We start from the raw sequence: 110,034 nt of genomic DNA, 5'->3' as shown, positions 1-110,034 counted from the left end.
TTCTCTCAATTAGATCATCGGTTGACTGTCGCTTCCTTCCCTGACCGCCTGCAACATGAAAATCTGTACGTCCTGGACCATTGTTGCACTTTGCCGTAACTGATTGAAGTTTCACCGTACACATTACTTATTCGTCGATGAATTTCAGCCGCATTACACCCCTCAGCCTAAAGAAATCGAATTACCGCACGCACTTAATACTTGGTGGGGGATGCTATTCTTGTAGACATGTTTACGTGCCAGCTGTGTGTTCAGAACTAATCGAAGTGAAGTGGCGTGATTGAAGGCCATACTAAAGACGCTGCGCAACACATACGCGCAAAGGTTCGTCTGATTTTTGCACGGGTATTTATTTTGTGACTGATCGGACCTTGAAAAAATAACCCTTGTAACTTCTACATTACTTTAAACTAACCTCTTTTACTAATAGCCTAGATATATCTACTTGAAAATATTTACATCATAAATTAATTAATATTCTAAAAATATCAATTTACAATTTTATTTTTTTTTGTTAATACTATTATTATATAAAAACTTATGAAAATAATTGTGATTATATATTAATTAATTATAGCATGATGAACTGCCAACAACAATTAAAGATAAAAATTATTATGAAAACTACTAAAATGCAAAAATGATGAAAAATATTACTTGCAGAGGCAGTCAAATCAGCGTGACAAAACATTTTTTCATTAAGTTTATTTACAGAGGAGTTTCGACAATATAATTTTTACATTAATTAACGATTGTTAAATTATAATTAACAAAATTAATAAAAATTATTGTTTAATAGCAATTGAAACATTATATATAATAGTATCACATTTAAATCTGCTAAATTTTTGGCTTGAACCCATCAAATCATGTTATTATTTTACATACTACATTTTCGACATCCACAAGCAGCTGTAAACAAGCCATTTGCTAAGGCATTGGCCTGTAGTTGCTAAAAGTAAATTAACAAATATATCTGTCACTTTTTGAAGAAAAAATCTAAAATCAGCTGTCATAAAACTCAAATAGCATTTACATAAATACAGTAAAACAGTACTTTTATAAAAATGTAAAAAAATTATGCGATTCCAGCATTCATAAATTATCACAAAAAAATAACTTTCCTTATTTAATAATTAAATAAATCTGTTGCAAAAGATAAAGAAAGCAAATATTCAAATTTGTTATCCAACAAAACCGCTCTTAAGCGGGTTCTCAGTACCTTTACAGTACAGCTAAACAAAAAAAGTGAAGGACTCTCAAAAAATCTTAACAGCAACAAATTATTAGAACAAACATCAGTTGTACCATTGTGAACCGACTTATAATTAATTACATTCTGTTTACCCACATGAAATCTGAATGTCCCTCGGAAAACATTTGAAGCGGGTCTTTCTGTGAGCACATATCAATGAGACAGTGCTACTTTGGTCATGTAAATACTAAGTACCAATATATCCAGAATAGGATAAGGCGGTGTATATTTCATCTGGTGAGCAGAGTGCAATTATAGGAGTTAGTTCACAAGGTACAACACTGTTTTTGTTGATCGATTGCACCGTGTCATAATGTTAGAATAAATAGTATCAGATCAGATTCTTAGTCTAAGAGCACATATTTTTTAATTACAAATATTGAAGGTAAAATAAATGTAAACCGCATCTGAAAGTAATAATACAAACTACATCCTTTACAACTAACCGACTGTTCCATCACACCTGGAACGTCCAGGCAGAGTATCCTGGAAACAGAAGGGTGTGAAGTAAGGATGAAATGGTAATGGCAGAGATATTTAATAAATAGGTTCTCATAGACTGAGTGCGAGAAGCTGAATATAACTGTAATGTAAGGTGTTTGTATTTTTTAATGGCTGATATTTTTAATAATGTTAATGTAATTATGTAGACTGGATTATTTGTAACGCTCAAGCTCTCATGGCAATTGTTCTTTAACATAGGACTGTGATGGAAATCCAGTAAAAAGGGTAGCTGTATCAAGCCCTAATTCTTTGAATTAAATACAAATGCTTGATGTTCTGAACCAAGGATGTAAATTATCAGTAAAACAGATAAAGTCAAATATAATTACTTTTTTATTGTTTTAAAAGGTGCTGCAAAAATAATTTTGTTTATTAAACATTAATGCGATCCAATGTAGATTCCCTGCATTAAACAATATTAACAAATGCAAATATAAATTTAATAACTTATTCAATAAATATCTTATGTCATTACATGCTTTATTCGCTAAAAAACTAAGAGCAGCATTCTTTATTAAAAAAAGTACATCCAAAAATATTTTCTTAATGAAGATGTATTTTTATTTAAGTGAAACACATTACAAAGTCAATTAAACTGGTAACACATAAACATTTAAAAAAAAAATATTTATATGTAATAAAATTTAATACATATTATAAATATAATGTAGTTTTTTTTAAATCTTCGTCAAACTAAATATTTTTCTCTTAAAGCTGTGTAATATAATTGAATTTAAAATAAAAAATCAATAAAATTGATTAATATAAGGCTGGGTTTTTTTAAACCGCATTTATATTTTCAAAACATGACATATTCTTACTACGTCAAATATTCGGACAAGAAGGTAGTTTTTTCTTAAATCTGTAACTTAAAACCTGATAAAAAAATGCAGATTAACTTACTATTATAAACTGTCTTTGGCATAATGTAGCACTGCTAAATAAAAAAAAAAAACAGCATGAACTGAACATATGGAAATAAAATATCATATACCTTGTTAGATACCACAACTAAGGGCTTAATGAACTCATCAGACTGCTGAAGACTGGCATTGCAATTAATTTATACTAATATACAGCGATATAATATTAATATACTGTAATCAGTATTGAGACTTTACTGCTCACTGAGACTGTTCCTTCAGTCCTTATATTGCCAAAATTTTAAATCTATTATTATGTGACCGTAAAACACTAATGTTTATTAATTCAACTCTACAAATAAAAATTCTAAAAAATTACTGCCTGATATTATTGAAATAATTTTTTTAATCGTTTAATCTACTTTCAAAAGTAGAAAATTTTTATCTCTATCGGTTTGGATTTTATAGCAATTTAAGTCGACATCTCAACAAAAAAACTGCAAAAAATTCGTTTTTCATGCCCCTAATTTTCAGAAAAATGAGGCTGAATCCAGGTAGCCCAAAAATAATTGCATTTTCTGATGATACCTTAATTTTTATTGTGGGATTTTTCACTTAGATGCAGTAGTTTAAATACTAGCGCAGTTTTTCATAGTGACCACTGTAATATAATTGCAATTTCTCGCAAAAATTTCTGTATCATGATTAATATCAAATTCTGGTCAGGCATTGTAATATTCTTATGCTGCAAAATTGCATTTCCATATTCTACACAAGCTTCAAGGTTATGTGGCAACATAACAAATAAATAACTATTGTTTGGAATTTATCTTTCAGTCATTGAATTTGAATCTTACAAAATTTCTATTTTTATAATCTGGTATGTATTGTCAGATATAAGATAAGAATTCAAAATTTTAGGTAACATTATCTTTAAAGGTATATTTATGACTAACAAAAATTTTACCATAGACAATATTAACACCAATGTTTCTAAGATTAGAAAAAACTAAATGAGGAAAATTACCACAGCAGTTTAACAAATTATTTGATTGTAAAAGATTACAATTTGTAGAATAATCTGTAGTTGAGTAGCGACATTTTTAACATTTAAATTTGGATGATAAAATTTGGTGTAAGAAACATTTTCTAGGTTCTCCCATACAAAATCTGGCTTATTAAAGTCATGATAATAATAATTTGACTGTGGCTGTACTGTTAATGTGTGTGGTAAGTAAATTAGAGGTACAGATTATTCTTATTTTACAAACTATACAAAAAATCATAAATATTTATTTTTAACATTCATTTTTTGGTTTTCATTGCAGCAGGTAGATTTAGTACAACTGAAAGAGGAACTGGTTAATATGATTAATGGTGATATTCCAAAAGATCCTTTATCAGTTGAAGAGAACATCTCAGTTAAATCAAAAAATGTAAAAGTTGAAAATGAAGTGGTAAGAGTATTAGATTTTGCATACAGTGGAACACCAGTTATCTAGATTGACCTTTGCTAGGCCAGATCTGGATAACTGGAAAAGATAATTTAAAAAGTTTAATATATATATATATATATATATATATATATATATATATATATATATATATATATATAATATCATTCTAATGTTTAAATGGGTAAAAAAAAGTATTTATGTAGAAGTAAAAAAAAGTCACTAAAATAAAAAAGAAATTTGGAACATGTACAGTGTAAGAAAAAAGTAATGTGACACATTAGTATGGTGTAAAAAAAAATTATGTGTAGAAATTTACTTTTATAATTAGTTTAACAAATCCCTTAATACAGGGTGAGCAACATAAAATCAAACTCATAATGTAACTGCTGCAGAATTGGTAGGTTATTATGGAATGAAATTTTATAAATGATATAGATAAATTAAATAATAAAAACATAAAACGTAATTTAAATGTTGCATTTATATACCTTATTGTTACAAAAGATGTTTAAAATGGCCATCCTGGACATCGATGCACTTTTGTGCTCAACTGTTCATATTGAGTGTTGTCTGATGCAAAATGTTGTCATTTGTGTTGATTTTTTGTTAAATGTTCACCTTCAGAATGTTTGATGTGTGACAAGTTACTCCATCTTTTTGAAAGTATTCTTTTTCATTATCAGTTACTTGTGCATAGAATTTTTTGAAAATTGCAAGGTAACTTGTGTATTGACGGTCTGGTCAAAAAATATTGTTCCCACTATACAATAACCGGAAACAGTATGTAAGACCAATCTTCTCATCGTGAAGGGAACGCTCGAATACATTGTGAGGATTCCTTGCCATTTAGTACTTGGTGATCTGTGAATTAATATTGTTTCTAATACTATCGCCAACAATGTTTTCGAGAAGCCGGTTGCAATAATCAAGTCATTTCAGTTTGTCTGTCTCCTTCAGTTGTGTCACAGTTATAATGCGGTATGTTTTCAATTTTAATTCATGAAGAATTTTACGACAAGAAGGATCACACAATTGGATTCACTAACTGTGACTAACGACTTATTGTTCATTTTCCTCAGCTCTGAAATAGTGGCCTTAAGTGAAGCGACCTGACCAGATAACATCTGAACAAGTTTTTTCAGCTTATTGCAGGATCCACACTGCTGAATACCTAAATTCATGGGAGCTTGTTTTGACGCAGCAGTGGCAAAAGATACATCTGAATTAACAAGGTTCTGTGAATTTAAGTTTTTTTCTGTATTCTCTGCATGCAGCCAGAAAAGATAGCTTGTGCTCAGTAGAAAGTCTGAAAATCGCCTTTTCCTCTTTAAAAATTGGGCAGTCTCGAGAGCGGGCTGCGTGTGAACCACTATAGATCACATATTTTTCATCCGCATGGCAGTCTGTGTCATTTTGGCCTTCTTGAGTACATCGAGCACGGACCTCCATCTTCGAGCAAGATTTTAATGCTCTCGGTATTACCGGGAGCTTAAATGTTAATATAAGAGATGGCATTAGTTCTTCCGACCCGCTCTGCCACTTCTTGGTACAATTCACAATTCGAAGTTCATCAGCTATTTCTAATGACGAGTACCAGACGCGTTCACTTTTTCTTTATTACCAGGGGTGTGGCACAAGTTGCTAGATGGTGTAGTGGGACGGTAACACACAATGCATTTAGTTATTCAATCATTCATTTACGTTAATTCTATTCAATGTACTTCAATACTTAAAATATTATGTGAATTATTAATATTCAATGTGTTATTACTAAACTGAAATCAAACTACAACAAACAAGACTACCAGATATATCTAATCAAAAATGTATTCTACAAATGAATAAATACTACATAAACTCAATATGGATTCGTCTACTTATTCAATCTTCACCCCTAATCACACACAAGCGGGTTAAATAACTAATATCAATATTTGATGTCATAAGTTACAAAATTTATTTTTGATTGATTTGTAGTTTTAATCTCGCTTGCTTAATCAAATTGCTTTTATGTACATGTTATTTCTTTTTTCAGTTTCTGTTTCTTCCATATCTCCTTTATTATTTTCCAGTATTTTACATTTTTCTTCTGTCCAGGTAAGAAATATTTCTTCTATGGTTTTTTTTTTCTCCTGGAAACCTGAAATATTTTGCAATTCTTTCTTGTAGTAAATGTTCTTTGATGTCTTCTTGTATTATTTTCATTTCTTCTATGTCTTTTTCAGTTGTTATTAGTTTCTAGATTTTTAAAGTGTATAAATAGCCTATTGGAGTTAATTCTTTGTAGATGACCATAAAAGGCGATTCTTTTTTCTGATTAAATCTGATATTTTCTCCATGTTTATGTATAGTTCATTCCTTATTGTGTCTTCTTTTCTGTCTTTGATGGGCTGAAAGACTTTTTCTGAGTATTCATTTTTTGTTAATTAGAAGTTTGTTGTCAAATGTCAGATGTTAAGTTGGATATAGAGCTTCCAATGAAATGATTGTGCAGTAGTGTCTTAGTCTTTTTTTTTTCATCTCTTCCCCTCGGGACCAGACCTAGACTGGCGAAGCACGACTCAGTCCCAAGGGTGCCTTTGCCTCTAACCTCCCGAGTGACCATGCTGGACCCGGCTATGTCTTTCCAAGCACGGGGTACCATGTGGTAGGCCGGGACTGGGTCTTTCCTAATGCCTTGCCTCTAAGCAGAGGGACCTCCACCTGGGACTCTGGTCTTCCTTTATGCCTTGCCTCTAAGAGGAGGGCCCCCTAGATGACCTTTTACCCGGCACTCTGTTTTTTTTTAATTTTAACCCCCTAACAAAAGTAAATATACCAGAGTAATAGAAAAATCTAATTTTTTTTTAAGAAGTTTATAACCTAGGCTGGCCTCTGTGGTGAGAGTTCTAGTGTCTCGCTCTTTAATCCCGATGTCCTGGGTTCAAATTCAGGTGAGGTATGGTATTTTTCACAGTGTAAAAATTGCTATTTCATCACATCCTCTGATGCAGTATTGGTGTATTACATCAATGAGAATGGTGGTACAAAAATAATAAAAATCTAATGTTAAATTATAAAAATTTTGTTTCTCCCTAATCAATTTCTCCTTAATCAAAGTGTAACTCTCATTAAAAATTTTTGTCAAATGTTATTTTTTCTCTTGGTGTAAATTAATATGCCTCTTTAAATTACAAAGATGAATGAAACCCTTTTGGCAGAAGTTACAAACATAATTTTTCTCTTTATGAATACTTAAATGCAATTTTAAAGCAGAACTTCGATTAAAAGACTTCTGACAAAAGTTGCAAACATAATTTTTCTCTTTTGTATGAATATTAAGATGCGCCTTTAAACTAGAAGGTTGATAAAAAAACCTTTTGCCAGAAGTTACAAACATAATTTTTCTCTTTTGTATGAATGTTAAGGTGTATCTTTAAATAAGAAGGTTGATAAAAAACCTTTTAACAGACGTTTCAAACATAATTTTTCTTTTTCGTATGAATATTATTATGTCTCTTTAAATTGTTTTTACGATTAAATGACTTTTCATAAAAGTTACAAACATAATTTTTCCTCTTTTGTATGAGTATTAAGATATGTCTAAAATCTCTGGGATTAAATAACTTTTGACAAAAGTTACAAGTATATCTTTATTTTTATATGAATATTTAAATGTAATTTTAAAGTAGAACTTTGATTAAAACTTTTCTGACAAAATTTACAAATATAATTTTTTTCTTCATTATGAGAGTTTTTAAATCATTATCATGAATGAGACACTTTTGAAAAAAGTTCTTTATTTTTTCTTTTTACCGTGAAAGTTAATGTGTTTCTTTAAATAAAATTTACATCTGAATCTTTCAACGCAACATTCACAAACCAATTTCTTTCCTTTCTGAGTAGGTAACTTGTTTTTACTACTTATACTTTAGACTAAATTTTCTTCTGTTGTTACATCACCATACGCACACTTACATTCACTGAATTTTTTTTTATAATTCCATCACGCATAGAATTATTTATGGATCTCTTGCAATGCTTGGTACTTCCCTAGTAACCTGTAAAATTAAAAATAATTAATAATTACAATCGCAAATCAAAGGGTCAAACCAAAACTCAATGTCTGATTATGACGGAACAATAATGGCATCATCATGGAGCTCGCTGTTACAAGGCACATGTACCTCGACATGTTTGAAAACTTTGCTATTCCTCAGATTCCTGGAGGATACAAGCTCCCCAGGGCACTGTGGCGCACAGTTTGGGAATCACTGTATTAGAGAATAATAATATATTTATAATAAATAAAATAAAACTACCACTTACTGCTTCTTTTTTTAAATTCTTAAAATTAGCACTTTTGTCACAGGCACTTCTTCATCGATGTATTAAAAAAGACATGTTGAAAAAAGAAGGCTGTGTTCCTCCTTAGCCAGATCATTAAAAATTATGAAACTCAGATTTTTAATAATCAGACTAAGGATTAACATCTTTCCTTTATTAAATTTTATTTCTTTTTAAAAGGTTTATAATACATCTGATGAAATGGCATGCCTGCAAGTGCTAATATGTAAACATAGATATATATATATATTTGCATACATTATCGGTCGTGTATGTTATTAATCTAATCTACTGTTGTCAATTGCAGACTATTCACGCATCAATGCCGTAAGTTTCCTTACTAAAGTCACTGAAAGAACATTTTGCGTCAGGTGACTCTCGGTATGATTACTTTAGCATTGATACATCGCCTCAACAAATAAAAAAAGATTGAAGCGATTAAAGTCTACATTAATTGTTTATAAGAAACAAATGAAATAATGTTAATGTAAATCATCAAAAGATAATTCACAATTAAGAGGGTGCTAATGAAAATTATTTTGAGCATATATTTATGTATATTCTGTTCAGAATGCAGTTCAATTGTGCTTCTTTTTTGTAATTAGTATTATTTAAAAATTCATCAACAGAGGAATGTTGTTTCTGTAAAAGAAAATTATTTAATTGTATTATAAATAAATCGGCGGGAAGATTTTTTAAAACGATTCAGCAATTCCGAATCAAAATAAGGCCCTTACTTGTAAAATGAAGTACTGTGTTGAGTTATATGAAAACAGAACTGTTGTCCGGTTCAATTTAGATGGATATTGTTATTTTTTTTTAAATGTGACAATTTATATTAGCAAAGAATTGCATATTCATAAATATAAACACAAGACTAGAACAAGATATTTAATTTTCTAAATATAGGTCTACACGAGAATGATATGACAGCCCTACAAAGAATGAACCCTAACAGGCTATTTGCACACTTTAAAAATATAAAAACTAATAAAAACTGGAGTAGATAAATCGAAAGATACAGAAGAAATGAAAATAATTCAAGAAGACTACAAAGAACATTTACTAAAAGAAAGAATTGCAAAATATCTGTTTCCACGAAAAACAAAAATCATGGAAGAAATATTTCGCTGGTAATAACAGGACTAGGCTGAATTAAAGCAGACTTTTTTTTAACGATAAGAAATGAATTTTGCAGTATATTATGAATGATGCCAACCCTTATCAGGATTCAAACCTAGAGCCTTCTGGATGTGAAAGTCAAAGATCGCTATCACAGATGGCAGTAACTTTAATGAACTGTAGCAATACCGATGAAATCTTAGCTACTAAATTGTAAAAAAGTTTTTACATTAAAATAGAAACTAATACAGTAGAAATTAATAAACAATTTGTAAAGTACAGTAGTAAGTTAATAAACGTAAACTTTAGAATTATGATATAAATAAGAAATTTCCTGTTGTTTGCTACAATAAAAATTAAAACTTTGCTTCATTAACATGCCAGCAAAATTAACACACCTCATTCTATTAGCGCTTCTGTTTAAACGATTAATTCGTGCTTTAACAGTTTTCCATTCTTTACAATTAAAAATATGTTTTTGTGCTTTTTCATACTTTATCAAGTTTAAGTGACGAAAATACAATTCTCTAATGCAGAACTAGCCAACTACTATCCAATACTTTGTTCATAACCAAATTACGAACGTATACTTCTGCAACTTAATTTTTTTAATCATAACATATGTATAGTTTAGTACTGCCAACCATAATAAATAATCACTCAATTTTGATAAAAATTGGAGTGTGAATTTTGCTTCTATAAGTAGGGGCTTAATAAAATACATTTTTTTTTAATACAGATTTAACAGTTAATTCTACTTTCAAACTATACAACAAAACTGTTTTCTTAAAACTACACGCTTCAACTTACGAGAAATATTATGCTTCCACTGTCATTTTAGTTTTTTTTACAAAATTAGAAAATCTTTCCACCAATTTATTTAAGATGCCTGAAGGATTTTCTTTTGTGTAAATAAATATTATTCTATAGATTCATTTTTAAATAATACTAATTAAAAGATAATTAAAAAGAAATTGATTTATCTGCATCTTGTTCAACATGTACGTAAATTAATTTCCAATTGCGACTTCTGAATTGTGAATCAATTTGTGGTAATTTTTTGTTTAAAATATTTACCTTAACATTTTTCATATATTTAAATAATTAACACGGACTTAAATCAAATCTTTCTTATTATAATCTGGTTATATTAATATAACCAGATATAATATATTATATTATATTAATTATCTTACACTGATTTCTTATAATCTGGTTTTATATTAATTTATTGATCTGTATAATGTACTATTCTGTTCTGATGAGAATAAAGATTAATTTATTTTACTTAGTGGAAATGAAATAAAATATTTTTATATGGTTAGGATAAACTAAATGACAATAATTATTTTCAAACTTGGATAACCGTTGCATTATCCTAACATTGTTACTTGTATGAGCAGAATTCCCATTAAATAATAATGATAATATTTATCATAGCCCATAAAGTGAAATTTCTGGTTGTTATATTAGATGGCAAATCCTCTTAGGATCAAATTGATTTTTTCCTATTCTTTTGCTTTAAAACACCTCAATAAAACTTGTGACCAAGACAAACTACTATATTATGTTTATGAATATACTTATCTGAAATATGTCATCTGTTTTTGAAGGAGGCTTCTTCAAAAAGTCAAAACAAGTTTCTAGTATATGGAAATGGGTTGTTAGATAGTCATTTAAAAATCATAAGTATAAACTTTAAACCATTGTTAGTTAGTTCATAAGAATATTGTTGACAGAAAACAACAAAAATCGAAATCGAGTGGTCCCCGTTAACACAAAAGTACAAATTTTATTATTTGTTATTATCTTCCTTTTTTATAAAAATATTAAATATTAAAAAAAAAATAAGCAAATTGTAACAGTGGAGGATTACAGAAAAAATTGATTAAAAATGTAATGCGATGTATTACAAAATTAATCTCTTATAAAATATTTTCAAAATAACCCAGAAAATCATGTACGTTATATAGTAAGAGATAAAGATCTTATATTAATCTATGAATGGTTGAACAGAAAAACTGAGAATAATTAAATGAACAATTTCAAGTATTATCTACAAGTGATTTCTCGATATGCAAGTGAAAGGCTTGCTTGGCTAATTTTATTGTAAAACAATTGTCAACAATAAGAACTGTTCTGATCAAGGCCAGGAGAACAATTAACGACTTATTTCATTAGTTCTACCCGCTAAAATCATGGACTTAATATTCAACTGTTATTATATACAATGTAATATGTATGTGTGTAGTCTTAGACGACTTAATGTCAGTTTATATGATAATTATTATGTTTTGGTTAACATGAATAAATTATTTATATAATTTATAATTAAAAAGTCAACAGAATAAAATACATAGTACATGTTAATAATAGCTAAACTAGACTTATGACTTGTAGTAATAATAATAATAATAATATACATCTAATATTTATAACAAAATTGCTCACGTTTTCAAAAGGAAATAAAGTTAAGCTTTCAAAACCACAGACAAAAGTATACAAGATCATACAACATAAAAAAGTACAAATAGAAAAAAATAGCAATCAGATAGTAAAAAAATAAAAATTTAGTGACTGTTTAAACATTATATCAGGCAAAAAGGATGTATATTCTCATCAACAAATTCTGAGAACAAAAACAAGACTACATCAGTTTAAAAGGAACATGATTGCGACAGTAACTGTGAATGTGTAATTTTTTTTAGTGACATTCTATTGCCCAGTGTGACAATAGCAGTTGAGTATAAATTGATCAGACCATCAGACTAGTCATAAACATATATCTTATTAAACATACGGTAAATAACATGAACGGTATTTATCATCGGTGAAAAGTTTCCAGACTGTTGCCATGGATGTAACCTACGAACAATTGATCTAAAAACCAAGCATACTAACCGCATGCAGCAGATCAGCTGCTTTTGATTAATTGTTTATGTAGGTAGGTTTTTTAAACATAAAAACATTTTATTTTTTTTTTTACTATTTGACCTGCTTTTTTCTTTCTGGTATTCTCTGCTTTGGCGATGAAAGGCCAACAACATGCGATTAAACTAAAGCCGGTGTTATTTAAATTTTGAATGTTAATATTTCATTTATAATCTTTTCTACAGCTTCATAAGTTTTTTATCATAAATATTTTAAAAGCGGATAGGATTTATTAATTTTTTAAATAAAATATTTCATTCTCACATTTTATAAGCGGAATATGTAAAAAAGAAAATAACAAAACAGTTTTCCTATAGTTAAATATAGAAAGATTTAATTTATAAAATGCTCCTACCTCAAAACAATCTATTTTGGGGTGCAAGACCACTACTTGTGTACTGAACACTACTTTTGAAACTAGCTGTGAAAAGAAATAAATAAATGACAGTGATGTTAATTAGGCTATAGTCAAAAGTTTTTATATCAAATTTTTGTCTTTTTATACCTTTTAAATTGATCACCCATCCAAATCCTTTCGACTAAAAATGTTTTAGTTGTCCTCCAGGTGCTTAAGGATATAGTAGTCTCATAACTCAAAATAAATAATTTTAAAGTAAAAATATTTGTTAAATTTTCTTCTATGTTTCACTGTTGAGAAGTTATATAAGAGGTACTATGCACAGTTTTTGAAGTTAGCTGTTAAAGACATTAAATGGCCGTTATTATGGTTAAGACTGTTGTAACTTTAAGTTTTGTATGTCAAAAAATTTTCTGTTTAGTGTCCTTTTGAAGTCTCATACCAAAAAAATAATCATTTTGAGGTCAAAAAATTAGCTAATTTCTTTTTCAATACTAAATTATTGAAAACTTATTATAGTTTTGAGCAATATTACTAGACAACATGTTTTTGTTTGGTTTTGATTAACAGAATTGTACAGGAGAGATTTACTTTCATCTAGACAAGACAAACTTCAGTAAACACTAAATAGATATAGTGTACTGCTCAATTGAAATCCAGCAAAAAAACATTTTCAAGTAACATTAGTCAAATCTAAATAAAACATAAAAGGTATTATACCTTTAGGATTTAGGTAAGACAGAAATCTACCTCCATATAATTTGATATTCTACAACACTTTGGTCATCTCAAGTGCAACATCATGTAAACTGAAGAGTAATAAATAAGGATGCAATGAAAACGGTCAATTATATTCAATTATCGGCATAATATACATTTAATCTATTTCACCTAAAGACCATAAAAGTAGAATTCCACATAAAATTTTTGAAGCGCTACATAAATATTTTAATTTTGAAATTACTTACATCAATAAAAATTTTCTATATATTACTTTTTTCTATTATTTCTGGAAGTAAATAATAACAGGAAACATTTAATTGTTAATTAAAATAAAATGTCTTTATAAAAGACCTGAAATCATTATAGAGACAGGCCCTTTCACAATAAATCTAAGCAAATTTTGAAACATTTTATTTTATAATCATTCATGACAACTAAGAGATGCTGGCAACCCACCAGGTTGGTCTAGTGGTGAAAGCGTCTTCCCAAATCAGCTGATTTGGAAGTCGAGAGTTCCAGCGTTCAAGTCCAAAGGTGCTCTTCTGGCAATCCTATTAACATTTCTAGTCTGAGCCAGCCTCTTAGCAGTCAAACCTACATTTTTACTTCACACTTTTTTTTATCTCACATTAACCTTCATTATCTCAACCAATGACCATTAAAATATACTTCGATAAGTTAAAAAATATTATTTAAAAACTGAATACAAATAAAAATTAGATTTGACTTACTTCTCTAGAATGCATAAGAATCACTTTCTTCAACAGGATCATCAGAATTTCTAAGACTTCGTAAACCAAAATCTGCGATTTACAGAACAAAACGGGAATCAACTACACAATTAGATGACTTTAGGGAACCATGTGATCTTATTTCACTGCTATATAAAAATGACATCCCCTATAAAATAACAAAAAATAAATAAATTATGTCAATATAAGTCGACAAAAATACAAAATTGTTTGGGGATGCTAAAAGACATTCAGTGGAGCATTATCAATTCATTATACCTTGAACAATGGGCAGGGTAATACCTGAAAACAGAATTTGAATTAAGGATAAACTACCTCAGTAATAATAATGTCAATTAAATGAACTAACATCTTTACTTTATTGAAGTTGAGTATGAGTATGCTTGGGTATTTTTCCTACAGAAGAAAAAGATGGTTATATAATATTTTAATATAGTGGCTAATGACCATAACAGTACAAATTGTGTAAAAAAAACAATAACAGTACAGAAAAAAACAATAACTAATCAGATGTTTGTTTATTATTAATCATTTTTATTGTTTATATTTTACACACTTAATGCTTACTTAGAAAAGAGTTTGCATGCAATTGAAATCATTTATAATGAATACATAAATTTAATAACTTCACTTCAAGCGTTTTTTAATACAAATTAGAGTAACATCTGCAGTTGCATAAATAAATTTCAAATTTTTTAGAATTTTTCGCGTAACTGTTAACATTGATCTGCTTAGTCCTCTCCTAGTTTTTAATATTTATTATTTCTTAATTACTGTAATTTGAATAGAATTAGTTAATTTTGGTTCATAAATTATAAAAGATTTAATAATAAAAATTGTTTTCTGGTTTATTTGTAACATATACTAACAAACGACAAATATCTTTCATATATATCTTTTAATGCATCATAAACTGCTGGAATACTGTACCATACAGAACATCTTTTTTAAAGAACAAACTCTCCCAATAGTTTTATAGTGTTGTGGATCACTGAAACTGTCAGTTCATGAAAAGGAAATTTTCCTTTATGATTGAAATTCAATTCCTTTGGTACACTGAAATTTAAGACTACAGTAGATTGTAAAATTTGAGTCTGCAATATTGTTAGGAAAACACTACTCATATGAAATTTCAATATTCTATGCTACAAAATTACAATTAAAAAAAAAAAACTTGAGCACAAACAATTTTATACATTTCTCTGATTAATCAGAAATCATAGTGCCAAAAACTCCTCCCACAAGTGAAATATAATATCTATGAGCAACCTTTCTTCTAAATTATGCACTAATGTTACACACATTACCAGAAACATCTGTTTTTTTTTTATTTTGTAAACAAATCATATTGTTGAAAATATAAACATGCAGAACATGTTTTCATTCTTTAGATGTAATGTTATAGTCATTGTTGACTGTAATTCTTCTTGTTTTAAAATAACATGTTTTTATTGTAAATGACATGTTAAAAATGAATCATTAACATGCATCAGAATGATTTCACATTGCTATAATTTTTCTGATACTAAAATTTGGTTGACCAAAAAATTCTGTAACTAACCTCAATTTTCTGAAAATTATTTTCCATAATGTTTTTTTTCATTTATTGTAAAGTTTATTTTGGCCTATTTCTGTGGTTATTACTTTCCCATCTAGATAGCACTTTAGCAGAGCTAGCTATAACTCTTTTTAAGGAAAGTATTGTAATTGTTCCAATTTGGGCATATGCAGTTTTCACCAGATCTTGACATTTTGACACCTAAGGAACCCAAAAAAATCAGAAAACTGGATGGAAATTTTCTGGTTGTTAATGTTAATATCTATGTCTGTAAGTTCAGTGTTTCCAGAACTACTGGACTGATTTTGTCTAAACTTGGTCAGATTACTTCTATATATGGGGCATTGATGGCTTACATTTTCAACTTAAAAGGTCAAGGGAGTTAGGCTGTAGAGCAAGATCACCTGGTTGACTCAGTACCTCGTGAGTACACCTGGTGTGTAGCCTTCTGTGAAACTTGTTCGATGTAAGTTCTGTTATTATATAGTTTAGTTAACAACAACAGTCAAAATTTGTTCTATGTAAATTGTGGGATTATATTAGTTTAGTTAATAACAACTGTCACTGCTAGTACCACCACACCCGTGCAAATAAAATACAATATGCGTGTGCGCTTAATAAACAAAAAATATTATATTTAAATAAAATTATAAATATTTTTAATTATCATTTAAAATATGTTATGTGTAAGCCGTGCATCAGTAACAATCTAGAACTGTGTCAGCTGTTATCATAAACTGTTTCTTTTGACATAAAACAGTAACTAAAGTTTCTTCAAGATCAGGAAATTGCAATATTTACTCCGAAAAGAATATCAATTCTTGTTTGCAGCAGTAAGCTTCTTTCATTTTTCTTCAATACAGTCATTCATAAATGAATTGTAAATAATTTTTATCGCCAACAATTATGGACAAATATATTTGCATACTTATACTTAATGCTTTAACTTCTATGAGCAGTGGAATAATTTTTGTTATTATACAAAAACAACAAGAATCTGTATATGTTTAGTTTTCAATATTGTGTATACTTTAAAAACTTATTTTCTTTTAATTAAAATAAAGATTAAGACTAACAGATAACCTGTAAAAATACATAATATTTTACTTAAATATTATGTACATAATATACACAAAATTTAATACATAATATTTAATTATCATAGATTTTAAATTTTAAACAATTTCATTTTCTATAACAGCAAATTTTTTTTAATAATGAGCATTTTTTAAATTTATACTTTTTAAACGTTTTATACATAATTTGTTAATTTATTATTAAGTAAAAGATTTCATAAATTATTTAAAATATATTTTATATCTTTTCTAATTTCCTAATATGCATATATATATATATATCTTAATGAAAAATAAAAAGAAAGTTTATATTGGTAAATTTTCATTTCTTTAATCTTAAGTATACAGAGAAATAATTTATACTCTCAAGTTACAGAGTAAGTAACTTACAGATTAAAGAATGCATGCATCTTATTTTCCTGTTAATATTTTTATAAAATAACATACCACACAAATTACATAAATGAATGATTAATAAGAATAAAATTTGTTTATTAATCTGTTTCAATGGGTAAATGAACTCACGGTACAAATTAAGGACTAAACGTTTGATTTCTAAATTTTGTAATGTTTCATGGAAAACCAGAATAAATTATTTTACTTTTAAAATACCTAAGGTAATTAAAATAAACAAGACTACAATAATAAATCATTCATTAATTTTTTTAAAAATGTTGTAAAATTTACCACCAATCAAATGGACATCAAGGTGAGTATGTATACAAATTATGTTGCAAATAGAATATGACAGTTAATGGACTGAGATCAGGACAGTACGCTGATGTATAATTATTGATGTTCATCGATGTCAGAAATTATTAATCACTATCCTGTGGAATGTCAGTAGAATGTCAGTAGTCTCTTTGTTTGTAGGAGAGCAGTCCATTAATTATAAGTCTAATAATGAATTATATTATGAACTTTCATGTTTTGTTCGTAGGAGACCACTTTATGTTAATGAAAGTATAATAAAAAAATGTTAAAATCAATCTGATTTTTCTAATATCATAGCATAATACAAATTGCAAAAGTAACAAATTATAGAAATTTAAATAAAAATTTTATTAGTATTAAGATTTTGTAAAATAGTGTTGTTTTATTAAAAATTAAAATATCAAATTCCTTGAAAATAATAAGAATTAAATTTTTTCTGTTCTATTAAGGATGAAACATTAATACTATTTATTATTAATAATAATAAATGTAAATGACCAGCTAAATTAAATTACAATTAAAATTACTTTAATGTAAAACAAAAATGCGAGAAATCAAAATTTATAAAAATTAATAACTGTTAATAGATGGGGTACTTTCTTTTCAATATTTTTCAGAATAACTATAAAATTAGAATTTAATTGAATTGAATTTAATAAAACTTTTTTTTGTAATTAGAATTTGAAATGGAGGAATAAATTTGGAAGTTGCCTAGGTGTTGGTTAAGATAATCGCTGATTTTTACTGAAGAAACAAGTTCATGAGGGACCAAATTAATAACAAAGAAAAATTCTGGCTATAAGAAAAATGAAGAAGAATTGAAAACTAATATTACACAGTTCATTGTTATTTCAATGCTACCATAACTACTAAAAAATGTATTTTATTTCTGTATTATCAATCCTAAAAATGTAAACTAATTTTTACCGTTTCCTCTTTTTGCTTTATTGTTTCCTTCATGTACGGTCATAGCCAAGGTAGAATACGGCATGTTTATCGTTATGAAAAGCAGCCTCTTAATAAGTGGATCATCTCTTCTACCTCTTTCCATTACTCTATTATTTTTCTCCTTGGATTAGTGTTATGAGAATTGATTGTTCTGGTTTTCATCTGCGATGTCATTTTGGCCCCTTTTAATAACTGGTAGGGCAACTATTTCTTTACTAAGCTCACTGGGATGGTGACCCCTCCAATATCAAATGACTGAAAAGTTCATAGTTCCACTTGGATACGGTTCAGTATTGAAAATAGGTGAAGGGTGTTTGCTTAGGGAAGCCTAAGTTTGTTGTCAGTGGTCAATTTGTATTTAGAGGAAAAGAAATTTGTTGTTGTGCATGTTTGAACTCCAAAACTGCTGATCAGTAATGTTACTGCTCCTGTCCTGGGTAAAGATATTCCAATCTTTTAAGGAATTGTGTGCAGAATAGATATTCCTACCAAGGGGAGGGGGAACTTGATTCATTTTCTGGATGGGTTTGTATGCAGACTTTGAAGTCCCACTGAGGATAATTATCTTTTTGTGAGTGTTGTTCCTTTTCCATGTCCATGAATCCTTCAATTTCAGAACTTTTATTCCGATACTCGTTGAAGAGGATGTAGAGACCTGTAAGTTACTTGAGTGCCCCAGCATCCTATTTGCCGTGGGGGCGGGGGGTCTGTTTAAGAACATGCGTTCCCTAATCCTGTGGCTATTATTATTATTGGCTGTGTATATTATATATATATATATATATTCTAATGGGGCAGAACAAAGTAGTATTAAAAGTTTGCATGTTTCTGTATTTACATATTTGATGAATGCAAGTTTGTTTATCCCAACACTAAAATAGAATTTTTGACTTTGTAAAGTGAGGTCCCAATGTAAATGCATTAAGTAAAAATATTAAGCATTAAAATGCCTTAATATTGCTTATCAACAAAATATTTCAGAGGCCATTTGTTAAAGGAAGAATCTGAAGGAAGACCATATATCAGATAGAAGAAAGAGATGAGATAAGGAGAGTGGGTGAAGCAATGTTGGGTGACATTTCTGTCATCCTCAGTACCACAAGGTAGGTAAATAGGACAAATAAAGAAACTCAAAATATTATTATAATATGCTATTCACTGTAGGTGACTGAACTGTGTTCAATTATGTTGATCGGCTAATAATGAATGGCCGTTTATTTGTTATCTCAGTTAAGGCACTGAAATAAAAACTTACAATACATCATAAAATACAATTGATATTATTTCATTAAAAAAAATGTAGTATTATATTTGATATTACTGAATTATTACATATTGGGTCAGTATGTACGTTTCAAAACATGTCAGTTAGAACGGTCAAAACAGGTCAGCCGGTTAGATCTTTTCATTGCCTAGGGGTTAGAGGCAGGCAATGAAAGGATCTAACCAGCAGGCTGACCTGTTGGACTAGACTTATGAGCAGCGGACAGGGAGGCCCGTTTGAAAAGACAACCCGGCAGGCTGTGCTTTGCTTTGTTGTGGATCTGGCCCAGGGGGAAGGGTGGAAAAAACCAAAAAAAAAAAACATATCAGTTACAGTATTGAATCAGATGAGAAATTTTCCAACTACTGAAAATACTCTTATGAATAGGAAAATTATTTGTACATTGCTTTTTTGCAATATTTAAATGCACATTTTTCTTGAATTTCTTACTAAATTAAATGTTTTTTAAAACATATTAATTATATTATGCAGCAGTGATATTTAGCCATTTATTAGTTAAGATAATATATAGAATATTTCTCATTATAAAATGCAAACTGATTTACAGAAAGTTAAATACTCACGTATAAATCATTAATAAGACGCATAGCGATAGAATCATTGTAATAAGGATAAAATCAAAACCTAAACCGACAACGATTGTTAATGTCTATATGCCTACAAGCGCCCATGATGATGATGAGGTACAGTGTGTATACGAAGAGATTGATGAAGCAATTAAACACGTAAAAGGAGATGAAAATTTAATAATAGTTGGAGATTGGAATGCAAGTATTGGAAAAGGCAAGGAAGGAAATATAGTGGGTGAATACGGGCTGGGCAAAAGGAATGAAAGAGGGGACCGACTTATAGAGTTTTGCACGAAGTATAATTTAGTAATTGCCAACACCCAATTTAAAAATCATAATAGAAGAATATACACTTGGAAAAAGCCAGGCGATACTGCAAGGTATCAAACAGATTATATCATGGTTAAGCAAAGATTTAGAAATCAACTCGTTGACTACAAAACTTACCCTGGAGCAGACATTGATAGCGACCATAATTTGGTGATAATGAAATGTAGATTGGGGTTTAAAAACCTGAAGAAAAGGTGTCAGATGAATCGGTGGAATTTAGAGAAGCTTGAGGATGAGGAGGTAAAGAAGATTTTTGAGGAAGACATCGCAAGAGGTCTGAGTAAAAAAGATAAGGTAGAAAATGTAGAAGAAGAATGGGAGAATGTTAAAAAAGAAATTATTGCGATAATGTTAAAAAGAAGAGGTATTGCGGCAAATAGATGAAGAAAGAAGCATTTGGAAAAATATAGTTAAAAGAAGAGACAGACGTATAGGCCACATACTAAGGCATCCTGGAATAGTCGCTTTAATATTGGAAGGACAGGTAGAAGGGAAAAATTGTGTAGGCAGGCCACGTTTGTAATATGTAAAACAAATTGTTAGGGATGTAGGATGTAGAGGGTATACTGAAATGAAACGACTAGCACTAGATAGGCAATCTTGGAGAGCTGCATCAAACCAGTCAAATGACTGAAGACAAAAAAAAATCATTAATATGACAAATACGAATTATATTAAATTTTTAATTAAGTAAGACAACAGATAAGCAGAAAATAAGGAATATAATGAAGTTGTATAAATACACACGATAATAAAAGTAATTTTTTTTTGGATAATAGCTGCCTCCTAAACAATAGAATAATAATCATATAAAGGTAATAAAGGTAAATGATTTAGCTTGCTGCAGAAGGGTATTTACCAATAGGTAGAAGGAAAAAATTGTGCAGGCAGGCAACGATTGGAATATGCAAAACAAATTGTTAGGAATGTAGGATGTAGGGGGTATACTGAAATGAAACGACTAGCACTAGATAGGGAATCTTGGAGAGCTGCATCAAACCAAATGACTGAAGACAAAAAAAAACAAGCAAGTCCCTAAAAAAAATTATAAATTCTGGTAAAAATATTATAAATTAATGATTAGGAACTTATAAAGGTTGTAAGTAAATATTACTACACTATTATCATAACATATTAAATATTTTACTTACAAATTTGTGACAATTGCTTCAGACATTCCAAATAATAAATTATGTAAGTTATAATGATATCCTTTAAAATGTTTTGCGTCATACACATTGAATGTGCTCTTAATTTACCACCAACAACAGCTGGAACATAAGGTGGACTTTCCAGTGTATGATTTGGACAACCGGTAAGACTTCCATCAACCAAATTAGATGGTTCATTCATGTCCTTAACAGTAAACATAGGATTGGTTGGTCGATTAGACATATTGTATTGAGAACGCATTTAAAAAAATTGAAATGACTTGTTTTAAAAATAAATATAATTATGCTTCCAAAATATCTCATCAGACCAATTATACATCTTCTTCATCGATCAAGTTCTAGGTAGTCCAAGCAATTCCAGATAAAGGAACCATACCTTCAAAACCGCCTTCCGTACAGATTTTGAAACTACATTGTCTAATTTTTTGTCACATTTTTAATGCTCATTAATAAACTATAAGTACAGAATTTTCCAACAAAATAGTAAAACTTAATATCAAATAATAATATCAAGAGGATGGGGGCATGAACCTCCTTGAAAAGAATAAAAAATTATGTTCATTATTAATTATTATTAATAATTACCATGACTGGAAACCATCTATTTAATATACTGTTTAACATGCTTGTGAGTTGGTAAACCAGCAATTTTTTTCAGTAACTTATTAAATAACTTAATATTTCTTACATATATATATGTATGTATATTGAGTGGTCCATTTAAATTGTGACACATCTATATCTCAAAACTACACATTTTAAGAAAAAATGTTTCTTAATGGAAAAATGTTTTCCATTTCAAGGAGGAAATACGTTTACAACTTATGTTGCTCTTGATAAGGTCAAATAAAGGTCATTTCAATTTTAACTTAATTTTTTTAAATATGAACCTATATTTTTTATTGCAGAATTGAATTCTTTGCAAAAACAAATTAAAATTTTGTTTCAGACTTTTTTCTAAATTTGATAGTTTTTTAGTTTATTCATCTTTAAAGATGCTGTAGGCCTATAAATTGGTGTTTTTAATTTCATTAGATCTAGTCCAGCTGATGAGTTACATCCAGCTGATTTTAAATTTTAAATAAAGAAAATTAAATTTTGAATAAATAACCAATTAAAGGATTAACCTATATAAAATCCATTTATGTTTTAATGAATTTTTTTAATCAAATAGTATAATTTTTTTTTACGCTCTTTATTTAAAATAACTACAAAAACTTACTCTACATAAATTACAGCAACATATGTCTGAAGTGTCCTCCTACTTCTGTGATCTTTCCATATGTTTTAAGAACGACCCATTAACATTTAATACAGTTTCTACCTTGATGTTTCTACAGACCTTTATTATATGCTCTTTCATGTTTTCAGGGGTAGTTGATACTTCTATGTAAACGTTTTCTTTAAGGAAACCCTCTAAAAAAAAGTCTACTGGAGTAATGTCAGGGGAACGATGCAGGCCAATGAACTGGACCAGTTCGACCGATTAAATAATCATTATATTCACGGTTCAAAGCTACTTTGATGATAATTGAATAATACGCCAGACAGCAATCATGGTGAAACCACATCATTCTTCTCTTCTCCAAGGGTAGTTCATCAAGCAGTAAGGACAACTAATTTTCTAGGAAATCTGCATATTTCTCTCCGTTCAAATTTCCATTGAAAAAATGGGGTCCGATTAATTTATAGCCTATGATTCCATAACAAACATAGACAGTCTACAGACATTGATATTCTACTTCCTTTAGCCACCGTAGATTTTTGACTATCTAATATTGCATATTATGTCTGTTTACTGCTCCATGATTAGTAAAACCTGATTCGTCGGAAAAAAGAACATTAAGAAAAAATGTTTAATCTACCTGTACTTTTTCAGGCACCCATCAACAAAATGCTACTCTTAATTCAAAGTCACTGCCATGCAATTCCTGATGAACTGAAATGCGGTAGGGACAGAATTTTAGGCGTTTTAATAGTCATTGCTATTTCATTATTTTCTGCTGTCACAGTATTTTGACAGTTCCTATTTATGGCCCCCGTTCTTCCAGTAGCACTAAACTGTTTTACAATTCTGTACACAGAAGCATGACTTGGAATATTTCTACCGGGGAATCGTAGAGCATATAAAGCTACTGTCTGATCAACATTTCAGTGGCATTTTCCATACAGCAAAATTAGCTCAGTTTTTACTCTAATTGTAAATCGTAACATAATTTCTAATAAATAATAACTAATTAATTTAATATTTGGTGAGTTACAAAGTAATAAAAAAATGAATTGAAGACACTGATCACTTAGACAAATATCATATGTAACTTGAACTACAAATTTAGGCTAATTTAAAAATAAAAAGTTCAATGGTGTTTACATGCTCAACTTCTTCTTCTTCATTATTGATTGTTTTTTATTTAAAATTTAAAATCAGCTGGGCTAGACCTAATGAAACTAAAAACACCAATTTATAGACCTACAACATTTTTGAAGATAACTAAAAACTATCAATTTTAGAAAAAAAAGTTTGAAATGAAATGTTAAATGTTTTTGCAAAGAATTCAATTCTCAATAAAAAATATAGGTTACTATTAAAAAAACTAAGTTGACCCTGAAATGACCTTTATTTGACCTTATCAAGACAACTTGGAAGAACTTTAATAGGAAACATTTTTTCCTAAGATAGTGTAGTTTTTGAGATATATATAGATGTATCTCAATTTAAATGGACCACCCAATATATATCTCAGTTATTGACACTATATAAAGGGAATTTGTTTTGCTTTCTTTTATGGAAAATTTTTCACAGGTTACTGTGGTTTGTTTCCTAATGAATGAAAGCATTTCTATTTTTTATTTTTTTTTTTAATAAAAAAACATGGGATTCTATCTGTATAAATAGTTCTGAAATTATTTTTATTAACAAAATATTGAAACTGAAAAAAAAAGTTATTATTAATATTCAACATGTAAACAAAATAAACAATGACAATAATAGAAACTAAACTTCATAGAATACTCAAGATATATAGATAAAAACAGACACTTGTTTATAGTTTCTATAAATTCCTGCAGAACCTGTAAAAATATAGCCCAGCAGCCATTTAGAATTTCTCTATGAATGCCTAGGCTATGAAAAGGCTTGCTGAATAAGGCTATTTCTGCATGCTCATCACAGCTGGCATGGGAAATATGAGGGATTTGTAAAAACTTTATATTCGCATAAAAATTTAAAAAAAATTTGTTTACGGACTATAATAATGGACATAACAAAAGTCCAATATACTAGTACTAGTAGTCAAATAGTAATAGCATTTATAGTATACTAATATTACAGATATAATACTCTCTTATATAAAAACCTATAATAAATCACCAGTATGAAAGGAATAATTAGGTAATCTGTCAAGCAAAATCACTGACCCTAAAAAAAAAATGTTTTTCAGGAACCATTTCTTCAGTTTCATTTTAGACCACTTGTTTCTATTAAAACAATACAGTTTGTTTAACACTGAGGATACCATTTTGCTGTTATTTTAACATTCTATAATTCATTAACTAAAACTAACTTTATACTAGATTGTCTTATTTAAAAAAAAAGATAAAATGTTTAAACAGTACATCACAAGGTTTATCATTAAAGTTTAAGTTATCTAGTTTTAATTTCAGCCAAAATGTTTCTTATTATATTACTAAAAAAAGTCTAACACATTAAAATTATTTACAAAATTCAGGTTTTTTTTTAATTTTCTTTTTTTAATTTCTAGTAATAAATATTACTTCTAAATACTTTGTTATTTTAAAAACAAATATTTGCCTAATAACATAATGAAAATAAACTTACAATCCACATTCCATCATACTTAAAACTGTTCACGTTGCTGCCTAGAAATCTGTTCCATCCAGTATTTAACAGTTTCTGGATTTGTATAGTCTGGAAATACTGTAGACTTATCATTCCATACCTAATAAATAACAATTATTCTAACTAATCATGTAGCACTTAAATCACGCTATTAAAATATGTTATTCACTAAAAAAATGTCAAAATTCAATAAATGGTGGAGGGTAATTAGAAAAAGTAAAGTATCGGAGGAACAGTAATCACAGCTACAGCAGGGTAGCAATGGCAATTATATAAGACAAAGATTCTCATTGAGAACCTGGACCCAAATTATTAAAAAGCAAAATGGTTATTATTTTATTAAATTACTAGGCAAACATGCATGCAAATTTTATTAAGCTATAATGATAACACTAATAGGAATAGAAACAGTAACCAAATAATATTATTATTAAAATAAAGTTGGCAGCGCTGCATTGTTTGGAACAGGACATTACTTTAATTAGCTCTGTAGTTTTTTGAGTTATTTTTGTGGTTTTTTAGTAAATTTTTACATGACTTCTGTGCCAAGATAATCTTGAGAAATTGGTGATTCAGTTATGCGTTTTTATTTTTGTGGATTTTATAAACTGATATTAGACTTCATTTAATTCATTCTCATTGTATCTGGTTTATACTAGTGTTGAATAACATGCCGTCTTGGTTCTATACCTGTTAGGTTTAAATTATTCTAAATAATTTATTATTCGCTGGTTCATTCAAATAAATAAATCTTTATTTTATAATATAAATTATTTTTGAACTTGTAATTCATATATACAACATTATAGTATTAATTATTTATACATTCATAATAAATACATGTTGTGTCTTTGGAGGATGAAACTAGACTGACTAAAAATAGGGTATTAGACATTCAATTAATAAGCGTAAGAAAAAAAGTGAAAATTTTTATTTTAAAATTTAAAAGTCCTCCATTAATAAAATTTAAAGTTTTTCCTTTTAATACAATTTAAAGTTCCTTCTTTTAATAAAAAAGGAGCAAATGAAACCTGAGTCTTAACAACTAGGTCAGTTGTTAATTGATTTTATAGGAATAGTATAGCCACAGTATTGTTCTAGGAAGTTGCTATCTCAAATTCTTCTGTTATCTGAATTCTCTAACTTGGTTTTGAAAAGTATTCAAAATTATTGAATTGTTAAAATTGATAATTCTAATTAAACGTAATATAGCATGCTATTACTGAATAGCATGCTATTGTAAAAAAAATTGTAAGATAGCAATTTCTTCTTCTTTTTGCACAGATTATTTTTTTATTTTTTTTAATACCTTTTTAATTTATATTATTATATATATATATATATATACGTATACTTCATTCCAATTACATATTTATAAACCTTGTATACTGCCTGTCTACTCAGGGGCGTCCTATTCATTTCCAAGCCTTAACAGTCCTCTAGGCAATTTCCTGTTGCTCCTGTGCATCTTACCCTAATAGATAGAATAACTAAAGTTGGGCAAATAACTCTGTACACTTAAAATTAATCAAGTATAAAGGTCATTTTCTCTTAAACTTTTTTAAAAGACCTAACCAGAGGGGTATCCAAGTTACAAAGAACCTAGAGACTGTATTATTTATTTTAGTATGTGTGTTGAAATGGTTATTACGTTATATATATATATACTTTATATGTTATACATGTGTGTGCTATGAAGAATACTGAACATTATTTCAAGGGTAAAAGTCAAAGGGAACCATCCTCCCTGGAATCTCCTAGAGCTACAGGTATTTCTAATAATTAGGAAAAACAGATTGCTATAGATACTGAAGAAATTCTTGAAGTGAACTCACAATATACAGCTGAAATAGTAGGAATACTAGGAGGCTCAATTGATAATTTAACGTCAGTGATTAGAAGTGATTTACTAAACAAAAGATTAGCATGTTTAGCCATGAAGAAAGACTCATCGAAGAAAACAAAGTTTTGAAAGCTGAAGTTAGCTCTTTACAAGAGAAAAATCTGTTAATTAAGGATAAGCTGATCAATTTAGAAGACAGGACTCTGTGAAATAACCTGGTTTTCAAAGGTTTAAAATACAATAGGAATGATGATGTCAGAAAGGTTGTACTTGATTTTTGCAATCAGATTCTTAAAACAAAATCTGAAATTTTTAATAATCTGGCACATTGTCTTGGTAAGAACAATAAACCAATTATTGCACACATACCCCGAGATGATGACATTCTGGCAATTCTATCTAATACATACAAATTAAAAAACACACGATATGTCATTCATAAGGATTTTTCTGTCGAAACATGGAAAAAGAGGGCTATTCTATTGGCACTTAGAAAGGAGTTGCAAAAAATTGAAGATGGGACTGGAAAATTATCTGAATTTTTCAAAAAAGATGTATCAGGAATGGTGAAAAAGAGTGTTGGGAAGGGAAAACAGATAATAGTAAGGGTTTGTTTGTCAGGCTTGGGAGGAGAGGGCTTCTAATGATGTGTGCAGTGGTGATAGGAGTGGTTCCATTAAGTTGTTACCATATAATATTGCAAATTTAGAAAGAAACCAAAGTCATTTAGATCTTTTTAATTTCATTAGTAGTTATGATGTGTTCTTTCTAACAGAGAGGCATGTTGAATCTGATGTGGTAGATTCCTGGGAGAATTATTTTTCAGGTTACCATATAATACCGCAAATTTAGAAAGAAAGCAAAGTCATTTAGATCTTTTTAATTTCATTAGTAGTTATGATGTGTTCTTTCTAACAGAGAGGCATGTTGAATCTGATGTGGTAGATTCCTCGGAGAATTATTTTTCAGGTTACTCCATTTGATGGCTACCAGCTACCAGAAATTCACCATGGGAAGACCTAAAGGTGGAATGGTAGTAGGCTATAAATGGAATGGGCATTATTCTATTTCAGCATCCACAGAAGGAAATTTTGTTGTTCCCTGTTTATTTATCAGGAAATAGTGAAGTATAATGGGAAAAAGGTTTTTGTGAACTGCAAAATTGGATGGGGGATCATGTGGAAAACAGATGTTGTCTTCTGATAGGGGATTTCAATGTGAGAATTGCTAGTGATCAAAGCACGCCGGAAGAGTTAGATATAGGTGCCAGGTTAGAGCACACAAGGCACTCTAAAGATGTAGTTGCATTTAGAAAGGGTCTAAGATTAATAAAAATGTGCATCTTTTAATTTAATAGTGTTGAATGGAAGGATGGGTGGTAATAAAAATGGAGAATATAATTTTATTGGTGGTAGGAGATATCATTCCTTAGTTATAGATTTTGACTGTCTCATTTGATGGATTAGATATAATTAAGGATTTCGTAGTCATTCCAAATGCATTCTCTGCATCATATACCACTACAAATTGAAATTTATGGTGAAATTAATACAGATAAAAATTCTGCCCTTGCTCTCAAAATTACGTTGGTCTAGAAGTGATGATTTAGTTTACACAAATAGGTTGTGAGAATTATGAATAACATTACCTGAAAATGCAAACGAGGTGGTTGATGTTTGAATGATTGTATTTATACGGTGGCATCTAATAATTTAAACTCCGATGGCAGAAAAGTACAAGTAGTACTGCTCAAACAAAATTGGTCTGAAGCTAAGTGTAGGAAGGCCAGGGACAGGGTGTTTAGATTACTTAAATTGTACCACATTAACAATTCAGAGGTAGTTAAGAGGGACTATATGGATGCTAATAAAGAGTACAAAAGGTTGTGCAGGAAGAAGTGTAGCGACCATATATCTGAAATATCTGATAAATTTGGTAACGTGAGGGACAGTTTTGGGAATTATTTGTCTTTTAAGATTAAGCCATATATGAGTGCAGGCAATATCAGTCTGGATGTTTGGAATGCTCATTTCTCAGCCTTGCTTACTGCCAATGATACAAGTTTCGATACAATTTATGCATGCCCAAATGCAGAAGACGAACAGTTGGACCAACCAATCTTAAAAGAAGAATTGGCTATAATAATTAAGAAAGTCAAAAACAATAAGGCAAGACCCCAGGTGTTGATAGAATCCCATTCGAGTTTTACAAACAGGCTCCAGATGAATTTTTATCCCTAGTGCTGAATTTATTCAATTTTATCTTTAATTCGTGTAGCATTCCAAACTCCTTTAAGAACTCAGTAATCTTCCCCTTTGACAAAAAAGGATCATTGCAGGAAGTACTGTCGGTAGAAACTGTCCGGAAGAACTCAGTCGGTAACTATAGAGGTATATCCTTTCTGAGCTCTTTGTTGAAACTATTTACAGGTATCTTATTGCACAGATTAGAAGAGTGGATATCCAGGAATGGGGTTTTAAATTAATACCAGGTTTTTGCAGAGGATACTCTGCAACAGATAATGTTTTTAATCTTTATAGTATAATTAACCTTAAGGTTTGTAAAGAAGGAAAGAAAATATTTTTATTTTTTATAGATTTAAGGCTGCCTTTGATAACATAGACCGACAAGAATGTTTCTATAAACTCTCCTCCTAGGATTATCTGGTAAGTTTTTAAATTTGGTGCAGGTATTTTATGAAGACACTAAATCTTTTGTCTGGTGTAAAAACAGAGTAACCGATTTGTTTTATACTTCTTGTGGTGTCAGACAGGGTTGCTTGCTCTCGCCACTATCATTTCCTCTATTTGTAAATGATTTGCAAGAGGAAGTGGGTGAAGGAATATGAATCCGTAACCTGAATATCAGAGCGTTACTCTATGCCAACAACCTAGTTTTGTTAGCATCTGAGCCGAAAACACTTCAGACCATGATCAACAAATTTCATTACTGCAGCAGGTGGAAATTAAATATTAATTTAGATAAGTAACAAATTGTAGTTTTTAGATGGGGAGAAATACTAAGGGGCTTACCCTTACACAAGATGTACATTTGGAGGCAATCCCATTGATGTAGTAAATAGCTATAAATATTTGGGGGTGATATTTATTTCTCAGCTGCCAATGATCCAGCCGTGGTGAAGTCTGCAATGGAACAGTTTGTGGAAAAGTTTTTTTTTAAAGATAATATACCATTATTTTTATCTAGTACTACCTTGTGTCTAGTGCATAGGGTGGAATTTCACAGTCCATTCTCTCAATTGGATCATGATCTCGGAATGTATAATGTCTCTGAATGTATAATTACATTAACAACAGAAACTAGGCGTTTTATGAATATTATTTTTAAAGCAAGAAATGGCATCCTTTCCTCTCAATTCTAATCCCAGTAGGGAATTGAATGACAGGATATGCTCATTATGTAATACCAGTGAGGAGGAAAATATTGTTCATTTTGTAGGTAAATGTCCTATTTTATCAGAAATTATGGCATTGGAAAGGCACACTAACAGAGGAAGGTGTAGTAGTTGGGCTGTTAAATGGAAGTGACTGGAGAATTCTAGCGAAATATTTGAATGAAGCATTAGCCTATAAGAAAAGTTTAGTAACGGAATTTAACTTTTAACTAATTTTTGTACAATATTATACATTTTTTTTCATTTTATTACTACTGCATGCCCATTGTATTAATTAATATTGCATAAATGGTCAAAGATGAGGGGGGAAAAGGAGGAATGTTTTATTTTGTATGTAAAAAATACAAAGTATAAGTAATTTTATAATAAGTAATAATGGGTAATTTATTAATTTCTAACTTTTTGCCAACTGAGCAGACAACCTTATGGTCATGTCCACGTTTGGAAGAAAGTGTTTTCAGTTTATTTATTGTTATATTATTAGTAATGAGTATATTATGTTGTGTTTCTTTTTTAAATCGAATGTAATTTTTTTTTTTTGTCTTTTCAGGTTGAATGCATTTTTTTGTTAGAAATAAACACAGTATTATTATTACGAGGGCAAGCCAAAAAGAAAAGTGGAATTCAAAAAATCAATATATTTATTTGTACTTACATAAATGATACATGCATTATTTTTCAACATATCCTCTCCTACTTCTATGCACTTAGTCCATCTTTTAAATTCCTTCCTGGAAGAAAGTTTTCGGTCTGGTGTGCAGAAAATGTTTCACAGCTTCTATGGGCTCTTCATCAGACTCATGATTCCAGACTCATGACACAGTAGCTCACAGTAATTGTCACTGTTTACTGATTGACCTTTAGGTGTGAAGTAAACCAAAAGTGAACCTACCATATCCAGAATATCATAATCACCTTTCCTGCAGACATGTGAGTTTTGAACTTTTTTGCTGTGGGAGATGAAGAATGTTTACACACTAAATTTTGTCGCTTACTCTTGGGTTCAAAGTGATGAACTCACGTCTCATCAACGATTATTATTCACTTAAGAAATGAGTCTCTTTCAATTTCATAACGTTTCAAAAGCATCTGGGAAATTTTCAAATGATTCTATTTATGGATGCCGGTCAATTAATGTGAAACCCAGCAAGCACAGACTCTTTAAAAGTTTAAAGGACCGTGGATTATTGAAAATACTGAGCCATGGCTTATATTCAACTCATTTGCAATGTCAACTGTAATTCATCAATTACCGAGAATCATTTCTTTAACCACTTCAATACTGTCATTAGTCTTTGAAGTAGAAGGAGTAGAAGGCCTACCTACCATGTGCTGTTCATCACAGAGAGAAATCCTACCACTTTTAAAGCGAGTAATCCATTCATAGATCTTGCTTCCACTTAAACAACTCTCTCCATATTGCTGCTGTATTTGATAAAAATCTCTGCTGGTTCATCCCTTCTGAACTGAGGAAACGTATCGCTGCTTGCATTTCTTCCTTGGTGCAATCAGACAAAGGAGCACTCATTTTAAAAAGACTTTTTAAACACAATTACAAATAGCTAACGGCGAAACAAAACTTTCAATGAACAGCTGATACAGGTTATGAGTTATAGCAGAACAATATTTGCTGGCATACATGGCAGGACTGGTAGGGAGATCAAGATTCCCCTTTATTTTTTGACTTTCATTGTAAACTAAGCTAAATAAATACATTACAAATGAATTCATGAATATTTATTATGAACAATGATAAAATATTTATTTTTTTCAAGTAAAAATGTACATAGTATATATGTATAAAGTAAAAATGGTTTTAATAACCAATATAAAAAAAAGGTCATACATTGCTGCCTATTAAATTAGATTACAATAAATAAAGCAATAATATGCAATTGCACTCTGTTCTCAACCGCATCAATGTTGGAAATGATCATAGAATGGTCACAGCTAAAGTGGGAATAAATTTTAGAAAAGAAGATGAAAAATTGATAAAAACCTCCAGAAAAAGAAAATAAACACTGAAAAGCTATTAGAAAATAAGAGCTGTTTTGAGCTTAATCTATCAAATTGTTTCTCTCTGTTGCAATATTTGGAAGATATAGACATATAAAAACACAATGAAGGAATTGTCAACAATATATTTGATTCAGCTAAGTCAACAGTACCATCAGACAAACATCGTTGTCAAAAATCTCAATTGAAACTATTAGTCCAATGAATAAAACGATGATTCAGGAAATGTTTGTTATTAATAAACTGAAATATGTTGAACTCTGTAAGACCGTAAGGAAGTGCAACCAGGAAGAAATGCATCAGTTTAACATGAAACTAGTGCAAAAGATGCTGGAAGAAGGTAAGAGAGCAAAATGTAAACTGGTAAATAAACAAATTTTTGGCTTAAAATGAGAAGATGATTTCTTATGCAGAACACATTAGAAATAACTGAAAAATTTTATTCTAATTCATAAAAGGACCAAAATCAGCCAAAATTAAGAGTTTCCTGTGGAAGAAGCACCACATGTTTTAGTAGAAGAAATACAGGATGCAAAATCAATGAAAAACAGGAAAGCTTCAGGAACAGATAACATTAATGCTGAGATCCTGAAAGCTGTGGTAAAACATTGCACTCAGCACTTGAAAAAATTGGTTGCAGTTGAGGCACTTAAGATGCTTCAAAAACCAAAAGATCCTGACTGCTGAAACGATTCTTCTACACAAGGACTCAGGAAGACCTGAAAAATTATCACCCAATAAGCCTCCTCTTAGTTATCTAAAAGGTTTTCACCAAGACAATAGCCAAAACAATGCTAAAAACTCTGAATGAATTACAACCAAAGGAGCACGCAGGCTTCAGAAGTGGTTTTAGCACAATGGATCACATCCAGGTTTTCATAAAGTCATAGAAATACACAGTATACTATCCCCCTACGTATATATGGCTTTTATTAACTATGACAAGGCATTGGTGTAAACACAGTTTACATAAAATTGCAACAATTGATATATGAAGAAGCAAAAGCTATCATCTGTACAAACAAGTAGAAATAAATGTACAAAAAGATGTACAACAAGGCACCACTATATCACCCATGCTCTTCTCAGTCTACCTTGATATTCAACAAGTTTGCCAAGGAAATAAAGATTTTTGTCTTTGGAGAAGATCTAGAACAGATAGATCACCACTACATATATCTTGGCCAATGAAAAAATTGAATGACAAGTTAAGCTTGGGTGGCAGGCATTTCAGAGACTTAGCATCATTTTCAAGAATAAACTCCCCTTTTCCTTAAAATGAAAGTTTTTGATCGATGCATCCTTCCAGTTCTTTGGTAGTGAAACTTGGACATTAACTGTTCAATCATTTCAGAAGAAACTGTGGGTAGCACAAAGAAATATGGAATGATGTGTGCTTGGAGTGACCAGATGGGATACAAAGACCTGTAAATGAATCCAAGAACATACAAAAGCACATATCATGAAAGTTAAATAATTAAAATTCGGGTAGACAAGCCATGAAACAAGAACTAATGGCAGATGGACTAAAGCAGCACTTCAATATGGATACCGCTAGATGTTAAACACTCATGAAAAAGACCAAAGGCTCATTGGATTGATGATAATTTAATTGGACCAAATTAACATAAGATCAAAGAAGACCATATTAGTTGGAAACATGCTGAAGTGATTTTTATCTTGCGGTGGCTGATAACAATGATATATTTCATAATGATGACATACATACATATATCTAAATTAATGAGCGACTAAACAGAATTTGAAAATTACGACTTGCTTAAAAGTCGGTATCCTTGATAACATAAAACATATACACGAATATCTGAATGCGGTCTTCACTATTTAATAAAAATAATAAAAACAGTTGTTAAGTATCTGACACTAAGCTTTATTTATAACAGTGCACAATATTTTTGCAGCAAATAAACATATAAAATTAAAATGTAGATATAAAATTATATTTCCACATAACACATTCTGATAAAGCAGAGATGGATGTGAAAGTATTAAACGCAATGAAATAAATAATGTAATTAATGGAAAAATGAATTTTTATAAATGTTCATATTTCATATATTATTACAGTTCAAGATTTAACACAGATTAATTATCTATTCTTCAAGTTATAACAGGCATAAGACTCACTAATAGCCAATTTGAGAGATCAATTTTGGGCATGTGAAAAATAATAAACATATCAAAGATTTAAAACATAAACCTTCTACATAATTAAATAATGATATCTTAAATGGAAATTTCATCCTTATTTTAAATTATTTTATTATAAAGAATTTGAAAATTATTTTCTGTGTTAAAATTAAAACCGAAGAATTACAAAAAAAAAACTAGGTTAAATAAAAATATAAACATATATAAATGTAAACATAAAAAACAATCACAACAGAACATCTACTAAGAATTATATATAATTTACCCTTCCAATAAGTGGTTTATTTCCAGTAAAATCCTTCATTAAAATGTCTTGAGCTATGACATCATCATATGGTGAGTAAGTACCATTTGGTTCCCTACCACTCACACCAGGGTCCATAATAACAAAATAATGCATACCTTTCTGTAACAAATAAATAAAAAAAAAACTCTTCATTATAAATAGTAATATTTGTTATAAATTCACAACAATAATTTTATAATAAATATAGTTAAAAAAATAAATAAATAAAAAATAAAAGTAAGCAAGAATATTTTTTAACAATCAAAACTAAATTTTAATAAACCGCTGAAGTTACAAAACAACGAAAGTATACCTCTTCATGATACCTTCAAGAGGTTACAAACTGATAAAAATTTATAAAAATGCACACAATAGTACAGATTTCCATTATAAATTGGCGCTATGATAATATGGTAGTGGTAAAATAACTGTAATACTTTTTTATAAACTAACCATTACCATGATATCATCAGCGAACAGGTTCATTTAGAATTAATAAGTGTTAATCACTTATATAGTCCAGTACAAAAGATGCTTATCTACATTCTAGAACAGAGTTATATGAATATGAATATATTCTCTCAGAAATTTAATTTCTGAATATAAAATTAAATTTATTACAAATAATGTACCAGTTGAATCACAGTTTTGTCAGCTGAGAACAATTGTGACTATTAAAATCATTTGTACACTAAACCAAGTGATATCTTTAGGGCCTTTTTCTTTTCATTTAATCGTCAATATTTTTTCTGTAGTTTTAGTGTTTGTGTTACCCCATTAGAAAAATCTGGTGACTTTTTTTTTTCAACTATGAATCGATGACTAAAAGTAAAGTTAAAAATAAAAAAATTATACAAAACATACTAAAATTTAATGAAGAAAAAACAAGAGTTCAATAAAAAATTAAATGAAATTGTAATTTCCTTATTATTTTTCAGTAAGTTTTGCTTTAGTACTATAAATCTATCAGGTATCCATCATTGTTAATAACAAATATAAAAAAGGAAGCTGAAGGTATATTTTTTTGAAAAAGGTCAGTCAAGTTTATACGTGGCATATAAAAATCACAAGAGAAAGAAACCTGTAACACTCCTTGAGAATTTTAATTCATCAGCAGTATCAACTTAATAAGTTTAAACATGATCTAGAGTGACAAGGGGAGAAACATGTTTAAGGATTATATAAAATGATTTAGAAGTTAAGCGGGTGACGACAAAAAATAATAGAAAATGAATGAGAGAAAAGATACTGCCATGAAAAGAATATCTTATCTGAAAGCAATCAAGAAATTTTTAAAAGAAAAGAGAACTATACTTGAACGGTTGAAAGTTACACTTTAACTTTACATTCAACCAAAAAAATGTAGGACAGAAGCAGCATGTTAGTCCATCCACCGGTTACCAAAGGTGAAAAAATGGTTTGTTTACAATTCCTTATTAACAAGGACCACTACCTCAAGAAAGGTAACGTAACTATCATGAAAATATGAATCTACAGAACTTCAAAAACCGATTAAATAAAAAATTATAAAAAACTTACAACCAAATAGCGTATTGGTGCTTGACAATTTGCCATACCTACATCAAAAGTTGAAAAAATTCCTTCCATAGCAAACCATAAAATAGAAATGGAGTGGCTAAGAAATACCTCCTTTGAAAATTCAATGGTTTGCTTAAAACTCTGTGTCAAACAAAGTAAATCTTTACTTTAATTGTCACAAGCAACGAATCCAGATGTAACTTATTCTCTTGGCAGCATTTTCCAAGAAATGCTTTACATAAATATAAGGCAGTTCTTAAACTGGATTTTTATTATCAAGACTTTAACCTGACTGATCTCATTTGATGAATAATAGAAAAACCGGGTAATCAAAATGTAATGTGTAAAAGCTAGAAGAAATATTAGTTAAATTGGGGACAACAACGCTTCAATAGATGCTGATACGTGGTTGAAATGCTGCAAGCTGCTGAAATTGAAAATGACTTCAAGAGTTTTAAAGAATGTATCATGGAATTCAAGCTGACATATTAATTAACCATCTGAATACAAAAAATAGTGAAACAGTGAGTAAATACTGAATATGAGGTACCATCCACATTATCAGTAAAAAAAAGGGACTAAAGGGCAGAATACATAAAAATTTGTTTAATTTTGCAATTAGATCTATTATTGGTGAAACATAAATTTTTAATTTTTACTAGTAGTTTAAATTTTAATATAATATTTACTAAATAAATTATTAAATCTTAATTAATTTTAAATTAAGTTATTTTTAAGAAATTAATTTTTTTCATTAATTAAATTAACTAACACATTCATTATGTAACAGGCTCGGGTTATTAACAATTAACAACACATTAATTGAATTTGATCATTTATAAACACAATTTATAGATTTTTGTTCTGGAGTTTTATTTTGCATTATGAAACTGTAGGTTTTATGGTATACAACGGTAATAGATAAAGAATTTATTAGTAGGATGGTTAGTACACTGCCCCGTGCAAGGTAGACAGCAACTGCCAAGTTATAGCACAAGACCAATATACGACAATCAAAATTTGCATATATAAATCCATTCTATTTAAAAAATATTCAATGGACTAAAATATCTCTTGAATGGTATATATCTACTGAAGAATATCAGTATCTCAATATATATTAATATGTCAATATCTCTTGAAAGGTATATCAATAACTTTTTAACGTAAATTAAAAAAGGCATATCATAAGGTATTATTATAACAATGCATTTCAGGTGTGTTATAGGAGAAGAAATATGTACCTCTTGTAACAAAGTGTGATACATGAGAACAGGCATATACCTCTTGTAATAAAGCTACATAAAGTTTTATATTGCCAACAAAACAGATGAAGAATGGCTAATATTGCTGGAGCTTTCTCATTTAGCGGATGTCTCCCCCCCCCCCCATGGGTAGAGATAGCTATGACTAATTTTCACTACAGTAAAACTTTCATATAACCTACAATACCATATTCTTATATCTCACTTGTAATCCTTCTTTTATCATTTTTCCTACTTGTATCTTCTATACTTGGTATAAATACCTGTCAATGTGACTATTTGAATAAGATCCATATCTAGCATGTTTTAATTGTGTAAATAAAACTAGTTTTATACAATTGTATTCTAATAGTCGGTTTACTGATAAATTTCTTTCAACTTTTACATTTTTACTTCCTTTTACTCTTAGAGGTGTAATAATCAATTTACTTTCTCAGAAATTACAGTAGAGTAACTACTATAACAAAGGAAAAGTAACCGTGTCAAACATTTGTATTTTTTTATTTTTTTGAACTAATATGTTCTATTTTTTTTTTCATATGAATATATTTATATTTGGGTCAAATGTGTGAGCTGTAATCTTCTGTATGAATTACTTGGATTGTGGCTGGTCAAAAAATTCAAATTTAGCATAGTGATTTCTACATTTTAGTAATTCTATTAAAGCTTGGAGTCAGGATCTTAAAGAAGTGGGGCGGTAAGGGATCATATTTCAGGTCTTTTGTTATGAAGTTTAGCAACCAATTCTTTTTTACATTAAATAATTTTATAACACATTACAAGTTTCCTCATAACAAGTATAACAATATTAATTAACTAATAAAGAATTAAAATGACTGAAGTCTAAAATAATAGCATATAAAAAGTAATAACATCAACAATAAAATATATAATAAATAGAGTATATTTAATTCAGATAAATATGCTACAGTCTTTATGAGTAGTCAAAAAAACTGATGTGAACACCACATAACTTCCTTGTATGCCTATTAAATTACATAAACACTTTTTTCTGCACTTCATTTAAACTTATTTCATTTGAAAGTGAGATACGATCCTCCAATTCTTTAATAAAGTGGACAGTTATACGATTGCTGAAATATTAGTTTTTATTAACATCAAATATTTATACAATTATTAGTTCAACAATCTTACATGAAATATTAGTATAGAGTAAAAGCCCCTTTATTATTTGTATTACTAGATCAGTATTATTCATATCTTCATGAATTGCTGATTAACAAAAGTTTCAGATTTATGGTGTATCATACAAATAAAAGTTAATAATAATTAAACAATTCCATTTAGTGAACTCCTGTATACTGGTTACAGATGTTAATTTTGACCTTACGGTGAAAAATATTCAGATTTTTTTAAAAATTATTTGGTGAATAATCAAAAATTAAAAAGAAACAATGATACAGGAAAAAGAAAAATAACATGAAGAAATATATCTGAAAAAATGATAAGATGAATATGAAGAGGAAGAAATTGTTAAGAACAAGAGAAGAATAAAAAAATTGAGAGATGATAAACATAAAGAGAAAGAGAATGTTAAAATCAAAAAAAAGAATAAGAAGGAAATAAACAGAAAAAAATAAAAATAAAATAAACCGAAAGAAAATGTTGCAAACAATGAAAGAATAAAAACATTAAGACAAGATGATAAACATAAAGAGGAAGAAAATGTTAAAACCAAAGAAGGAATAAAAAGATTAAGAGAGGATGATGAATATAAAGAAAGAGAAAATTTGAAAACTTGAGAACATGTACACAAATTAAGATCAAAAGAATTGCAACAAACCAAAGAGGGATTAATGATTGGCAACAAAAAACAAATAAACAAAATGATAGTTAAATCTGACTTAGGGAGATTATTGTCCAACAATATCAGAGCAGTAATGAACTAAAAACTAAGAATGTTTAGCAATTTATTAAAGATCAAGCATGTATGCCTCAGTGTATATGTTTTTCTTGTAAGGATTTATTTTTCAGTCACTGTAGTTAACTTTAATGTAAATAAAATTTAACAGAAATTCCAGAATATATAAATAAAATTAAACTAAAAAACCAAAAATAATACAATTCTAAATTATAATTTTCAATTAATATTAAATAATCAGATGTTTCACCAACTCTATTACATATAGATATATGTAATAATGCCTATTAAATTACATATATGCATTTTTTAAAGTACATAAAATTTTATTTCACTAATAACTTTGGATTTTTTTAATATTATTATTTAATAATTATTTATTGTAAAGGTTTTACAATCATGAGTTAATAATTATTACTAAATCAATATATTTAAAAAAAAGAAAAATTAATTAAAAAAAGTTAAAAAAATAAAAAAAGGAGATGAAGTCTGATTTGAAATGATGTGCCTTCCCCTTGTAAGATCCAAATATTTCATTAATTAAAATGTTACTTGGCAATAACTCTGGAAACAACAAAAATAAGTACCACTTATGATACATTGTTGAAAGCTCTCAATAAGGGCTTATTACTGCAGTTACGAAAAAGTCTAAACTCCACATTTTTTTGGATTTTGAACATTTTTGGTCATTTTGATTGCAATCAAAAAGGGAGGTGCACAACTAGATGTTACAACATACCTAAATCCAAAATTTCAACATTCTACGACTAATCGTTTTTTGGGTTATGCAAAATATGTACATACATATGTACGGACATCACGACGAAACTAGTCAAAATGGATTCAGGGATGGTCAAAATAGATATTTCCATTGAAATCTGAAAACCTAGATTTTTCGCGATCACAATATTTTCTTTACTTTGTACAAGGAAGTAAAAAGAATTTTAATGGCATTATAAACTTCAATTACTGATTAATGAAGCTCATTTAACCATAAATTATTTATAATCCTACTATATTTAAACCACTTTTTGTATTCAATCTTTCTAAACTAAGAATTATAATACACTCATAGAATGACATAAATATATCTTTCAACAATGAAACCCTAAAATATATTTATACTAAACTAATATTTAACATAATATTTATTGAATGCTACTGAAGGATGGTAACATGGTATTCTTAAGGATGGTTAACGTTATTTGTAAAAGGTACTGGTGGTTCAGAACAGATCACCTATAAAAGTTAAAATGTTATGATTATGGCACTTAACATATTTACATTATTATTTCAGCAGTACTGTGCATTTTAAGGGGTTTTTTAACAGAATTTCTTCAAAGCCAATAACAGTTGCTTCACAAATAAAGATATCTGAATCACTGACAATTTTCAGAAGTTAAAACAGTTTTTGAATTCCCTGTGTGGAAAACTGTCATAATTAAAATAGAACATATACAATGAAAATGAAATGAAAGACAATAGATTTATACCTTGTGTAAATCATCAACAAATTTATCCAGACCTTTAAAGTTTACTTTATCATAAGTAAAATCATTCCTTCTAACCACATAGTCTATATCATTCCACTGCACATCCTGTAAAAGAGAAAGAATTAAAAAGAAGATGAAAAACTGTATAATAAAAAAAAAAAAAAAAAATGATTTAGCAATGAGAAATTTATTATAATATCAGAATAGAGGTCAGAAAAATTATGATTTAAAAGTAAAATTTTCATAATTCAAATTTTCAAAAATTATGTAACTTTTTGCATATTTTTTAATAGGCAAAAGCAAACCTTAAGTAACCATAAAATACAATCACAATTTCAAAATGAATTTTGAAATAAAAACAGACAAACATTAACAACTCCAAATTTTTATATTTTTACTACAAAAATGGATGATTTTTATTACAAAATATATATGCCCCCCTCCAAATACACATGTGCGTGTAGCTAGAGGGATGGGGGGGGAGAGAGAGGTAGGTAATTCCAAATTGCATGGTAATCTCTCGGGAGATGATTCTTTAGCCAAAAATAAGAAAAAAAGTTCACATAACCACAGATCAGAAAATTTCTTAGCAAGTTTTTGGCTTGCGAAATAGCCCTGCTTTCTGCTCCCTTTGAGAAATTAAACTGTATTAAAACTCTTAGACTACAAATTGATGTGTACATTTCACGCTTCCTTATAGTTTTGATCTAGGAAATTGAATAAAAGTGGTCCCAGACGTCTGCCTCTTTTAGGTTTTAAGAAAAAAAAGTGTAAAACACAAAAACGTTTTGTCAGAAAACACATTTTAAGCTTTGGAATACAACAACTTTATTAATTTATCAATAAACAAATAAAATTTTCTAGTTAACTTTGTAGAGAATTTAATTCTGAGAAAATTGATATAAATAACAACTATTAAAATTAAACACAAATTTGAGAAGTTCAACTTTGATTAGAAACAAAACATACAAACAGAATTGGAAAAGTAATATGATTTTAAACAGAACAATTTACATATAAATGTTAAAAATTTTATAAAAATAAATTTGAAAGACATTTAAAACATTAAACAATTTTATTTTTTCACAGGTTGGCAATAACAGCTAATCAACAATTAACTGTACTATCTACAATTTGAGTGGTGTTTGTGCTGTTATTGTTTAATCAATCATTAACAATAGGTGATACCACAAATTTCTCATTTGTAGAGTTGACAGACATGTTGTTTAATTTATGGTAAATAAAAATTGGCTGCTGTGTGTGAATACCAGGAAATTTATCCAGATTGAAGAGTACCAGATTGTAAAATTGAGGGTTTGGAGAGGCGAGTTTGAGAAACAGTTACGTTTAAACCATGACCATTAGATGCTGACTGAATGTTTTGTGAGAAATCCCAACGCTGAAGAATCAATATTAAATGCGGTAAAATTATCTCCCACATCAAGTACCAGAAGGAAGTCACATCACTTTTGTGTTTTGAAATCAAATGTGTGGCGAACGTTACAGGAGCAATTATGAAAATTCCATACAACATGTGTACAAGAGATTACAACCTGATTTTGATAAATAGTTAATTAGAAACTGTAAACATCATCCTGTTTTCCTAAGTAATATTATACTATTACTGATGAATTCTGTTTAATGAGAAATGGCACTGTCAATTATCAAAATACTCACACTTGGGCAGAAGAAAATCTCCATGAGACTGCTACAAATCATTTCCAACGCACTCTTTTGTTTAATGTGCGATGTGGTCTTCTTGGTGAAAATATCATAGTCTCTTTTCTTACTGCTAAGGCTTAATGGAGAGGAGTACTTTCATTTATTGCAAAAAAAAATCTGATTGAACTCTTGGAAAGATATGTTAGACTTGCAGATAAAGAGTGCAGATGTGGTTTTTCAATTATGGCGCGCAACTGCTTACTACTGTCGTTATGTGAAGAATCATTTAAATAACACATTTAGCAAACAATGGATTGGTCAAAACGAACCAGTAAAATGGTCACTTTGATCTCCCAGTCTCACGCCAGCCCATGTTTTCCTTCCGGGTTGAAGTTGTTAGTCTATCCGCTCATGTTGTCACAAAAAAAAGAATTGAGAAATCGTATAAAAGAAGCTGGAGCTATTGTTAAGAATAATAATGATGCTATGATGTGTCTGGCTAGCATGGATTCACTGATGCAGCTGCATCTCTCAAGAGCAGATTTACTCCTGTTATCAGCTAATCATTTCTCCCTCCTTTCCCCAATTTCCTTATTTCTGAATCCCACATTCCTCAACAGATTTAACAGAAAATAAGATTGCCTCATTAGTTTCAATAGAAAAACTAGTAGATATAAGACATAACCAACATTTAAGCAGGTCTTCTTGAGTGAATTCGATGAGTTGACAGCTCTAACTGTACGATCTTGTTTTAAATTGCATAAAAGAACTAAATAATTCTTGAGGCATCAGGCAAAATTAAACTTTATACTCTTGCTATAATTTAATATAAATTAAAAATTAAAAAAAGACTTTTAAAAACATGTTTTTCTTAAAAAAATATAAAAAATAACAAAAACAAAGAATTTGCAAAAAATTTTCTATTTATGTTTGACTAAAAAGAAAAGCATGTGGCATGCTCTCATATACAACCAATTTATATAACCGATTATAAGTGTCTCACACTTTTCTTCTTAATCATACATAAATAAAAAATTTTTTTAAACTAATCTTCATAAAACAAGATTACTTTTTAGTATGAATGTTCTGTTTTTGTTATTTACATAACAAGCTTGTTTTTAAAAATCCTTTTTTTTATTTTCTGCTTTAGTCATAATGGTTACTATTGGTTCTGTGATTCTAAACCAATGCTTAGTTGTTGAGTTGGGCATTGTAACATCACAATATAGTGGATTGTTTTTAATCATCCAACCTAACACATAGAACACCCGTGTCTACGAGATATTGAAAACTCCCACGTTATATTTAAGTTTTCATGAAATTCCGTAACAACCACAATCACAATCTCTGCATCTACTGTTGACCCAGGTAGCATACATGATGATAATTTCTTGCTGATTTCAAAGATGTTCTGGGCGAAAAGAATTCCTTATCTTTGAATCCATACTGCCAGTATAAACAATTAAATTTGATGACCATGATGAATGGAATTGTGTGACAGTAATTGTTCTGATTGTGAGGAAATTTGAATCACATTTGGTATTGGTCCTAGTCGAAAACAGTTCCTATTAGCCTCAGGTGGTGCTGTTGTTTTTCAATGTGATATGAATATCTCGGTGATGAAAATTAACAATTCAATTTTTTTTTATATTCATTTGACAGATATGGTTTTGTTTCTGCAAATGTTGAAACCTGGTTAGGTTAGCATCATTTTGAACAGATCTTATAGTTGCTACCTCATATGCTGTAAGATCAGCACTCCATTCATGACGTCGCTGAACCTCTGCCTATGATCTAAACTAATTTCATGTTCTTGTGGAGTCTCTAATCTACATTCTAAACAGTGCTGGTGTTGACTTTCCAAGCAAGCTTCATAGTCATGAGATGTCTCTGTTGCAAGATATTGCAATTTGCACTGGCATCAAAGTGCCAATCGAACTTCATACTGTTCTGATGTTTCTTTATCTTCATTAGCTTTTTTTCTTGGTATTTTTTATGCGTTTTCTCTAACTGTCTCTTTCATGGAGTCACTGTCTCTTTCATCATTGTTATAGAATTTTGTTTGTTTCCTTTCCAACATGCTTGCCGAGATTCGATGTCTTTTGACACTTCTTTTAGAATTATCTCCAAGGAATTATATTATTCCATTTTTTATTGCCTCCACTGAACTGACTTGGTTAAAATTATATTTGAACAAATTAAATTCCCTTAACTTATAAAATCTCTTTGTAAAGTGTTAATTTTACCAATACATATATATATATATTTTTTTTATATTACTGTATATGTATTTAAACTGACAAAATAAAGTAAAAACATTTATGTGCAGTTTTATTCTATATTATAATCTAGATAATTAGTTTTTCATTATTATAAATGATACCAGTTATTTATAATTAAATCAGATAATTAGTGTAATTAAATTTTAGTATGAAAATTGAACTAGTTATGTTAAAATCTGCTTCAACAGCTACCTGTTCTGTTCATACTGAATCGACAGTCAAATACAATCAGATCGATAGTTATATCTTAATTAACTCAGCTCAAGATATAAATATATGAAATTAATAACGGAATATTATATTGTCACCTGACTTACATTGCTATCGATGAAATTTCACGATAGCAATGTGAAACAACATTGTATGATGTTGGGAAATGAGTTAAATTAAGATAGCAAGATTTGAGAATACGGTTAAACGAAGTAAGTTAAAGTAAAGCGTGTAAAAATATGAAATTAATTGCACATTTTTACCCGGGTTTATTAAAATATTAATTACCACTGGAACAAGTATTATTAACCTAATTAGTGGCTACATATCACTGGTATAATCAATTTTTTTGAACACCGATCAAGGGCGATATTTAAGAACAATGTACACACAAACTAGGTACATTATATTTTTAAGAATTCTATAATTACACGTCCGATATTACTGTAATCTTAAAAATAAATAAATGTATATGTAGTTATTTTAGAAGTAGACTATTACAATATTTATTGAAGAACTCTATTAAAATTGCAGTTTAAACACATTTAATTACATCTTTATAATATAAAACATACATCTAAAAATTTATGACAACATTAAATAAAATAACATTTAACATGTGGATAAAAGTAACAAGCATAAAGTATATTTATTACAAGTATTTCATATGATAAAAATAACTATTGGAAAGATTTTTAAAATAACCATAAATATTATTTTAAGACTGCTGTAAAAATAACTTAATATTTTGAATAAGCAATGTTTATTCAAAATTAATTGAGTAGTACTGAAAATAAAACAACATAACTAAAAATTATAATAATATAATAATAATTATTATTTATAATAAGCAAAATAAATATTATATTTTGTAAGGACAAGTCAGTTAAACTTTACTACCTTACAACCTGATAGTTCTGTAAAACTGCAACATTTCACCAAGCACCAAATTGATAAAATTAGTGATAATATATAAATGGTCTAACCCATTTTTAATAAACAAGTTCATGTACATTAGTTAAGTTTAAATAACTGATAAAGATAAGCACAAGGTACTCAATATTTGGGCATTTTATCTGAACTTTTATGATGCAAATGGCCAATCATGTTTCCAAATTTTTATTAAATTTTGCTATAAGGTTCCTTGCAATTATGCAGTGACATATACATACTAGTATATATATATTTGGGCGCATAATACTCACTAGAAGGTATTTAAACATTTTTCTAAAAATATAATACAAATTTAATATAAGAGTATATGGGTTTACAGGAAAAGTACCTTCTTGACAATCATCAGTCATCAGTCATATCATTCTTGACCGTCAACAGTTAGTTTGTTTCAGCGTCTACGTTCTTATTCTATAGATAGTATTACTATTAAATTACTTTAAATATTAAATTAAAAAGCTAAACTATTAGATTAAAAAGAAGAAATAACGAAAAAAGAAAACCACTGTCAGTTTTTATTTAGAAATCAATCTTAAAAGCTTAAAGTTATAAAATAGTAGAATAAAATAAACCAGTAAACATTATACAATACAGTTAACGGTTAATGAGATGTAATTGGCAGTGGCATGAAGTCTCTCATCAGTTGGCTCTGGACTCAATACAAATTTGGAATTTTTTATCATCAAAATATATCGCTGCATTTCTTGGTTGTGATATATATTGAAAAATAAACCATATTTTTTAACAAACTTCATCGAGATAGTGAAGAAGTTAAAGTTTGCCTTTTCAAATGAAAGAGTTAAAGTTCAAACAGTAGTTTTTACCATATTTTTACAAAAGGATACAACTAAGCCCTAATTACCATTTATTACTGAAATCATTAATTATCAATTGTTTTGGGATAGCAGACTTCAGTTAATCACATCAGGAACAATCCAATGAGATTAATTCATGTGATATACTGGAAGCCTCTTGATATTTAATTGAGTCAAATTGGGGCCTCTTTAAAATAATGAATGTTATAGGTCAAGATGTTTTGTTAATTAAAATCCAATGAAATAGTGACCAGGAAACAGTACTGAGAAACAAAAAGCATAAAAAATAACCAGTTATTTTCTAAGGATAGAAATAATAACAAAGAGTTATATAAAGAGAGAACTGAAATAAAAGTAGGAAGTGAAGAGTATGAGTGTGAGGTGATATAGAAGGGGAAATAAGAGACTTCAAACACTTCATATCCAAGTCAGACATTCTTTACATATCACAAAAATTCATTATCATCAGTTGGCAGGGCATTAGTCTGTTGTAATTGTAAAAGTAGATGAATAAATAATTTTAAGTTAATTATCCCTTACAAATACTCTCACCAGAAGTATAATTTCTTGAGAAACTTTAAAAAAATTTAGGAATTGTGAGATATAAAACAGAATTGTCAAATCATTTTGTGCTTATAAACATAAATCATGTTATGTATTTTACAAAATAAGAATTCTAATTTATCCGTGAATCTATATTTAACAATGTGCAAACTTTTCTTAAAAAATTAATAATTAAATACTCCATCGCTGTCAAAACAGACAAGAGAATTTTTTGTGTAATTCAACACAGCACTTCATTCTGTCAGAAGAGCTTTATTGTTGGTTTTTCCTGGCATTTTTAATAAATTACTAACCAAAGGTTAAAGGATTTTATTCAATAAAAATCAATTTCTTTAAAATAGAATTCAATAATTTTCTTTTTTATAAATTATACTACTCATTCAGTTAGTGTTTAAATAATAATAATAAATAAAATATAGGATTTTTTTAATCTTCATTTAACATGTATAAATTGTGCCCAATTATTTTCATAAATGCTTTTATAAAGGGTCTTCATGAAAAAATGATGGGGTGTATGTAATTCAGATGATGGCAGTAGAAACATTTTGAGCAGTTGTGTCGATAGCCTCCAACCCAAACGTTTGTATAACAGCAGTTCTCACCACCACACCGGTTTTTGTATTGTTTCTGAGGGGTAGTTAGTTCATTACTATGCTCACTATTCAAGAAAAAGCAAAGTGTGTTTTGTGGCAGGCTGAATTAAAGTCCGTAGTTTTAGTTCAACTTGCATTTCTATAAGTAAATATGGAAAAGAGCCACCTCAAGAAATAATATATGATGTAGTTTCAAAAATTTCAAAGAAACTGAATCTGTTCTCAAGGAAAAATCAACCAGCAGATCAGGAGTACCAGACAAAACTGTCAAATTAATTAGACGATCTGCAATCAGAAGTCCTAACAATCAATCTCTCATTCAAAGCCTTGTTAGATATTTCAAAAACAATTCACAAAATTTTATACCAAAGATTAAAATTACACGCATATAAAATCCAGCTACTGCAGGAATTGACACCTGTGATGGGAAAAACGTTTCAGTTTTGCTGTTGAAATTTTCCATAAAGTTAATGAAAAAAAATCATTTTTAGACAATATAATTTTTACGGATGAAGTTACATTCCATATTAATGGGTGCATCCACAGACACAATTCAAGAATATGGCGATCTGAAAACCCACATGTAATTTTTGAGAAACAACATGACACGTCTAAAGTTAACGTTTAGTTTGGTTTGATGAAAAATCGTGTAATCGGGCCTTTGTTCTTTGCTGAAAAGACTACTAATTATTTTTTTTATCACAATACGTTAAACAATTACTGCTTTCCTTGACCGGATGAACTCGAAAACATACAACCAATTCATTTCCAACAAGATGGCACACCCCTGCACTTTTGCATTCGTCAGCCAGGACTTTGAACAGAAAATTTGGACATCGATGGGATAGGATGGAAAGGATATACCCTGGCCTTCAAGGAATCCAGACCTGACACCTTGCGATTTTTTCTTTTGGGGGGTATATAAAAAACATTATTTACCGGCAAAAAATACGCAACCTATATCACTTAAAGGAAAGGATTAATGGAGCAACTGTAATCATTACAGAAGATATGTTAATTAGGTTATGGACAGAAAATGAGTATTGAACATTTGCCAAGCGACGAATGGTGCACATATTGAAATTTAATAGTTACGTAAAATAAACTGTTTGGGATGACGAATTCGATAAATAATCAGACATCAAGTAAGTATTTTTGTTTTCATTTAATTCACGTTCAAAACTTCACCGTTCTTTTATGAAGACCTGTATTTTGAAATCATTTTATTAAGTTTTTTCTAGTATTTCACAAACTTTATTTTTCTTTTATTTTATATTATTGTTAAGTAATAATGTGCACTTTAATCGTTTCAATTGTTTTTTTTTTTAATATCGATTCTGATCAAGAATTTGGCACAATTTCCCTTGAATCATTTAGGGCAAATGCTGCGGCGGTTCATTTTTTTATGAGTAACCATTGTTATCCATTCCTGATATAATCTATATAATTAAGTATTGAACTGAATAGAATATTTATAAAATAATAATAACATTAAAACAGCAATTAACGACACCAATTTTACTAAATGGCTTCAGGTCAATGATTTTTATGTAAGTTAAAATTAATTTTGATGAAAGTTAAGGTTAAAGAAAATCGATTTTGATTATATAATATTTAAAATCAAATTGCATAAAAAAAAAATTAATTTAACACTAGCGGTATACATTAATTAGAATTGTTAAAAAAATATATTTAAATACCAATTTTTGCACATTTAAAAACAAAACGTCGATAAGTGGAGAATATATCAAGACCTAATCGGTTAAGAATAGTTAAAAGTTATGTAACAGATGTCAGACTATTTTTACTCATGCGATTCAAAATCTGAAACGAAAAAATATTGAATTCTACATCTTTGCAGTACTCAATATTAAATGCATTTAAATAACATTTTATACAGTAACTCTACAACATTTATAAAAAAAAAAACTTGACAATTAAAGAAGTATAGTATACCAATTAAATTCATAATACATAAAGATGTAAATAAGTTTTACCTAAAGTGTATTGAGTAAATAAAATTGTCGATACTAATTAATCAAAGTTTCAGTAGAAAATAGAGTGGTGTTCTCAGGTGGTGTGGATATACTGATGGAAGAACTGTCATCGGGTGTTCCTACTGATATAACAAATCTTGTGGGGCAGGCTACCTATTTATAGATTAATGAGATGAAATAAGCTTTCTTATTTTATATAATATTACCTTGCTTATTTCTTCAGATAACCTCAATTCTTTTTTTAAACGATCATTAACTGTTAATTTTTCAAAAACGAGTTTATTAATTGTTGAACTAAAATAATTTGTTACAAAACAGAGAAACTGAAGAAAATTTACCCGGTAACATTATTTTAATGATAATAATTTATATATATGACACTAGTAACTACAGTATTACGCTCAATTACAGCTATCTATATGCTCCATTTTTTGTTTAATTAGAAATTAATTTTGTAGAATATGAAAAATGCCAAGCTAAGCTAGATTCAAACCCAGAACCTTCTGGATAAAGGAAAAGATGCAATCGATAATTCACAGTGATCAACATAACTAGAAAATGATTGTAACTTTTCACAATATTCGTCATTATGGTAAAACTTATCGCCTACTAATAACTTAAATCTAATTTTAAAAAATATAAAAATACTTTTATTTTCCCAGCTACAGCAATATATATGCTGCTATAGCTATAATGGGAAAAAACATGGGTTGGTAAAAAAAAAATCTTAAAAAAAGGTTGTCTTTTTTTTAAGTTTTGTGCATTAAGGACATATTTTTAAAAAATGATTAATAAAACAAGTTGATTTAAATAAATTATAAATTGCTAAAAAATATTTATTCCAATCCTACAAAGTTAAAAAAATCTATTATTGTCTGTTTGTGTGTATGTTCGTATGTATATTGGCCAGTATTCGGTCTTATATTTCTGGACCCTGTTGACCAATTTTCTTCAAACTTGTGAGAAAGCCAACCTTTGGGGTGAAAAAATGTATTATATCTTTGTAAAAATTGGAAAAAGGAATGGGGTGTTTTAGCCAAAATAAAATTTCACACCTTGCTTCAAAGAATAGTAGAGGAGTTTTTTGGATTTGTATCTTCTACATCAATAGGCTTTCAAGCTGGTATAAAAACAATTTGTTCATTCCACTCCAATGATTTGCGGTAGCAAAATTATTCTTTTAATTTTTTTTAGCATTTATTTTAAATTCAAATCCATCTCACAAGTTACTCACTGCATTTCCTTCTTTTTCTAGCCAAAAACTTTCAGCTCCTATCAAGAAAATTACAACTTTGTTTATTTAGAATTATGGGTACATCTTTATATTTTTAAAAAAATTTTAAAACTGTCTTTTTTTAAATTTATTATCTCATTTAGGGATTCTTAAAAATTAATTTTATCTGGATGCTTCCCCTTGAATATGGAACGAACAGAAATAAAAAAAAAATGAATCCAATAATTTGACCGGCATAACCAGAAAAGTTATGCCGGTCATTTCTGGTTCTTTATCAATAAAAAAAAAATTTGATTTGATTTCCTTGAATGATCAATGTCAAGTAATAGCAAATTCTATTTCGTTGCCCCTTGAAAGGTAATCAATTAATTTACAGAAAATTTAATCTTTATGTGTTTCAATTATACAGACTCATACCAAAATTGATTGTATAACTTTTTGCATATATCAAAAGACAAAGGAAAATTGTGATACCTTAAGCAATCTGTAACTAAGATCAGGTTACACCATGTTGTTTAAAATAAATAAAAACATGCTTTTTTGTTAGTTAATTCACTTACGCATGGAAATGTGGATCAGAGATGTTTTAGTCTTGAAAAATGACACGCATGATTGGGATTTGAATCCAGGATTTTTCAAATGAAAGGTTGAGGTGCTACCATTTCACATGTCTGTATGCCTAAATCAACTTTTTGAAATGCGATACACGTTTAGAATGCAGTACACAAATATGGAGTAATATGATATATTACAAAAACTGGAATAACAAAGCAGCGAGTTTAAAATATCAAATATAAATATATTCTTTTAACCTACTATGATGGTAAGCTGTAAACCTTCATGATTATAGAATGCAACACATCAGCTCCCTCAAGTTTTGGAATTAGAAGTTGGAATAGAAAAAAATTCAGGTTTTTGGCAAAACAATACTGCCCTGATAGGCAGTTCCTCTGCAGGTTAACCATTCCCTCCTTCTCCCTTCCAATTGGCTTATTCCTTATTTCTTCTTCCTTGGATGGATGCAAAGGGACAGAGTGAAGCAAAAGATTGGGTCAGCCTCCTCTCTAGTTCTCCGCTTACGTTACATTCATTCATTTGTATCATAGTAAAAAAAGATCGCACAATCGTCTTCCAAGAACTGGCTCCTGTGCTTTCTTACATTTCCACAACCAGTTTTACCGCCTGTCTTTATTTGAGCCTCTTCATCATTGCCTTTGCCTTCCTTTCAGATAATCACATTCCAGTCACTCTGCCTCCCGTCCACAACAACATGAAACCAATGTGCCCTTTACTTCTTTTCATAAAGTCACCTTCATTCAAGTGAACATTAATAACTTCCCTTTTTCCATTTCAGTCAGTATCAACTCATCTTAGTTCATCTTCACCACAACTGCTCTCTGTTTTGTGTGCTGCACTTTCAGTGTACTGCACTTTCTTTCCTGCTTTAAGTACATAAAGTATTCTTAACAATCATCAGTCAGTTCGGTTCTCAAAGATGGATTTTGATAGCGACAACAGTTGTAAAGATCCTGATTTAAAGCCTACTTTCTAGCGATATGCGTATAAAGTTACACAACCCTTGAAAGAATGTTCGGTAGAATGCTTATAAAAGAAACAGAAGAAAAAATGCAGTTTGGAGAAAAAAATTAAATTAAATTGTCAAAATATTTTATTTTAATGGACTCTTCTTCTGACACAAAAAGCGCTAAATTTATGTTATGCGCCAAGAAAAAAAAAAACTATTTAAGCGAGACATTTATCTAAAGTCAGTCTCAAAATACATTTAAAAGCAAATCGTGCTGAAGAATCTCAACAAATATACCGACCGATATCAGAAACCAAGGTGCAAACGGGATTTCTGCACAAATTTTTAACTTCAAAAGTAATTATATTTAACATATGTATCGTATTTATATGTCATTATTCGGGAGAACAATAATATAATGAAACGAATCATAATTTTAAAGAATGTTAAATGATAAGACGCGGTGACCGAATGGTCGCACTGGACTCAAAGGTCCGTGGTTCGATCCTCGTGTCGACAAATTTTTCCGGTTTCATCATCGGCTTACTTATGGGTTCGTTCAAGTGGAATGCCGGAGCCAAAGAATCAACAGCAATCGCTATAATTCGATTATCAACGTCATCATGGTAGCATACGTAGGTGCCGACATACAAACTGTAAAAAACCCTACTCATGGCTACACCACTAATATTGTCATTATTCTTTTAGAAAATAGTAACCAACTAGTGAACAATAAAGCTACACCACCATGGCCCATTTAAATGAGGATGATATGTATGAAATGTAAACAATGTGTAGTCTTGTACACTCAGGCGTACCATTCCTGAGACATATGGTTAATGAATCCCCGACAACCAAAGTCCATAGGTATCCATGGTTTAGATTTTAAATCTCTATAAACACAACTAAATTTTACTAGGATTTGAACTTTAGAACCTTTTGACTTCAAAAATGAGCTGTTAAACAACTGATTTGCCACATATTAACACTAGACCCCAGCTTGGTGGGCTATATATATATATATATATATAGAGAGAGAGAAAGGGAGTGCAATAATTTAAAAATCAGTTTATATTCATTATTATTTCAATACTAAGCCAAGCTTTTAAATTAGTACAGGAAACAGAAATAGAAACACATTTATGTTTGTATCTTCTCACATAGATTTTTCTGAGCATTTTGCACATACAACCTGGGCAGAACATTAGAAATAAGTGTTCAAATTTACATAAGTAGTCTGCTTATTTCAACAAGTAGTACACGTGAATTTTAATCTAATGCAGTATAGAGAAATAACCTCATCGTCTTAAGAGAGAGCAATTCATAAATTTAAGCTTTTTTTCTTCAGAGTAGTTTAGGCTGTCATGTCACCAAGGAAAAATCAGAAAGTTCTGCAAATTTAAGGGTTCAAAGGCATACAAATAAAAGAAGATCGAGAGTCCAGAGTGACAAAATAAGCTGCATTCTTTGCAACCTTATAGTTCCACAATACCTGAAACATCTCAGGAATTAAATCTTGGAAAGATATGAAATAAGGTAAAACAAAACAGTTCTTATGGATCACTGAATGCTGTCTGCCGTTCACTTGCCTAAACTTAAGAATGCTTCTGTCAAACCCACCGGGTTGGTCTAGTGGTTAAAGCGTCTTCCCAAATCGGCTGATTTGGAAGTCGAGAGTTACAGCGTTCAAGTCCTAGTAAAGCCAGTTATTTTTACACGGATTTGAATACTAGATCGTGGATACCAGTGTTCTTTGGTGGTTGGGTTTCAATTAACCACACATCTCAGGAATGGTCGAACTGAGAATGTACAAGACTACACTTCATTTACACTCATACATATCATCCTCAGTCATCCTCTGAAGAATTATCTAAACGGTAGTTACCGGAGGCTAAACAGGAAAAAGAAAGAAAAGAATGCTTCTGTCATTCACTACATAATACTATCATATCTTAATAGCTAATCAATCCAGAAGTATTTAAACTGCAGTGACTGCACTAAATATTACACTGTATGACTGGACTCACATTCATCAACAGATACAATAAATACATACATCACCGTACACAACAGAATCAATTTTTACAAATCACATCGAATAAAAGAAAAAGCAGGATATTTACACCCCAATAAGTAAATTTTACACATAGCACACTTGAATACAAAATTTACAAATACACTAAATCTAACAAAAATAATATAATAAGCAAACAAATACAACATAAAATATAAATTTAGTTACATGCTTAAGGGGTTTTCTTATTTGATTAAAATGGACACCACTACAAAAGTGCTATAAAAAATTCCAAGATGTTTTAACACCTTCAATTACCTACAAAAGGTCACTTTAAGAATAGTTCCTTTATTTTTAAAAAAGTCATGTAAATTTTTAACCATTTTAAAATATAAAAATTACTCAAATAATTTTTGTATAGTATTCTAATCTTGTAGTTTAAAAAAAGCATTTAAAAATAATAATAGTTTAAAAATTGTATTTAATAAAAGACAAAAATAAATGTGATTTTATATTCTATTAGGATTAAACCACCTACAATAGCAAATGACATGAAATTTAACATATATACATTAATTTATCTAACATTATAACCACTGTATCGAAATAATTATTATTAATAAAAATTTTACTATCAGAGTTTGTAAAGAACACTTACCTATTTGTCTGTAGCACTATCAGAGCTTACAGCTCTGTTATTAGCAGACTTTTTACTTTTTACAAATTACAAATAATATGAAATTAAAATAAATATTGTCAATTATTAATTAAAATATTAATATACAATAAAATTTTTTTAATAAAATAGATTATTAAAATGTTCATTAAAATCAGATTAAAAATGTTAGTACATATATTCATATTTATTTATTTTTCTAAAGTAAATTCTTTTAAGAATCATATTCCTCTGTTCTAATATACAAAATTATATTTATTTGATCAAGTATATACACACTGTAGCCAAAAATAAAACATCCTAATCTACCATTGCACAATATCTGTAATGATCAATGGCAGATTAGGATGATAGAAAATACTGTAATCTGTATCATGCCATGGTAAATAATCAATTTTCGCAGGATCCCACATCTTCAGTTGGTATTGAATTCTATAATTAAATTAAAACATATTTAGAACTTGTCAAAATTGTTTTCTTTTAAAGATTTTGAAAATTATTAGGGATGTATACGCAAATTCTGCTACATGCATGAATTATGCTGTAAATATGCAGAACAATAATATTTTACATAATAAATGTGTTATAAAGTAATTATAGAATTCAATACAAACTGATGATGAAGGATCGCACAAAAATCAGTTATTACATATTAGACTAGATATCAATAATTACACACTCAACTAGGCTATCTGATACAAAATCTTCAATATAAGTTAAAATTTGAAACGTAATAATAAAAATTACACCCAGGCATAACAACACGTCAAAAACTCCCACCATCCATGGAAAACCCAAAAAGAACATTTCACTGTGGAGAAGTTTCACAAAACCAACTATTAAATTTACCAAGGATTAAATTTAGGCTCGCTTCACTAATTAACAATTAGTCGAAATAGTAATAAAAAACTTGATTATTTAAACAATAACCCAAAAGTTTGTTGCTTATAATTATAGACATAAATTAAGCAAACGTAACCCACTGCGGTATCACCTTAAGTGCAGAAGTGCCGTTTTCTTATCATGTAAATCAGAATCGCTATCAGGTAAATCATTTAAAAGTTCAGTTACATCAGAATCATTCATATGTCACGAACAGGCCATGTTATACTAAAAATATAACTTAAAATATCTAATTATCATATCAATAACATAGTAAAAAACACTTGTAATTCACATAATAATAATACGAAGGTCGATTCCCGCATAAAAAAATTACTTACGTTAGGTTACAGTAAACAACTTTTATGTACGGTCACATCCACAGACATACGCAGTTGGAAACAAAAATATGATGGAAAATACACGAAAATAATAGTGAAATAATGAAAACAATAAAAGAAAAAAATAAATAACATAAAGAAATAGTAAAACTAACACGAACGCAATTTACAGAATGAACAAAACATCCAAAATAAATGGGTGGTATAAACGGTTCAGAACGATAAGAAAAGAGACGACATATACAATAGAGAACAGATATATTACTAGCGCTTCAATTATCTAAAAAGGTGATATATCACATGAAATTAAAATTAAATGAGCAGTATGATAAAACATAATAACATTTACAAATTATTAATCGTTATTATTACAATAACACTTTTTAATTACTAAAAATGTTCTTCTAAAAAGACTTTTGAAATTAATTACCACCAGTTTCTTCACTGAAGTTTCTAGTAGCATAAACCCGTTAAATATATAGTAAACAAATAATATATTTGATTTATTAAATTTTGTATATTTATTTATCTCATATTCTTTAAGCATATTGAAATCTTAGATCTTATGTACAATGTGTAAAATTAATTTGTTTTTGAACTTATAACTAGCATATTTGTCCAAATTAAATTAAATGATATGCAAAAGTTGACTTATTTTGTAAAATGTGTCAGAATGTGCTTCCCTTTGCAAGTGATGTATACAGTCCATACGGTGTAGTAATCAGTCCAATCACTGCATTTAATTAGCATATTATTGAGTAGCTGAATATATCAGTGAATAATTAGTTACTTTTCTGAATGATCTTGTATGATTTTGTTTGTGTTTTGAAATCAACACCAGTGACCTTCTTCCTGAAAATGTTGGCTCTTTAATACAACCAGCATATATTGACTATATTATTATTCAATTGCATATTTTTTGGGAAAAATCTTTTTTTATTTCACAATGTAATCTCCTTTCAAAACTATAAACCTAATACAAAGATGTTCAAGATTCTTTTTTCCATCCTTACAGTTTGATTTATCAAAGTCTTTAAAACAGACAACTTTCAATAATAACTTTATTATTTCATATAAATCTCTTTCCAGTAAAACATTTCCTCACATTTAGAAATCCACATGCTAAATCTGGTGAGTAAGGGGATAAAGAAAAATTGCATAGAATAACTTTTTCTGTTGCAAACATAGAATTTAGTTAAGCACTTTTCCTGGTGAAAAATAACCTTGTTTCTTCAAATTTGGTACCATTTTTCTGGTTTTAGCCTTCTTTGGAGGGACTTCCCTGATTGCAAACCACAGTTTTTACTGTTCTTTAGTTTTAGGCTGGTAGTATATACCCAAATTTCAATTAATGATGCAGTAAAAAAAAATTTTTGTCATGATGTTGAAATAGTCCCAAATGGTTGGAAATGTTTACTCATTCATGCTTTGTTAAACAGTTTTCAAAATGTAAATATTTTTATTAAATATGAACCAACCATTCATTTGAGATTCAAACTGTCTTAATAACCTCACAAACTTTCAATCTTCTAAACTCCATCATATGAATGAATCTTTTAATATTATCTACAGTTGTAACCTCAATGATCATTTATGCTCATATAACCACTCTGAAAATAACTAAACCATTCTAGTAATCTATTTTAATTAATGAAAGTGACTCATCATAATATTTATACAGCTCAGTTTTAGAATCCTGACCGGTTTTGATTTTTAGAAAGTTATGTTTGGCATTACATGAAATTCTCTTTCATACATTTTTCAGAAATCATTGTACTTGATCAACTCAAATAATTGCCATCAACAGAATTCTGTGAATGTATTTTTTACTTGGTGTATGCTTTTAGCAGTAATGCAGTAGTTTAAGAATGAAGTTAACAATGTATTACACACATCATCTCTTAATTTTGGATGTACTAACAACCACCCCCAATGAAAAATGTGTTGTATTAATTTCAAAATTAAAGTTATTATTACATCAGATCACGACTGCTTATAAGAGAGTGATTTAAAGAAAAAATCATACTTGAGAAAAACATTAACCGATAGATTTTTTTTCTAACAAGAAAATATTTTCTTACTAGAAAATATTAAAAACAAGCAGTAGCTAAATTACAATATTTTCATGGGAATATAAAAAATCAGAATAGTAGTGAAACTTTATCAGAGACATCTGAATAAGGAGGATTTTTATATCTAGGCCCTAGATATTGCATGACTGTCTTAGTGCTGGCAGTATAAAACATTTAAAAGAATACGGAAACCAATAAAACATGATAAAAAATAAAGTGAATAAATGAAAAAAAGTTTTTATTTTTTATAATCTCAAGATAGTAAAATTGCATGCAGTATTGTAAAATTTTTCAGTTAAACTATATTAATAATCTCACCTTATTTTCGTTGAGATTAAGGGCTGCCATCTGTAATTTTCATGCATACGATTTAGACCAGTCAATTGGTAGAATATTTCCGAAATTTCCAGTAATTATCCACCACATTCTGTAACAAAATTTAAAAAATTACTTAATAAAAATATGCACATAATTACTCATTCTTTGCCTTCACACAATGAAAAGAAAACAAAATATTTATATCCTAGTTTATAATTTAGATATTTTACTAAGCCAAGCTTTTAAATTAGTACAGGAAACAGAAATAGAAACACATTTATGTTTGTATCTTCTCACATAAATTTTTCTGAGCATTTTGCACATTCAACCTGGGCAGAACATTAGAAATAAGTGTTCAAATTTACATAAGTAGTCTGCTTATTTCAACAAGTAGTACACGTGAATTTTAATCTAATGCAGTACAGAGAAATAACAAGCTTTTTTTTCTTCAGAGTAGTTTAAGCTGTCATGTCACCAAGGTAAAATCAGAAAGTTCTGCAAATTTAAGGGTTCAAAGTCATACAAATAAAAGAAGATCGAGAGTCCAGAGTGACAAAATAAGCTGCATTCTTTGCAACCTTATAGTTCCACAATACCTGAAACATCTCAGGAATTAAATCTTGGAAAGATATGAAATAAGGTAAAACAAAACAGTTCTTATGGATCACTGAATGCTGTCTGCCGTTCACTTGCCTAAACTTAAGAATGCTTCTGTCAAACCCACCGGGTTGGTCTAGTGGTTAAAGCGTCTTCCCAAATCGGCTGATTTGGAAGTCGAGAGTTACAGCGTTCAAGTCCTAGTAAAGCCAGTTATTTTTACACGGATTTGAATACTAGATCGTGGATACCGGTGTTCTTTGGTGGTTGGGTTTCAATTAACCACACATCTCAGGAATGGTCGAACTGAGAATGTACAAGACTACACTTCATTTACACTCATACATATCATCCTCAGTCATCCTCTGAAGAATTATCTAAACGGTAGTTACCGGAGGCTAAAAAAAGAAAGAAAAGAATGCTTCTGTCATTCACTACATAATACTATCATATCTTAATAGCTAATGATCATAGCAACAAATCCCAGTTTAAATGTGTATATAGACTTATGTGTATATGTATATATACATACACACACTTTGTATACAAAAAAATATATATACCAAAAGAAGAATAAACAAAAAAAAAAAACTGTTTTTGGGATGGTAATAGATTGACTTGAAATTTTTGAAGAATGATCACTAAATGTAGCTGAAAGGAATACAAATTTGTTAGTTTTACAATCATTTTCACTTCCCAAATTTTTTAGTGCTTCTATTATAAGTATGGTTTCTTATCAGCACTTTTCTATACTTACAGTAAATGTTAGAAAGCAATTATACAAACTGTATATAGTAAAAAAAAAAATTGCTCTAGCTTATAAAAGGTGGATGCCATGATGTATTAAAGCCCCATCTGCCACATTAGTAAAACTAATAATTAGCTGACAATATTTAATATAGAAGAACGCACTTCACATAAGATTGTTAAATAAATTATCTTAATAAAGCTGCAGTTTATTCGAAAATTGAACTGTGTGAATAAATAAATATTTTATTCAGATTAGAGAATAATCATATTACATACAGATTATGTCAATAATGTGTAACTGCCCTTCTCAATATCTAACAAAAGGAAAAGCTCAGTCATTCGAAAGGTCATTTTAGGTCATTCAAAAGGTCAAGCTCAGTCATCAAGCAAAATTATAATAAAACCACAATCAGAACAGAATAAAAATATAAAATCACAAAAGACTAATTAATAAATAAAAAAAGTTGGTTATAATTATACAAAATACAAAGAAAAGTGTTGTGTGAAATAATAGAGATGTAAATTAGTCAAGAAAATAACTAAAGTGCAGTATAAGTAACAATTTTTATGGTATCAATTGGAAAATATTTGAATGCATAATAATACAAATATATTAATTTTATTTAATAGATGTACTTTTTAAATTCTTTATTAAGATAACTTTTACTTTCCTGGCTATAGCAGTAATGGTATTATGCTGCTAGAGCTATAATGGTAAAGTATACAGATCTAACAAAAAACATCTAAAAAATTGGTCATTTTTTTTAATTTGTGCCTTAAGGGGACCTATCACTCGAAAACTTAAAAAAAATTGATTTTTAATTTTCATGTTTAATAAATTTTCTGGGATTTTCTGAGTAATTTGGTGTACAATACATGAATATATGTTTAAAATTAACTGTTTTATGATTATTTTTACTAATACAGTGTTAGTGTAATTTTATGCACAAAAAAGTTTCATTGTAATTCGTAATAAGCATTTTTCAAATCTTTTATCTGCCACTCAATAAGTCGTGGAAACAAGCAGGCTATTGTAAAAAATATTAGTCACTGAAGCATTATTCAAGTTACAAAAGAGGCAGTGTTAAGCAATAATAATGAAACAGATCTTGCAGTTGTTGTCGATGGTAGATGGCAAAAGAGGGTGTTCCAATCTCTAAATGGAATCATCTCAGTAAGTAGTTTTGATACAGGAAAAATACTGGATGTTCAAATTCTGACAAAATATTGTCAAAAATGTAAAACTATAAAGCCTAAGATTCATATTTGCAGCTCTAACTACACAGGCACTAGTGGAGCAATGGAGTGTGAGGGTGCAATCAAAATATTTCATCAGTCTCTTGAAACAATACATTGTGTAAAATACCTAGGTGATGGGGCAAAGTATACCTAGGTGATGGGGATAGGTACCTAGCAAAGTATTCACGGTAGTGGCTGAATCTAAACCATATGAAAACTGTAATTTAACAAATCTAGAATGTGTTGGAGATGTTCAAAAACGTTTTTGAACTCATCTAAATTAGTTTAAGAAATGAAAGGTAAATGTTTGGATGATGGTAAATTACTGTACGGTAAAGGGAGATTAACCCAAAGTCAATAGATAAAATACAAACCTATAACAGACTACCTATTAAGCGTAATACAGAGCTTAGAAAATATGAGAAGGTTGTAAGGGCAATTTATTTACATAAAATATCAACAGATGACCTTCCACAAAACAGCTTCTAAAATGAACCTAATTCTCATAATAATTCATAACCCAAAGTTTTAATGAAAGAACAATGAAACTTATATTTGCAGCACTTAGTTTTCCTGAATTATTAAAAAAATGCCTTCATGGCAAAACTCAAAATGTCAATAAATTGTTGAATCAATTAATTTGGAACAGATTACTGAAATCAACATTTGTTGGAATGGATACTGTGTGCATGGGTGTATATGATGCAGTGTCAGTTTATAATGATTGAAATATTTCAAAGTGTAAAGTAGAAATAAGAAAGCTACACATTGAACCAGGAAAAAACATGACAGAAGTGTTAAAAAAAATTTATATACAACGAATCAGTGATGTTGAAAAAGCACAGGAAGAATTAATGGAAAAAGCTAGGCGGTCAAGAAAAGACTAGAAAACAAAATAGGAGAATCAGGAAACCCTAATTACGGTGCTGGACAATTTTAAATACGGTACACCTGAGTAGTAAAACTATTTTTAAATTAAAATGTTTTCCCAAAAATTAATTTTTTCAGGACAAAAGTACCTTTTTCTCAAAAATCACCAATTGGAACTGAATGAAATTTTTTGAAGTTGTTCCATTAAAAACACATCATGTGGTTTTAATGGAACTACAACTCTGTATCTGTTTTAAAAAAATTGTAAAATGTTATTTTGAACGTAAATTTTTCGACCAAAATTAGATATTCTTTAAAAAAATTTGTCAAACAATGTTAATAATTTATTTCCACTAGTAGTTAACATTGTAATAAATCACTAGCAAGAATTTTATCTTCTGTGTCAAATGGTTGTGAAAATGGTACTGTGATTTGTTAAAATTAACATGGGTAACACGTCCAGGAGAGAGTCCCCTTAAGGAAACATTTAAAAAGATTTTTTAACAAAAAAAGAAAAAAAGTATTAAATAAATTTTAAACAATCTGCAAAAACGGTTTTTTATTTATAATTGTCTTTAGCATAGGTAGTACAATTATAAAAATACATGCATAAAAGTAAGAATCTTTAATTTATACAGAGTGTTTATAAAATGGTGGGGTGGCTATACTTTTTCAAATTCTACTTGCAAAATTAAACATAAAATATCCTTAGGAAAAATGGCAATTTCTTCTTTGTTCACCCTCTGTCGGCAACTTTGTTAAAAAATATAAAAATTTATATCTCAAGTTCAGACAGAGGAATCACTTTAATATTTGGTAAGCGTCTTGATAATAAAGTTTTAAAATTAGCAAAAAATCAGTAATTAAATAGCTTTGAAAATTAGAAAATGGCAGCCATGTTTATTTTTCAATCCATTATAACTTCATAAATATTAGTTCATCAAAATTTATGTTATTTGCTAAAATATTACACCTTTTATTTTAAACAAAGTGACATCTTATTTTTTAAATTGGTTAACAAATAACCGAGTTATGGCAGAAAATTGATTTTGTGTCTGTTTTCATGTCCTCCATTTTACATTCAATTTAATTAAATATTAATTGTTTTTATTTGTTGTTAATTCTAGTATTTTCTCACAATAAGATTTAATATTAAATAATAATAAAATAACTGATGTTAATTTTTTACTTTTGAATAATTTTACACAGCGACTATTACTGTTGATCATGTTAAAAACGTAAAAATGAAGCTTCTTTCAACAAGAATGGTATTCAAAACTATCACAACCAGCCTATCTGGAGTGACAAGAATCCTCATGGTAACTTAAAAAGTAGCCATCAACATAGATTTTCCATGAACATATGGAGGTATTTTTAATGACTATTTTTTGGATCCTGTCATTCTACCAAATCGTTCAAATTGAGAAAATTATCTTGCTCATTGAATAAAAAATCTTCCACATTTTTTTGAAGACCTACCTCTACAATTAAGAGGAAATATGTGGTTTCACCATGATGGATCTCCAACACATTTCAGTCAGTTGGTATCAGATTACCTGCATAAAACTTTCCATGAAAAATGGATAGGCCGCGAGGGCCAGTGTCCTGGCCTGCCCAATCACCTGACTTTAAACCCTCTTGACTTCTACCTGTGAGACCATTTGAAACATATTATTGTTTATTCAACACTTGAACACTCTTTTAACACCTCTTTTGACACTTTGAACATCTCTGATAACTTTTAACAATTGTTAACAGCTTAAGTACACCTAATTTTCTACAATAATTAACATAAGATTATCACAGATAGTTGTTTTATTTTTTTAATTATTAGGCCTATTATTGTGAAAAAATTATTACTTAATTTGATACTAATTTACAATACTAGAATTAACAATAAATAAAAACAACTGATATTTAATTGTATTGAACATAAATTGGAGGACATGAAAACAGACACAAAATTACATCAATTTTCTGCCATAACTCAGCTACTTGTTAACAGATTTAAAAAAATAAAATGTCATTTTGTTCAAAATAAAAGACTTAATATTTTAGCAAATAACATAAATTTTGATAAAACTAATATTTATGGAGATATAACAGATTGAAAAATAAACATGGGTGCAATTTTGTTATTTGCAAAGGTATTTAATTCCTGATTTATTGCTAATTTTAAAACTTTATTACCAATACGCTTATCAAATATTAATGTGATTCCTCTATCCAAACTTGAGGTATAAATTTTTATATAAAAACAACAAAATAGCGGACAGGGGGAGAACAAAGGAGAAATTGCCATTTTTTCTAAGGATAGTTTATGTTTAATTTTACAAGTAGAATCCAAAAAAGGTATAGCCAGCCCACCATTTTAAAAACACTCTGTTTATCAATTCACTGATTCACTCATATGACATTCTAAAAGTCACCAAATATCTAGTGACTTTCTTGAATTAGGGCCTGTAGGCAGCTAAATCACTTATCCATATAATGAGCATACCTTGATACACCCATGGATCACCAGGTCAGGATGTGTTGTTAATCAGAGCATAATGCTGAATACTAAAATACATATTTCAATTTATTAAACGCATAAAAATTATATATGAAAATAAATAAAACAGACAAAAATAGATCATATTTATTTCCAAAAGAAAACAATACCCACCCACCTTTGTGAAACTAGACAACTGAACTATTTACATTTAACTCAGTACAATACTTTGGTGTTTTTGGCCCTTATATTTTTGTTGCAATTTTTAATATATTACCAAACCATTCAAAAAATCTTCATAAAATTTATTTAAAATAAAATTGAGGGATTTTCTTTTTTTAAACTAATCTTCAATGAGTTTTAGAATAACACATATTACAAAAAAATGTTTAATTTTCATGTTGCTAGATGTAAATAATAAATGTGCTCATATAATTTTCATTAATGCTTTCAAAATTGTTTTTCCCCTACTTATTTTATCCATTTTAGTATCTTCATGTATTTATTTACTAATATTTCAGTTATTTATAATCTTTAAGCATTAATACAGAATTTAACCATTTCTATTTTTTTAATTGTGTATTTGGTGATGCTCTTAAAACACAGGTTTTATCACAGTTTCCCTTGATCTGCCCAGACAAGTGCTGAGGCAATTCATTATTTTTACCTGTAAAGTAGCACCACTACCCACTCCTTATATGAATTATATAAATACTATTAAGTACCGATCAAAATAAAATATTTATTTACTCGGTTATTTAGTTCCTAAGCGACAGAACTGTCTTCTTATTTTAGTTCATAATTTAGTTTCCTTCCCTCAATTTTTTTTTATAACTCAATTCATAATTTAAATATTCTCAGTTTTCATTTCTAGGCCAAGAGTATGAGTATTATATTTTACTTCATACTGCAGATACCAGGGCTAGTGTTCAACATCAACATAAAGAATATGTTATAAATTAATTGATATAAAATATGCAAAACAGTGTGGGAACCAAAAAACTGGAGTATCTTTTTAGAAACAATTAAGAGGTTAAATCTATTCTACAGGGGAAAAACAATGTGCAGAGATAAATCATAGATTAGAAGTAACAACAAGAAATGATCGGTCTTAATAAATGTATTTGGTAAAGTTGAGTAAAATTCTATAATATACATCAACCATGGATATGTAATCACAAGCCATCAGTTATTAAAAAAAAAAAAGCCAAATAAAACTCATGTAAAGACACAACACTGATACAAGTACAAATGTAAATAAACAACAGATTGATACCCTAAAAGATATACACTCGGGTGTTACGCATTTCATAAAACAACATTTACTAACAAATAAAAACACGCTGAACAAATAAATAATAAATTCTGGATGATAAATAATATTATGGATGCCGTTACTCTGTTGACCTTCATAACCGAGTGGCCTGTTTTTCATCCAGAAGGTTCTGAGTTCAGATCTCAGCCAACCTTAGTATTTTTAAAAAATTAATTCTTTATCATTAAGAGAAAAGAAAAAGGTACCGTAACTGGGCATAAGCCTGTAGTTACTGGAATAAAATAATTAAATAGTTTAGAATGTTTATCATAGAATACCTATATTTACATAATGCTTCACTGTAATAACTACACTCTGTGCAAGAAAGATCATTTAGATTATGTCAAAAAGAAACAGATAGCTCAAATATTTTTGCTTTCAAATTATTATCTAGGTTGATGGTAATAAATTGATAAAAACATTTTATCATGGATTGATAATCTTTCATACAAACATAATACACTTTTGCTTTAGAATAATATCTAGTTCGATGATAAAGAAATAAGAGGATTTTATCGGAACTGATCATCTTTTGGATACAATACTCAAATACTGTTTTGGGGATCACAATCTAAACAAAGTTTAGTAAATCTTTTTGGGCTGTAAAAGAAAGCCAATAAATAAATGACAGAAATAAGGAAACACAAATTTTTAAGCAATCTTTTAAAAATCAATAGTACATTTTAGGTTCATTATTTATTTATTAAGTGATATAATTAACTGTAGGAAGATCATTTAAAAAAGTAGTCTTCATTAGAACACAAGTAAGTTTATGGAAGTCTGCAACAACATTATTTGGAAAAAAATCAAAAGAACGTTAAGTTTTCTCTACTACATGACACAAATTAAGGATTAATGTCCAGAATTTGACACATGCAGAAGAAAAACCAAATTCTAAACCCTGATTCTCTGATTAGGAAGTAGTATAATAATTAATGGTATCAAACTATAATGAATAATCTGAAGAATGTATATACTACTTTTTCTTAAGAAATAAAATAACACAACATCAAAACAATAGGGTGTGGTTCCTATATGGAACAATAGGATATTTTATTTCACACACTGCCATCAATTAGGGAGTTTTCACTGACATTAACTGATGCAGTCATTAGCCACTATCAAATACTAATGGCATGAAGATACACACCCGAAAATGAACAACAGTGTTGTTTAATTTTCCATCAACATGTTGATGGAACTAGTATTGTAAATTAGTATCAAATTAAGTAATAATTTTTTCACAATAATAGGCCTAATAATTAAAAAAATAAAACAACTATCTGTGATAATCTTATGTTAATTATTGTAGAAAATTAGGTGTACTTAAGCTGTTAACAATTGTTAAAAGTTATCAGAGATGTTCAAAGTGTCAAAAGACACTGTTATAAAATAGTAGAATAAAATAAACCAGTAAACATTATACAACACAGTTAACGGTTAATGAGATGTGATTGGCAGTGGCATGAAGTCTCTCATCAGTTGGCTCTGGACTCAATACAAATTTGGAATTTTTTATCATCAAAATATATCGCTGCATTTCTTGGTTGTGATATATATTGAAAAATAAACCATATTTTTTTAACAAACTTCATCGAGATAGTGAAGAAGTTAAAGTTTGCCTTTTCAAATGAAAGAGTTAAAGTGCAAACAGTAGTTTTTACCATATTTTTACAAAAGGATACAACTAAGCCCTAATTACCATTTATTACTGAAATCATTAATTATCAATTGTTTTGGGATAGCAGACTTCAGTTAATCACATCAGGAACAATCCAATGAGATTAATTCATGTGATATACTGGAAGCCTCTTGATATTTAATTGAGTCAAATTGGGGCCTCTTTAAAATAATGAATGTTATAGGTCAAGATGTTTTGTTAATTAAAATCCAATGAAATAGTGACCAGGAAACAGTACTGAGAAACAAAAAGCATAAAAAATAACCAGTTATTTTCTAAGGATAGAAATAATAACAAAGAGTTATATAAAGAGAGAACTGAAATAAAAGTAGGAAGTGAAGAGTATGAGTGTGAGGTGATTTAGAAGGGGAAATAGGAGACTTTAAACACTCCACCTTTGGATAGCGTGGTAAATGAAACATCTAGAAGCCATAATCATGGTGACATCATGATATACCAGATTAAAATGAAATCTAACCAAACCTTTTCTCTGATGCAATTCTATTCAAGTACCCTTTTATTAAGGAAATCTAATAACAGAGATATTTTAAGTTGCTCTGTAAATCTCTTATAGAAATGTTTTCAAATAAAGTTAATTATCAATTATCAAGAAAAAAAGATTTAAAGAAATTTTTTTGAATACACTATAATTATATCCAATAAAAATAAATTAAATGGCCAAAAAAAAATACTATTATAAAGAAACCATTTGACATTCATTACAAATACTTTGATTTCTTTTTATAAGGTATCATACCACAAAATAAATTCAAAATACTAAACAAAACATTAAAACAGTATTTTTTGGTTTTGAATCATTCCAATATACACTAAATTTATTACCAAAATAATCCTGATATCTGTGGTGGAGTGGTAGCACCCCTGGCTTTTTATTCGGAGTTTCACATCCAAGTCAGACATTCTTTACATACCACACAAATTCATTATCATCAGTTGGCAGGGCATTAGTCTTTTGTAATTGTAAAAGTAGATGAATAAATAATTTTAAGTTAATTATCCCTTACAAATACTCTCACCAGAAGTATAATTTCTTGAGAAACTTTAAAAAAATTTAGGAATTGTCAGATATAAAACAGAATTGTCAAATCATTTTGTGCTTATAAGCATAAATCATGTTATGCTTTTACAAAATAAGAATTCTAATTTACCCGTGAATCTATATTTAACAATGTGCAAACTTTTCTTAAAAAATTAATAATTAAATACTCTATCGCTGTCAAAACAGACAAGAGAATTTTTTGTGTAATTCAACACAGCACTTCATTCTGTCAGAAGAGCTTTATTGTTGGTTTTTCCTGGCATTTTTAATAAGTTACTACCTACTACTATACCTTGAATTGGTTGTACAGTTCCATCTTTGTGGCATTTTCAACATCAGCAATTTTCATCTTCACTATTACTTGGAATACTTTTTGTGTTACTTTATGTCGTTATGGAATACTTAATGAATTTTATGTTTTATCACTATTCGACTAAAACCTTATTTTAAATAATAATTTAATTTGTTTTAAACTCTAAGTAACATAACCTTACTTAACTACACGTTATGTTATAACAGCTGTATGCATAAAGCAGCCAACTGAAAACTGGATAATTTAAATGTTTAACTTTTAAGAAGTAAAATCAGATATTAATTAATAGATAAAATACTAAAAATGTATTTTTATCCTATAATAATTTGTCTGAGCAATAAATAATTTTTGGTAAAAAGAAATATTAGATCAAAATATCAACCTCTATGGAATTAACAAGTACTATTAAAAAATGTAATAATTACTTTACATTCTAAATAAATAAAAAAACTGAATTGAGAATTCCATTAACAAAAAATGTTTTTGCAGTTGTCTTTATATATATATTACTTGTCTTTATATATATTAAATACTTGGCACTCTCTTACATCTCTCGGTTTCCTTATCGTTCGATACATCTTCGACTGAAAACGTCGGTCAAAATCTTTTTGTTTTTTCAATTGGACCAATATCCACCGAAGAACTATTAATTTGGACTGACATACGCTTCCCACGAGTACCGGCAAAATACCGGATCACTCCCGCAAAGGGCGCACGCACTGGAACTAGGATTACATACAACTGGGTTCACCGTGGTCGCAACATCACCGCGAGTTAGTGTAAGATGTTGTTCTGCGGTAATATTGTTGTTCTGTAAGGGTATATATTGTAATTTCTGCAGTGTTCATGGTGTGGTGTCTGTATATGACGTAAAAGGTTCAGCAGCTCAGTGCTGTGGGAAGAAAAGCTGCCAAGGCTAGGACCGGTCAGTGGGACACCAATCACCAAAGTCTTAAAAAGTAACATTCCCTGTCAGGGTTAATGAGCCCTTGGAAAAGAAGCAGAGAACTAAATTCACTCCAGTAAAGCCAACAACCAGGTAAGAATTAATAAAACTGAGAAAACCAATGAACAAGGGAGAGACTTTAGTGAGAATGAAATATTTAATATGGAGCCGCATTGTATTCCAAGTAGGCACAGGAATACCACAGATTCATTAGCATGTATATTAAGCAAATTAGATCAAATGGATAAAAAGTTAGAAACTCTGGCCATTGAGAAGAGTCTTTAAGTTATTGTTCTTAAGATTCCTATTATTACAGTAAAATATATAGTTTAGTAAAATGTAATAAAGCAGTTATAAGACCAAGAAAACTCTGAAAAATAAATCACCAGAAAACCGGTCACTGTGAATAGGTTTTACTAGCTTACTGTTCATGAACACACACCCCGTAAGGCACCAACAATTACATTTTCAATTAATAGCATCTGGAATAATTTCAAGTATTAGACATCCATTTTTATCCATTGATAGAAAGACCTATATTGATTAACTGAAAATTAAAAAAAAAGAATGGCATTGACTGAAAGAAAGGGCAGGTTTAAGGCGTGGTAGGACAAGATGGAAAAGTCTGGGTTAGAAATTGTTTTCAATCCTGACGATAAAATCTTCTGGGTGTTTTAATGACATTTTTTATTAAAACTTAATGGAAAAATTAAAATTATTGTGGATGGATAGAGCTAGTACAGTTCAGTTTCATTAGCGCTTATCACAAATTAAATGCAGAACTTAGGTAATTATTAGTATATAATTGATAAGAATAAAAGGGGATTTATAAGTCTAATTTTCTGGAAAAGAGTACCTTTGTTACCTCTTAACAGAAGGCCGTTCCATGAATTAAATGATACTCTACGTTCTTTGTGTTGTAGTGGTGAGGATGAAGATATCGGTCACTTTAAGGATAGGAAGTTATATTATATATTAACTGTAATCATTACAGTAAAACCGATCACTCTAACATTTATTAACGAGGTGTTATTAGATGGAAATGAATATCAATATTGGTAGTAAACTTTCAGTTAATGCACTCAAGGTCATATGTATATATTTTATACATTGATGAAGTTTGCAGCTATATGCCAAAGTTGAATAAATTAATTCACTAAAATGCAACCCTGCAAATATCATGTAGGATTCGCTAGTAATTGTTTATTTTATTAAACATCACAGTCGATAATATAATTAATTATTTGAACAAAAAAAAAAAATTATTTAATCCTACCTCTCTGTAATGGCTGCAAATTGTGTCGTCTAATAACGGCAAAAACAAATCGAGTAGATTGTATAAAACGATCAATAATTAGAACCTTTTTTAATAATTCTTAGATCGGGGAGGTTTCAATTATTTTTAAAATTGAATATTTATTCTGTTTCGACTGATATTATCTTTAAAAACTAAACAAAAGTAAAAAAATCTAATCTTATTTAAAGACATGTTAACTCCTTTACACAACTTAATAAAACAAAATTCATACAAAATGACTACTAATTATGTCAGGAACCTGAGTTATAAAGGAAAATTGATGCCAGCACACAAACAGAATTATGTAAACAAGATTTACTCGAGTCAATAAATAACATCAAGAAATATGTTTTTCTGTGTCACGTAGTCGTATAACAATCAACCATTAATTGCTAGTATTAAATTTTCTGATTGTATTACTATAGTATACATAACAGTAGGATCTTAATCATATATAATTAGATATTCCTTTAATTTTCACTACACCTTACCTTTGCCTTTGGGAATCAAATCGTTGAATTTTAATGCAACTTTTTTTATTTTAATTTTATCGTATAATTACTACAAAATTTAGTTTCATTTTCTCTCTTTTTATAGATCTATTGCTAATAAATATTGTTACAATAACTAAAATTTTGATCAACGAAGCAAAGAAATCGGCTTTAAATGTATCATCAGATGTTATGCGACAAGTATACCGTAATTTCTGACTCGTCAAACACAAAATGTACAGTAAAAGTAAATATTACTTAATATTTATCGTGCAGTAGATTGGATTTTTTAAACCTATCAGATTGTTATAGCACATCTAGAAGCTATTCAAAAGGCGTATAATGTAACGCGACTTTTTATAAACTACTTTTCAAGTTTTTTCTGATAATCGGTTTTATTTATTATTATAACACGATCGTATAATTCTCTTATAGCATTGTTTCAAAATAATTTAACGCTGTAAAATTCATATAATTCATCCGATTCAACACCTACCGACGACATAATTAGGAAATAGACAAAACTGCAACACTTATTACGATTTCCCTATCGAATGTATATAATGTATTTTTCACAGCGACAAAAATAATTTCATTAATTTATTAATATATTCCATCTGTCTCAGTCTTTCTTACGTCAGCGACACGTGTAAAAATCCCAAAAAAATTTTGGGACCTTTTTTAACAGTAGTAATAAGCCCTCATTGAGAGCTTTTCAACTATATATGTACTTATTATCATTTTCAGTGGTACTTATTTTCATCGGTTCCAGAGTTATAGCCAAATAAAATTTTAATTAATGAAATATTTGGATCTTACAAGAGGAAGACACATCGGTTAGAATCAGACTTCATCTGGTTTTTTTAAATTTAAATATATTGATTTATTAATAATTATTAATCCCTAATTGTAAAAAAATGTTTACGATAAATAATAATTCAAAAATAATAAAAAATAAAAAATATAAAAAATTATTAGTAAAATAAAATTTTATGTACTTTTAAAAATGCGTATATGTAATTTAATAGGCGTACAGGGAAGTCATGTGGGTTCCACATCAGATTTTTTATCACAGCTGTAAATAAATGTAAAACTTACAGTACTTCAGAGTTAATTGTAAGCTACAAAAACAAACGATTAGCAGATTTCTGTCTTCCAGTAGTAATACGGATTACTTGTGGAAAGCAGAAATCTATAAACTGATGTTTAAAAAAAATCTGATTTCATAAGTTAAAAAAAAATACGTCTTTATCTCAAAGACTAGCAAATCAGCGCTAATTTCGATGGCGAATCAGGTCGCAAGGAAAACATTTTTATTGTGGTAGAGGAGAAAATAAGTTTGTGTTAACTACGGATTTGTTTTTATTTGATATTTTGTATTAACTGTAGATTTCATACTGCTGGATAGTCTTCATTCGCCTGCAAAGCAAATTTTTTAAGTTTTGATCAACAGAGTAAATACTCACATTTGCGGATGATAGCATAACAGACCAAATTTTTTTGAGAATATTTAGTCTATTTTACATTACTTAGATCATTCACACAGAGCGATTGAAAAATGTAAGATATAAATGTATTAATTTCCAAGTATTAAAAAAAAATCAATATAAAAATTCAATGACCTTCAAGGTCTGGCAGTAGGGAAGAGCATATAATTATCAATTTTGAACTACTAGCAAAATTTAGAAATATACGTAGGCTCTTCGGTAGAGCTTTTATAGAGTTGCTTTTTTTCTACGTCTTATCCTTTCTATTTGCGTAAAAAGATTCCAGTATAAAAAAAATATCGGTAAGCGAATCGTTATTCTTTAACGGTACAATTTTAAACGATATTACAAACAAATCCGGTCACGGAATCAAGCAGTTCAGTAGATAAATTTATACTGTTAACTGAAACGAGTAATTTTACAACAAAAGCGCATTTAAAAACAAAAAGTCTAAATACCAGATAAGCATTTTTGTGTTACTTTAAAAAATTATGTTCTGTGGACTACGGTTATCGTAATTGAATTTCATTTTCTATAGATTACTTTTTTCAAAAAAAAAAAAACCAATCGATATAAAAATAATTTTTTATTTGATCGGTAAAAAAAAGGCACAGATCCAGGCCTAATAATATAAGATAATCACTATGATGAACGTAATGAATTTTGTAGCGTGTGAAAACTGCTGACTTGTATCTGGAAACTCCAGATAAAAGGCAGACACTACCGTTGTGCCACAGAAACCCGTGGCGGTTAAGATAATAATGAATTTAAAATAAGATAACATTGATTGTTGACCGATGAAAAAGCGATACATACAGGTTAACAGAAAAGGTAAGCGCTTAAGGATAAAAGAAGTGTTAGGAGATATTATAAAAGTCGGATGAAGAAGATGAGAAAGGCAGTTGACCGGTGTGAAACGCGACAGGCTTAATGAATGTGAAGATGGAAGTAAAATCTCGGTTAAATATTTAATTTAAGAAACTTTTAATAACTGGAAAACCGTGAAAGATATAACTCGCCGAAGAAAATAATGAACCTCGCTAAAGAGACGTATATATGTCAAGTCATTCACCTAGGAAAGTCGATCGAGAAGTTTAGAGTAAATACAGGACAGATAGCACCTGAGTACTGCAATTTTGTATACTTCTAACGGCAACTGATGATTTGCTGAGGTAGGCGACTTAATATAAAAACAGAAGTATAAGGTCGGGTTCATTCAAGAAAATTTAGAATCTGGACTTGCCACCAGTCTAGTACATAATTTTGTTAATATGACACAGACAAAATAAGTCAGTTTAGAAAAGAATTCCAGCAAGTACAGCTACCATATGATTAATTGAAGATAAATCTAAATCTTTTTGTGTATAAATTTAGTTAGCCGACTGAAAACAAGATGTCCCAGTAAATTAGTACTCTATTACTTTTATTATTTGCAAATGATTTGGAATGGTTATCAAGAATTCAGGTCGTGTGGTGTTTGTGAATGACTAAACGTTTTTGAACCGAATCATTATGCTTTGAGAAGGTCTAAATGGTATATTTAATCGGTGCATTTAAAGTGATCTACATATGAACAAGGGGAACTGTAATTCTCTTTTTCACTCGTTAAAAGAATCTTCCTTATTGTAGTCGTACAACAAAAAAAATTGTTCTAAATCGCAAGAGATTTTGATTTTTTTTTAAATTCATTTCATTATTGATTTACAGATGTCCAGGTTTCAACAAAAGAACGGGGTCCTTTTTTGTAAGGGAAGATACATTAGCATACTTTTATAACACCCCCTTGTACAAAATGCGATTGTACATAGCTCTGGGATTTAAAATCCATATCATCATCAAGTCACTGTCATACAATGTGTCCGACAATGGTCTCAAATTTGCTTCAGGTATGACTCCGATGTTTTCCATTGTACGCCCTGTTTCCCCAAGTATTCAATGTTGGGGGTGATACAAACTTTCTTTTTCAAATGCAGTAGCCTCCGCGATGAAAATTGGTGCAGTTGCAGCAGCTGTCAATGTGGTCTTTTTTGCATCTTATTTGTTGAAGAAGAAAAAGAAAGGAAGATTTTGCAGAAAGTGATAGATAGTTTTTTTTTTAAACAGAGTTAAGAAAGGTAAGTAATTTTATTAAAATACGGCATATGAATTGCCGGAATTAACGAACCGCTCAGTAAGCTGATGTTTTGAAATATATCAACTGTTGGACGTATGTGCAGCCAAGTCATGAGCTTCAATTCAGAAGGTATTAATAAAAAGTAATTGAGGACATTTATGTACACACTGCGCAAGATGCAGAAAATTTAAGGGTTTTTTTCATTTGTATTATTTAAAAATGCAATGACAACGTAAGATTGGTTCTTCAAAATAAAAGTGTTTAATTGTATTTAAAATAAATTGTAAGAAATGCAACAAGATACTTTATCTACACTTGTACTGTTGTAGTTGTTATTACAAGGAAACATTGTGTCGGAGTTTTCTTTGATCTTCAGAAGGCCTTCGATATGACCTGGCACATGGAGTAATGCTCCAGATACATTCGTAGCAATCTGCCAGTTTTACTCAGCAACTACATGAATGACCGTACTTTCCAAATACGCGTCAACAATGAATATTCATCTGAAAGAAGCTTGGAATATGGCATACCACAAGGTTCGCCGTTGAGCGGTACCTTGTTTACGATCGCCATTAATAAATTGATATTAGCCATTGCAGTACAAATCAGCAAAAGCGTCTATGTTGATGATAGTTGATGATACAATTGTGTATGCCAGCAACAAGACTGCTATGGTGAAATACAAATTACAACGAGCGATTGACGCTCTAAATGAAGTTGAAAGGAATAATGGATTCCAATTTTCACCAGAAAAAAGTGCTGTGTACACTTCTGTAGGAAAAGAATTCCTCACCAAAGTCCTATTTTGACAATCGACAATAATCCAATACAATATAAGGGCAATGTGAGATTTTTAGGACTGGTATTGGATAAATCCCTTACGTGGAGATTACATATACAGGACTTGAGTGATAGATGCAAAAAAGCCTTAAACATTATAAAATGTTTATCGAACATCAATTGGGGCTCAGATAAAGAAATATTATTGAGACTATATAAGGCATTATTACAATCGAAACTAGACTACGGATGTATTGTATATTCATCCGCTAGGAAATCGCATTTAAGAAAGTTAGACGTAATTCAAAATAGCGGAATAAGATATGCGACAAGCGCTTTCCGCACAAGTCTGGCGACTAGTCTAATGTTTGAAGCCAGAATAATGCCACTACATTATAGAAGAGAAGAGAGATCCTTTTGCTAAGATATGCAGCAAATATATGTGCTATTCCTGCCCATATAAATAAAAAACTTTTTAACAACCATCCTCTGGCTGCATTATACGAACATCGTGCTACCTATTCCAGACCGGCCGGAATTAGGTACCACGAATTAAGAAGAAAACACGAAATTGCAATTCCAGATACATTAGCAATTTCTACTAGAGAAATGCCGCCATAGCTCTTGCCAGCGGTAAATACGAGGTTGGATTTCTCTCAGGAAGAAATAAAAAGGAAGCCAGCAGCGATCATCCAACAGGAATTTTTAGCAGCCGTGAGTAGCTACAAAGAACATATTAGAATTTATACTGACGGTACTAAAACCGAACGTGGTGTTGGATGCTCCATATATGTAAATGGAGAAGCCCACTTTTGGAACCTACCAGATATGGCCAGTGTCTATACGGCACAACCTACTGATATACAGCAAGCTCTTCGGTACACTGAACACTATTGCGAAGAGAGAATGCTAATATGTTCCGATTCTTTAAGTGCACTTGTTGGAATTCGGAACAAGAACATTAAGGATGTCCTAATTTCAAACGTTCTGTCCATTTTGTACGTTCTAAATCAACGAGGACATCGATGCGTATTTGTATGGACTCCAGGGCATGCTTGTATTGCAGGTAATGAAAGCTCAGACAAAGCTGTCAGAAAGGCAACAGTCTGCGATGTTTTGGATGCAATTCCTGTAAGGATGGCAGATGTCAAAAACTGTCTAACATAATAAGAAACAAGTGGAATACTGATTGGAGGAGTTTAAATACAAAATTTAACTCGGTCAAAACTTCTCCGTATAAATAGAAAAGCGACATGAAGTTGACTCGCCGAGAACAAGTGGCTGTGACCAGACTTAGAATCGATCACACGCGAGTAACAAATTTATATATGTTAACCGGCAAAGAGAAACCGATGTGCGGTATTTGTAATAAAACACTTACAATTAAGCATCTAATGGAAGAGTGTACCATGTATGAGGACCTCAGAAACAGGTTCCTGCTAAGAAATAATATTGCTGCTGATTTGGATAATGGAAATGAAGGAAACATATTTGCTTATTTAAACGCCAGTGGACTTCTTAAAAGTGTGTAAAAGTGGAAAATTTAAAGCTGCGTTAAACAAACTCTAAGGGTTAGTTTTATATATATATAAGGGAGTCTCGAAGCGTGGCACGTATAGTGACAGGAGGTAGCCCTCTTGCCTAGGCCGCCCTGGCTCGCCTGCATGCAAGAGCAGGGAGTCAGGGTGTGTCCAACGATGGCACAGGGGACCCTCAAGGGTGGAATGTGGGCACGAGGCTATTGGGTAAGCGCAATGCATGTCTGTAGTCAAGTAGGTCTGGACCGGGAAGGGCAACCTCCCTGCCGAGGGGCTTTTGGCTCTCCCGAACAGGTGGTCAGATTGTTCTTATGGCGCTGGGAGGACCCTGAAGGGTTACGTACTACGGGACATTTATAGGGGGGGAGTCAACTGCCACGGCATCCTGAGGCCACTTATATGCTGCTTAACGGCGGTTCTGGTCGCCCCGAGGGTGCTTAAATAAATAAACGAGACAGGTAGAAGGAGATAATGGTACTGTAAAGACTTGTATCATCCATTTACGTTCTTTGAGATATTATCTCAAATTTTAAGATCGGGGCTCTTTACATCCCATAAGTGTTGTTTGTTTATTGTTTTTAGATTAATGTTATGTGTACTTTGTGCTTTTAAATAAAAATGTAAGGGCCCTTTACACCCTTACATATGGTGATACTAACCTCTTTTTAAGAATATGACAAGGGCTTAACAGTTGATGCTGTAAAAAAAAATAATAATAATAATAATAACAAAAACTTACAAATTAGAAGCAATCTCAATGCAAACTTATCAGTCTACCTAAAAAGAACTTTTCTTCGTTATCAGTTATTAGAATACTATCTCTGGCAATAAATTTACCCCAATCATTATCAGTTTTAACAAACAATGAAATTAATAATTGCCATTGATAGTAACTGATGATGAATCCACGGATTCAAAAAGCTGTTTTTTATTAACTCATGTTTGCATTGAGGTTGCTTATTTTTTGTTGTTTACGGTGATAATATGTAATTCAAAATTTGTACCACTATGTATGTCACTTTTGAAACAATCTGTAAAAAAATCAAGTTACTGTCATTTTGAATACATTGTTATAGCATGAAGTTTTTATTTTACGATAAAAGTTTTGTTTTTAATGCCTTTAATAGGATGTGTTCAACTGCCGTTCTTTCCATTTAATTTTTGATATGCATTCTCCCGTGGTTGCTAGGTGTAATATTAAATTGCTGAATTTCACTTTTCTTGGTGATGTTATTTAAAGTTCCCTTACCTTATTAACACTCCTGATATATATTACAGCATGCAAATGACTTTTTTTGTTCATTTCCAGATATGAACTCATATTAGGAACATATCTTTATCTTATCAGTACAAATTCTATAAGATAAAAATAAAATATATTATTTATATATATATATATATACACTTAAATAACATGATTGGAATATTTATATCAGTAATTCTCTGTTCTCACAAAACTACACACACAGTAGAATAAAAAATTCCCAGAATTGCTTCATACAGCTTATAATAGCAATTGAAATAAGGTAATTTTTTATTTTCCCGTTGGCTGCACTCACATGTCTTAATAAAAAAAATATTAAAAGTTTTCTGGTTTACTTACAACACTATCAAAGCTGTTTTGGTTTTTTTTTATACCATCTGTGTACAGTGAAAAATGTCAGCAACTGAACGGCGCACATATCAAATTCTGTATTTTACTTGTAGGTTTTACGATTAAATGACATTTGACAAAGGTTGCAAACATAATTTATCTCATTTTTATGAATATTATAACATGTGTCTCTAAATGGTATTTAGTACTAAATGACTTTTGAAAGAAGTCGCAAACATAATTTTTCTCTTTTGTATGAATATTAAGATGTTTCTCTAAATGGTATTTACTAATTAAATGACTTTTGTTAGAAGTTACAAATATAATTTTTCTCCTTAGTATGAATACTTAAATGTGATTTTAAATGAGATCTTTGATTAAAAAACTTCTGACAAAATGTACACATATAAATTTTCTCTTTTATATGACTATTAAGATGTCTCTTTAAATTGCTTTTAAAATTAAATGACATTTGACAAAAGTTGCAAACATAATTTCTCTCATTTTTATGAATATTAACATGTCTCCCTAAATAACATTTATAATTGAATGACTTTTGACAAAATTTACATACATAATTTTTCTCTTTGTTACGTGTAATAAGATGTGTTTTAAAATCACTCTGCGTAAGTATCTTATTTTCACTATTTATATCCTTGATTAAATTTTCTATTGTAACATCACCGTATGCACGCTTATATTCATTGAAGTTTTCTTTTATAATTCCATCATATACTGAATTATTTACACACCTCTTATGAGTAATCCGATTCTTGGTACTTCCCTTGTAGGTGCCTTTATCAATAATAACCTGTAAATTAAAAATAACTAATAATTCAAAGGTAATTATGAATAACGTAAAAAATTACAATAAAATTAAGTATTACATCTTGTAAAAAGCCACTAAATATGTATAAAAAATTGAATATTTTAAACATATATTCATAATCAATCCGGTTTTGGATATTAATTAATCATCAATGAGTTAATTTATCTTATAAGTTATAAGAAGGAACTTTACTTATCTTGCGGTATATTTACACATTTGGCTGAAATTTTATTATCATATGCATGTTTTAGGAAAACAAAACTATGGCAAATTTATAACAGGTAAATATATTTATTATTCACGTTTTATCTATATACATGTTGATCAGACCTACAAACCCATACGTTTCATATTCATAAAATTTTGTACACACAGGATGTCTGGGCTGAAAGCATCCAAAACTAATGGCCTACACTTAAGAAATCCGTCACTGTAATCTCTTAAATGTAGGCCCAAATGAGAGAATATATCTCAAAGATTTGTTCAGTATACTTTCAGATTCAGTAGAATATGCACGTGCAGACAAACCTAATTGAATGCGATTGCAGTCCATCAAGATGTGGAGCCCCCACAAAAAATGTTCAGTTTATGCCTTGCTTTCAATCGGTTATGCATATTCAACGGCTTGTATGAACCGAATTGAATGTCGATTTTCCTACATCCAAATCTATTGTATTCCAAAGATATGACTTTAAGAGACCAGAAGATGGGTTTCACAAACTGGAAATCATCAAAAGGTTTCAGTCAGTTAAGAGACTGTGGATCAAGTAAGCGATACATTCACTGCCAGATAAGTCTATTATGCGATCTAGTTACGGACTGAAGATTCATTTTTCTACCGTTCACAACATCGGTCATAAACGCTCCATTTACAAGTTTACATTACAACCGCTTTTTCACATTAAACCAAATGATTGCCGCCAATGATACCAGTTTGCTGCAGAGGTAATCACCGTATTGAAAACAATCTTAATAATATTTTATTTAGCGATGAGAATACTTTTCTTACATTTGGGATAATTAAAGACAACCGTCTAATTTGTTGTACCGAAAACTCCATACAGTAATCAAGAATAAAAGGAACATAGTCAAAGTAAGTGTCAGCTATGAGGGGAAAAAATGGCGTCATAGAGCTGACATGTAAATACAAAATTTACATAATGAAAAGTTAACACAGTGGAGCACCAGTTTTCCAGATGTCCAACTAACTAAAATGCTTAAATTTGGACTAGGTAATTAAAAAAAAATAAATAATACATTACTAGAAAAATTTAAAGATTATTCATATAAATACTTGTTTCAAATACTGAGATCTGAATTTAAGAGAGCATTAAAAGATTTAAATGGCAGAAAGGCTCCTGGAATAGACGGAATACCTGTAGAATTACTGCGCAGTGCAGGTAAGGAAGCGATTGATAGATTATACAAACTGGTGTGTAATATTTATGAAAATGGGGAATTTCCATCAGACTTCAAAAAAAGTGTTATAGTTATGACACCAAAGAAAGCAGGGGCAGATAAATGTGAAGAATATAGAACAATTAGTTTAACTAGTCATGCATCAAAAATCTTAACTAGAATTTTATACAGAAGAATTGAGAGGAGAGTGGAAGAAGTGTTAGGAGAAGACCAATTTGGTTTCAGGAAAAGTATAGGGACAAGGGAAGCAATTTTAGGCCTCAGATTAATAGTAGAAGGAAGATTAAAGAAAAACAAACCAACATACTTGGCGTTTATAGACCTAGAAAAGGCTTTCGATAACGTAGACTGGAATAAAATGTTCAGCATTTTAAAAAAAATTAGGGTTCAAATACAGAGATAGAAGAACAATTGCTAACATGTACAGGAACCAAACAGCAACAATAACAATTGAAGAACATAAGAAAGAAGCCCTAATAAGAAAGGGAGTCCGACAAGGATGTTCCCTATCTCCGTTACCTTTTAATCTTTACATGGAACTAGCAGTTAATGATGTTAAAGAACAATTTAGATTCGGAGTAACAGTACAAGGTGAAAAGATAAAGATGCTACGATTTGCTGATGATATAGTAATTCTAGCCGAGAGTAAAAAGGATTTAGAAGAAACAATGAACGGCATAGATGAAGTCCTACGCAAGAACTATCGCATGAAAATAAACAAGAACAAAACAAAAGTAATGAAATGTAGTAGAAATAACAAAGATGGACCGCTGAATGTGAAAATAGGAGGAGAAAAGATTATGGAGGTAGAAGAATTTTGTTATTTGGGAAGTAAAATTACTAAAGATGGACGAAGCAGGAGCGATATAAAATGCGGAATAGCACAAGCTAAACGAGCCTTCAGTAAGAAATATAATTTGTTTACATCAAAAATTAATTTAAATGTCAGGAAAAGATTTTTGAAAGTGTATGTTTGGAGTGTCGCTTTATATGGAAGTGAAACTTGGACAATCGGAGTATCTGAGAAGAAAAGATCAGAAGCTTTTGAAATGAGGTGCTATAGGAGAATGTTAAAAATCAGACGGGTGGATAAAGTAACAAATGAAGAGGTATTGCGGCAAATAGATGAAGAAAGAAGCATTTGGAAAAATATAGTTAAAAGAAGAGACAGACTTATAGGCCACATACTAAGGCATCCTGGAATAGTCGCTTTAATATTGGAAGGACAGGTAGAAGGGAAAAATTGTGTAGGCAGGCCACGTTTGGAGTATGTAAAACAAATTGTTGGGGATGTAGGATGTAGAGGGTATACTGAAATGAAACGACTAGCACTAGATAGGGAATCTTGGAGAGCTGCATCAAACCAGTCAAATGACTGAAGACAAAAAAAAAAAACTTGTTTCAAAAGAACTTTTTTATCGATCTTTATTCTACTGGATTTTGTAACAGACTTTTTTTAATTCATTTAGCAAAAACAATGTGTATATTTAGGCCTTTGTTAAACTAATTATAAAAGAAGATTTCTACACACTGAATTTTTAGTACCACTTTACAGTTTTTTCTTACACTGTACATATATTCAATATTTTATTTTAATATTACTGAAATACATTTATTTTTCTTTATACTTTTTTCCGTAGTGTTACCTATTAAACATTAAAACCTTTTCAGATCAGGAAGCCAGTAAAGTGGCTCTGTGCGGTGATAGTTTTAAAACGCTGTTACAAAATCATTTTATATGGGATCTAAGTCGGTTATATTTTTTTATATTCACAAAGAAATCAGTTTTATTATACAATTTGAACTATGGTTATACGAATTAAAATGTTTTATTTGGACAAGAAAGAATATGACAATTTTTTTCTCAGAAATGTGCTTGTGTGTGTGTGTGTGTGACTGGTGTATTATAATTGCTATGAGGGTTACGGATTTATTTATTATTTACAAAACTAGCTTATTATATTAGCAACATAACGATGTATTGAAACACATAATAAGTTATGTTATACGGCACACACAAAAAAAAAGGAATTTGTGGTCATAAATGTGTCACTTTAGATTAGAGACCTAATAAATCTTTTCTGACAAAAGATATCGGCATCAGTGAAACACATACCGATTCGTAATGAATAACAGTATACAGTAAAAATAGTTTTTTGTCAATCTGAATAGCCTTTTAAGTGGAGGGGATTTTTATAAAACGTAGTTTTAACTGAATCTCTTTCTTTATACTAACATATCTTACTTTATTGTGTGAGTACGAGTGAACTGCAGTAAGTAACTTACTATCGCAAACCGGCGTTCCGTTGGTAATATATTATTTCATTATTTTTTTCAAAATTACATCGGTTTTTTTTTTATTCAGTGCGATTTTTTTCACATATTGGGCGTTTTTTTAAATTTGTGATTTTTTTTTATTTGCCGTAATTTTTTTTTTATCGAGACAATGAATGACGAACAGATTAGGTTTGCTCTTGACGAAGGACTTTCAGATTATGACGAAAATGACAGTGACGACCTTGAGGGCTTAGACGACATCAAAAATACTGAAATTAGGAGTAACGATTTTTGATGATCCAGGTCATTCGATTAGTGATACTGACACGGAACAGGAAGTCAATGCTTATACGGCTTACTATAAATAATAAATAAGACGGCAATAAGATGGATTCGAAATGATGGTCCTTCTGATGGTTTCGAAATGAGGTTTTGAAAGGGCTTGTTTCATCATCTCCTACGAGATTTTCTGCACGAGGATCTTATGTAAGAAATCGTGAATTTTTACGTCTTGAAAGTTGTGAAGCAAGACATTTTCCTAAACGTGAGGGAACAAACAGTTTTAGACAATGCGTTGTGTGCTCGGCAAACGGCATTCGCGTAAGATCAGTCTGGAGGTGTGTGGCTTGTGAGGTACCACTCTGTATAGACGGATGCTTTCTCGTGTATCACACACGCCAAAATATCACCAACTAGGGGTAAGAGCTTTTTATTTATAAATTTATTACTTCATTTTATTTGTTTAGGTTATTTATTATTTGTCATCTATTTCATTCTTTTGTTTTTTTGGGGAATCTCCCATATTGCGATTTATATGTTGGTGTAAAAACTAGTGCGCGCTCGTAATTTCTTATTTTATATATTATATATATATATAATATATATTACGATTTTATATACATAGTAACATAAAATACCTGTTGTTTGTACCGAATAGCTTGTAATTACTGGGGTAATTATTATGCGTTTCATGAACTCTATTGCCCCCCCCCCCCGTTTCGTGTAACAGCAATACTCTGTTGTAAAAAAAGTTTTTTTACGTAATAAATGCTCTAAGGAAGTCTTATAATTTTTAAAATAAATTTTACATTATATGTAACGCTAAGAAAAAATAAATAACTATAAAAATTTCTCGAAACTGATATGCTAATTAATCTGTAATTTATGACACGGATTTTTCATCATGTTTTGCCCAACTTTCAACCGATTTGCTTGAAAGTATTTTTTTTTTAATCAGCAAACTATGTTTCATAAACACAAATCAAAAAAAAAAAATTCGCTAATAAAAAACGCGGTAGAAATGCGCAAAAAAATTCTGCAATTAAATTATCGTAATTTTTGTACGGTTTCAATTTTGTTGTTGTTACAGGCATAAAAAATATCCAATCGTAAGGTTTTTTTTTTTTTGTCAGAATCTGTTAAATCTCGTTAATATACTGTAATTTTTTGAAAATTTTTTCACAAGAGGGTAGCATAAGACTATGAAGAGAGGCAATCAGATACCAACTATTTTTGCGGAGCGCTAAGAAGCGCGGAGCATTGTGATGGGAAAAGGTTAAAATGATATTTACAGTATGTATAATAACTGTTTTTTTAAATTACACTTTCCAGTTATCCAGCTTTGCCCTTGCAAAGGTCCATCCGGGTAATTGGTGTTCCAAGGAATACAAAATCTAATACACTTACCATTTCATTTTCAACTTTTAAATTTTCTGATTTAACCGAGTCGATCTCTTCAATCGCTAAAGGATCTTTTTCAATATCACCATTAATAACATACAGCGGTTCCTCTTTCAGTCGTACTAAATCTACTTGCTGTAATGAAAAACAAAAAAATTAATGCTACAAAGTAAATATGTCTATGATTATTTGTATAATTTATAAAATTAAAATAAATGTATCTCTAATTCACTCACCATACACATTAACTGTGCAGCCACAATTAAATTATTATTAGGCGAGTTTAATTTGCAAGGTTTTGAAACACTTGTAAAACGTTACCTAATATATTTACCATAGTTACCATACACGTCATTCCATGTTAAATCAACAAGGCACACGACTTGAACGACTGGTTTTTTCATAAAATTTTGTATGAATTAGTTTTGAGAAAATAATGAATTTCAGATCTCTCATAAACCGTTTCATTTTTACAGATCTTCAGATTTGCCGGAAAATGGAAAATTTTGACTTGCGGTAGGAGTGTTAGTTCAACAATATTACTTTGCTATTTACTAAGGTAGAATGATAAACTTATTCTCTTTTTAAAGCTTATTTGATGCTCTTTCATATGATATACAAAACTATATTTTCGTAAAAAATGATTTAAGTGTCATCATGTTTGACCTTGAATTTCAGAATAACCAAAGTAATTTTTCAGCGTCCCCTCGTACGTAGTACTCTTTAAGTTATAAAAATTTATTATTAAATTATACTGTTAAAGTTGAGGAATTTTCATCTAATGATTATAAAGATTTTTTTTTAAAGTCGCTAATAAAAATGACAACGGTAGATCTTATCCGTGTCGTATGCTTTTTGAAAATGAGTGTGCTTATATTGTTGGATATTTTACAAAAAAATTTGAGAGTATCTATATTAACAATGATTTTTCTTAGATTAAAATTATATTCAACCGTAACAATGGCTGCAGTAACATTATTTTACTTAGAATGATGTTGAAGAAGTCATTTGTCGACTTAATTATAATTCTTTGATGGGCCCGAAATATATTCATCCTCTTTGCTCTGCCATTTTAGTATATATTTTACTTAAGTTCTTCAATCGTTCTTTAAATACTCTTCTTTTCCCTGGTATTTGAAAAATTTGCTACATATGCAAATTACTTAAAAACGGTGACATTCAGATATCAATGAGTATCGCACTATCACCCCAAGTAATATTTTTGCAAAATTCACAGATAGTTATTTTGTATGAAAATTAAACCTTGCATAAAAAAAATTATATTCCTGAACAACACGGTTTTTTGGAAGGTAAATCTATGCAAACAGACTTGTGTGTGCATATATGTGACATATTGTTAATGTGCTAAATAAAGGTTATTATCCTGATGCAATTTATACTGATTTTCACTACTCGTTTGATTTATTTAATATCAAACATCTTATTAGAAAACCAGCTGAATGTAGACTGAATAATTAAATGCTGTCTTGGATACATTCATTTCTTTCAAACAGAATTCCATATGTTAAAAAAATAATTTTATCTCTAAGCTTATTTACGTTAGATGGAGTAAGACAAGCTACACGTTTGTGTTCTCCAGGTTCCTAGTTTTTATAAATTACATTAGTTTAATTTAATTATACGTTACATATACACGATTGAAGAGCTTAGTTAAAAACCACACAAAATGGCAGAGTATTTCTTCACTAAAAGAGGATGAATATAATCTGGTCCCGTGAAAGAATTAATTCGGCAAATGACCTCTTCAACACCACTGTCAGTTAAAATAACATTTGCTACACACATAGGAGATGTATATTCACATATATCAGTCAACATCATGCCCGGTTAGTTCATTATATACTTTTCGTCATTAAACTGTACGATAAGAAAAGTACATAAATTAGTTTTTGTCAAATTTCATTATGTCAAAAAAAAATGCGAAAGAAAAAATAAACGGGTAAAATAACAAAGGTTTAGTGAAAAAATAAAGAGCATAATAATATGCTTTTCGACTAAAATAAAGAACAAATAAGGGATTAAACACAGTAATTAAAAATCTCTATCTAATTGCTAAAAATTAAAAAAAAAAGCAAAGAATTAAGACAGAAATATGCCAGCAAATGAAGGATCTTGTTTTAATTTTTTTTTATACGAATTTAATATCTATGGAATTTACAAAAGCTATTACAGATATAAGTTTTATTTTCTTAATCTGTGCGTCGCAATAAAATGAGCAACAAAGCAACGTCACCATGGTCCAATTGGATCAGGATGATATGTAAACAATGTGTAATTATGTACTCAGGCCTACCATTCCTGAGACATATGGTACCACCACTACTCCACTCTTTTTTCCTGTTTAGCCTCCGGTAACTACCGTTCAGGTATTACTTCAGAGGATGAATGAGGATGATATGTATGAGTGTAAATGAAGTGTAGTCTTTGTACATTCTCAGTTCGACCATTCCTGAGATGTGTGGTTAATTGAAACCCAACCGCCAAAGAACACCGGTATCCACGATCTAGTATTCAAATCCGTGTAAAAATATCTGGCTTTACTAGGACTTGAACGCTGTAACTCTCGACTTCCAAATCAGCTGATTTGGGAAGACGCGTTAACCACTAGACCAACCCGGTGAGTATATGGTACCACCAAAGCTCATCAGTATGCACGGGTTTAGTTTTTAAATCCGTATAAAAGCAACTAACATTTAGTAGGTTTGAACCTGAAAACCTTTGACATCGAACATCAGCTTTAAACAACTGAATTACAAGTTAACCACTAGACAAGCTTGTAAAACTTATTTATTAAATAAGTAATACCATTTTAAACATATTATTATTGAAAATACTTTAAAAGTATAAGATAATGAAATGTTTACTTGAAGGTTAAAAACCCGATAATTCAACGTTAATATAGAACTACAAGTAAAAAAAAAAACACATTAAAACAAAATAAAATGTTTTTAAAACAAAGATAGTAAAAAAGTGCGGGCTAGCTTTGTGAAAAAGGAAGAGAATAACAATGTTGTGTAATTGCTGTGTTTGCATTAGTTACACCGTCTAGCTGTCGCCTATTTAAAACTGTTTCGAACGATATCGAATTTGCTTAAGCAGTTATTTCTAGTTATAATTTATCTTTCGTCATACGAGTATTTTATATAATTAAAAAGCAATATAGAAAATGATTTTTGTACCCGACTCGGTAAGTAATTTAAGTAATATTTTGCGCTAAGAAAAATAATACGGCATTAAATAATATGATGGCGAGGTAGTATGTTAATTTATTAACAGAATAAACGGGCACTGTAAAATCAAATGAACCAACCAAATATCCTTCCTTACTTTTTTTACAAAATACCATTCAAATCGGTTTGTACCAATTTAAGCAGAAATTATTTTTGTCGCTTTATGAACTTCAATGGATTTAGACAATGACAATCGATGTAGATTTATCTCGATATATACAACGACGTTATTAAATTTACTAAAGAAGTTTTAGGTTGTTTATTTATAAATATTATTTACGATTTATATAGCAGTGAGAACGATGTGATTTGAACTGTAGTAAACATTCCGGGGCTCATAAGAAGAAACAATTAATATTATACGTTTTGTTATTTTCATAATATAATTTGTCAAACATAATACAAAACTTTATTTAATTCGTACAAACAAATTTAACTGTAGCGAAGGACGCCGGATCCGTTAGTTATAGATAAAAATTTGCTTTGTAAGAAACCTATATAAAGGAATTTATTTTAAGTACGAGTACAGTAAAAAGAGGGAAGACGGTTTATTTTGCGGAATAATCTTGTTATTTCAAATCGCATTAAAACACTTAATTATTATAGGGATTTTAATTATACAATTCTCGGTTAACCGACTTCTCCCGTCCATTTATCCGAACGTTCGCGTTGTTTTGGTAAACGTTAAAATTCTGTTTCCTATTTTGTAACTGAAATAACATTAAAATATCTAAATTGAAATAAGGGTTTTAAAATTTATATCTGTAATTTCGACTATCCGAACGTTCATAAATCGTTTAATCGGAAGTGATATATCTGTCAATTTAAATATTACATCACTTACTTTACGAAAATAATTCAGTTAAATCAAATTCAGGTATTTCGTAATGTACTATATTTCTATATATTGTATTATTTTCTTTTCGGTGATTCTAGTCTTTCAGTAAACGTTTCCTTTTATTATATTTTAAGATAATAACATGACCCTTAATAACATGAGCCGTATAGCTATCGATCCGTAATCTTTTCTGGTAATTTATTCTTGTACGACCAAAAATATAAAGACATTAATATATTTATTACATCATGCACACACCGGTACCGGCACAACTGTAATCCTATTAGTGACATTAGACCATCTTTTGAAATAATTTTTAGAATATTGGTGAAATTCAGAAAACAGATTAAACTGAATAATGGAAAGTTAACATTTTTTTATATTCTGTTTTATCGTTACATGTTTACAACAACAATAATTAATGATTTTCAAAACTACAACTTATGTCTGTAGCGTGACAAAACGGTATTTAATTAACGATTACAACCGGAAATTATTGTAAACAAAATGTAATTAATGTGTTTATTTGAACCGTTCATACATATTAATATTTTATTTTAATACGCTAAATTTTTTTAGTTATCTGATTTAAATATCACAACAAAACTAGCAGTCTCCTACCAAAATATAGATCGTTTCAAGTTAAGAGAGTTTGCTTTTCTGTTTAACTGTGAAAAGTTATTTAAGGGTTCCGATACTTTATATTTTAATCTAATAGTATATGATAACCTAATGTCTGGCGATGACCTGAAATGAATTGTCACTTCTGGCTATCGCAAACGCAACATTAAGAATAACAAGCGTACCGTACCGGGCTTAATAAAGAAGATGAAGAGTAGTCTGTCGTTACCTTCTTCGAAAAGACAAATATATGGTTTTATATGCCTAGCCCGCTGAAATTCGTGTAATATTCAACTCTTCGAATAGCACCTTCGTTCTCTATCGACACACAGACCGACCGAAAAAGGAACTTTCAGAGAAAGCGTTTCACATTGTGCCTGTTTAACCTAAGGTCCTTTATATCTACCACGATAACGAGAAAATAATACGAGTAATGTAAAGTTATAATTTCACGTATATCTTTCTGTAAACGTAACAGTATTTAATTAAAATTATTTTAACTTTAGTTTAATAGAACTAAAAATTCCCCGAGGATATAAAAATCACATATTTAGGATCGATTAATAAAAATTTTATTAGAAATATATCGACTCGAGATGATTTTTTTTTTAAATTTGAATTATTCTAACATCGGCCTAATTATTGTTAATAATCTAATTAAGTATTTATTTACTTTATTAAAAAATTAACTGAAAAGATGTAATCGTTCATTTTTACAAACGCATCAGTATAATGAAATTTGATCGATATTATTTATTTAAATTCTGTATTTTTTTTTTTCTCTTCAGTCATTTGACTGGTTTGATGCAGCTCTCCAAGATTCCCTATCTAGTGCTAGTCGTTTCATTTCAGTATACCCTCTACATCCTACATCCCCAACAATTTGTTTTACATACTCCAAACGTGGCCTGCCTACACAATGTTTCCCTTCTACCTGTCCTTCCAATATTAAAGCGACTATTCCAGGATGCCTTAGTATGTGGCCTATAAGTCTGTCTCTTCTTTTAAATATATTTTTCCAAATGCTACTTTCTTCATCTAATTGCCGCAATACCTCTTCATTTGTAACTTTATCCACCCATCTGATTTTTAACATTCTCCTATAGCACCACATTTCAAAAGCTTCTAACCTTTTCTTCTCAGATACTCCGATTGTCCAAGTTTCACTTCCATATAAAGCGACGCTCCGAACATACACTTTCAAAAATCTTTTCCTGACATTTAAATTAATTTTTGATGTAAACAAATTATATTTCTTACTGAAGGCTCGTTTAGCTTGTGCTATTCCGCATTTTATATCGCTCCTGCTTCGTCCATCTTTAGTAATTTTACTTCCCAAATAACAAAATTCTTCTACCTCCATAATCTTTTCTCCTCCTATTTTCACATTCAGCGGTCCATCTTTGTTATTTCTACTACATTTCATTACTTTTGTTCTGTTCTTGTTTATTTTCACGCGATAGTTTTTGCGTAGGACTTCATCTGTGCCGTTCATTGTTTCTTCTAAATCCTTTTTACTCTCGGCTAGAATTACTATATCATCAGCAAATCGTAGCATCTTTATCTTTTCACCTTGTACTGTTACTCCGAATCTAAATTGTTCTTTAACATCATTAACTGCTAGTTCCATGTAAAGATTAAAAAGTAACGGCGATAGGGAACATCCTTGTCGGACTCCCTTTCTTATTAGGGCTTCTTTCTTATATGAAACAAAATAGATTCTTTCTGTTACTGAATTAACTGTAATACGTACAGATTTGAAAAAGGTATCGGTAGAGGATACCCTTTTAGAATTTCCAACCGTTGTTTATTGTAATATTAATGATAAAAAAAAAGTTGCAGCAGCGTTGTTTGTCGGTATAACTAAGGTTTTGATACGGGCAATCGTTGTACTCTGCTTCGATGTCTATTTTTTTGCGGACGTATCAGCCCGCATACGCTTACGGCTTCTGGAGTTCAACAGATTAGAAACAGTATCGTTCCAGACACCGCTACTTTCTATTAACAATTTGTGTCAAATTTGAGATGTTTGAAGATGATATTGCGTTACGCTATGAAGCCTGCTCGCTAAATGAATTGTCAAACAAAGCGGATAAGACAAAAAAGTGGTAAATTAAGACTTTCATTAATTTGAATCGCATGGTTTTAAGCGGTGGGAAAAATGTATCATATTTAGTAAAATAAAGCTAATAAGAAGTTGAGGAGGATGAAATGGGAGAAACAATACTGAGATCTGAATTTAAGAGAGCATTAAAAGATTTAAATGGCAGAAAGGCTCCTGGAATAGACGGAATACCTGTAGAATTACTGCGCAGTGCAGGTAAGGAAGCGATTGATAGATTTTACAAACTGGTGTGTAATATTTATGAAAATGGGGAATTTCCATCAGACTTCAAAAAAAGTGTTATAGTTATGACACCAAAGAAAGCAGGGGCAGATAAATGTGAAGAATATAGAACAATTAGTTTAACTAGTCATGCATCAAAAATCTTAACTAGAATTTTATACAGAAGAATTGAGAGGAGAGTGGAAGAAGTGTTAGGAGAAGACCAATTTGGTTTCAGGAAAAGTATAGGGATAAGGGAAGCAATTTTAGGCCTCAGATTAATAGTAGAAGGAAGATTAAAAAAAACAAACCAACATACTTGGCGTTTATAGACCTAGAAAAGGCTTTCGATAACGTAGATTGGAATAAAATATTCAGCATTTTAAAAAAATTAGGGTTCAAATACAGAGATAGAAGAACAATTGCTAACATGTACAGGAACCAAACAACAACAATAACAATTGAAGAACATAAGAAAGAAGCCCTAATAAGAAAGGGAGTCCGGCAAGGATGTTCCCTATCTCCGTTACTTTTTAATCTTTACATGGAACTAGCAGTTAATGATGTTAAAGAACAATTTAGATTCGGAGTAACAGTACAAGGTGAAAAGATAAAGATGCTACGATTTGCTGATGATATAGTAATTCTAGCCGAGAGTAAAAAGGATTTAGAAGAAACAATGAACGGCATAGATGAAGTCCTACGCAAGAACTATCGCATGAAAATAAACAAGAACAAAACAAAAGTAATGAAATGTAGTAGAAATAACAAAGATGGACCGCTGAATGTGAAAATAGGAGGAGAAAAGATTATGGAGGTAGAAGAATTTTGTTATTTGGGAAGTAAAATTACTAAAGATGGACGAAGCAGGAGCGATATAAAATGCCGAATAGCACAAGCTAAACGAGCCTTCAGTAAGAAATATAATTTGTTTACATCAAAAATGAATTTAAATGTCAGGAAAAGATTTTTGAAAATGTATGTTTGGAGTGTCGCTTTATATGGAAGTGAAACTTGGACGATCGGAGTATCTGAGAAGAAAAGATTAGAAGCTTTTGAAATGCGGTGCTATAGGAGAATGTTAAAAATCAGATGGGTGGATAAAGTGACAAATGAAGAGGTATTGCGGCAAATAGATGAAGAAAGAAGCATTTGGAAAAATATAGTTAAAAGAAGAGACAGACTTATAGGCCACATACTAAGGCATCCTGGAATAGTCGCTTTAATATTGGAAGGACAGGTAGAAGGGAAAAATTGTGTAGGCAGGCCACGTTTGGAGTATGTAAAACAAATTGTTGGGGATGTAGGATGTAGAGGGTATACTGAAATGAAACGACTAGCACTAGATAGGGAATCTTAGAGAGCTGCATCAAACCAGTCAAATGACTGAAGACAAAAAAAAAAAAAAAAAAAGCTAATAACATATTATAAATACTGAAGGTGTGGTAATCGTATCGTGCCAGGGTCAGATTCCGTAATATTTGTATATATATAGAAAAGGTCGATTCTACATACATCTTTGATTAGCAGACCAGCAGCTTACCTGGATCGATCGTGTTAAAACCACATCTTAAAAACGTCAAGATAATTACGTTATTTGCGACTTCATTGTCCATCCTTAATTTTATAGCCGATTCGGTTTCATTAATTTCAGGCTTCAATACGTACAGTATTAGTTGTCGGAGTGGTATTTATTTTGCCGATTTTAAATTACCGATATTGTTACAATTTTATTTATGGAAGAAATTTGGTACTTTTTCGTTTCTCCCTCCCCACAAAAGTTTGCGTGTTTTTCACTTGGAAATAACTCAAAATAGCAGGAAATATTGATATTGACAATAACCAGGTTTACGTTATAAATATAATCTAACCAAAATCAACCTACACTCGCTTCCCTCGCTAACCTTACTAATTATTAACAGTAATGTTTTGAGTATTTAAATAACAAATTCCATAATTATCGCAATTATTTATTATTTAAAAGATCAAAAAATGACTGTTAATTAGTCCAGGTTAGCGAGCGTAGGTTAAGTTTGGTTTGATTATATTTTTAATTAATTATATACGATAATGCTTATATTTTTAATATGTAAAATATGAGGATGCGGGGAATGTTTTACCGGTACAAAACAGCAATTTTTTAGCGTGCTATCGGGTTATTTCTTCAACCCGGATATTCACAGTATCAATATTTCCTGCTATTCTGAGTTATTTCCAGGTGAAATACTTGCAAACTTTTTGGGTGGGAGGGAGAAACGGAAAAGTATCAGAAATATATATGTTTAACAGCGAAAAATAAATTTTTGGAACATATTTTTCCTTCATTTGTTAAATGTAATATTTTATCTCTACAACGATTGTATTTATATAAGATTTTCAAACGATTCTTTAAGAGTGGAAATAGAAACGATGAAAATATAAATGTACATAGGCAAAATTTAAGAACAAACGATAACTTCTGTTATGGAAACCGATAACTGAACTTTTTAGGTTTTACTGTTACCTAACCCCAAAATTATCTAATTATTTGCCAAATTTTATTAAAAAAAAAGAAATAAAAAAATTCGTATTTGAATTAAAGGTGTTATTTGAAGGGTAAAAATGTTCTTAAAGTTATTCAGTAAATAATATTTGTTTGCGATAAAGAGTTTTTTCTAAAATGTTTCTAAAATTGATGGATGTTTTTTTAAATTTAGTTACACGTTTTATAATTGTATTCCAAATAATGTGTTTATCGCTATTCTTATATTTGTAACTTCGTCTTAAGTGTCCGATGAATAAATCGGTTACAGCGCTTATTATTGATGTATATAAAAATATTTTTATTTAATTACGAATATTTTTCTCAGCAAAATCTAATTTTTATTAATGGACATAAAGATTAAACGCGTAATAAATTCTTGCCGTATCACTTTTGACTAACAACCGAAAATTCTATTACGCTGGAATGAATCTTTATTAACTTAATGAATAATAATTAATTTTTTTTTCTTTGTAGAAAAGAAATTGTGGAATAAATAAATAAATTTTGAATATTTTTTTACAAACTACATTCTACTTTTTGTTATATCCGAATACATCTTTAAATGAAATAAATATTAAAAAAGGAAATATAATTTTATGACCCAGAAAAATGCTTTTCAGTCGTGGATTTATTACGTTTCATTATTTTTAGTCGCAATTATAGTAAATTACAGAATCTTTAAAAATTTTAAATATTTTTATAATCTATTACAGTATTTTTTGTGGCATTGAACAAATTTGGATGAGGTACAAGAACCGTCATTCAGATAATAATTTTTCTGATAGAAATGACGTTCACTACATCTGCGATCATAGCGAGAACGGAGAGATGTCATTTGTAGAACTGAATATCACCTGCATCTTAGTTCAATGCAGGTATGCAGCAGAAGCTGTTCGTTCAGCTTAACGAAGAAGAAAACAGGAAACCGCTTCACTCCTGAGGTTTCCTACGTAAACCTGGTATGTTTTGTTTAGTATTATTGAGAATGTATTTCAAGTTGCGGCTTATGACCGGTTTCAGGCTGTTTTAATACTTTCCTAACACCGGTTATTTATTCTTATATAGTGAAAAAATAGTAATTCAAGAAAAAACTTTAAAGCCTTCAAAAAAGCTGTATATTATTACTTTTGTCTGCTCTCCCACCCTCAAAATCACCACCCAAGAAATGTTCTGAAATTGTTTTAAATAAACTAGAAATTTTTTTAAAAATCCCAAAATTTGATATTTTTATAGTTTGATCGATTCCCCCACCACCAATATTGCCTACAATTTTTTTTATTGCCACTTGCACTACTACTATGCTTCCAAAGTCGAAAAGATAAAAATCTGATGTGGACACCGCCTGTCTTACTTGTAAGCCTATTAAATTACATATACACGTATTTTAAATTGAAAAGTACATAAAATTTTATTTCATTAATAACTTCTGATATATTTCATACTATTTTTTTTATTGTTATTGAATTATTAATTGTAATTTTTTTTACAATCGGAGGTTAATAATTATTAATAAATCAATATATTTAAAATAAAAAAAAAGTTAAAAAAAAGGAGATAATGGTAAGATAAGCACGTACGCATTACTGAGCTTAATATAATTTCGGGTTATGTACTCAAAATTTTGAGAAAATTTACCCCAAAGAAACTATCTATCCCATCCCCTGGAGATATTGACCCCTTACTTTTATCCAAGAATATCCTAATATACACGAGTCTCTGTACCAAATTTAATCGATATCAGTTCATCCACTAAAAAGTTATTAAACTCAAACACGCCAATATACGCACATACAAACATTACCCCCACACTTTTCTGGGATTCCTCGGTCATGAAACGTTGAGAAATGCAAAAAAAACTATTCCCAATTTCCTGAGATGTGCGTTTAATTGAAATCCAACCCCCGAAGGACACCAGTATCCACGATCTAGTATTCAAATCCGTATAAAAGTAATAACTGCCTTTACTAGGACTTGAACCCTGGAACTCTCGACTTCCAAATAGCCGATTTGGGAAAACGCGTTCACTACTAGACCAACCCGATGGGTTACGCCATCTTTAATCTAACCAAATATTTCCTAACTTAACCTAATCCTCTACCATCTTGTAATTTCCCTAATTTAAATAAGATTATGAAATCGCGCAAGATACTCTTAATTTTAATTTTAAGCTATTAAAACCCTATTTTTAAACAACCCTTTGTTTTGAGGCCCATCCCTGTGTTTTGAGCTAAACAGGGGTTAAATTAGAGAATAACTAGATCAAACATTTTATGAAAGTTTAACCACCGAATAGCTACCTCTTTCGTGTAATTTGACGCCTTCCGATTTTTCATTTTTTTGAAATAAAAAACACACGGTATTTTCTTTAAATACAAATGACCTGAACAATTTCAAGCTTTTAAATATTTGTCCTGATTTTATAAATCAAAATGAAACTTTATTAAAAATAAAAGATATGTACTTCATCGGTTAAATGCTTCATAAGAGGAGAAGGACAACACTTTTACCACTTCTTCTGATGTGAATTGGACATAATAAAAAACCTATCTTTATTAATTATTTCCTAATTAGTAAATAGAGAAACAGAATTTTAGTCCACCCGATGTAAGATACCCCCCTCAGAATCGTTTCATACTAACAAGATGTATTACTTACACGCTTAATTAACACATTTCAGCCAGATTTCTATGTTGCTTGCATGTACTGCCTGTAATTTCATGTAAAAAATGTTACATCACATCGATTATTATATTCAACATTCCTGATGCTCAGTATATATACAAAATTTGACTTAAACTTTACTGAATGACCAATAACTACATTTTTGAAAAAATCTTTAGATTCAACCTTTTGTTGAAATTACATTGCATGTAATTTCAAGTAAAAAATGTTACACTGCATCGAATGTTATATTCAGCATCAGGAATGCTGAGTATATATATATATATAAATTGATTATAACTTTATTGAATGACCAAAAACCACATTTCTGAAAAACATTTTTAGATTCAACCAACTTTCAAAACATACGTTTTCAGTTTTTAATTAATTTAATGAATATTACTAATACTGATTGTAAATGCCATTTTGTTTCATAAGATATCGATCATTGCCACTTCCAATATTAGTATTCTTAGATTATTTTATTTCTCTAACAGTTATATATATATATATATATATATATATATATATATATATATATATATATTATTATATGCATAATATTTAATGTAACATTGTACAGCAAATATGATTATGCATTCGTATGTATGATTAAATTCCATAAGAGCATAAAGTTGTGGATGTTCTGACATGAATCACAAGTTAATTCTAAAAATGGTAAAGCCATCCTCAAGAATAACTAGCATCCCGTGTCAGATTTACCAAGGACTGAAATGTTTCCTATTGTCTTTTACATCGAGTCCAACATGCCGAGTCCGCAGAAAAAATCATCTAATATTCAGCTGAAAATTAACACTTTTCACTACGCTCGATATACGGGCTGGCTTTAACATCACTGCCCTCAGAGAAGGCTACTCTAACTAGTATCTCTTGCACCTTGTTATCTTTACGTACATTGCAGCTGTATATCAGAGTTTTAGCGTATTGTAATCGGTCCGAATTGGGCATACGTGGTTTTCACTCGATCTTCGGGTTTTGACATCTGAGGAACCCAAACAACCAAAAAGCGGATGGAAATTTTCCGGATGTTTGTACGATAGTGCGCGCGCGCGTGTATATGTATTTGTGTTTAATGTTGGCCTCTTAATCACCTTATTTCTCAAAAACTATCAGACCGATTTTAATCAGACTTGATCAGATAAGTTCTATATACGGGGCTTTGAAGCCGTTAAATCTTTAACTTAAAAAGTCAAGGAGTCGAGGCTGTAGGGCAAGGTCACCCTCAGCATCTCGAGTTTTCGCCCGATTAAGTCGCATTTTTCTCAGGCATATTAGTTAACGATTAAAAAATAACAATATCTGCAAAAAATATCTTTTGCAAAATCCCACCCCCGTACCGTAAAATTCGGTTATAGTCTTCTCCTGTGTTGTGATGTCACAGGTGAGCGGTAGAATTAAATAAATTAATAATATTTAGAGTGTAAAAAAGGAACTCGCTCTGAGCGGGTTTCGAATTCGATCGCCCGGTCGATTCGGTAACTGATGCGTTAAGCTTCGCGGCTACACCGGTCTGCAGACCGTACAAGCGAAACTTGTTCTATATAATTTGTGAAATTATATTAATTTAGTTAGTGCCGACCGTCGCAGAGGACCGCCACACCCACACGAATTAAATACGGTATGTGTACGCGCATTTTTAGAATCTATGACTTAACTAAAGGAAAAAAATATTGTATTTAAATAAACCGATAAATATTTTATACTAAGTTGTGTGTGTAAGGCGTGCATCAGAAATAATTGTGTTTTCAGATTTTTTATTACATTAGAACTCGATAAAAAATTTAACAAAGAAAAAAAATTAGAAATTTTCTTTCACAATGTTTAACGTAATTCATTAATACAGATAAAACACTAACCAACACGCAACACATTCCAGAAGGAAACGACTGTACCGTTCGTACCGAGACGCGACAAGAATTGAAATTTAATCTACGCTGCTAGGATATCGGGCGAGTTGACTTCCGAAAAATCCGGAAAATCGAGCAGCACGGATTTGATTACGGCAAGCTAGATCGGATGAAACAGGAGACGGGCGGTATACGCACTATCTCTTCCCAGATATAAGGTGCTTGCGGCCGCACTCCTGGATTTTCCCAAAAAAGTATGTCACACAGTTTCTTTCGGGACACTATGATTTTCGGGGCAAGCTGGCGAGATTCGGCCTGGTCGATGCGAATTTATGCCCGCAATGTCGGGTGTTAGATGACGCTTTTTATGTGCTATACGAGAAGCGTGTAATACGCATGAAATATGATGACAAGCGTAACGAGATCGTTTGTCGACCGGACGCTCTCGGGTCAGGACTGAATTTGCATCTTAAGCAGACCGAACGGTCTACAGTAGAGGAATTCATAGTTTATCGAGGAAAAGAAAGGATTGCGAAGGGGTTATTTTTATTGTTGTTTCTTTGTTTTTGTTAATTCTTTGCAGTTATAGTCTTTGTTAGTTTTTGTTTTAGTTTTAGTTCATGTTGCGTGTCGGACTCTCTTTAACCTCCTCGCTCAGCGATTGCGTATTCAGTCTTTTTTACGGCTAACCGAGATGCGTTTTGTTTCTACATGTCCACCTTTGTTAGACGTACACCGAAGGGAATATCGCTTACGGCATTCGCATCGTCGGCATCCTGGCCGAGACGAGACTGGAATATGTCTACCGCCGAGATTTTTGAAGATGATCTCCGGTAAAGCCCATCAGGACAAGATATGGTGGGGATGGCATAGCGACCGGAAACAACACGTGGTTGGTATCTTCCCCTTCGGGGTCAGGATGCTCTTTACCTGTGCATCTTAGCCCGTCGATTAACCTAACATTAATGTCAAACAATTTAGCACTTGTATCTAAATTTGTAATTTCCGAGGAGTTATAAAATGTTTTGAAAAATTACAAAGGGAGCAAAAGATTTCAAGCTGCTTTGCTACACCGATATGTACATTTATACTGTCGTTACGTTAAACATTAGATCTTATTTGCAACCCGCTAACTTTACGGTTTTTACATGTTGATTTATCTACACGAATAGTAACCGCTTTTACGTATATTTAAGAGTTCATAAACATCATTATAATCAGACAAATATTTATGGTAGTTACTTCTTTTTTAATTAATGGCGATTTCACAAATTTATCCTTATTTGCTACATAAACTTTTTTACAGTTTATGTAGCAAATAGTTCAGTCTATCCTCGATTCCATTATAGCCTACTATTGCTAAAACTAGGAATGTTTGGAAGCAATAATTATAAAAAACTATCACAAAAACACACTCGCTTCAATATTTTAGTACGTAGCACATTATGTTAGAAATACGCTCTATAAAATTCTCATGTTATTTGTTTAAATTCGGTGATAATACCGACATAAGTATTGTAGCTTATCAATCGTTTTAAAAAAAACTAGAAAAATCGGTTACCTCGTTCAAAAGTTATTTCATTTTGTAAAACGCTAATTTTTATATATTAATATCACGAAATTATACATTTAATAGACTTTTTTAAAAAATGAATTGCACAACAAAATATCTCACTAATATAAAAGTATTATAGTGCAATGGAATCTGTAAAATTGAACTATTACTTGACGGAAAAAAAGTTTTTTGAATGAAATATTTTTTTGGTTTCCTTCTCCCGTTAATCACGTCGGAAAAGAAATAGTATCAATCTACGGTGTATTGCTTGAACAATCCACCGTAGATTGATGAAAGGACTGCATTCGAGATCCTACTTTTTTCTTTTGTTTTTTTTTTTTATTTAATTCTCTAAGTGGAATTTTTTTTATTTTACAACTAAAGGTACAAATTTAGTTTTCCCTCCAAATATTGGTAACTATTAGTTGAGTGAAGATAAACCGATAAAGATTCACGATAAACATAAAGGAAGTTACTTTTACGAGGATTCCAATACTAGATCGTTGATACCGGTGTTCTTTGGCGGTCTGGTTTCAATTAACCACATATCTCAGGAACGGTCGGCCTGATACGGTACAAGACTACACTTCATTTACATTCATACACATCATCCTCTGAAGTAATACCTTACGTTGCTCCGGAGACTAAACAAAAAATAAATAGCGATTAAGCTACTTTCTTAATTGTTCAGAAATAAAGAAAAGCATTCTCGATTTTTCATCTCCATAAAGTTGCGGTATATCTATCAAAAAAGATACGCCGGTAATGACGTAATAATTATTTTGTATCGTAATTTTTTTCATTACATTTTTAATCGAGACAAGTAAGTTCAAACTGTAGATCGTTGATTTCCTCGCCGAACATCGACGTCAGATACTTTGTTAAAAATCACGATATAAACTTAAATACAAGCGTTTAGTTTTACACGACTATAAAAATATCGGTTTATAAAATATCTTTTTCACGTAAAAGAAAAAGGTAACAGATTTTGATGCTACCCACCGGGTCGGTCTAGTGGTGAACGCGTCTTCCCAAATCAGCTGATTTGGAAGTCGAGAGTTCCAGCGTTCAAGTCCTAGTAAAGCCAGTTATTTTTACGCGGACTTGAATACTAGATCGTGGATACCGGTGTTCTTTGGTGGGGTTGGGTTTCAATCAACCACACATCTCAGGAACGGTCGAACTGAGAATGTACAAGACTACACTTCATTTACACTCATACATATCATCCTCTGAAGTATTATCTGAACGGTAGTTACCGGAGGCTAAACAGGAAAAAAAAGATTTTGATGCTGTTCTAAACGCAGGCTCGTTCTGTAGTATTAGTTTAAATATTTATTCTGAGTCTAATGTAATCGTAGATAAAGATTTGCTATAAAATGTAAAAACATTTGTTTAATTTTAATTTGTTTTTTTTTTTGTGACGGAAATTGTTTTTATTTTGTTCATAAACAAGTTTACAAGTTTTTAACAACGATCAATAAATAAATATCGTGTAACATTGTTAAACAATTTATTTAATAACCGCCTAATTTAAGCACTTATAAAATTGTAGGGGAAGTTCGTCTACTCCAGTCGATTCTTTATTCATTTCTTTAATTTTCTTTCTATACTTCACATTTTAATATCGACGGTTGTTTATCCTCTACGTTCCTTTTCTAGGTTTATTTCCTCGGGTTTCTTGTTATATACGGGTCCTCCGTGTATTCCTTACTTCTTTCTCCTTGTGTCGATTTTTACCGTACTCCTCGTTTCTCTTATTTTACCAGTCCCTTTAAATTCAGCTCTCGTAGCGGGAAGACCGCTATGCATCGTATCGTACCGGCTCTTTTTTCCAGATCCTCGATTTCGAAAAGTTAAAAATTGTAGATACAGTTTTTTGCTCTTTTCGTCCTTTAAATAAGTAACCGCTCTCCTAATATTGTAACCTAAACGATTATTGTTGCGCTATATTTTTTAAATGCAGATTACGGATGACGGTTGCAAACAGGTGAATAAGTAAGAACCCCTTTCTTTTCATTATCTCGTACGAATTCAAACGACTGATCAGGGGGGAAAGAGGCGTAAACAAAAACGTAAATTAAATCCCGGATGAAGCCGCTACGGTCATAAAAAAATATTTTAAAGAAAAAATATAGAAAAGATTAAAAGAAATAATTATGTTGATTTTTTTAATAATTCAAATGGAAGTGAATACTTGTGTATCTTTGATGAAATGTTATTGTATTTATTAGGAAGAATACGACTGATTCAGTACATATATGAAGTAACTGCAGACTAGAGTAGTATAAAACATTACCGTTAAAAAAAGGGACACAGCAAGAGAACTAAAATACATAAATCATCTCTCTTATAAGAGAAAGTGACAGCTGTCTAGTAAAAAAAAAAACTCAAGGGTGATGTTTTGTATCTCATGTGCACGTGTTCATCCGTTTTAATGTACATATATATATATATATATATATATATATATATATATATATATATATATATTTGTGCAGAGAGAGAAAGAGAGATATATATATATAATAAGTGAGTAAGCATGCTCTGTAATATAAACGATGTAACATAAATAACTAACAAATCTCTTCATATTCTCTCTTTTGGTTTTTGTGACTGTGATATAAGTGTGCGTCCATTATATTTCAATACATATACACACACGCACACACACACACACACATGCATAGGCAAGCAAATAAAATGTTTCGACTGTAGAATAAAAGGAAAGAACTATTATAATAATTTTATAAATGTTTCCTTGAAAATTTGTGCATTTCCAAGCATACAACGTAGAAGGAATAAAATATTAAAAGCTGATAATTTTTATTATATTATTATTAATTTTTTATATTATTATGTGTTATTAATAATTTTTATTATAATTAATGGAGAAAATAGAAACACACAAAAAAATTATCAGCTAGCAAAAGCGTACTGCCGGGTTAATTGTCTGCTATAACTCGATTGTTTGTCAACGGAATTTTACAAATGAGGTGTCATTTTCTTCAAAATAAAATGCTTAATAAATTTTGTGTTAGTAAAAATTATATCAAATAACCAATCACAAAGATATTGAAGAATAAAATAATTAAGATGGCCGCCAATTTTTAAGGTGACGTTTATAAAATTTTAATTACTATAGGTTTACCGGCTCCTGAGAAATAATTTTTTGTTGAAAATCACAAAATGGCGTCCAGAAGGAAAACAAAGTAAAGTAGGACTTACGTCGATCAGAACGTTTTTTCACATTTTGGTCTCCTGAATCAGATTCTGGAGTTTGGCGAATACGTTTCGCAACATTCTGTACGTACGGTCTAATTATAAATACAATATTAAAATTATAGAGAGCTGTATTTTTTGTATTTCAGTCCGTGATAAAAAATGAACTAATCTGTGCTCATCAGTAGAATATGAATTTTTATATTTCACTGAATATTTTACATTCAATTTATACCGACGTGAATATATTTTTCAAATAAAATACATTTAACTAATCGGTCAATCGATCTTAAAATTAAAAATAAAAGGATCGGATAAAATAAGTAATAACGAATCTTAATTCTAATATATTTAAATTAAATGTAATGTTTATAAAATTTAATTTGAAGATAAAAATTATTAAAAATGATATAACAAATAAACCGCTTTTTTCTGCTGACATATTAGGGAAAAATAATTACATACTTGTAGTAAAATAACGTGAAAATATTTTAAATAAATGGCAAGAAATTTAAATCCTTTCTTGTTGAAGAATATACATAACTGCAAAAAAATATAATTAACCTCGGTTCTACATATATTGACTTTTTTTCGTTTATTCTCGATAACCGCAAAAACTACTGAACGTCATTAAAAAAATGTACCTGTAGCTTTCTTATGACACCTGGAAACTTAACCGCAGTTTAAATCTCATCGATCTCACTACTATGTAAATCGTAAAATAAAAAAGCTTATAAATAAAAATCTATAACTTCCTTTATCAAGATTTAATATCGATGTCTATGATAATATCGAACTCTTCAGACAGTAATTATGCGATTAATAAATTTAATTCGTCGTCTATAAAATATCAATTTGTATTAGTGCCATATTATACGTAAAAATAAATTAATTTGATAATAGAATTATAGGAAATGACGACGGTTTACAAATTTAAGACTGTTTATAGATTAATACGCTGTGTATTAATCGTAGTTCCTCGACTAAGAACTTACATAAGGGTAAGCCACACTCGTAATCGGCATAGATTTGGCTTTCAATTTGTTATTAATATTTTCATAACGCCTAGGTCACAGATAGAAAGAACTTCTAGGGCTATTAGAATTTAGATGGTAGACAACGTAAATCTACGAAAGAACATTCTCAAAGACTTGAACAGCAACGCATACGCTAATTAAGGTTAATATACGCTCGGCTCAAAATCGAATTCACACTTTGAAAAATATGTTAAGTTTCAAATCGGTTTTTGATTACTAAGCTGTAATTGACTACCCGAATTTGAAAGATATTCAAATAGGTAACGCGATCATAAAACTTTCGAAGGGATGACATCGTCGTTGTAGATATTACTTAAAAATTACTAGGAATTAAGATAAAATTAGGATAAGCTTATTTGAATGCGACGTTTATTTACGCGAGAAAAACATTAATACAAAGTTTTTTAAAAGTATTTTCAATTAATAGTTCAGTTTAACCGGTTGCTGGGCTATAATTTAAAAACCATCAGCACGTGGTTGTCAGTAGTTTGCAATGATTATACGAAATTAAAAATACCGTACTAATTCAGAAACTTATTTAAAAATTTAATATTTTTAATATAATTAGGCTTTGTTATTTTTTATAACGATGTAATTTTCTTGTGATTTAATTTTATTTTCCACATTTTACAAAAAATTGTATTTTTGGATGAAGCCGTGCTTTCACGGCGACATCTTTGTTTTAATTAAATTTTTTTTAACGCGTCGTTTAACGCATTACATGTTCAATATACTAATTAGCATCGATCTTTTTCAATATAACCAGATGTATATTTTTCTTTTATTTTTCATAAAATTCTGACAGATACTTGTAGATTGCATAAAATGAAGCGATTTGAATGAAATTTGCTATCGACTAGTGGCACAAGGTAAGGTTATAAAACGGCATAAAAACATAGGCAGCACTGATGTGTTGTACAGGACCATGAAATTATCAGTCGGACTGGCTTTGCTTGACCTAATTTTTCTCTACGCAAGTGAACACTACTGGGTAATGATTAATGCATTATTCTGCGAAAAAGTGTGCAAAAAAAATGAATTATAATATCAGAAATTAAATCGAGCCAAATACTCTTTTATAAACACCGCATCTCAAATGCAAAAAAAAAGTGTAGTTTCTGGGCATGCGGCCGTGCTTTCATTGTGACATTTTGGTTAAAAATTCTTACGCGTCAATTACAATTTGTTCAATATTCTGCACATCGATGTTATTTAATAAAATATTAATTTTGTTATTTAAAGATGACAAAGAGTAACATAATTATTACAGTGCGATTATAATGTAAAGGATGCAGACTAGAAAATTCACACTTTACATCTGTACAGCAGTCTATACCTTTCTGATTGCTTCACCAAGAATTGTGTCATTAAATAATCATGGGACCGGTTAATATATGATTTTTTTTTTTTTTTTTTTTTTTTTTATAATTATTTTTGTTTGTCGAGCGTTTGTTGATTTCTTTAGTTTTATTCCTTACTGTCAGTGGTGTTTCTGAATAAAAAACTTGTAATTTTAAGTTCCTATAATAATCGTAATATTTTTCAACCGTCTGTGAATTTGTTTAAAGATGAAGTACGAAAGTTCAATGGATCGGGTTCTTTTTGACCCGCTGAAATCCATTTATTTAGCTTGGATTACCGGAACGATGTAAGTTAATGTCAATTTAAATAAAATTATGTTTCTAACCAAAATTTTTATACCTACAATATTGTATATTAGACACACTCGCGCGCTCGCGTTCATGTAATTTGAAACTTTAAGTAAAGGTATTAAGATTTACGGTAGGATATAGTACTGCAGTAGGCGTATAAGGCATCTTTCTGTAGAAAAATGTTTAAAACTGGAACCGCTAGTAAAAGTCGACTAGAAAAAGTATATCGGAATACACCGATTTTATTACTCGAATAATCAGGCTACTTCTATATAGAAATAGATATTTTTGTGATTTATCTGATACCATACGTGTACAGCGCTGTGACTTTTTTTATTATTTGATAAAATAACCGAATAAAAAGAAACATAATTTGAAAAACAGAAGTAAAATATCCAATTTCTAAAATCGAGATATATTAAGTTCTTCGAAATGAATTCACCGAATAAAACCGAATGCGAGTGATCGACCAAACACCTTGTCTCGTTCGTGTGAATTGTTACGTTCATCCAGTTTTTTAGTTCGTTAATGTATGTTTTATCATTTTTTTAGATAAGAATTTTGTACATCCATTTGATAATTTCATCAAAAAAACGACGACCTTTGATGGCTTTGTTAAGGGCGAATACAATAAATTTCAAAAATTTTCATCGATCTTATTTCTTACGGGAATTTCAAACGACAATCGTATAAGATGTAAAAGATGTCTAAAATAAACATTTTCCATCTCGTTTTATTAAAGATTTTCATAATATATTTCGTGAGGAAGCGATTGATAGATTATACAAACTGGTGTGTAATATTTAAGAAAAAGGGGAATTTCCGTCAGACTTCAAAAAAAGTATTATAGTAATGATACCAAAGAAAGCAGGGGTAGATAAATGTGAAGAATACAGAACAATTAGTTTAACTAGTCATGCATCAAAAATCTTAACTAGAATTTTATACAGAAGAATTGAGAGGAGAGTGGAAGAAGTGTTAGGAGAAGACCAATTTGGTTTCAGGAAAAGTATAGGGACAAGGGAAGCAATTTTAGGCCTCAGATTAATAGTAGAAGGAAGATTAAAGAAAAACAAACCAACATACTTGGCGTTTATAGACCTAGAAAAGGCTTTCGATAATGTAGATTGGAATAAAATATTCAGGATTTTAAAAAAGTTAGGGTTCAAATACAGAGATAGAAGAACAATTGCTAACATGTGCACAGTAATAATTGAAGAGCATAAGAAAGAAGCCGTAATACGAAAGGGAGTCCGACAAGGATGTTCCCTATCTCCGTTACTTTTTAATCTTTACATGGATCTAGCAGTTAATGATGTTAAAGAACAATTTAGATTTGGAGTAACAGTACAAGGTAAAAAGATAAAGATGCTACGATTTGCTGAAGATATAGTAATTCTAGCCGAGAGTAAAAAGGATTTACAAGAAACAATGAACGGCATAGTTGAAGTCCTATGCAAGAACTATCGCATGAAAATAAACAAGAACAAAACAAAAGTCATGAAATGTAGTAGAAATATCAAAGATGGACCGCTGAATGTGGAAATAGGAGGAGAAAAGATTATGGAGGTAGAAGAATTTTGTTATTTGGGAAGTAAAATTACTAAAGATGGACGAAGCAGGAGCGATATAAAATGACGAATAGCACAAGCTAAACGACCCTTCAGTAAGAAATATAATTTGTTTACATCAAAAATTAATTTAAATGTCAGGAAAAGATTTTTGAAAGTGTATGTTTGGAATGTCGCTTTATATGGAAGTGAAACTTGGACGATCGGAGTATCTGAGAAGAAAAGGTTAGAAGCTTTTGAAATGCGGTGCTATAGGAGAATGTTAAAAATCAGACGGGTGGATAAAGTG

At 29.9% G+C, this 110,034-nt stretch overlaps 2 protein-coding genes across 6 annotated transcripts; both read right to left on the bottom strand.

The window, feature by feature from the left end:
* Nucleotides 1–7,804: 7,804 nt before the first annotated feature.
* On the bottom strand, nucleotides 7,805–70,356 carry LOC142327549 (lysosomal alpha-glucosidase-like). 5 transcript variants are annotated; one of them, XM_075370703.1, is made up of 7 exons: nucleotides 70,148–70,356; nucleotides 59,850–59,958; nucleotides 41,714–41,818; nucleotides 35,514–35,654; nucleotides 25,782–25,902; nucleotides 14,271–14,439; nucleotides 7,805–8,119 (listed from the first exon to the last, which is right to left on the bottom strand). In XM_075370703.1, the coding sequence occupies exons 2-5, from the start codon at nucleotides 59,877–59,879 to the stop codon at nucleotides 25,801–25,803; spliced, it is 378 nt and encodes a 125-aa protein (XP_075226818.1). In that variant the 5' UTR covers nucleotides 59,880–59,958; nucleotides 70,148–70,356; the 3' UTR covers nucleotides 7,805–8,119; nucleotides 14,271–14,439; nucleotides 25,782–25,800. The 5 variants fall into 5 exon arrangements, with proteins under 5 accessions (XP_075226818.1, XP_075226815.1, XP_075226820.1 ...); XM_075370700.1 differs by lacking the exon at nucleotides 25,782–25,902 and adding an exon at nucleotides 21,923–22,127; XM_075370702.1 differs by lacking the exons at nucleotides 7,805–8,119; nucleotides 14,271–14,439 and adding an exon at nucleotides 19,780–19,825.
* Nucleotides 70,357–80,534: 10,178 nt separating this feature from the next.
* On the bottom strand, nucleotides 80,535–88,458 carry LOC142327925 (uncharacterized). The gene is made up of 3 exons (XM_075371300.1): nucleotides 88,381–88,458; nucleotides 86,626–86,754; nucleotides 80,535–81,225 (listed from the first exon to the last, which is right to left on the bottom strand). The coding sequence occupies exons 1-3, from the start codon at nucleotides 88,456–88,458 to the stop codon at nucleotides 80,722–80,724; spliced, it is 711 nt and encodes a 236-aa protein (XP_075227415.1). The 3' UTR covers nucleotides 80,535–80,721.
* Between the last annotated feature and the right edge of the window lie 21,576 nt (nucleotides 88,459–110,034).

Source organism: Lycorma delicatula, chromosome 7, assembly GCF_047948215.1.
Source record: "Lycorma delicatula isolate Av1 chromosome 7, ASM4794821v1, whole genome shotgun sequence".
Taxonomy (NCBI): domain Eukaryota; kingdom Metazoa; phylum Arthropoda; class Insecta; order Hemiptera; family Fulgoridae; genus Lycorma; species Lycorma delicatula.
Note: the sequence above shows the minus strand (reverse complement) of the source record. Positions and strands in the feature narration are given on the sequence as shown.

What these genes read in the sequence shown, in the direction of transcription:
- LOC142327925 (XM_075371300.1), bottom strand. Translation starts at nt 88,458, where the DNA reads ATGTTGACTGATATATGTGAATATACATCTCCTATGTGTGTAGCAAAT. An exon ending in CTGACAGTGGTGTTGAAGAG is followed by an intron (nt 86,755 to 88,380) that starts GTCATTTGCCGA and finishes TTTTCATTACAG; the next exon opens with CAAGTAGATTTAGTACGACT. An exon ending in TAAAAGTTGAAAATGAAATG is followed by an intron (nt 81,226 to 86,625) that starts GTAAGTGTATTA and finishes TTTAATTTACAG; the next exon opens with GTTATTATTGATAAAGGCAC.
- LOC142327549 (XM_075370700.1), bottom strand. Translation starts at nt 59,879, where the DNA reads ATGGCAGCCCTTAATCTCAACGAAAATAAG. An exon ending in TTAATCTCAACGAAAATAAG is followed by an intron (nt 41,819 to 59,849) that starts GTGAGATTATTA and finishes TCTCTTTTACAG; the next exon opens with GATGTGCAGTGGAATGATAT. An exon ending in ATAAACCACTTATTGGAAGG is followed by an intron (nt 22,128 to 35,513) that starts GTAAATTATATA and finishes TTTACTGTTAAG; the next exon opens with GACATGAATGAACCATCTAA.